This window comes from Rhinoraja longicauda, chromosome 36, assembly GCF_053455715.1.
Source record: "Rhinoraja longicauda isolate Sanriku21f chromosome 36, sRhiLon1.1, whole genome shotgun sequence".
NCBI lineage: Eukaryota > Metazoa > Chordata > Chondrichthyes > Rajiformes > Arhynchobatidae > Rhinoraja > Rhinoraja longicauda.
In genome coordinates this window covers 950760-1057935 of record NC_135988.1, presented here as the reverse complement: position 1 = coordinate 1057935, position 107176 = coordinate 950760, and the positions used below count along the sequence as shown (strand labels likewise).

Below are 107176 nucleotides of genomic sequence, written 5' to 3'. Positions count from 1 at the left end.
TGGTTTTGCACCAGGACCCTTCAGGTTAATCTATCGATGCGACTGCCAATACTGCTGACTGATCATCAGACAGTGCTGGCAAGGTATAGGAACTTGTTGACTCTGATACGAGTTTGTTTCTCTTGTCTGCTCTCTCTGAAGATCAGTCATCAGAGCATTCTCTCTTTACTGGGTTAAAGTCAATATTAATTGTTTTGTTTAAGTCTATTAATTTAACTGGAAGTACAAAAAAAATCAACAAAGATGTAAACCCATTTCAAATAGATAAAGGTGACATGAGAAACTGCAGATGCTGAAATCTTGAGCAAATAAAGTGTTTGAGAGACAGCAGGCTAGGAAGCATTTATGGTGAGAATGGGAAGATATTTCAGATTGATGTTGGCAAAGATAAGTGCTGAGGAAAGACATGGCTTGTAGTGAAGATTAAAGGGTTACAGTAAGATTAAAAGCAGGAGACCTGCAGATTATTATCACAATGGTTCAGTTGACACTGAGTTAGGTTAGGTAAGGGGGAGGTGCAGCGAGACCTGGGTGTCCTTGTACACCAGTCACTGAAAGTTGGCGTGCAGGCGCAGCAGGCAGTGAAGAAAGCTAATGGCATTTTGGCCTTCTTAACAAGAGGATTTCAGTATACAGGTAAAGAGGTTCTTCTGCAGTTGTATAGGGCCCTGGTAAGACCACGTCTGGAGTATTGTGTACAGTTTTGGTCATCCTTGTAATTGAGGCAGTGCAGCGTAGGTTCATGAGATTGATCCCTGGGATGGCGGGAGCAGCATCTGCAAAGGAATGGACAAGTAACCTTGAGCTGGGATCCTTCAAACCGCTGAATAACAAGTTGACGGCATCTATTACACTATCAACTCAAGTAAATGGGAGATCTTCCTCATTGGATTTCAGTGGTTATCTTTGAAAAATGCTGGATAATGAATGCAGTTCCTCATAGATTTCAGTAACAATTTTCAATAAAGAGGAGATCTGACCTCCAATGCTGTGTAGATTGTACCGATGTGCAGGTTCAAATACTTTAAATTTATAGAAAGTAGGAGAGTGGAGAGTGGCAATGGGTATGTGGGAGGATAAAATGGGATTGGTGTAGGATGGTTACAAATAAATGCATGATGATGGACTTGGATCAAATGCTATTTTTTGCATTCTGATCAGATAGGCAGCTCTAAAGAAAAAAGCACCAATGGCAGGTGGCGGCTGTTGGATTGAACATGCCACTGTTTGTGGAGACAGGTGAGGGGAATTTTCTCAAATAGCTTGCAAACCACTAAGACATATTTTAGGAAAGTTAGTAAGGATAGTGATTTAAGATTTCCAGGTTGTATGTGATTGAATGCTTTCAACTGGTCAACTACAAACAGAAAAGATAAGGCAATGGATTGTCAGAGGGTTCTGAACTAGACCCATCCCTCTTCAATCTCTACACCAATGCAAACCTCCCAACCCTTCGGAATTTGGCGGAAAGTTTCTGTTTTCTTATCCAATTTCATCTCACATTTTTCTGCAAAACATATGCCCCGCCGCTCACCTCGTCTCGCCGCTGGTCCGGCCTGACCTCGCCGCTGGCCTGGCCTTGCTGCGTAGCGTGAGGGGGAAGTAGGGGGGGGTGGGAGGACATGGACCGTTCTGATTTGCTGTTGAAGACCACTGGAGCAAGTATGTCTTCAATGAAATTAGGTATGTGCAATTTTAAATGAAACTCTTCATAACTTAATGATACATTTTATGACCATTGTTCTTTTATTCAATACCAAGAGAATTGGGATGTGTAAGGAAAAAGCAAAATAGAAAAAACAAAACAAAACAATTTTTTCTCTGTTGTAAAAAGTATTTTTGTTCAATAACCCTTCTATAAATAGCAGAATATACTCACGATAGGCCTGACATTGTACATGTAGTCCAAGAACTACAGACTGTTGGAAATAATAGTCGTTTTGCACATGAATGTAGCGCAACGCGTATGCGCAGTTGGTGTGCATACTTTTGTTTTGCTGAAAAGTTGCATTACGCGCCATATTATGAATTGTGATGTAAAATTCTGAATTTTGGACATCAAAATTATGAATTTGTAAAATCAAATGGCGGGAGGTCTGCCAATGGCCAACCTAAGTTCACACATATGAATGACCTACTTTCATATTCAAACACATTCATTGTTAGTCAACAAAGCTTGCGGACAAAATACTACAATAGGTGAAAAACCTTGCGAAAAGTGTTGTGTATTCAATCATTGTAGTAATAGTGCCAATAGTAGCGCACAGCAAAAGATGTACAATTAATTGGCCAAGCTGACATTAATTTTGCAACACAAGAGGCGCTGAGGAAATAAGAAGAGGCTATGTGTTTTTTTATAAGAAAGCAGTTTATCAATAGACACACAAAATGCTGGAGTAACTCAGCAGGTCAGACAGCATCTCTGGGGGAAAAGAATAGTTGATGTTTCGGGTCGGAATCCTTCAGATACATCAATAAACTGCAGATTTATTGCATTTTCACAACCGGTAGCATGGATGGGAGTCCAGGATGAAAAAGCACGATACTATCAATAAAGTGCAGTGCAGTGCAGATTATACTACAACTGCTACGCGGTTCTAACGTCCACGTCCAGCTGATCAACGCCCTCACAAGATTATCTGCAGCCGGACGATCCCAAGGAGGGCCATGCCGACCACACGCAATGGCGGCCGAGTGAGCCGACTCACCCAACACTGACAAACTCAACACACACTAACAGCCCACTCCTAGCGCCAAGATGAATTCACTCATTTATTTTAATGCAAGGAGTATTGGAAGCAAGGGGGATGAATTGAAGGTGTTACTGAACACATGGGAGTACGACATTGTTGCCATTACGGAAACATGGTTGAAGGAAGGGCAGGACTGCAGCTCAATATTCCAGGATATAGAATCTTCAGGAGAGCAGGGAAAAAGGGGAGGGGGTGTTGCAGTATTAATCAAATAATCTATTTCTGCTGTAAGAAGGGATGACATATTAGCGGGTTCCTCAAATGAGGCTATTTGGGTGGAATTGAGAAATAGAAAAGGGGCATGCACCTTACTGGGTGTATACTACAGACCCCCAAACAGTCAGAGGGAAATAGAAGAACATATTTGTAGGCAAATCTCGGGGGTGTGTGAAAACAACAGGGTAGTAATAGTAGGGGATTTCAACTTCCCGAATATTGATTGGGATAGCCAAAGTGTCAAGGGCCCAGAGGGTGCAGAGTTCCTAAGGGTCATCCAGGAGGGCTTTTTGAGCCAATATGTTGAAAGTCCAACAAGGGAGGGGGCGGTATTGGACTTAATCTTCGGAAATGAGGCCGGACAGGTGGCTGAAGTGTCAGTAGCAGAGCACTTTGGTGACAGTGATCACAATTCAGTGATATTTAAGGTGGTAATGTGAAAGGATAAAGAGGGACCAGAGGGAAAATTTCTAAATTGGGGCAAGGCCGATTTTAATCTGATAAGGCAGAAGTTGGCCCTGGTGGACTGGGATCAGCTTCTCGTGGGGAGGACCGCATCAGAACAGTGGGAGTTATTCAAAGGAATAATTGAAAAAGTTCAGAGGAAGCATGTTCCCCTAAAGTTTAAGGGTGGGACAAACAAGTCCAAAGAACCTTGGATGTCGAACGATATAGTAGGATTGATTCGAAAAAAAAGGGTGGTGCTGCTGAGAGATACCATTGCCTACGTGCAGGACAGACGGGTGGATGCCTGCCTGGTCAGCTTGGACCAGGAGAAGGCCTTCGACAGGATATCGCACACGTACATGAGGGACGTGCTCTCCAAAATGGGCTTTGGGGAGGGAATCAGGAAGTGGATACAACTGCTCTACTCCGATATCTGTAGTGCAGTCCAAATTAATGGGTGGGAATCAGACAGCTTCCCCGTCAGGTCTGGAGTCAGGCAGGTTGCCCTCTTTCCCCTGTCTTGTTCGTCTGTTGCATTGAACCCTTTGCCGAATCCATCAGGAAGGATGCGAGCATAAGAGGAGTGACACTGCCAGGCAGTGGGGGCACTCAGGTCAAGGCCTCCCTGTACATGGACGATGTCGCCGTCTTCTGCTCGGACCCAGGGTCGGTCCGCAGACTGATCAGCGTCTGCGACCAGTTTGAGTTGGCCACGGGGGCCAGGGTAAACCGCAGGAAGAGCGAGGCCATGCTCTTTGGCAACTGGCCCGACCGATCTTCCATCCCCTTCACCATCAAGCCTGACTTCCTGAAGGTGCTGGGGATCTGGTTCGGGAAGGCTGAGGCATGTAACAAAAATTGGCTGGAGTGGATAGCCAAGGTGGGGAAGAAGCTGGAGCTGTGGAAGCAGCGCTCCCTCTCCATCACGGGGAAAAACCTGGTCATCAGGTGTGAGGTGCTCTCGGGGCTGCTGTACTTGGCGCAAGTGTGGCCCGTCCCTCCCTCTCTACGCCACGGGGATCACCCGGGCCGTCTTCTGTTTCATCTGGGGGTCGGCGATGGACCGGGTGCGACGGGCCATAATGCACAAGTCGGCAGACAACGGGGGTAAAGGCGTGCCCAACGTCGCCCTCATTCTGATGGCCACTTTCGTGTGTGGCTGCATCAGGCGGAGCATAGAGCCAAGGCACGTGGGCACCAAGTGCCACTACCTGCTGAGGTTCTACCTGTCCCCGGTGTTGCGAAGGATGGGCCTGGCGCAGATGCCACGCAATGTGCCAGTCAGCTGGACATTGCCGAACCATCTGTCGTTTGTGGACAGGTTCTTCCGGACCAACACCTTTGACCACAAGTCCATCGGGCAGTGGTCAGCACGGAACGTCCTGCAGGCACTGCAGGGGAATGACTCCATGGATCCTGTGGCGTGGTTCCCAGAACAGACAGCCCAGCTTGTCTGGCAAAATGCCTCATCGCCAGTACTCACCAACAAGCACCAAGACCTGGCTTGGCTGGCGGTGAGGGGAGCCCTCCCAGTCAGATCCTTCCTGCACCGCCGGAACCTCACTACCAGCGCACGCTGCCCTCGGGACGGCTGCTACGGAGAGGAGACGGTGGCCCACCTCTTCAAAGAGTGTGGATTTGCCAGGAGAGTCTGGAGAGGTCTGCAGGGGTCCCTGTCACGATTCATTCCGAGCAGCTCCGTCACAGAGGACTCTGTGCTCTACGGACTGTTCCCAGGGACGCATTCCGAGACTGACATCGAGTGCTGCTGGAAGGTCATCAACTCGGTGAAAGACGCTCTTTGGTCTGCCCGATCCTTGTTGACCTCCCAGCGGAGCGAGCTGTCCGTCAAGGAATGTTGCCGACTGGCCCACTGCAGACTGCAGGAGTACGTGCTGAGGGACGCTCTGAAGCTTGGTGCAGCCAACACCAAGGCCCTGTGGGGGAGGACCACAGTCTAGGGGCCTTCCGCTGCTGGACATGGGGGGCAGGGTGTGGTGGAGAGAGACGCCCCTCCAAATAAGGGATATGTATGTAAATGTATGTAAATGTCTAAGTAAATGCCTGTATTGAATATGTAACCTCCGGAAATGTCGGATGGGTTTGTTTAAAAAAGATGTTTTGTAAATGATATTTATTACTTGAATAAAGTATTTTTTGATAAAAAAAAAATAAAAAAAATAAAGAACTTAAGGCACAGGCATCATTAGAGGAATACAGAAGGTATAGGGCGGTTCTTAAAAAAGAAATTAGGAGAGCAAAAAGGGGCCATGAGATAGCACTAGCGGGCAAAATAAAAGAAAATCCCAAAGTGTTCTATAAGTATATCAAGGGTAAGGATAACGAGGGAAAGAGTGGGGCCCATCAGGGACCATAGTGGAAAGCTGTGTGTGGAGCCAGAGGATGTAGGAGATGTTTTAAATGATTTTTTTGCATCTGTTTTTAAGAGGGAGGAGGGCGATGCGGACTTAGAAATGGAGCAGGAGGGTCGTGATGTTCTTGAGCATGTTGCTATTGACAGGGGGGCGGTGCTGGAGGCTCTGGCAGGCTTAAAAGTGGATAAGTCTCTGGGCCCTGACGAGATGTATCCCAGGATGCTGAGAGAGGCAAGGGAGGAGATTGCGGGGGCTCTGGCTTTTGACAAGGTCCCACACAGGAGACTAGTCAAGAAGGTAAGAGCCCATGGGATCCAGGGCACCTTGGCAAAATGGATAAAAACTGGCTTAGTGACAGAAGGCAGAGGGTGATGGTAGAAGGGTGCTTCTGTGACTGGAGGCCGGTGTCCAGTGGGGTGCCGCAGGGATCGGTGTTGGGTCCCTCACTGTTTGTAATCTACATTAATGATCTGGATGTCAACGTACAGGGCATGATCAGCAAGTTTGCAGATGACACAAAGTTAGGGGGGGTGGTGAATAGCGAGGAAGGGATCTGCAAGCTGCAGGAAGATATAGATCAGATGGGCGGAGCAGTGGCAGATGGAATTTAATCCTGAAAAGTGCGAGGTGATGCACTTTGGCAGAAATAACTTGGAGAGGGAGTACACCATGAATGGAAGGACCCTAGGGAAGACAGGGGTACAGAGGGACCTTGGAGTACAGGTACACAAGTCCTTGAAGGCAGCAGGACAGGTGGACAGGGTGGTCAAAAAGGCATATGGGTTACTGGCCTTCATTAGCCGGGGCATCGAATATAAAAGTAGGGGGGTAATGATGGAATTGTACAGAACACTGGTGAGACCGCAGCTGGAGTATTGTGTACAGTTCTGGTCACCACATTATAGAAAGGATGTGATAGCTTTGGAGAGGGTGCAGAGGAGATTCACCAGGATGCTGCCAGGGATGAAGGGCCTCGGCTATGAGGAGAGACTGAGCAGACTGGGGTTGTTTTCCCTGGAGCAGAGAAGGCTGAGAGGGGACATGATCGAGGTGTACAAGATCATGAGGGGCATAGATAAGGTAGATGGCGGGGAACTTCTTCCACTGGTGGAAGGTTCAACAACGAGGGGACATAGGTACAGGGTAACGGGAGGGAGGTTTCAGGGGGATGTGAGAAAGAACTTTTTCACCCAGAGGGTGGTTGGAGTCTGGAACTCACTGCCTGGGGTGGTGGTGGAGGCGGGAACACTCACAACGTTTAAGAGGCATTTGGATGGGCACTTGAAATGCTACAACATTCAGGGCTACGGTCCAAATGCGGGAAAATGGGATTAAAATTAGACTGTGTTTGGTAACGGGCGGCGCGGACACGATGGGCCGAAGGGCCTCTTTCTGTGCTGTAGGACTCTATGACTCCGCGGCGAGTGCAACTCACAACAAAAAACACGAAAGTGACCGTCCAAGAACCTTGTGTAGGAAGGAACTGTAGATGTTGGTTTACTCCGAACATAGACACAAAATGCTGGAGCCGGGACAGGCAGCATCTCTGGAGAGGAGTGGGTGATGTTTTGGGTCGAGACCCTTCTTTCGACTGTGAGTCAGGGGAGAGAGACACTAGTGATATGGAAGGGTAAGGTGTGACAACAGCAGATCAAAGCGACACTCACTGTCCTGATTAATTTTACCAATTGTGTGCCTCAGTTAACGATGAACCATTCTACATGTCCCAGATGGAGTAACTCAGTGGGATAGGCAGCTTCTCTGGAGAGAAGGAATGGGTGATGTTTCGGTTCAAGACCCTTCTTCAGACTGAGAGTCAGGGGTACAGAGATAAGGAAGTCTAAAGTCAAGGGGGCGTGGCTGTGTTCTGCAGCTGCGGCTCACCGGTAGTCTCTCTGTCTTTTTTTTGTTTTTTTTGTCTATTGTCATCATTTAATGTACGTTTTGTCCTATTTTTAACTTTGTGTATGTGGGGGGTGGTGGGGGGGGTGGGGGAAACCTTTTTTCTAATCTCCTCCTCAACGGAGATGCGACCTTTACCGTGTCGTGTCTCCGTTCGCGCTACGGCCTAACATCGTGGAGTCGGCGGCCTCCAACTGGGATCGACCTTGAAGACTCCGGTCGCAGTACCTGGACTTACCATCTCGGAGGCTTCGGCCGTGGGCCCTGCAGACCGCAACATCGGGAGCTCGTAGGTCCCTGGCTGGCGACCGGCTTTTGGGAGCTCCAGCCGTAGCAGCTTCGACCGCCCCGAAGCTCGAGGTACGATCGACCCGCTCGCAGGCCCTTCATCGCCCTGCGTGGCCTGGCCCCGGCACTTTCCATTGCCCGGTGGGGGCTCAGGACCTTCATCGGCCTGCTCGGCTCGGCCCTGGAACTTTCCATCGCCCGGTGGGGGCTTCAAAAAGTTGGGAGCCTCGATCACCTCGTGGCACCACGGGAGAAGAATGAGGAGGAGATAAGACTTTTCTTTGCCTTCCATCACAGTGAGGGTGTGCCTAGAGCAATCACTGTGATGGCTGTTTGTGTTAAAATTGTATCTGTGTGTCCTGTGCTTTTTGTTGTATACTGCCGGACCCTGACGTGAGAGGACGCTGGCGCTGTTTATTCGCCGCTTCTCCGTTAGGATAGTTTGTCTGTTTGTTTTTATGTTATGATTGTTTTTGTAAAGCGCTTTGAGCTTCTGGTAAGGCGCTATATAAAATAAATGCTTATTATTATTATTATTATAAAGTGTGAGACCGAGACATCACAGTGTCGACGAGACACAATGGGGATGGAGATGTCTTGTTCTCACATCTTTTGCACTTTCTTATTATTTCCCCCTCCCCCGACTCTCAGTCTGAAGGAGGGTCTGGACCCGAAGCGTCACCCATTCCTTCTCTGCAGAGATGCAGCCTGTCCCGCTGACTGACGTCTGTCTTCGCCCAGGAACCACGCCTGCCCCGAGCGGGCTCACAGGCCGCCGGCAGTAACCATCATAGATACTAGAGGAACAAGATGGACCACTCGTTGAAATCGCGTATCCTGAAGTGTCGTACGCAGAGGAGCGTAGCGTCCGCCATTTTAGGAGTCAAAGGCCGCCGTTCGCTCTGCCTCTCGCAGTGTAATCAGTGATGTGGGGGAACAGTATGTGTGGTGATACCATTAAAATACAGAATATATCTCACCTATCAATTCACAGATTTTTGATGATACCATTAAAATGCAGAATATATCTCACCTATCTGGAATATATATCACCTATATGGATGGGAGGGGATTGGAGGGTCATGGTCTGAGAGCAGGTAGATGAGACTAGGTCAGAGAAAGTGGTCGGCGTGGACTGGTAGGGCCGAACGGGCCTGTTTCCGTGCTGTAATTGTTATATGGTTATTATATGGTTATCTAGTCACAGATTTTTGGTATTTTTCTTTTTAAATGTTTTGGCAAGTTTCTGCCTGCTAACATGGCGCCGTGACATACCACGGTTTTTAGGGTCGAGTGATCTATCTTGTTCCTCTAGTATCTTTGGTAACCATGGAGACCACGCGCCCTGACCCCTGACCCGGACGCACATGCTGGTGCCGGAAGTGGCGGGCACACTCGGCGAGTGGAGCGGCGGCAGTCATGGCGGACGTCACTGCTCGCAGTCTGCAGTATGAGTACAAGGCGGTAAGTCGGGCCTGCCTCACGCTGGCCAGAGTTCGAGAGAGAGGGAGAGGGGGGTCTGCTCCTCGGTGCGGCTTGCTCATGTTATATTGCCGACTGGGCTTAGATCCGCCTGGGCGGATCGATTAGGCACCAAGGCTGAGTGAGGCCTGCGACGGTAATGAGCCCAGATGGTGGTGATGGGCGATGTTAGAAACAGAAAATAGGTGCTGGAGGAGGCCGTTTGGCCCTTCTAGCCAGCACCGCCATTCATTGTGATCATGGCTGATCATCTACAATCAGTAACCCGTGCCCGCCTTCTCCCCATATCCCTTGATTCCGTTAGCCCCAAGAGCTCTATCTAACTCTCTTTTAAATTCATCTAGTGAATTTGCCTCCACTGCCTTATTGTGGCAGAGAATTCCACAAATTCACAATTCTCTGTGTAATAAGGTTTCTTCTCACCTCAGTTTTAAATGGCCTCCCCTTTATTCTTAGACTGTGGCCCCTGGTTCTAGATTCCCCAACATTGGGAACATTTTTCCTGCATCTAGCTTGATTTTACACGTCTCTATAAGATTTTAATTCCACCTGTCAGGAATGTGCGAATTAGGGTAATACACAGCCAAATAAGCATCAGTGTACACCAAAGAAACATTGTTTAGCGAAGTCTGAGACTTTGTGCGCAAGCTCTCACGTGTCTCAGTTTAAAAACCCAGGTAAAGGATTTGCGCTGCCTCGGATAATATGATGACTAATTACAATAAACAGTGCAATTTGGAAGGATTTCTCTTGTTTATAAGAATCGTACAACAATATGTACGTATAGGGGGAGGTATTTCTAACTACTGCACCAGTCAAAAAAGAATTACGCAACCGAATCCTGGCTTATTTCACTGAGTCTGTAATCATGCAGCTCGCAGTTCTATCAGTACGCATTCGGGTTCTATTTAATTGTGGCGAGTTCATATGCTTAGAGAGTCATAGAGTGATACAGTGTGGAAACAGGCCCAACTCGCCCACACTGGCCAACAATGTCCCAGCTACGCTGTCACTGGTCCCACTTGCCTGCACTTGGTCCGTATCCCTCCAAACCTGTCTTATCCATGTACCTGTCTAACTGTTTCTTAAACGATGGGATAGTCCCAGCCTCAACTGCCTCCTCTGGCAGCTTGTCCATGTACACAACATCTGCAGCTCTGCCCTCATCAACCTTTTTGGTTAAAAAAAATCAGATTTGTGATACACGACCTCCCGTGTACAAAACCATGCTGACTATCCCTAATCAGCCCTTGCCCATCCAAATGCCTGTATATCATATCCCTCAGAATACTCTCCAGTAACTTACCAACTACAGATGTTAAGCTCACCGGCCTATAGTTCCCAGCATTTTCCCTGTAGCCCTTCTTGAAAAGAGGTACATTTACCACCCACCAGTCTTCTGGCACCTCTCCTGTATTTAAGGACGACTCGTAAATTTCAACCAGGGCTCCTGCAATTTCCTCTCTAGTTTCCCACAATCTCTTCGGATATATCAGATCAGGCCCTGGAGGTTTGACTACCTTCAAACACAACAGTACCTTCAGTACTTCTTCGACAGTAACCCTGACTGCTCTGAAGACACTTCCAGTATCTGCTCTAATTTTCTCCGTCCTACTGTCTTTCCCCTCGGCAAATACAGAGGAGAAATACTAATTTAGGACCATGCCCATCTCCTGTGGCTCCACACAGAGGTGACTGGTTCGATTCCTGAGAGGTCCCACTCTCTCACTAGTTACCCTTTTCCACCTTAAGTATTTATAAAATCTTTTGGGATTGTCCTTAATGCTACCCGCCAGAGCCATATCCTGGCCCCCTTTTGCCCTTCTGATTTCCTTTTTTAGTTTACTCCTTATTTCCCAAAACTCCTCCAGGGATGCACTTGATCCCAGCTGCCTATACGTGTCCCATGCACCCTTCTGCAATCCACACCTGTCCAACATCTCCCTGCAGCTAGTTTTGTCCCCAAGATAGATTCAAGAAGCTGGATTAACTTCAGACACTGGTATGAAGAAGGGTTTTGATCCAAATCATCACTTATCACTTTTTCCCAGAGATACTGCCCGACCCGCTGAGTTACTCCAGCTTTTTGTGTCTATCTTCGGTTTCAACCAGCATCTGCGGTTCATTCCTACACTAATACCCCTAATCCAGATATCATTTAGTGAACTTCATCTACACCCTTTGCAAAGCCTACACATCCTTCCCATTTTGGGGCAACCAAAACTGAACTTAATATTCCAAATGTGGCACAAACAAAGTCATATAAAGCTGCATTATTACTTCCTGACTTTCAAACTCAATGCCATGATCTATGAAAACAAGCATTCCACATGCCCCCTTTACCAATCTATCTACTTGTGTTGCGGAGTTACTTTAACAGAGTTACGGACTTGGACTCCAAGATCCCTCCAAACATCAGTGCTGTGAAGTGTCATGCCATTAATTGTACATTTTTCCTTACATTTGACTTCCCAAAGTGTAATACCTCACACTTGCTCTGAATAAGCTCCATCTGCCATTTCTCCGTCCAAGTCTGTAGCTGATCTACATCCCGCTATCTACCATGACTGCTTTCTTCAGTCCAGGATTCCATCAATCTTGGTGGCATCTGCAAATTTACTAACCGACCATCCATGTTTACCTCCAAGTCATTTCTGTATATCATAAACAGCAGAAATCACAGCACTGATCCCTGCGGAACTCCACTGATCACAGACTCCAGTCTGAATATTCTCCTTGCACCACAACCCTGTCTTCTATCAGAAAGCCAGCTCTGAATTCATGCTACCAAGATTTATCCACTTTAGTGCTCTTCAAGTGCCCCAATATCACCTCCTTCTTAATCTCAAGCTGCCTTTGCATATTAATATTCTCCACACTGATCTCACTGTCCTCAACGTTCTTCTCCTTGGTGAAAACAGATGCAAAATGCATGTTTAATAATTCACCTACCCCTTACTCCATGTACAAATTCCCTTCTTGATCCTTGAGCGGTCCTGTATTCTCACTGGTTACCCTTTTGTTTTTAATATAGGGTATATATAAGCATTGGGGTTTTCTTTAATCTGAATCCTGAACGCAATGTTGTGGCCTCTTTTGGCCCTTTTAATCACTTGCTTGAGTTCCTTCCTCCTTTCTTTATATTCCTCAAAGTCCCTGTCTGATTCAATCCTCTTAAACCCTGCATGTGCTTCCTTTTTCTTTTTGATCAAATTTACTACCACTTTGGTCATCCAAGGTTCTTTTTCTTTGCCATCCTTATCTCTCCCCCACACTGGAACATGCCAGTTCTGAACTTCGATCAACTGGTCTTTGAACAATTTCCACATGTCAGATGTAGACTTGGCCAATACGATCGTTACCAGTGTAACCACCCCAAGCTCTGACCTAATAAAGTTGTTTGCCTTAAGGCAATGTAGTACTTCCCTGCAAGGTGCAGCCTTCTCCCAATTCCAAACAATCTTAAAACTTAAGATGCTCTTCCACTGAAACACCAGTCACCTGACCAGGATCTTTTCCCAACACAAGCTCCATTCTAGACACAAAATGCTGGAGTAACTCAGCGGGACAGGCAGAGAAGGAATGGGTGACGGACCCGAAACGTCCTTCTCTCCAGAGATGCAGCCTGTCCCGCTGAGCTACTCTAGCATTTTTGTGCCTATCTTCGGTTTAAACCAGCATCTGCGGTTCCTTCCTGCACAAGGCCCACTATGTTCCCTTCTCATTTGGATCTATGTATTGTTTCAAGAAACTCTCTTGGATACACCTCACAAATTCTGCCCCATCTCAGCCTTTGAGCAAGCCCCAGTCAAATGGGGGAAGTTAAAGTCACCTACTAAGACAATCCTGTTTCTTTGGCATGTTTCAGTAATCTCTACATATCTGTTCCTCTATCTACCACTTGCCATGGAAAGTCTATAGTACAATGCCATTAGAACGCTTGCACTTTCCTCTATCTTCCACGAGAGCCGCTTTTCCGTCTGGACAAATCTTTTGTTTGTTTGTTTGTTTTTATGTTTTGTTTGCTCTGTAAAGCGTCTTTGAGTTTCCTGAAAAGCGCTATATAAATTAAATGTATTAGTAGTATTATTATTATTATTATTACTTACAATAGTAAGTAATCTGTAATAGTAAGAGATCTGTAATAGAATCCCATTAGAATGCTTGCACGTTTCTTCTTTCTAAGCTCTACCCATATCGCCTCGGCGGATGAATCTACCACTATACATCAGAGGTCTAGTTGAAAATGAATAATGAGATATCTAAAGTGACACAAAGAAAATGTTAAATACTGAGTAGGTCAGGCAGGATCCATGAAAGGAGAAACAAATTTAGCTGACCTGAAAAGTAATAACTGTCCTGTGACGCTGCTCAACCACTTTAGGTGTTTATGCTTTATTCCAGTCTGCGCAGTTTACTATTGAATGAGTGGTCAGTGCCTAGATACTGTGGATCTTTATGTTTTGATTAAATCTGTGTTTAGGACAAAAGCAAGCTTGAGACGTCAGTATTGCTACATCTGTTTTTATTTTATTTCCACCGGTCTTGTAGGTCCACTATTATAAAAGTAGTTCCACACTCCTTCCAAACACCAAATATTGTATATTGTATCTAGTCATCAATTCTGTTTCTTAAACACATCTAACCAATTATATATCTCAATATCAATATAACATTGATTCTAAAATGCGAAATGAGAGCGCTGCCCTGTTAAACAGGTGGGGGAGTTTTTAAATTCTGCCCTTTTTATCTACAGTTGTAGATCTTGGGTAAAGGTTTGTGTGAGTTTCTGTTCATCTTGATACATTTCTATTATTGTAATTTATTTTCTATTTTGCAGAATTCCAATCTTGTATTGCAAGCAGATCGTTCCTTAATTGACCGAACCAGACGAGATGAGCCCACAGGAGAGGTGCTGTCACTGGTGGGAAAACTGGAAGGGTCTCGAATGGGAGACAAAGCTCAGAGAACAAAACCACAGTTGCAGGAGGAGAGACGAGCAAAGTAAGTAACGCCTAAAGAGCTGGAGTAACTCAGTGGATCAGGCAGCATTTATGGAGGATATGGTAGTCTGAAGAAGGTTCCTGACCCGAAACGTCACCAATCCATGTGATTCTCTAAAGATGCTGTTTAACCACTGAGATAGTTCAGTGACTGTTTATTTTTGTAAACCAGCATCTAGAGTTTTTTGTGTCTTAAGTAAAGCCTATATTGTCAACATTTAAGATTGCAGTTGAATTGTAACTAAAGACATTTATTTGCCACTTAGTCATGGTATACAAAATTTTCCATGTTGTGTGTGTTTATTTTGAATGGTTTAAATAGCATGTCTGATTGGAATAATTGATAAATCAGAAGTTAGTTAAATATTTATGTTCAACATTTTTATTAATGTATTAAAACATACAGAGCTTTCCAAATGATAGGACTAAACTAGAATTTGAATTTATATTAAGTAGCTTAGAACAATTTCTTCCTTACATTTAATCAGCTTTCAAAGGACATTGCAATATATGAAAGGAAATATTTGTCTTCTATGCACCACAAGAAATTATATCAGGGCCATCCACTGACATATCTCTGCAGCTGTTAAAAAATTATACATTCAGCTTTCCCGTCCATAGGAAAAGAGATTCAATTTTTCTACAATGGACAACACTTGCGAAAGTTCAGGAGAGAAGAAGCTGGTTATCTGGTGATATTTATCTGGTGATATTTGTTTGTGAAGTCTTGCATTTTATGAACTTTCTTCTGTTTTCATTCAAAAATAATGATCATCAGACTCAGAAAGTGACTTGACAGAGGGGCTGATCTCTGGGACTTTCGAGGTGATATGCTAAGTTGCTGTGTAAATGTAATTCTGTATTCATGAATAAATGTGTGCCAGTCAGTTACGACAAGTCTTTGCAGGTCTTTTTTTTTTTTTGTAGAATATATTTGGTAAGACTTCTCGACCATGTTTCATTCTCTGTGAACTGTTTTTTCCCCCACATTGCTGTATTCAAATTAAATGTGGCTTCCTGTTTCGTTTGTCTCTTATATAACTACTTGGGTCTTTTCACACAGACGGAGAAAGCGGGATGAAGATCGCCATGACATGAATAAGATGAAAGGTTATACATTGCTGTCAGAGGGAATTGATGAAATGGTTGGAATTGTGTACAAACCAAAAACAAAAGAGACCAGAGAGACTTATGAGGTGCTACTTAGCTTCATTCAAGCTGCACTTGGTGACCAGGTATGTGTTTCCACAATGTCCGTAGGCCAGACAACTGGACTACTTGCATTGCCGGTCTACTGGGGTAAAGATCTTAATGTTTTGCTCCATTGTTTTTAACAAATGGATAAAACACGCTGAAGCTTAATTTTAACTCTGAAGGAACATTGTTTTGTCAAGGATTGTGGCCTTCCCAATCAGATGTTGATTTACCTGCCTGCAAGAAATTATATGCCGCTGAGTCCCACAGCAGTGGGGAAACCATGTTCACTAAAGAACAAGGACATTTAGATGGCGTTTAGATAGTGAACGCCTCATCATGGGAGCAGATGCAGTGGAGACGGAGAAATTGGTGGCATCTGTGCAAGTGGCGGAGCAGGAGGTGTGGTCCACATAACCGATTTGAGAGAATTGCTGATTGTTCAACACAGATGAATAGCCAGGAACACCGAACTGTAATCTATGTATATAATGTGTGCAAGATACATCTTCTGGATGCACTGGGACGCATCCTCAGTGATGTGACCTGGGGTCATCGGGAGTTTCGGGTCTCACAACATCAGACACCCTCGCCCAGGCGTCCCAGCCGGGGTTGATCAGGCCCCGACTTGCGTCCCAGCAGCAACTGCCCATGGATCAGCCCTCTTAATCCAAAGCCATCTAGTGGCTTTCTCTGCGGCTTCGCTTGCGGATTGAATGGCCCTCTTCTTTGCCAGCCCCGTAATGCCCAATTGGTTGAGTACTTTGCAGAGTGAGCGTCCTGCAAAGCCTCTACAGCCCACCTCTATGGCCTCTGTGCCGGCACATCTCCACCAGCACCTGGTACTTTGCGCGTTTCCTCTCATTTGCTTCTTCCATACGCTCTTCCCAGGGCACTGTCAGCTCCAGAATGATCAGCTATTTTGTCACTTCGGAGGTGATGATCATGTCTGGCCGGAGTGATGTTACTGTGATGTGCTGCGGAAATTTCAGCTGTTTGCCCAGATCGACGTGCAGCTGCCAGTCAGTGGCCGTGTAGAGGAGGCCCGCCCTTGTTTTTGGTTGTGGGCGAGACTTCTCTCCAGCTTTGACAAAAGTGATTGATTTCTTCGGGGCATGGTGGTGTTTGCTGTTATTGATGGCAGTGGCTATGCTCTCAGCAACCACCTTGAGCACCTGGTCATGGCGCCACCGATAGCGACCTTCACCAAGGGACTTTGGGCAGCTGCTGAGGAGATGTTCTAATGATATATAAGAAAATAACTGCAGATGCTGGTACAAATCGATTTATTCACAAAATGCTGGAGTAACTCAGACTGAAGAAGGGTCTCGACCCGAAACGTCACCCATTCCTTCTCTCCTGAGATGCTGCCTGACCTGCTGAGTTACTCCAGCATTTTGTGAATAAATCGAGATGTTCTAATGATCCCCTTCCAGTGCAAAGTGGACAGGAAGGTGTCACGCTCTTGCCCCAGACTTGGAGGTTTGCTGGGCTTGGTAGGGCATCGTAGACAGCTTGGACAAGGAACCGGACGCGCTGGGAATCTGCCTGCATGATGTTTGACCAGGTAATCCTGCGTTGCAGTATGCTCACCCACCTTGTCCACGCTCCCTGCTGCCTGAGCCCCACCGTCCTGCTCACAAGCTCTTCCTCCACACCTGCTCTGACCTCTTCCTGGATGAGATGGTGTCTCTCCTTGCCCTGGGCCTTGCCAACATGGGTCTTAGGGAAGTATCCCAAGCCCGCTCTGCCAGTTGCTATGACTCCCACCAATGCGTTTTGTCTTAGGCGTGACTCTGCCACCCCCACCAGTTCCTCCCTGTTCTCACCTCGATGCCAGCCGATGACACCTTTTGGTCCCTGGAGTCCCTGTACTGTAGGGCTTCTCTTGTCCGTGCCACCATAAACTCTTCAGTGAGACCACTGAATGGGAGCTGCAAGATGTTACTGGTCCCGCACAGTGCTGCACTGTTGAGGCTGCGGGGAAGGCCAAGCCACTTGCGAAGAAAACCACTGATCTTCCTTTCGAGGGACTCAACTGTGGTCAATGGAACAGCGTAAACCAGGAGAGGCCACAGGACACGGGGCAGGATGGAATGCTGATAGATCCAGGCCTTGAATCTGCCAGGTAGGCCTGACTTGTCGACTTTGGTGAGCCAGGCTTCAAGGTCTTCGATGGACTTTTGAATGGCGGCAGAGTCTCTCAGAGTTGCGTCAAAAAGCTTCCCCAAACTCTTGACAGGTTGCTCAGTGATGGAGGGAATGGCAGTTATGGATAATAAGAAGTGGAATTTGTCAGTCACCTTCCCCTTCTTCAGCCTTGACTTGGTTGGCTTGAAACTCATCCTTGCCCAAGTGATAAGCTTCTCAAGGCCTTGTAGGATCCACTTACTCCCTGGGACCGATGATGTGGTGATGGTAAGGTCGTCCATAAAAGCTCTTATTGGGGCCTGTCGTTAACCATACTTGGTTAGGGGGCCTCTGCATTCCACCTCGGCTGACTTGGCCACCATGTTCATGGCAAGAGCAAAAAGAATAACAGAAATGGTGCAGCCAGTTATTATTCCTTTTTCCAGCCCATGCCAGTCTGATGTTTCTGACCCAGAAGTCACCCTCAGCCTGAAATTATGGTAATAATCCAAGATCAGGACCTTGATCTTACTGGGAACATGGTGGCGGTGTAGTGCAAGCTCAACCAGTCTGTGTGGCATGGACCGATAGGCATTGGCCAGGTCCAACCACAGAATGTTATTTGGAGAATTTATAAGAAAATTTAGAATTTCTTTGCTGATTGTTTTTTAAATTGTTTTTAAGCCATGGTATTTAATAGGGTAGCAAATTATTTTGTTTTGTTCCAAAAAGCTGCTGGGCACTGGCGTTTGAAGCAAACATACAATCGGCTCTCTGCATTGAAACCATAAGCAAACAGTGAATCTTGGTGTTGTAAAGATGTTTAGGAATTAATCGATTTCCATTTGTATAACCTGGAAAGGCACATGTACTATTTTCAGGGCAATGATTGGTCTCGCACCATATAATACATTTTGAGCAAAACCATTAATTATTCAACACTTTGTACAATCTGAATAATTCGGTAATAATCGCATACTGATTTGATGTCATAAAATTAATTCTGCCCAATAGAGATTGTTCACTAGTAATGGAAAACAAATAAAATTGCAAAACTAAAATAGAAAGGCTGGAAGAAGTCATCCAGTCAAGCGGTATCAAGATTATTCACCAAATAGTGAAAAGATAATGTTTTGCCTTTCAATTGATTACATTTTGGCAGGTTAATATTTGAATATTTTTTTACTTATTTTCATTACTTTTTATTTGTTATTTTAGTTTTCAAATATAATCAGAGTTGATGCACTTCCTTTCTTACTGTTTATTCAGACCCTGTTCATAGTTGGTGTTTCTTATCTTGAGTGCCTTATGTACTCACGTCACTGCTGAAGGTACAGGTGGAATAGATAGGACAAATACATTGCTAGCTGCATTTCCTCTTTTCAGTTACATCTGAAATACAAGCAATGAGTGAGTTAACGTGGGAAAAGCAATGGAGTAAATTTAGCACTCTCTGTGAGTGCGACATTGTTAATATTTATAATAAGACAGCTTTCCTTTACACGTGCAGCAGGGGGATTATCTTGTTTCTTTTCTAGCCCCGTGATATCCTCTGTGGAGCCGCTGATGAGGTCCTGGCTGTGCTGAAAAATGATAAACTGCGTGACAAGGAGCGGCGAAAGGAGATAGAAATGCTACTGGGGCAGTTGGAAGATACTCGTTACCATGTGCTTGTAAATCTGGGAAAGAAAATTAGTGACTATGGAGGAGACAAAGAGGTGCAGAATATGGGTAAGCAGAATCAATACTTCCCAGTTAATAAAGATGCTGATACTCGTCACAATCACCTGTTCTAGCTGTGGACTCCCATATTGGCGAGACCAAGCTGAGACTGGGCGATTGTTTCGCTTAACACCTTCTCTTAGTCAGCCTTGGCCTTCGAAATCTTCCGGTTGCCAAACACTTTCATTCTCCTTCCCCTTCCCATACTGACGTTTCTGTCCTGGGACTCCTCCACTGTCAGAGTGAGGCCAAACGCAAATTGGAGGAACAGCACCTCATATTTCGCTTGAGCAGCTTACAACCTAGCGGCATGAAAATTGATTTCTCTAACTTCAAGTAACCCTTGCTTTCTCTTTCTCTCCGTCCCTCCTCCACCCTTGTCATCCTACTAGTTTCACGGAGGTCCTGCTTAGTTTCACAGTTTGTATCCACTTATTATCATCTTCTCCACAGCCAACAATGGACCATTGTGGGCTCCACCTTTCCATGATCATCGTTGCTGACTTCGATTTGCATACCTTTCATTCATTTATTCTTTGTACTTTTTCATATCTCTAATTTCCCTCCGTCTGAGGAAGGATCTCGACCCGAAACGTCACATATTCCTTTTCTCTCAGATGTAACTCCCTGAGTTGCTCCAGCATTTTGTGTCTATCTTCACAGTAAATAATCTGCTGGGTTAGGTTTATTATTGTCACAATAAAATAATTTTGTAAGCTATCAGATCAGACAATACCATACATAAATACAATCAAGTCAAACTCATGTACAACAAAGGGAAAGATAAAGAATGCAGAACATCGTTCTCAGCATTGTGGCAGGTCAGATATCTCTGGCATTTGGCTAACCAGGTAATGGTTGCAGTGTTTTGGGGCCCCACTTCCCATTCTCCCCACCAGCTTATTGGGCCGAGGATCCGCGTTACCATGGAACACACCATGTTGACTGGAACACTTATCATTGTATCGTGTAACATCTTTTTTTTTTAAACGCTGAGCTAAAGGAATGCTGGAGTCTGAATAGGAATAGCATCCAAAAGTCTCAGCATCTACACTCAATTAATCATTCCACTGCAACTTGGTTTCAGCTATTGATTGAATTTGGATTTTAACATTAGTTTCTGATTGCCATTGAGTCTGCTACTGTGAGGAATACGCTCAAGCATTTCACTTACCAATGTCAATTTATTAATCTGTTTATCTTAAGTGCTCGTGCAGTCGCAATAAAGATTTCATAAATAAGGAGGCAGTACTTTCCTAAAGTCCACAGCTTCTTCAAACATGAATTGATTTGCTTAGATTTTGACCACCACACTGCACCTGTGTATCTACTGTTCCCTACCCAGCTGTAGGTAGAAAGGCGATCCATCACGGTAGCAGACCTGTGTGTAATCAAAAGCTAATGTTAAGATTCAATTTCAATTAATAGCTGTAACCAAGTTGCAATGGAATGACTAGTTGAATGAAAATACTGAGACTATTGGATGCTATTCCTATTCACACTCCAGCACACTTTCACTGCAAGGAAACAGCAACATCAAAATATAATTATTCATTGGTAATGAACGAGAATGAAACTTCATTAACAAATGACATTCTTTTGATCTGTATCTGGGAAAAAGGGCTATCTTCTAAATGTCAACCTCTTTGACCTAAATCCCCTTTTCTTTTCGTAAGTACTCTTTTTTTCAACCTGCCTACCGTGTCATTAGGGTGATTTAATAAAAAAAACAGCCCAAGAATGAGCAGGGGCACACTAAAGAGATACAAGGTGTTGGAGTAACTCAGTGGGTCAGCCATCATCCGTGGAGGACATGGATATTGACGTTTCTGGTCTCTAGGAAACACAGCATCTGCAGTTTCTTGTTTCTGTACATCTTGGTTTTGAGAACTGGTTGGAACTAACGTTGCATTTTCCTCTTCCAGATGACAACATTGATGAGACATATGGAGTTAATGTGCAGTTTGAATCTGACGAGGAGGTGAGTGAAATATATTTACAAATCAATTACCCGTTACACTTTTGTCTCTAAGAGTCATAGTGATACAGTGTGGAAACAGTGCCAGCCCAACATGTCCCAGCGACACTGGTCCCTTTACCTGAGTTTGGTCCATATCCCTCCAAACCTGTCCTATCCATGTACCTGTCTAACTGTTTCTTAAATGTTGAGATAGTCCCTGCCTCAACTACCTCCTTTGGCAGCTTGTTCCACACACCCATCACCCTTTGTGTGAAAAAGTTACCCCTCCGATTCCTATGAAATCTTTTCCCCTTCACCTTAAACCTATGTTCTCTGGCCCTTGTTTCACCTAGACTAGGCAAGAGCCTCTGCATCGATTCGATTTATTCCTCTCATGATTTTATACATCTCAATAAGATAGCCCCTCATACTCCTGTGCTCCAAGGAATAGAGTCCCAGCCTACTCAACTTCTCCCTATAGCTCAGACCCTCTAGCCCTGACAACATCTTTGTAATTCTTCTCTGTACCCTTTCCAGCTTGACAACATATTTCCTGTAACATGGTGCCCAGAACTGAACACAATACTCAAAACGTGACCTCACCAACGTCTTATACAACTGTAACATGACCTCCCAACTTTTATAGTCAGTACTATGGCTGATGAAGGCCAATGTGCCAAATGCCTTTTTGACCACCCTATCTACCTGCGACACCACCTTCAATGAACCATGCACCTGCATTCCCAGATCCTTCTGCTCTACAACCCTCCCCAGAGCCTACCATTTACTGTGTAGGTCCTGCCCATGTTAGACTTCCCAAAATGCATCACCTCACATTTCTCTGTATTAAATTCCATCAACCATTCCTCAGCACAGCTGGCCAATCGATCAAGACCCTGCTGCAATTTTTCACAACCATCTTCACTATCTGCAAAACAACCCACTTTTGTATCATCTCTTAAGTCAGGAAATTTGCTCAATGGAAAAGTGGTGGGCAGGGAGAGCTAATCCAGCCCATTCAATATTTGGAGGCTGAGAAATAAGGCATAATGGGATAATGCTGAGTGTCTGTGATTTGTGAGGTGGATGCAGCAAAGTTTCATGGGAAATAGACAGGCCAACTGAATGCTGAGGACATGGCTGATAAACTGTGAGAAAACGGTGTTGGTGTTCAAGAGACAATGAAAGTTAACCTGCATCTCTGATTAGTGCTGTGTCAGTAAGTACTTATCAGCTATTCATTCCTGCTGCAATCAGAGATTATATTCTATGTTGCATCTAGACACGGCACATTGACACAGCTGGTGGATTTGCTGCCTCAAGCCTATCCTAACTTGGATTAGATCCTGACCTCTGATTCTATATATGTGGAGAGGAAACGGGTTTCCTTCAGGTGCCCTGGTTTCTTTCCTCATCCCAAACTTGTGTCAGCTGATACGTTAAATGGACACTAAAAATTGCCCGTAGACACAAAATGCTGGAGTAACTCAACGGGACAGGCAGCTTCTGTGGAGAGAAGGAATGGGTGACATTTCGGGTTGAGACCCTTCTTCAATGAGTTACTCCAGCATTTTGTGTCTACCTTCTATTTAAACCAGCATTATCAGATCTTTCCTACTAAAAATTGCCCTCTTGATTTACGAGGATATTGCCAGGACTTGAGGACCTAAGCTAAAAGAAGAGGTTGAGCAGGCTAGGACTTTATTCCTTGCAGCACAGGAGGTTGAGGGTAATCTTATAGAGGTATATAGGATCATGATGGGAATAGATGCACAGTTTTAGTAGGGGAATGAAGAACCAGAGGCCATATGATTAAGGTGAGAAGGGAAAGATTTAATTGGAGATTGTGGGCAATTTGCAACTTTTTCACAATGAGGGTGGTGGGTATATGGTACGAGGTCCCAGAGGGGTAGTAGAGGCCGGCACTATAAAAACATTTAAAAGACATTTGGACAGGTACATGGATAGGATCGGTTTAGAGGAATATAGGTTAAAATGGGCAGGTGGGACTAGTGTAGATGGGACATCTTGGTTGGCATGGGCAAGTTGGTGTGAATGACCTGTTTCCATGCTGTATGACTTTATGTGCAGGTGGGTGGTGCAGACTAGGTGGGAGCAGTTGATTGGAATGGATGGAGAATAAAATGGGAAAGATGAAAATGGGTGGCACAGACTCAGTGAGCCAACTGCTTATTTCTGTACTCTGGCACTGAAATGGGACCAACTGCACTGTTTAGTTTAGAGATAGTGTAGAAACAGGCCCTTCAGCCCACTGAGTCCACGCCGATCATCGGTCAACCATATACTAGTTCTATCCTACACACTCTAGGAACAATTTACAGAAGCCAATTAACTTACAAACCGGCACATCTTTGGAATGTGGAGGAAATCAGAGCACCCTGAGAAAACTCACACGGTCATAGGGAGAATATACTAATTTCTACAGAGAGCACGTGCAGTCAGGATCAACCCCTGGTCCTTGGCGTTGTTAGTCAGCAACTCTACCACTGCACCACTGTCAGATTTTATGAGGATAAATTTTGTAATGGTGGGTTTCTGAAATGGGAAACCCTCTGCAGATTGTTTAGTTTAGCCTTTTTTTTTTTGAATTTCTATTTCAGGAGGGTGATGAGGATGCATTTGGTGAAGTGCGGGAAGAAGCATCGGATGAGGACACAGAAGGCGAGGAAGCAGACATCAGCTGCACACTTTCTGCTAATGTGAGTCTTGGCATAAATATTGTGCGGTGTGAGCATGGGAAGAATGCCCGGAATAGTGGGCTCCTGAGAGGGAAGGTAGCTGTTTGGGAAAATATTGTTTACTTGCCCGATTCTGTTTTACTTACAAACGATGACACTGTGTCAGGTTGAAGCAAAATCCCCACTGCAATGGGAGAGCGGCATTAATAAGAATGGCCATTCCAAACTAAAATTGAGACTGGGGTTCATGGTAATTTGTATATCGTGCCATTGTTTATCGTGCCATTGTGAGCTGCCTTTGCTTTTCTCAGCTGGGTACTGCTGGAGATGTGCTCAGTGCTAAGAAGAAAGACCTCCATCCCAGGGACATTGATGCTTTCTGGCTCCAGAGACAGCTCAGCCGCTTCTACGACGATGCCATCATGTCGCAAAAGAAAGCTGACGAAGTGCTGGATATCCTGAAGGTGAGTTCCAAACTGCTGGTGGAGTGCCCAGAAATGGGCAATGTATTCTATATGTAGCTTTTCTTTTGTTACCAGCGTCGTAATTTTTAATTTTTGTACAGCATTTCCAAACTCATACATAAAATGATCACTTAATGATACAGCTCGGGTTGAATTCATTTTAATCATTTATTCATGTTTCTTCATGGACGTGGTGGGCTAAATGGCCGTAACAGATTATTTTCCATCTTAGATATCTTGTGCTTCTGTTTCAGACAGCCGGAGATGACCGAGAGTGTGAGAACCAGCTGGTGTTGCTTCTTGGTTTTAACACTTTTGACTTTATCAAAGTCTTGAGGCAGCATCGCATGATGAGTGAGTATGAGATCTATGTTTGCATAATCTAAAATATATTCTTTAATTGTATCTGTCTGCAGAAAACATGAAGTCAGGTAATCCTTCTGTCACTTTAGTACAGGTTCCACCTGATACTCAGAAGTACACAAGCCTTCCTAGCTTCCAGTCATCAACTTAAACTAGAAGATACAGCAGTACAGCACAGGGACAGGCCCTCCAGACCACCTTGTCTGTGCCGAACATGATGCCAAGTTAAACTAATCTTCTCTACCTGCATGTGTTTCATATCCCTCCATTCCCTGCATATCCATGTGCCTGTCTGAAAGCCTCCTTAGTGCCACTTTCATATCTACATCTATCACCACCCCTGGCAGTGTTTTCCAGGCACCCACCACTCTCTATAAACAAAAACATTGTCTTGCACATCTCCTTTAAACATTCCCCCTCTGACCTTAATGCTTTGTCCTCTGGTCTTTGACATTTCCACCCTGGGAATAAAGTTCTGGCTCTACCCTGTCTATGCGTCTCATAATTTTATATTCTTCTGTCGGGTCTCCCCTCAATCTCTGACATTCCAGAGAAAACAATCCAAGTTAGTTCAACCTTTCCTTATAGCTAATAGCCTCTAATCGAAGCATCATTGTGGTAAACCTGCACCCTCTCCAAGGCCTCCACATCCTCTCTGTAATGGAAGACCAGAATAATGGAACACAATACTCCAAATGCGGCCTAACCAAAGTTCTATAAAGCTGCTTCATGACTTCCTGACTCTTGTACTTAATTCCAGGACTGATTAATGCAAGCATCCGGTACATTTTCTATTCCATCCTATCAACTTGTGGTGACACTTGCCTGTGGGAAGATCCCTATAAGCTCACACCCTCTAGTCCTGGCAACATCCTCGTAAATCTTTTCTGAATCCTTTCAAGCTTGACAATATCTTTCCTATAATATGCTGTCCAGAACTGAACACAATACTCTAAATGCGGTCTCTCCAACGCCTTATACAACTGCAACATGACCTCCCAACTTCAATACTCAGTACTCTGACTGAAGAAGGCCAATGGGCAAAAGCCCTTTTGACCACCTTATCTATCTGCGACGCGACCTTCAAGTTTGCCGTTTGCATAAATTGTCACTTTCACAGTGAATGAAAGATGGGAAAGTGAATCTGGTCCTGTGTGATACCCTATCCTCAGCCAATAAGTGAGCCAATAAGTGAGCACCTAAATAGGAGAATGGAAAGAACCATTAACATTTGATTCTGATAGTGCTCTGTTTTGGAGAAATCACAATGGTGCAGTGGTTAGCACTGCTGCCTCACAGCTCCAGCAGCCCAGGTGCGACCCCGAGCTGTGACATTTCTGTTTTCTCAATGATTTAATTCAATGATTCAACGATGCTTTATTGTCACAGTGAAATGCTTTGTTTTGCACACAATAAGGGACCAATAACTTTTTCTAAGTCATAAAAGAAAATAAATATAAAAGATATGTAAATAGTTTATGTCGCTATCCATACCATTACATACTCTTTCTCCTGAAAAAATTCACTGCTAGTTGCCTCATTTCACACCGACATGGAATGATAGCGGAAGACAAGTAACATTGTTTCTTGTGACTTGAATGCTGGATATTTCCATGGCGCAGTCTTATCTCTTATATCTTTTAGACTTTACACTTTAGAGATACAGTGTGGAAAAAAAACTTCCGCCCACCGAGTACGCGCTGACCAGCGATCACCCTGTACACTAGCACTATCCTACGCAATAGGGTGAATTTTCACTTTTTTTAACCAAATCCAATTAACCTACAAACCTGTACATCTTTCTAGTGTGGGAGGAAACCGGAGAAAACTCGCGTGGTATTCTTTGTTTCTTTGCTGAAAGACTGGAAGCAGTAAAAACGTGCATAAGATTGCTGTTTGTAGTTTTGACAAGTTGAGTAGCATTAAATTGTGAGTTTAGAGTGATAATATACATTTGTCCAACCCCTTAGTCTTTAATATATTACTGACACTACCGCAGCTGTCCTCCCCACCTTACCACTCACTGCTTATTCTCTGCTTTGTCCTGGTAGTTCTATATTGTACTTTACTGGCCAGTGCTCAGAGTGAGGCTGAAAAGGAGAGGATCCAGAATAAGATGGAGGCAGATGCAGAGCTTTCCAAGGTTCTCTACAAACTTCAAGAGACTGAAAAAGAGGACATAATTCGGGTAAGTTGCAGTGTAATGCTCAGGCATGCCGTTCACTGCCATCATCCGTTTTACAAACTGGAAGCTAAAAGAGTTTTGAATTATATTTATCAAAATGATATGTGCCTTTGTAGGAAGAAAGATCTCGCAGAGAACGAGTTCGCCAGTCTCGTGTGGATACAGACCTTGAAGCAATGGATCTTGATAGGGAAGGGGAGGTGAGTCTAGTTTAAGTGCGAATATAAAACAACAATTGTGAAATGTCATAGAAAATCAATTGAAGGCAAATGATTAAAAAATGCTAGTTAATCGAAAGAAAAACTGTCTTACCCTAATGTAGGGATAAGAATGGTTCTGTCCCATTCTACTTAGGAAGAATAAACCATTAGCCAGAGTTCCTGCTCGTGTTTGCTATTCTGTGATTGTAGTGCTGAGGTCAAGATGGTGCATGCAGATTGGAAGTGGGAATTTTGTTAACAATCACCAGGTAACCAAGATAATTCTCACCATTAGAAAGTTAGAAAGAAGAAACTAAAGGTAGTTACCCTTGGATGATCTGCTTGAAGCAATCAAATTATTGAATAGGTTGAAGAGTGTAAGCATAAGGTAAGATTAAAGGAAAGAAATGCCGATTGTAGATCCTCCCAGGTTACAACAGTGTTCTTTACCTGAGACTCGAGACTGCAGATGTTGGAATGTAGAACAACAAACAAACTGCTGAAGGAACTCAATGGGCCAGGCACAATCTGGAGGGAAATGGACATTGACATCTCGACCTTTGACCCAAAACGTTGTCTGTCCATTTCCTCCCATCAGTTGCTGCCTGATTCATTCAGGGCCTCTAGCAGTTTGTTGCTTCTATTCCTGAGAACTGACCCGCTGAGTTACTCCAGCGTTTTGTGAATAAAAACCTTCGATTTGTACCAGCATCTGCAGTTATCTTCTTAAACTATTCATAAGATGTAGTAGGCTGGCAATATATTTAAATAAAAACATAGGACAATCAAGAGATGATGTAGTTAAACTAGGAGATTTAACTCAATCATTCAGATATTATCTCGATTCAAATTCCCACATGGCAGGAGATGTTGGAATTTGGTTCTGCCTACAGCAGTGGGCAGATCCATGCCACCGATCTCCCAAACGCTCGCTCGCTTTTGCGGCTGTGCATGAATGTAGGCGTTTGTAACTTGGGGCGACCCTGCTAAGAAGGAGCACAGCTTGACCTCTTGAGAAATAAAGCAGTGCAGCTGACTGAAATGGTAATGGGAGAGCATTTTGGGACCACTGAATGTAGTCGTAGTAATTTAAAACTGTCAAGGAAACGGAATAGGGCTGGTCCGCAAGTGAAATTCCTAAATTGGGGAAAGGCTAACTTTGATGGTATTGGAAAGGAACTTGCGAGACTTTTAAATGTGAAATAGCAAGAGTTCAGTGCCAGTGTGTTCCTGTTGGTGAAGGGCAAGGACGGCAGGTGTAGGGAGCCCTAGATGACAAGAAATATTGAGGCTCTGGTCAAGAAAAAAGAGGTGTATGTCAGGTGTGGGTAGTTGGAATCAAGTGAATCCCTTGATGAATATAGGCAATGTATGAATGCATTTAAAAGAGAAATCAGGAGGGCAGAAGGGATTAATGAAATACTTTTGGCAAATAACGTAAAGAAGATTCCAAATTCTTCTTGTAGAATTCTACGTATATTAAAGGCATAACTAGGAACCAAAGAGGTCATCTGAATGATCAACAAGGTCATCTGAGTGAGGAGGCACAGGAGGTGGGTGGGGTGTTAAATGAATATTCCTTAGAAACTGCAAACCTTACATCGATGAGCCTTACATCGGTGAATGGATAGTTATTGAAGGAGATAGTCAGCATGGTTTTGTACGTGGGAGGTTGTGTCTCACAAATCTGATTGAGTTTTTTGAAGACATAACCAAAAAGGTCAATGAAGGCAGAGCTGTAGATATTGTATATATGGACTTCAGCAAAGCATTCGACAAGGTACCTCATGGTAGGCTGCTTTAGAAGGTTAGATCGTATGGGATCCAAGGAGTGATTGCTGAATGGATAGAAAATTGGCAACCTGGAAGGAAGCAGTGGGTGATGGTGGAAGGTTGCTTCTCGGACTGGAGGCCTGTGACTCAGGGTTCGGTGCTGGGCCCGTTACTGTTTGTCATCTATGTCAATGATTTGGAACAGAACATACATGGCAAGATTGGCAAGTTTGCTGATGATACAAAAGTGGGTGGTTTTGCAGATAGTGAAGATGGTTGTAAAAAATTGCAGCATGATCTTGATCGATTGGCCAGGTGAGCTGAGGAATCGTTGATGGAATTTATAGAGAGAAATGTGAAGTGTTACACTTTGAGAAATCAAACATGGGCAGGATCTATACAGTGAACGGTAGGGATCTGGGGAGTGTTGTAGAGCAGAGGGATCTAGGAGTGCAGGTGCATGGTTCCTTGAAGATGGAGTTGCAGGTTGTTAGCGTGGTCAAAAAGGCTTTTGGCACATTAGCCTTCATCAGTCATAGTATTGAGTATAGACGTTGGGAGGTCATGTTGCAGTTGTATAAGACGTCGGTGAGGCTACATTTAGAGTATTGTGTTCAGTTCTGGGCACCATGTAATAGGAAAGATGTCAAAATGGAAAGGGTATCGAGAAGATTTACGAGGACATTGTGAGGACTAGAGGGTCTGAACTATAGGAAGAGGTTGAGTAGGCTGGGACTATTCCCTGGAGCGCAGGAGGTTGAGGCGTGATCTTGTAGATGTGTGTAAAATCATGAGAGGAACAGATCGGATAGATGCACAGAATCTCTTGCCCGTAGTAGGGGAATCGAGGACCTGGGGACATAGGTTCAGGGTGAAGGGGACAAGATTTAATAGGAATCTGAGCGGTAACTTTTTCACACAAAGGGTGGTGGGTGTATGGAACAAGCTGCCAAAGGAGGTAGTTGAGGTCTGGACTATCTTGACTTTTAAGAAACATACAGGTACATAAATAGGACAGGTTTGGAGGAATATGGACCAAATGCAGGCAGGTAGGACTAATGTACCTGGGACTAATGCAGTTGGCAGGTGTGGGCCTGTTTCCACTCTATGACTCTATTGTTTAGGGACAGTCAGCAGGACTTTATAGACGTAACTTTGATTTAGTATTTTTTGAAGAGGTGAGCAACAGGTTTGATAGGGCAGGGTGGTGTACATTGTCTGTGGACTTTAGCAAGGCCTTTGACAAGCTCTTGTATGCTGGGCTGGTCCTGAAGTTGAGATCACATGGGATCCAGTGTGAGCTAGCAATTGGATACAGAATTGCCATGGTGGAAGGAGTCAGAGGCAGGTGGGATTTTTTTTCAGATTGGAGGCTTGTGGCTAGTGATCTGTTGCTGGGGTCAGTGGTGGGTGCACTGTCACCTGTTATTTCTATTAACAAGAGGTAGACACTAAATACTAGAGTAACTCAGCGGGTCAGGCAGCATCTCGGGAGAGCAGGAATGGGTGACATTTCAAGGCTCTCTGAAGACCCTTGTTCAGACTCATTTCTGTTAACAATTTGGATTTGAATGTTTGTGGCATATTTAGTAAGTTTGATGATGACACCAAAATTGGTATTATAGTGGATTTTGATAAACAGGGCCAATGGGCCAAGGAATGGCAGACGGAGTTTAATTCGGATAAATGTGAGATGTTGCATTTTTGTGGGACAAACCAAGGCCGAACTTCCAAAGTTAATGGTAGGACCAAGAGGAGTGTGTGGAACAGAGGGACCTAGAAGTGCAGGTATATAGTTTCATGAAGGTGGTGACACATGTGGACAGGGTAGTGTGGAATGTTTGCCATGCTTGTCCTCATTGGTCAGGTATTGAGTATTGGAGTGGAACATGTCACTGCTGTACAAGGTGCTGGCACGGCCATGTTTGGAGTACACATTTGGAGTGCCCATTCTGGTTGCCCTGCAGTTGGAAGAATGCCATTAAACTGGAGTCAAGAGTTTTTGTTGTCATGTGTACTGACAATGGAACAATGAAATTCTTGCTTGCTGCAGCTGATAAAGCCCAAACACACAATAACACACAGATAGTATATAATCACAAATGGAATAAATTAATAACCGTAATACTAGGTAACCATTATAGTGCAGAAAGCGAAATCCATAGTGTAACTAAAGACACAATCCGTGGAAGAACAAAGTTGGTGAGGTTAGTATTGTGTAATGTTCACGAGCTCAATGTTTGCTGGGAAGATGGTATCCTTTTACCTGTTGTTCACAGTTTTCAGGCTCCTGTACCACGTTCCCAATGGTAGTAACGACATGAAAGGTGGAGTGTGTCTTTGAATTTGTCTGCCTTTTTGAGGCTCTTGCCTCCCATTGATTCCTTCGATCAGTACCTGTGATGTACCTGGAAAGGATGCAAATAAGATAGACAAGGGTGATACTGAGTTTGAGTTATAAGGAGAGGCTGGATATGCTGGTACTTTTTTTCCCTGGAGCATTGGGGGGCGAATTGTGCCCATATAAAGATATATGGGTGTTTCCGTAAATAAGGGTACCAACCTGTGACATGGGTGACCAAATTTGAAAGTTATTAAATCATAATGAAATACCACAGCATTAAAAATGGGCTGAGCTATGATCCTTTTGAGCTAATTTGTGATAAAAAAATACATAAATGAGAAAGAATATAGTAACCTTTCATCGAATTTGATGTTAATTTACTAGAAATTTGCCTGGAAACAAGAGCATCTGTGCAGACAGGAGCATACTTTCCACGAGACTCAGCGTTATCTGGGACACGATCATTTTCTTCGATTCCCTTCACTACCGTGCACACACCTTACACCACATAGTACCAAGCAATGAAAGTTTCACAGAATTTAAACAAATTAAAGAATTAAACACAAGTAGCAACATTCACGAAAAAAGAACGAAAAAGTGCAAACAATTTTTGACTTACCGATGAGAACAAGCAAAAACCAGTGACTACGGCGTCATTCAGAGCACTGCGTAAGCACAGGGACTCTGTCTCTTCTACGTAAAGGCACTTGCGTCATGCTGCAACAACCTGGGGCATCAGAAAACCATCTCATCAGGTGATAAATGATAACAATCATAGCATAATCAGAATTAGATAGGGTGAATGGCCACAGTTGTTTCTCCGGGGGGGGGTCGTCTGAAACCAGAAGGCATAGATTTAAGGTGAGAGGAGCAAGATTTAAAATGGACATGAGGGGTAAATTTTTCACACATTGGATGGTGGGTATATGGAACGAGCCACCAGAGGAAGTGGTAGAGGCAGGTACAATTACAACACTTATAAGACATTTGAACAGGTACACAGTTTGGAAAGGTTTGGTGGGTTGTGGGCCAGCCACAGACAAATTGGCCTAGCTCAGTTAAGCAGCTTGGTTGGCATGGACAAGTTGAGCATAGGAATTGTTTCCGTGCTGTATAGAGCTATAACTCTATTTTGGACTGTTTGCTCTTTTAGGTTCTGGCTCCCAGACAAGTTTTGGATTTAGAGGACCTGGCCTTTGCACAGGGGAGTCACCTCATGGCAAACAAACGATGTCAGCTACCAGACGGCTCCTTCCGCAAGCAGCGCAAGGGGTACGAGGAGGTGCATGTACCGGCGCTCAAGCCCAAGCCCTTCAGTTCTGAGGAGGTGAGAGATCTGTACTTCATGGATGTTGTGCATGATGGTCATTTTCAATTTCATAACACGTTGCCTGGATTTACTGTTGACTGACTGTTAAACAATCTGCAATTACTGTGTTTTGATAAAGTGCTGATAACATGTAATTGTGAAGCGCAGAGCAGGTCTATCAGTATCTGAACTGTTAACCTGTCTTTTCCTTGTTATACACAAAATGCTGGAGTAACTCAGCGGGACAGGCAGCATCTCTGGAGAGAAGGAACTGGTGACGTTTCGGGTTGAGACCCTTCTTCGGGCCTATCCCGCTGATTACTCAGCGTTTTGCTGAGTTTTGCTATCCCAGCATTTTGTGCCCATCTTTGATGTAAACCAGTATCTGCAGTTCCTTCCTATACTTTTCCCTGTTAGACATTGATTTATTATTCCAAAAATAAGGTACATCATTTATCCCAAGAAAGCTGTCATCCAGCTGAAAGCAGAGTTTAACCAACATGTTATAAAGCTGCACTGGTGAAAGTGCTGAGTCTTCAGATGTCTGTACTTAACTGTCCTGGGCCCTATTTATTGAATGAGATTAAACAATTGCATCTTGTCTTGAAAAGTAAACATGTTATGCTAAACACATTTGGTATGTCAAACAGCATTTCTACAGAGAGGCATGAACACATTGTTGGGATGAGTCGACACCAACAAAATTAACTCTTTCCATCTCTCTACTACTGATGCTTCCTGAATTAATGAAGTCCTGCACTTTCTCTTTTTTTTTGTTCCCATTTGTAACATCTACAGTCTCTTTGGCTGATATTTACTTTACAGATACACATGGAAACAGGCCCTTTGGCCCACCATGTCCATGCTGACCATCAATCACCCGTTCAAACTAGTTCTATGTTATCCCACTTTTGCATCCACTCCCTGCACACTAGGGATAATTTTACAGAGGCCAATGTTTTGGGATGTGGGAGGAAGCCAGAGCACCTAGAGGAAACATGCGCTCACAGGGAGAACATGCAAAATTCACACAGACAGCACCCAAGGTCAGGATGGAACCTGGATCTATGGCATTATGAGGCAGTGGCTCTACTAGCTGTGCCATTGTGTGTTTTCCTGAGCTCGGCAGAGTAGCATTGAGTGTTATTACACTGGGAAGTATTAGAGCATTCTGGTTAAACAACTATTTGAGTTTGCTGTAAAGCAGTAATCGTAAAAAAAAAAGTGATGGACTGTGACCCTGATATTGCTTTGTGTAAATCACAGATTCTAAATACTGTTTCATATTCCATAGCAACTGATATCCGTTGAGAAGATGCCTAAATATACCCAAGCAGCATTTGAAGGCTTTAAAACCTTGAATCGAATTCAGAGTAAACTATGCAAGGCAGCCATGGAAACAGATGAAAACCTTCTGTTGTGTGCTCCCACTGTGAGTATTCACTAATATATACCATAATGCCTTCACTTTACTCAACAGTTCAACAGAGCTTTATTTGTCATTCGGTACCAAGGTACCGAACGAAACTACATAGCAGTCACACACAAAAAAGAACACAAGACACATGACCCCAACACATAACGTCCATCACAGTGACTCCAAACACCCCCTCACTGTGATGGAGGCAACAAAACTTCCACTCTCTTCCCCACGCCCACGGACAGACAGCTCGTCCCCGACCGACCCGCACAGTCCCCGCAAGGGGATGGAAGTCCCCGCGGCCGAGTCGCACCGGGCGCTGAGATGTCTCGCGGCCGAACCGGGCACTGTTAAGTCCAGCGGCCGAGCAGCGCCGGGCGATGTTAAGTCCAGCGGCCGAGCTGGGCGATGTTAGGCCCCGCGGCCGAGCCGCACCCCGCGCCGTGAGGAAGAGACCTAAAAGAGAAAGGTTTCCCCCACCCACACCACCACCACCCCCCCACCCCCACACATACACAACCAAAAAAAACCCAAAAAAACATCCCAACACCGACACACAACAAAAAAAAAAGGAAAAAAGACGAACAGACTGCTAGCGAGCCGCAGCCGTTAGGCGCCGCCACTTCCGTTACTCTGCAGTAACTGTGACAGATATAGCTTTTAATCAAAATTATTGTTCTTTTTACCTGTTTTAGGGTGCTGGCAAAACAAACGTGGCACTTATGTGCATGTTGCGTGAGATTGGGAAGCACATTAACATTGATGGAACCATAAACGTAGATGACTTTAAAATTATATATGTGGCACCAATGAGGTCGTTGGTTCAGGAGATGGTGGGCGGTTTCAGTAAGGTAAGCTTGTGAACATGACCATCTTCAGAAACCCAAATGTATAGCAGCAATGTTCAATCCTCGTAATCCAATATTTCTCTTGTATTTTTCCCTTTCTTTTTCTTTTTACCATCGCTTTCTCATTTTTCTTTTGCAATCTCTCCCACCCCAAATGCACCATCAATTGTATCATTGCTTCGAATAGCAGACTCTTGTTTTGCGTGTCCCTGGTCAGTGTGGTCAACCAGTAAAGACTGCACTGGCCCTCACTAAAGTAAGTTCTTGTTGTGTATCTTTCAATAACCTTGTTGCTGAGAGCAGAATCACCTCCAATATTCAATGTGACCTCCCCACCATTGAAGGGATCTGTAGGAGGCATTGCCTCAAAAAGGTAGCTCGCATCATCAAAGATGCACGTCACCTTGGTCGCACCCTCATTTCACTCCTGCCATCAGGAAAAGGTAAAGGAGGCTGAAAAGCATCACCACCAGGTTCAAGAATGGATTCTTCTCAACAGCTATCAGGCTCTTGAACACTGCACAACGCTAACTGATGAACTTTGGTTGCACGAGGGGCTTTGGGCTTTTTTTGTACTGGTATTGGGGTTACTAATTTATCGACATTTTATTACATATTATCTAAGTGTATTGTGTTTATAAGCTTATTATACTGTTGCAGGGAAGAATTTCTTTGTTCCATTGTCAGATTATGTGACAGTTAAACATTCTTGACACTCGCTTGGGCTCACTGTAGATTTATTTTCATTTGCAGCGTTTGGCCAGTTATGGGATCAGTGTTGCAGAGCTGACAGGGGACCATCAACTGTGTAAAGAGGAGATTAATGCAACCCAGGTGATCGTGTGCACCCCAGAGAAATGGGATATCATCACTCGCAAGGGAGGAGAGCGAACCTACACACAAATAGTGCGACTCATGATCATTGTAAGTATGATAATAATCACAAGCTTCCATCTGATCTTTTCTCTTGGTGCCAGGCTATATTTTTGATGGATCACAGCCCAAAACATTGCCAGTCGATGTTCTCCAGAGATGATGCTGACCTGCAGAGTTACTCCAGCACTTTTTTTAAATTTGCAATCTATCATCTGCAAATCTTTGTATTAGCTAATTCAACACCAGTTTAAACATTGCATCAGAGTTCATAAGATATTGAATTAAAACGGTTTATTCTGGCCCTCTGAAAGTTAAAGCTGAATCATGGAGATCGAGCAGAGAGTATTCCCCGTTCAATACAATTCAATACTCAACCTGGAAGCACTTATCAACACTGGATCCTGACAGCTCTGAGCAGAAAGATAATAGAGGGCAAAGTGCTGGGTTAACACTGCAGGTCAGCAGCATCTCCTCACCCCCTGGAGGAGGTGAATAAATTGCCTTTTGGGACCCTTCCTCAGACTGACTGTAGTGCGGGGGGGGGGAAGCTGGAAGAGAGGTGCGGGGGAAGAACAAATCCTGGTGAGTGATAGGTGGATAAAGGAGAGGTGGGGTTTGATTTGCAAATGAATGGACAAAGGCCAGAGAAGAAGCGTCAAAAAGCTGTGAGATAAGTAGATACAAATAGGTATGGCACGTGAAGCGAGAGGATGGGATGTGGGTTATAGGGGACGAGGAGAAGGGGAAAGGGGAGGCGGGATAGTGGGAGCAAAGGATACACATTCAGGTGGGGCACAGGGAATAGAGGGAGGGAAAAGGCCAGGGCGGGGGGTGAGGAGTGTTGGTTAGTTGCTTAATATTGGAGGATTCAATGTTCAAACAATTGGGTTGTAAGTTTCCCATGCGGAAGATAAAATCCTTATTTATAGAAGCACTTATTTTGCTTTCTAGACTTGCCATTAGCTATTTATTCCCTCATGTTTCCGCTGTCAGGATGAGATTCACCTTCTGCATGATGATCGTGGACCAGTACTCGAGGCATTGGTTGCCCGGACAATTAGGAACATTGAGATGACTCAGGAAGATGTGCGTTTGGTTGGGTTGAGTGCCACGCTACCCAACTACGAGGACGTTGCTACACTGCTGCGAGTCGACTCAGCCAAGGGCCTTTTTTACTTTGATAACAGGTAACTCCCGTCACATCCTGAGGTGCACCTTGTGTTTACACGGTGGCATCATGCAACTAATTTAGTAATACAGTTACTTGGCTAAGTGGATGCAACCGAATGTTGTAATACGAGTGATATGTGAACTATAATTGATGTGCTCAGTGCACGAGTCGCAGTGGTAATCATTGTTGAGATCACTTGGTAGGAAGTGTGGTTGTGCCAGAATAGTAATGCAAAGACCCGGTCCCATAAAGACACTAGTGAAAAGTAGGTTCTTCGTTTAACTTCCACATGCAAAGTTATGAGAGGCATAAATAAGATAGACAGTCAGAACCATTTTCCTAGAGTGGAAATATCCAAGGTGGGAGGGAGAAAGTTTAATGGAGATGTGCGGGGTGTTTCTTTACACAGAGAGTGGTGGGGGCGTGGAAAGCATTGCCAGTTGTGGTGCTGGAGGCAGATACCATCGTGGAGTTTAAGAGGCTTTTAGATAGGCACATGGAAGTGTAAGGAATAGGGGGATATGCATCATGTGCAGGCACATGAGATAGTTTTAACTTGGCATCTTGTTTGGCACCTGTGCTGCAGTGTGCTGTGTTCACTAATGTTAAATACTTATCCAATTTTGTGTCTTCCCATTCAGTTTCCGTCCCGTTCCTCTTGAGCAGACATATGTTGGGATCACAGAAAAGAAAGCCATTAAACGTTTCCAGATTATGAATGAGATTGTGTATGAGAAGGTGATGGAGCATGCTGGAAAGAATCAGGTGAGTGAACCTATTTGGAAGCACCGATATCTCCCACCCTCTCTATGGTGGCATGGAGATGCTGGGATGGTAGTGCAAACCTGCAGCATGCCTGATTGAGTGTATGCTGTCAGATTAGATCTGGGTCCTGAACAAAAGCTAATCTGTATGTCTGATCATTGATACTGGTTGTCACTGATTCTATTTGCTCATAATTCTGCCAGAATGAGGCGTACAACATTCCACCTGATTCCAAACCTGCACTCAGATCTGTAAGAATGCTGTAACCATATGCCCACCATCAACATGTCAAGTAAAAATGTAAGAATAGGCCATCATTATTATTGACATCAATGTCACTTCATGTCAAACTGACTTGTTCCCATTATGATGAGCGATAGTGCTCTGCTGTACTAAAAGGAATAACAGAGCCACATGTGATGTGCACACCAATTCAATTGTGCTGAAGTGATGAATTAAGGCAATGAGACAAAAAAGGTGTTCTGTCTTCTGTATTCCTTCACCATATTAATAATTTAAAGCCAGCATGATTGCTCATCCGAGTGATGCTGTTCTATGGCTGTATTCAGTCAGGGCTTTGTGTGTGCGCGTGTGTGTCTGTGTGCGCGTGTGTGTCTGTGTGCGTGTGTGTGTGTCTGTGTGCGCGTGTGTGTCTGTGTGCGCGTGTGTGTCTGTGTGCGCGTGTGTCTGTCTGCGCGTGTGTGTGCGCGTGTGTGTCTCTGCGCGTGTGTGTCTGCGCGTGTGTGTCTGAGCGTGTGTGTCTGAGCGTGTGTGTCTGTGAGCGTGTGTGTCTGCGTGTGTGTGCATGTGTGTGTCTGCGCGTCTGTGTCTGTGCGCGTGTGTCCGCGCGTGTGTGTGTGCTCGTGTGTCTGTGCGCGTGTGTGTCTGTGCGCGTGTGTGTCTGTGCGCGTGTGTGTCTGCGTGTATGTCTGAGCGCGTGTGTCTGAGCGTGTGTGTGTGCGCGTGTGTGTGCGTGTGTGTCTGCGCGTGTGTGTCTGTGCGCCTGTGTCTGCGTGTGTGACTGCTCGTGTGTATCTGCGCGTGCGTGTGTGTGTGTGAGCGTGTGTGTGAGCGTGTGTCTGCGCGCGTGTGTGTGAGCGTGTGTCTGTGTGCGTGTGTGTCTGAGTGCGTGTGTCTGTGCTCGTGTGTGTCTGCGTGTGAGCGTGTGTGTCTGCGTGTGTGTCCGCGTGTGTGTGAGCATGTGTGTCTGTGAGCGCGTGTGTGTGTGAGTGCGTGTGTGTCTGTGCACGTGTGTTTAGTGTGCGCGTTTGTCTGTCTGCGCGTGTGTGTCGGAGTGCGTGTGTCTGTGAGTGCGTGTGTGTCTGCGCGTGTGTGTCTGCACGTGTGTGTGAGTGCGTGTGTCTGAGTGCGTGTGTGTCTGAGTGCGTGTGTGTCTGAGTGCGTGTGTGTCTGAGTGCGTGTGTGTGTGCGCGTGTGTGTGTGCGTGTGTCTGCGCGTGTGTGTCTGAGCGCGTGTGTGTCTGAGTGCGTGTGTGTCTGAGTGCGTGTGTGTCTGCGTGTGTGTGCGTGTGTGTGTGCGCGTGTGTGTGTGCGCGCGTGTGTGTCTGCGCGTGTGTGTCTGCGCGTGTGTGTCTGCGCGTGTGTGTCTGAGCGTGTGTCTGAGTGCGTGTGTGTCTGCACGTGTGTGTCTGAGTGCGTGTGTGTCTGCGCGTGTGTCTGCGCGTGTGTCTGCGCGTGTGTGTCTGTGCGCGTGTGTGTCTGAGCGTGTGTGTGTGTGAGCGTGTGTGTCTGTGCGCGTGTGTCTGTGAGCGTGTGTGTGTGAGAGTGTGTGTCTGTGCGCGTGTGTGTCTGTGTGAGCGTGTGTGTCTGAGAGCGTGTGTGTCTGTGTGCGCGTGTGTGTCTGTGTGCGCGTGTGTGTGTTCGGAGGAGGTTGCGGGGAGGTGGTTGCAGTGGGAGGGCCAGCAGGTGGAATTAATACAAATTGATATTCCATCTTCAAGATAAAAATATATGCAGTTGCTGAAAATACAAAATAGAATGGCAAAATACTGGAAATACTGCACGTGGGGCAGTAGATTATCAATCCTGTCAGTGATGAAATGGTAAGGGCTTTCTACCTGTCTGGAGAGTGTTCTATTCGCTGTGGATAAAGCCTGTATTTCTTCCAGCTCTCTCTCTCCCCTTCTTGCAGAGAGTCTCTCTCCATGTCCTTATCCACGCTACTCTTTCACGTTGTATATTAATGATTTGGATGAGGGGATTGAAGGCTTTGTGGTCAAGTTTGCAGATAATTCAAAAATAGGTGGAGGGGCAGGTAGTGTAGAGAAAGCAGGGACTCTGCAGAAGGACTTGGCCAGGTTGGGAGAGTGGGCAGAGAAGTGGCAGATGGAATATAGTGTAGCAAAGTGTGGAGTCATGCATTCTGGTAGTAGGAATAAAGGCGTAGACTATTTTCTAAATGGGGTGAGAATCTAGAAATCAGAGGTGCAAAGGGACTTGGGAGTGCTCGCTGGAGTTTGGGAGGATGAGAGGGGACCTCATTGAAACTTACTGAATAATGAAAGACTTGGATAGAGTGGATATGGAGAGAATGTTTCCACAAGTAGGTTAGTGGAGGAGCAGTCATCGCCTCAGAATTCCTTTACGATGGAGATGGGGAGGAATTTATTTAGGCAAGGGTGGTGAATATGTGGAATTCTTTGCCAAGATAGGCAAAGTGAATGGATAGTCAAAAGTCAAGCTGTGGAGACCAAGTCAATGGATAGGCAGAGGTATATTAATTCTTGATTAGTACGGGTGTCTAGGGTTTATGGGGAGAAGGCAGGAGCATGAGGTTAGGAGGGAGAGATAGATCAGCCATGATTGAATGGCGTAGACGATGGGCTGAATGGCCTAATTCTGCTCCTATCACTTATGTCCTTATCCATCATCGCCGCCTTTCCTCCCAACGTTACCATCCCAGTCTGCAGGAGTATCTGAGATGATCTTGTCTCTAATTGGAAATAACCCTCAATCTCTGACATTCACATTTCTGGTTCCTGTCGAACACTTCTGAGAAGGTTAATTTTTTTTTTAGGTGTTAGTGTTTGTTCATTCTCGCAAGGAGACTGGAAAGACAGCAAGAGCGATTCGAGATATGTGCTTGGAGAAAGACACACTGGGCTTGTTCCTGCGAGAGGGCTCGGCTTCCACAGAGGTGCTGCGCACAGAGGCAGAGCAGTGCAAGGTACAGTGCCATGTGCTTCTCCAACCTTTCTGCGATGACACTGTTCCTGCATCTCTGTAAACTGTAGTACAGGGCTGTCTCAACCTCGTGCATTATTGCATGATATACCCGGAAGGAACAAAATACGAAATAGTTGAGAGATACACCATGTAAACAGACCCTTTAGCCCACCAAGTTCACACCAACCATCGACCACCTGTTCTCATTCGTACTATGGTATACCTCTTTCTTATCTGCTCCCCACCCACCAAGGGCAGTTTACAGTGGCCAAGTAACCTACAAACCCGCACGTCTTTGGGATGTGGAAATAAACCAGAACACCCGGTGGAAGCCCACGCGGTCACAGACTCCACACGGACAGCACCTGGGGTCTGGATTGAACCCGGTTCCATGGCACTGTGAGGCAGCAGCTCTATCATCTGTGCCACTGAGCTGCCTCCAATTACAGCAAATGAACAAGAGCAGCCCTTTGGCAATATACTGTCATTGTGTTCAAAACATTAGGCAAGTTTGAAACTTTGGGATATTTCAATTTTAGATATTGAAACCAAGGGACACATTTCCATCCGTTTCAAGTTTCCTGCTCCAGCAGTTTCTCGTTTAATTAATTGGATGTATTGCGGGCAAGAGATGGTCATGGACATGGTGGGCCAAGCGACAAGGATCTTGTCTTTGTACAACCCTGTGTCTGTAAATTGATAACTGCTTTTCTTTCAGAATCTGGAGTTGAAGGACCTACTCCCCTACAGTTTTGCTATTCACCATGCTGGCATGACCAGAGTGGATCGAACACTAGTGGAGGATCTTTTTGCTGACAGGCATATCCAGGTAATGAGTCCTTGCGTAGCTAGATTACAGAGCTTCTGTTTCCTGTTATGTTTGCATTGTGTAGAGTTTGCGCTACTCCACTTTGAGTGGTTGATTGGAGCCAGAGACATTTTTGGTGCCTTATCTGGACTTGTCCTTGATGGACTCGTGTAAATGGCTTCCAGTTTTGTTAAACATAGAAGCATGGGAGTGAGGGGCCTGGCTTGTCTCCAATCTGTATTCACAGTTCACTTTCCCAGTGATTTGAAATCAATGCTAAAAGATCTGTTACTTTTTAGTGTTAGATTTTACAATAATTGTCTTGTTTGCTTCAGGTGCTGGTCTCCACAGCAACTCTGGCTTGGGGTGTGAATCTGCCTGCCCACACAGTTATTATTAAAGGAACACAGGTGTACAGCCCAGAGAAAGGTCGCTGGACTGAACTGGGAGCACTGGATGTACTTCAGGTAATATAACTAATCAGCTTAACCTATGGTGTCTTTATTGGCCCTTTGATGGTTTTATAGCATCCATAAACATGTCCATTTTTTACCATACCAGGAGCTTCATAGAGAAAGACATACATTATATTGGCTGGTTGGGTATCAAATAGATTTGCTAATTGAGAATTGTGTTGGCTATCCTGTAGTTTCTGTTTTAAAGTCTGCATGCAGATGTTTAGAGACGGAAATATTGAAATATTACACAGTTGAAACATCTGACACTCACTGGATTCCTGATAACTCGTTTGGTGTGCTGGAAAATGAGAGGAAGAGCAAGATGGGAGTGGAGTTAGACATGCGAATGCCAAATTTCATTTGTATTGGTGATAAGCTGTTGAAGTGTTCCTTAAGATAAATAATGGTGGCCTTTGTTCTGTTCTAAATGAGGATGTCAAAGTTGGGCTAGAAAGGCAGGCACGGGTTGACCTGATTCGCCCAGCGGCCATGATGTGACATTTTATAAAAACTACTCTGTATTTTGTTGACAAATGAGAATATTGAGAGTATTGGGCTGTCGCGTTCATCTCATTCTGATTGCTCCTGTCCTGCCAAGATCTTCCTTCTGATCTAATCAATTTATCTAGTTTAACCTCTCATTTTGATTACCTTGGTCAGGCTATATTTGTGGTTTTGCATGCAGGTCTAGTCGCTCCATTCCAGGCGAGATGTGGCGGCTTTGTAAAAGGTGCAGAGGAGGTTTATCGGAATTATGCCTGGATTAGACAGCATTAGCTACAGGGAAAGTTTGGACAGTGTGTAGGATGAAATTGTAGATGTTGGTTTAAACCGAAGATAGACACAAACAGATGGAGTAACTCAGTGGGACAGGCAGCATCTCTGGAGAGAAGGAATGGGTGATGTTTCGAGTCGAGACCCTTCTTCAGTCTGGTTAAGGATAAGGGAAACAAAGATATAGATGATGATGTAGAGAGATTGGCGGGGGTGGTGGACGTGTTATTTAAGAGGCTTTTGTAAGAACAAATGGATATGCAGGGAATGAAGGAATATGGATTATATGCAAGCAGATGAGAGTTGCTCTTGGCTTCATGTTCGACACAGCCATTAAGGGGTGAAGGGCCTGTTACCGTGCTGTACTGTTCTAAGTTCCAAGATGTTAATGTGTTGCAGATGTTGGGTCGTGCAGGACGACCGCAGTACGATACCAAGGGCGAAGGCATCCTGATCACATCGCATGGCGAGTTGCAGTACTACCTGTCCCTTCTCAACCAGCAGCTGCCCATTGAGAGCCAGATGATCACCAGACTCCCAGACATGCTCAATGCGGAGATTGTCCTGGGAAATGTCCAGACTGCCAAGGTGAGTAGCCCAGGCACCTTGGGTTACTATTGACATCATGGCTTAAGTCCAGGCCACAGTGAAAGGTTTCATCTGCCACTTAGGAGATGACCTTCTCTGGGTTTACCTCAGGGTTCCAGAGTTGAGAAATCACCTTGACAGACCATCAATAGAAACTGAACTTTAAGTTTTTTTGCCTTGCAGGATGCCATTAATTGGTTGGGGTACACATACCTGTACATCCGGATGCTGCGAACCCCCAATCTGTACGGGATATCGCACGATGAGTTGAAGAGTGATCCCCTACTGGAGCAGCGCAGATTGGATCTCATCCACACCGCTTCACTCATCCTCGACAAAAACAATCTTGTAAAGTACGACAAAAAAGGCGGAAACTTTCAGGTAAGTGCAAAGTTTTATCAATTGGCAGTCACAACTAATCTATCATCAGAAGGATGTGGATACAAGGAACTGCAGATACCAGTTTATCAAAAAAGACACAAAGTGCTGGAGTAACACAGCGGGTCAGGCAACATCTCTGGAGAACGTTTACCAGTGACGTTTTTGGGTCAGGGCCCTTCTTCAGATTGCACGTCACCTATCCTTGTTCTCCAGAGTTGCTGCTTGACCCGTTGAGTTATTTCAGAACTTTGTGTCTTTCTTAAATCTATCATTAGATTGGGAAATTACATGCAACATGACCAAGATTCTAAGAAACTTCAGATACCTGAATCAAGCACGTGTATTTTTCATGCCGTTTTTGTAGTTTTTATTCGTTTAAATGATAGTTATTAACAAAACTGAAGTGTACTGGATTCTAATGAATACATTGTTTGTTACTGGAGTTTTGTGGATCAGACGTTTTATCCCTTTAATCCTAAACCGTCTGGTGCAGGTGACTGATCTGGGCCGCATTGCAAGTCACTATTACATCACACATGAAAGTATGGCCACCTACAATCAGCTTCTGAAACCCACGCTCAGCGAGATTGAGTTGTTCAGAGTCTTTTCACTGTCCTCTGAGTTCAAGAACATCACTGTACGAGAGGTGAGTGAATCTAGCTTGCTTTCCCCAGAGGGACTTGTTCTTCCTGTAGAAATTACCAATGAATTATTCTCTGTCAGAGTCTCATGATCCCACAGAATTTTTTAATATTCATGGAACATCTTCTCCCATCTAACCTGTCCTGTTAGGATTTTGAAGGATTTTATGGGATCCCCTCTTATTCTTCTAAAGTCTCCTTTAAGCCTAAACGAGCAAATCATGATCCCCATGCAAATTCTGCATCCTAACACTTGCTAGAGTGGCTGCAGAATGTTCTGAAGGCAGTGGATGTCAAATGTATTATAGAGCATTTTGGAGGGGGAGAGTGAACATGTTGGTGTCAACAACAAAGGTAAAAAAGGCCATGAGGTCAGGCAAAAGGACATGAAGAGTTAGGAAATAAATTAGATTCCAGGACCTCTGGTATAATCTCAGGATTATGTCCTATAGCAGCACTACTGAGAATAGGAACAGGATATTAGATCTGATTATATGTATGGATTACATTGGGACCAGTGAGGGCAATGTGTTTGTGGGACAGGTTACAAGTGAACAGGGTCAGAACAAATGCTTTCCTGGGCTGTTGGAGAGGATTTAAATTAAACTGGCAAGGGGAGGGAAACCTGAGTAGGGAGATTGAAGTTGAAGAAACGAGTAAAAATAAAATAACAGGAAACTGAAAGACAAAGGTGTAGGACAGGGAGTTCAGGAGTGCAAGGCAAACAGGAGTATCATGTGAAATAATGTTAAAATAACCAGCAATGTTAAAGGGTAAACCAGAAGGCATGTCTGAAGGCACAAAGTGTTGGAGTAACACAGCAGATCAAGCAGCATTTCTGGAGAACATGGATAGATGACGTTTCAGTTTGGGACCGAACTGAAGGCCCAATGTGTTCACGATAAGGTAGATGAATATGTTGTGCAAATAGATTTAACTAGAGATGCCACAATTGTGGTTAAGGAGATATATTTGCAGGGTGACTGGGAGTGGAAATGGAACATGGAGAGGTGCTCAAAGTTCAGGAATGGCAGGCAAACAGGGGAAGGAGGTGGAGTAGAGTTGTTCCTAAAATAAGAAAATTATACAATAGCGAGGAAGGATATTAGCTCCAAGAAACTGCTATGAAATCTGTATGAAGGCAGCTAGAGAACACGAGGACAGAAAATGTAAGCAGCAGTTGTATTGTAGAGTCCCAAATGTCAGTGGTGATGCAGGGAATGGTGGACAGGGTGGTGAAGGCATAAAACCTGCTGGAATGTTTTGAGATGCAAAAATAGATGAGCGAGAACCAGTGAATTTGTGGGATTCCAGGGTAAACACATGAAGATTTGCTCGTTTAGGCTTAAAGGAGACTTTAGAAGAATAAGAGGGGATCCTTCAAAATCCTGACAGGTCAGGACAGGTTAGATGGAAGAAGATATTCCTGATGACCCGGAGTCCACACCAGGGGTTACAGCTTTAAAGATATGGGGTAAGCATTTAAGACTGAGAACAGGAGAAATTCCATATCAGATTACAAGAAATAGAATGATGAACCTGTGGAATCCTTTAGCACAGAAAGATATCAAGCTACTTGATTAAATTTATTCAGGAAGGAATTGGATATTGTTCATGTGGTTAGAGGGATAACATATGGGGGAAATCTGGACCAGGGGACTGAATATGGATGGTCACCCATGATCATGTTGCATGGTGGAGCAACACAAACTATCAAATAGCCAATTCCTGTTACTATTTTCCATGTTTCTTTGTTAAGGTTCCCACAATATATTCAGGTTGAAGTAGATGTTTGGACTAAAGGGGAAATTGAACATTACAGGGCTGAGGTTTGAAGGCTGTGCTATTTTCATTGCTAGATGACTCTGCCATAGATATATATGCGCCCATTTTGCTTCATACTTCCACTATATCTTATCGCAAACAATGAAAATTCACCTCTTATCTCTTCCTCTTAGGAAGAGAAACTCGAACTCCAGAAGTTGTTGGAAAGAGTTCCTATTCCCGTCAAAGAAAGCATTGAAGAACCGAGTGCAAAGGTATGGGAGTAATCTGGCTGTTTTAACCAAGTTCTTTGTTCTGTGCACATGCTGTGGAGTCAGGCTTGTTAGAAATGGACATTAAGGGATATAGAAGTTGAGAATGATGCTGTGTGATATCATCATTTGGACATTTGAAATGTACGACTACAGCTGCTCTCCAGAAACACTTTTGGGCTTTTTCCAGTTCTAATTTGCTGGAATTTGCTATGTTGAAAGACTGGAGCGACCAGGCTTGTATACACTGGAATTTAGAAGGATGAGAGGGGATCTTATCGAAACATACAAGATTATTAAGGGGTTGGACACGTTAGAGGCAGGAAACATGTTCCCACTGACTCACACAGCTATCTGGACTACACTTCTTCCCACCCGGTCCCCTGCAAAAAGTCTATCCCATACTCCCAATTCCTCCGTCTACGCCGCATCTGCGCCCAGGATGAGGTGTTTCACACTAGGGCTTCGGAGATGTCCTCGTTCTTCAGGAAAGGGGGCTTCCCCATCTCCATTATAGATGAGGCTCTCACTAGGGACTCTTCTACATCCCGCAACTCCGCTCCTGCTCCCCCTCCCCCCACTCGCAACAAGGACAGAATCCCCCTCGTTCTCACCTTCCACCCCACCAGCCAGCGGATCCAACAAATTATCCGCCAACATTTCCGTCACCTACAACGGGACCCCACCACTGGCCATATCTTCCCATCCCCTCCCCTCTCTGCGTTCCGCAGAGACCGTACCCTCCGCAACTCCCTGGTCCACTCGTCCCTTCCTACCCAAACCACCCCAACCCCGGGCACTTTCCCCAGCAACCGCACGAGATGCAACACCTGTCCCTTTACCTCCCCCCACAACTCCATCCAAGGACCCAAACAGTCTTTCCAGGTGAGACAAAGGTTCACCTGCACCTCCTCCAACCTCATCTATTGCATCCGCTGCTCTAGATGCCAACTTATTTACATTGGCGAAACCAAGCGCAGGCTCGGCGATCGCTTCGCTGAACACCTGCACTCTGTCCACATTAACCAAACTGATCTCCCGGTGGCCGAGCACTTCAACTCCCTCTCCCATTCCCAGTCTGACCTTTCTGTCATGGGCCTCCTCCAGTGCCATTGTGAGGCCCACCGGAAATTGGAGGAACAGCACCTCATATTTCGCCTGGGCAGCTTGCAGCCCCTTGGTATGAACATCGACTTCTCCAACTTTAGATAGTTCCTCTGTCCCTCTCTTCCCCTCCTCCTTCCCAGATCTCCCTCTATCTTCCTGTCTCCACCTATATCCTTCCTTTGTCTCGCCCCCCCTGACATCAGTCTGAAGAAGGGTCTCGACCCGAAACGTCACCCATTCCTTCTCTCCCGAGATGCTGCCCGACCTGCTGAGTTACTCCAGCACTTTGTGAATAAATACCTTCGATTTGTACCAGCATCTGCAGTTATTTTCTTATATAACATGTTCCCAATGTTGGGGGAGTCCAGAACCAGGGGCAGTTTAAGAATAAGGGGTAGGCCATTTAGAACAGAGATGAGGAAAATCTTTTTCAGTCAGAGAGTTGTAAATCTGTGGAATTCTCTGCCTCAGAAGGCAGTGGAGGCCAATTCTCTGAATACATTCAAAAGAGAGCTAGATAGAGCTCTTAAGGATAGCGGAGTCAGTGGGTACGGGGAGAAGGCAGGAACGGGGTACTGATTGAGATTGATCAGCCATGATCACATTGAATGGTGGTGCTGGCTCGAAGGGTCAAATGACCTACTCCTGCACCTATTGTCTATTGATAAGATAAATTGGCATCTCTGCCAGGCCTGGAATATGCAGTGGAGAGTAAACTCAAAATGCTGGAGTAACTCCATGCTGGAGACAGGCAGCATCTCTGGAGAGAAGGAGTGGGTAATGTTTCAGGTTGAGACAGAGATGCTGCCTGGCCCGCTGAGTTACTCCAGCATTTTGTGTCTACCTTCGATTTAAACCAGCATCTGCAGTTCTTTCCTACAACCCATTCCTTCTCTCCAGAGATGCTGCCTGTCCCGCTGAGTTACTCCAGCAATTTGTGTCTACATTCGATTTAAACCAGCATCTGCAGTTCTTTCCTGCACATGTGTAGTGGAGAACAAGATAGGAGCAAGGAGGTCCTACTGCAGTTGTACAGGGCCCTCATGAGAACGCACCTGGAGTATTGTGTGCAATTTTGGTCTCCGAATTTGAGGAAGAACATTATTGCTATTGAGGAAGTGCAGCGTAGGTTCACCAGATTAATTCCCGGGATGGCAGGACTGACATATGATGAAAGAATGGGTCGACTTGTTAAAGTTCGGTTCTTAAAACAGACAACAACATAAACAGTTAAAGGTAAACCAAGCAAAGCTTTTAAGTCAGACGGGAGTGGGGGGATCAATGCTAAGGGGGTGCATGACCATACTCAGCACTCCCCTTGCTTCCACTCAAAGATACAGCATTTTCTCAGTTTTTATATACAGAATTTGCAGCAAGAATGTTTCCTTCAAGTCAATCACATTGTATTAGAACACAATATACTTGTCACCCTAAGTCATAAACTATTTTACACAATAAGTCATTAGTCGAAGGTAAGGACCCTTATCATACCACAGAAGGTCCTGTTTTCACACTCCCACAAGTAGTCAACAGTTAACCACATCCTCATCTTAACGAGAGCATTGTCCATCGTCTTTCTCGGACGTCTTTCCCAGGGATAACAGGATGCACTGCTCGAGACTTTAAGAATTGCATATTCTTATCCTGCCTGGTGCAATTTTGCAAACATCAGTTATTCAGGACCCAAAGTTCAGGCTCATCCTGTTCATTCATTCTACCATTTTATTATTCCTGTGGTTTCCAGGGATTGTAAGTTTCAGCTTCCAGACACATCCTTATGCACAATTAGCATTCCTTCACTTTCAACAATATAGAAGTTCCACAAGCACATAAGCAGGTTTGCAAACAATGGCCAAGCATCCCATCATGCAAAGTTAATAGCCATTAACTCTTTCAGACTGGACTTGTATTCACTGGAATTTAGAAGGATGAGAGGGGATCTTATAGAAACATACAAAGTTCTTAAAGGATTCGAAAGGCGAGATGCAGGAAAAATGTTTCCGATGTTGGGGGAGCCCAGAACCAGGGGTCACAGTTTAAGAATAAGGGGTCGGCCATTTAGGACAGATGAGGAAAATCTTTTTTGCACCCAGAGAGTTGTGAATCTGTGGAATTCTTTGCCTCAGGAGGCAGTGAAGGCCAATTCACTGGATGTTTTCAAGAGAGAGTTAGATTTTAGCTCTTAGGGGTAAAGAGATCAAGGGATATGGGGAAAAAGCAGAAATGGAGTATTGATCTTAGATGATCAGCCATGATCATATTGAATGGCGGTGCTGGCTCGAATGGCTGCCTCCTGCACCTATTTTTTTATGTTTCTATGCCAGGTTTGAAAGATTGGGGAGCTGTGACTTTAATGGATTATCTGTGATCGGGATGGTTGAATAAGTTCTGTGACTATTTGATAAGAAGGGACTGCTGTAACTATATTGGAGAAAAAAGGCAATATGTCATGTGGGAAATTTGGGTTGACTGTGATATTTAAAAATATGCATCTTGGAGTCCTATGTCCACATAGAGGAGGTGCTATGGCATTATATGTGAGGTTGGTGATCTGTGTGACCTTTTATAACGGTGCCATGTCAGTATAAATACGTTGTGGGGTGAGGAAGTGTGGTTAGGTTAGAGATACAGCGTGGAAAGGGCCCCTTCGGCCCACCGAGTCCACACTGACCTGCTACACTTATTCTAAGTTATCCCACCTTTGCATCAACTCCATTTATACTGGGGATAATTTACAGAGGCCAATTGACCAACAACCCCACACCTCTTGGGAATGTGGGGGGAAACCAGAGCACCTGGAGAAAAACCAGAGGGAGAATGTGCAAACTCCACACAGGCAGCATCTGAGGTCAGGATTGAACCAAGATGTCTGGTGCTGTGAGGCAGCGGCTCTACCAGCAGCTTATATCAGGGTATGATGTCAGTAGAAGTGAGTTGTGGGGTAAGGAGTTCTGGTTATTTTATATCAGGGCACCTCATATAACAGGTATAACAGGTATAACAGAGCTTTATTTGTCGTTCGGTGCCGAAGTACCGAACGAAACTACATAGCAGTCATAGAAAAAAAAAAGGAAAAAAAAGAAAAAAAGAACACAAGACACATAACCCCAACACAAACGTCCATCACAGTGACTCCAAACACCCCCTCACTGTGATGGAGGCAACAAAACTTCCACTCTCTTCCCCACGCCCACGGGCAGACAGCTCGTCCCCGACCGACCCGCACAGTCCCCGCACCGGGCGCTGAAACGTCCCGCGGCCGAACCGGGCGATGAAAGGCCCGCGACCAAGCCTTGCGCAGCTAAGTCCCGTGGTCGAGCCGCACCGGGCGATGTCAAGTCCGCAGCCGAGCCGCACCAGCGATGAAAAGCCCCGCAGCCGAGCTGCACCGGGCGATGTTAAGCCCCGCAGCCGAGCCGTACCGGGCGATGTTAAGCCCCGCAGCCGAGCTGCACCGGGCACTGTTAAGTCCAGCGGCCAAGCCGCACCGGGATGTAAAGTCCAGCGGCCAAGCCGCACCGGGATGTAAAGTCCAGCGGCCAAGCCGCACCGGGATGTAAAGTCCAGCGGCCAAGCCGCACCGGGATGTAAAGTCCAGCGGCCGAGCCGCAGCGGGCGATGTTAGGCCCCGCAGCCGAGCCGCACCCCGCGCCGTGAGGAAGAGAAAAGTTTTCCCCCCCCCCCCCCCACACCCACACCACCACCCCCTCCCACGCATACACAACCAAAAAAAATATATAAAAACCATCCCAACACCGACACACAACAAAAAAAGGGAAAAAAAAGACGGACAGACTGCTAGTCAGCCGCTGCCGTTAGGCGCCGCCACATGGTAGACCTGCTGCTTCACAGCACCAGAGACCCATGTTCCAGCCTGACCTTGGCTGCTGCCTGTGTGGAGTTTGCAGGAGGTGTGTTTGCTATGCCTACACACAAAAATGTTGGGATGCTGTGTTTCATAATGGTTTATCACTTTTCCTAATCCTGTGTTTCAGATCAATGTGCTGTTACAAGCCTACATCTCCCAGCTCAAGCTGGAAGGGTTTGCACTGATGGCGGACATGGTCTACGTCACTCAGGTGCGTCATTTGGTTTGGCATTGGTCTTAGTTTCTTGTTTGTTCTGCAGTTCTGATTTGCTAACTCTCCGTTGTATGGGAGGTGGAGGTGCTGGAGTCGCTTACACAAGTATTGAACCTCTGTTACATTGCCTGTTTTGAACATTTTTTTCAATTATGTTTCAGTCTGCAGGGCGTCTGATGCGTTGTATTTTTGAAATCGTTTTAAGCCGAGGTTGGGCCCAGCTGACGGACAAGACTGTGAATCTCTGCAAAATGATTGACAAACGAATGTAAGAAACTGCCGCTAAATCCTGTCCTGTACCCGAAGTGTCACCCATTCCTTCTCTCCAGAGATGCTGCCTGACCCGCTGAGTTACTCCAGCACTCTGTGAAACGTCACCCATTCCTTCTCTCCAGAGATGCTGACTGTCCCGCTGAGTTACTCCAGCTTCAAGCCAGGTTCTTGTGCTCTGGAACACAATGTATCCCAACTACCCACGTTCAGACCACCCACTCTGCCGCACGTACACTGTTAAAGCTGCCTGGATGGCCTGGCCATTGGTATTCCCTTTTTAGAATTTAGAGAACTCATAATCCTATTTAACACAGAGGGACTGCAAAATAAACCCCACAAAGTGCTGGAGCAACTCAGAGGGTCAAGCACCATCTCTGGAGGATATAGATAGGTGGCGTTATATAGATAGGTGACGTTATATAGATAGGTGACGTTATATAGATAGGTGACGTTTCGAGTCGGAATCCTTCTTCAGACGGATTGTAGTGGGGTCGAGAGAGCTGAAAGAGAGGTGGGGCAGGTCAAAGCATGACAAATGATGTGTGGATACAGATGAGAGAGGTTGATTGCAGATGGGTGGACAAAATAGGAAATGAAAAGGAGACAAAAGGCTGTGAGATAAGAGAAGAGGCTTGAAACGTGAGGCCAGAGGAAGGTCTGAAGGTGGAAGGGGATAGAGGGAGGGGAAAGGGGGGGGGGGGGGGTGAGAGAGGTGGTTTGCACATCCAGGTGGGACCCAAAGAAGATTTTTTTTTTTCATTATAAAAATAAATGATCAATTATCACAAGAATAATACAATACACAACAACACCAAAAGGGAAGATTGGGGTTGTTGGTTAGTTACCTAAAATTGGAGAATTCAACGTTCATACTGTTGGGTTGTAAGCAACCCAAGGAGAATATGAGGTTCAGTTCCTCCAGTTTGCGTGTGGCCTCACTCTGGCAATGAAGGACGTCCAATGGAGGAGGCCCAATGGAGGAGGCCCAATGGAGGAGGCCCAATGGAGGAGGCCCAATGACGATAAGGTTGTTATGGGAATGGAAAGGCAGCATGCAGTCGGTGATCTGGTTATTAAATTCATTGCATTTATCTATGAGGATCTTGGCCACTGTATTTCCTCGTATCGCCACTTTATAAATAATATAATTAATTGGTTCTAATCTCCTGTGAGGTGTCCTGAAAGTGTGAAAAATGGGTTCTTGTTTCTTCACTCCATCTGTCTTCTCAGTCTCCCAGCCAGTGTTGAATGTAATTAGGTGGTGTCTGTGGACCAGGATCTGTGCCCCACCCACCCTCATGAGTGTTACATGGTTGTGAATAGTTTTGAGCTGAATTTGAATCATAAGGTCATACAGCACGGAAACATGCCATCCGGCCCAACTCATCAATGCCAACCAAGATGTCCTACATAAACTAGTCCCATTCACCCACATTTTACCCGTATTCCTCTCAACCTTTCCTATCCATGTACCTGTCCAAATGTCTTTAAAATGCTGTTGAAGTACCTGATTCAAATACCTTCTCTGGCATCTCAGTCCATATACCGACCCCCATCCGTGTGAAGAAGTTTCCCCGCAGGTTTATATTAACTCTTGTCCCTCTCACCGTAAAACATATGTCCTCTTGTTTATGATTGCCTTACCTGGGGTAAAAGACTGAGAGGAGTGTTTGAACCAGTTCTTGACTCAATGTCTGACTGCTGTTCTCTTTTGGAGATTGTAATTGTGTGGTGCCTTGCAATTGTAACCCCTGGTGTATTGTGGTGCTGGTCGGTGGTTAGTAGTGCATGCTTGTGCGATCAACAACTGATGGCTCTGTACCTCCGGCAGGTGGCAGTCAATGTCGCCTCTGCGACAGTTCAGGAAGCTGCCAGAGGAAGTCATCAAGAAAATTGAAAAGAAAAATTTCCCATTTGAGCGACTGTACGACTTGAATCATAATGAAATTGGTAAGAACTTTGCATTAATGACTGTGTGGGATTTTATCTTCCATTCAGACTGTAGGTTCACTGGTTTGCAATATGATTGTGTTGGTGATGGGCTGTCCTTGTGTTACGGTTAAGGCTGTTCTGCCATGGCAGCAGGACCTGGTTGAAGATCATCTACTTGTATTTGCCACTATGGGGTGACATAGGCCTTGATATTTTCAGTTGAAAGTTGTAAGATAAAATTTTCATTCTTCTGTTTTGAAACATTTGACAATAAACATTCTTAACTTTAAGGTTTGGATGTGCTCTAAGGTTTGCTCACCAATTGATTACTTCCACCTTTTTTTCCAACCAGGTGAGTTGATCCGAATGCCAAAGATGGGCAAGACAATCCACAAGTACATTCACCAATTCCCGAAACTTGAGCTCTCCGTCCACATTCAGCCAATCACACGCTCAACGCTGAAAGTGGAACTCACCATCACGCCTGACTTCCAGTGGGATGAGAAGGTAGAGTGAGTTACGCTCCCCTCTAGAAGAAAATTCAATTGAAAATATTGTCAATAGGATTTCTTTTCCACCCTAAATGTCCAAGTGACGCTGTACACCTAAGTGCTAAGGGCATGACGTTAAGGTGAGGGGGGAAAAATTGCAAGGAGATGCACAGGGCAAGTTGTGTATACATAGTGGTGAGTGCCTGAAACGTGCTGCCACGGGTGGTGGTGTGGTCAGATTTGATAGTGGTGTTTAAGACACATTTGGTACCTGATCTGCAGGGAATGGAGGGATTGCACAACATGTGCAAGCAGGTAAGAGATTGTCTTGGCATCATGTTTGGCCCAGACATTGTGGACCGATGGGTCTGTTCCTGTGCTGTATTGTTCTATGTTCTAATTGTAAACTCATTTAATATTTTAAAGTTCCTATCTAGCAACTGAAGGTGGGGAATCTTGTGACAGGATTTCTGATCTTTAAACAAAAGAGTTGGTAATTGTTGATGACATCTTTCTTGTTTCTCTTTTGCTACAGATTCACGGATCCTCAGAAGCATTCTGGATCCTCGTTGAGGATGTGGACAGTGAAGTTATTCTACACAATGAGTACTTCCTTCTGAAGTCAAAATATGCACAGGATGAGCATCTGGTCATGTTCTTTGTGCCCGTCTTTGAGCCTCTCCCTCCACAGTATTTCATCAGAGTTGTGTCCGATTGCTGGCTCTGTGAGTAAACTTGCATTGCAAACAGCGGGCGGAAATGTGTGCTTCTCCATGTAACCGGCAAACATCAACGGCAAGCCCCAGATTCTGCTGTCGTCATTTATAGATTGAAGTTAGCCAACTGGTTTTAGTAGGGCCAAATTTAACAATGGTCTCTTTGTCACTGCTGGGAAGTTATCTTCGAGTCAAAATTTACAGTATAGAAATGGCCCTTCAGCCCAATTCGGCCATGCTGACTGTGATGACTACCTACACTAATCAATAATCTGTATCCCTCTATCCTTTCCTATTCAAAGAATCTGTCCAAATGTCTTTTAAAGTGGCACGTCTGGTTGGGTGGCGTGATTGTAGAGTTGCTGCCTTACAGAGCCAGACACCTGGGTTCAATCCTGACTGGGAGCTTGTCTGTACGGAGTTTGTACATTTTCCCAGTGACTTGTGGGGTTTTCTCTGGGACCTCCGGTTTTCCTCCAACACTCCAGGTTAATTGGTTTGGTGTAATTGTAAATTATCCCAAGTGTGTGTGGGAGGATCACTGGTCGGCGCGGACTCGGTGGGCCGAAGGGCCTGTTTCTGTGCTGTATCTCTAATCTAATCTAAACGTAATTGTACCCGCCTTTACCACTTTATAGCTTATTCCAGATATTCATCACCATCTGTATGAAAAACCTGCCGCTTGCATGTCTTTTAGATTTCTTCCCTCTTATCTTAAATCTATGCCCTTTGGTTTTAGATTCTCTTACCCTAGGAAACAGACTCTTAACTATATACCCTTAATTTTTATTAAAATCCAAAAGGTCACTCCTCAGCTTCCCACTATCCAGTGAAAATATAACCAGCCTATCCAACCTTTCCTTATAAATATATAGTCTATTCATAGTCAGAGTCATACAGGATGGACACAAGCCCTTCGGCTCAACTTGCCCACGCCGACCAAGGTACCCCATCTACACTAGTCCCACCTGTCCACGTTCGGCCCATATCCCTCTATACCTGTCCTATGTATTTTAAATGTTGTTATAGTACCTGCCTCAACCACCTCCTCCGGCAGCTCATTCCATATACTCACCACCCTGTGTGTGAAAAAATTACCCCTCAGGGTCCTATTAAATCTTTCCACTCTCATCATAAACCTATGCCCTCTGGTTTTGTGATTCCCTTACTCTGTGCATCTACCCTATCTATTCCCCTCATGATCTTATACACTTCGATTAGATCACCTCTCATGCTTACAAGAATAGTCTGAGCCTGTCCAACTCTCCAGATTGCTCAGGCCCTTAGGTCCTGCCAACATCTTCGTAAATCTTCTCTGCATTCGTTCCAATTTAATATCTTTCCTATAGCAAGGTGACCAAAACTGAACACAGTACTCCATCTGTGGCTTATTAGTGCCTTGTATTGCTGAAACATAACATCCTAACTTCTATACTCAAAACATTGACTGTTGAAGGCCACTGTGCTGAAAATCTTCTTGACCAGCCTATCCACCTGCGAATCCACTTTCAATGCACTGTGTACCTGCACTGTTGGATCCCTCTGCTCTACAACACGAGCCCTGTGAAGGTCGTGCCTTGGTTGAACTTCCCAGAATGCAGCACCTCGCATTTATCTGCAATTAAACCCGATTAAGCATTCCTCTGCCCAACTGATCAAGATCCTGCTGTGACCTTAGATGACCATCTTCCTATCTACAATATCACCCACTTTAGTGTCATCTGCAAACTTACTAATCATGTGTCAGAACAAACTTACTAATCATGCCTTGTATGTTCTTATCCAAATCATTGAATATAAACCACGGGCCTTGTACCGAACCCTGAGGCACACCACCAGTCACAGACCGCCAGTCCAAAAATCCTTCCACTATCACCCTGCTTTCTTCCATAAAGCCAATTTTCTATCCAGTCGGCTACCTCCCCTTGGATCCCATGCGATCTAACCCTCCAGAGCAGCCTACCATGTGGAGCCTTGTCAAATGCCTTGCTGAGATCCATATAGACAACATCTACAGATAGACACAAAAAGCTGGAGTAACTCAGCGGGACAGAGAAGGAATGGGTAATGTTTTGGATCGAGACAGAGATGCTGCCAGTCGCGCTGAGTTACTCCAGCTTTTTGTGTCTACAGTTAAACCAGCATCTGCAGTTCCTTCCTACACACTAGACAGCATCTATAGCTCCAACCTCATCAACCTTTTTGGTTACGTCTTCAAAAAAACGCAAACAGATTTGTGAGACACGATCTCCCATGTACAAAATCGTGCTGACTATTCCTAATCAACCTTCATCTATCTAAGGTATCACAAAATGCTGGAGTAACTCAGCAGGTCAGGCAGCATCTAGGAGAGAGTGAACGCATGACGTTTCGGGTCAAGACCCTTCTTCATCTATTTAAATGCGTTGTGTCATTAGGCACCCCCGTGACCGTAATACTGCCTGCCCTCAAGACACTTCCATTGACTACTCCCAAGTTCCCTGGTCCTCGTGTCTTACTTCACAGTAAACACAGAGGAGAATACTCATTGAGGACCTTGCCCCTCTCCATACAGAGATGGCTGCTTTTATTCCTGAGGGGCCATATTCTCTCTCCAGTTCCCCTTTTTTCCCTTAATGTGCTTATGAAATCTCTGTATTATCCTTAATATATCTGACAGAGCTATATCCTGCCCCCTCTTTTGCCCTGATTTCCTCCTTTAGCGTGTTCCTCAGTTTCCAAAACTCCTCCAAGGATACACAAACCCAGCTGCCTTTACCTGTCCCATGCCTCCTCCTTATTTTTGACCTTAACATTTCTCTTGTTATCTTTGCTCACTTGCCTTGCCATTCACTCAGGAACATACATGCCCTGTATTCTTGTCAGCACACTTTTAAAGACATCCCACTTTATAGAATCAGAGGCCGTTCCCTCTTCCCTCTCTCATCATGCAGAAGATACAAAAGCTTGAAAGCATGCACCACCAGATTCAGGAACAACTTCTTCCCCACTCCGACTACTGAACTCTGATAAACTAAGGTGTAGTCCCAATCTCCCAACCTACCCCATTGTGGCCTTGCTCTTTTTTCATCTGTAATTTCCCTGTCACTGTAATGCTATAACATTGCAACACTATCTCGGTGCATGAGTGTTCAGCAACACTCCTGAGGTTCCTGCTATTTACCGTATATGTTTTTTTTTAAGAGATACAGCGCAGAAACAGGCCCTTCGGCCCACCAGGTCCGCGCCGCCCAGCGATCCCCGCACACTAACACTATCCTACACCCACTAGGGACAATTTTTACATTTGCCCAGCCAATTAACCTACATACCTGTACGTCTTTGGAGTGTGGGAGGAAACCGAAGATCTCGGAGAAAACCCACGCAGGTCATGGGGAGAACGTACAAACTCCGTACAGACGGCGCCCGTAGTCAGGATCGAACCTGAGTCTCCGGCGCTACATTCGCTGTAAGGCAGCAACTCTACCGTTGCGCCACAATGGCCACTGTGTTTGACATCCCAAATTGCAATAGCTCACACATGTCTGGATTAAATTCCATCTGCTATCACTCCACCAAACTTTCTGTCAGATCTATATACCTCCATATCCTTTCACATCCCTCAGTATCTACTACTCTGCCAATTTTTGTGTTGTCTGCAAGCTTACTAATCAGTCCACCCACGTTATCATCAAATTAATTTGTATATATGACAAACGACAAGGTCACAACGCTGATCCCTGTGGTACACCGCTGGCTACAGACTTACAGTCAGAAAATCACCCCTCAACAACTCGTCTCCAGCCTTCGAATCACAAAGCCGATTTTGTTGGCAAGCTGATTGCTTGTGTCGTAAATGTCTGGCTAAGCTTACATGCGGGATTTTGTAAAAGCCTTGCTAAAGTCTATGTTGTTTCATTCAGTTTTCTTTAATCATCCCTTGTTCTCATTATGCTTCGTTTTGAAAATCCCATTGACAGACCCTCCTGTTACTTCCCTTGCAGCCTGCGAGACTCAACTTCCAGTGTCATTCCGACATCTGATTCTTCCAGAGAAGTATCCTCCTCCCACTGAGCTGCTGGACTTGCAGCCATTGCCTGTGTCAGCTTTGCGAAACAGTGCCTTTGAACACCTCTATCAGGATAAGTTCCCATTCTTCAACCCAATCCAGACACAAGGTACGGTATAATTCATTGATTACTTACATCAGGAAGGTGTCATGTGGAGTACTGCGCTACTTGAATTTTAAAACTGCTGCAGTAGGCACTTACTATTTAGGCAGGCCGTAAATTTACAGCTGGGGTAGTTAAATTTGATTAATTTCCCTGTTCTGTAAAAGATCATCACATTTTAAATGTCCTTTCACAGGATTCATTGGCCGTCACCAGCATCCAAACGAGTAATTGATGAGTGGTTTTCAAGGTCACTAAGGAAGATACAAACAATCTCCCAGATGTTCTAGTGGCCAGAGATCCTCGGGTGACGGAGGAACTGAAGGAGATACACATTAGGCAGGAAATGGTGTTGGGTAGACTGATGGGACTGAAGGCTGATAAATCCCCAGGGCCTGATGGTCTGCATCCCAGGGTACTTAAGGAGGAAATTGTGGACGCATTGGTGATCATTTTCCAATGTTCTATAGATTCAGGATCAGTTCCTGTGGATTGGAGGGTAGCTAATGTTATCCCACTTTTTAAGAAAGGAGGGAGAGAGAAAACGGGTAATTATAGACCAGTTAGTCTGACATCTGTGGTGGGGAAGATGCTGGAGTCAATTATAAAAGACGGAATTGCTGAGCATTTGGATAGCAGTAACAGGATTGTTCCGAGTCAGCATGGATTTACGAAGGGGAAATCATGCTTGACCAATCTGGAATTTTTTGAGGATGTAACTAGGAAAATTGACTGGGGAGAGCCGGTGGATGTGGTGTACCTCGACTTTCAGAAAGCCTTCAACAAGGTCCCACATAGGAGATTAGTGGGCAAAATTAGTGCACATGGTATTGGGGGTAGGGTACTGACATGGATAGAAAATTGGTTGGCAGACAGAAAGCAAAGAGTGGGGATAAATGGGTCCCTTTCAGAATGGCAGGCAGTGACTAGTGGGGTACCGCAAGGCTCGGTGCTGGGACCGCAGCTATTTACAATATACATTAATGACTTGGATGAAGGGATTAAAAGTACCATTAGCAAATTTGCAGACGATACAAAGCTGGGTGGTAGTGTGAACTGTGAGGAAGATGCTATGAGGTTGCAGGGTGACTTGGACAGGTTGTGTGAGTGGGCGGATGCATGGCAGATGCAGTTTAATGTGGATAAGTGTGAGGTTATCCACTTTGGTGGTAAGAATAGGAAGGCAGAGTATTATCTGAATGGTGTCAAGTTAGGAAAAGGGAACGTACAACGAGATCTGGATGTCCTAGTGCATCAGTCACTGAAAGGAAGCATGCAGGTACAGCAGGCAGTGAAGAAAGCCAATGGAATGTTGGCCTTCATAACAAGAGGCGTTGAGTATAAGAGCAAAGAGGTCCTTCTACAGTTGTACAGGGCCCTAGTGAGACCGCTCCTAGAGTACTGTGTGCAGTTTTGGTCTCCAAATTTGAGGAAGGATATTCTTGCTATTGAGGGAGTGCAGCGTAGGTTTACTAGGTTAATTCCCGGCATGGCGGGACTGTCATATGTTGAAAGACTGGAGCGACTAGGCACTGGAATTTAGGATGAGAGGGGATCTTATCGAAACATATAAGATTATTAAGGGGTTGGACACGTTAGAGACAGGAAGCATGTTCCCAATGTTGGGGGAGTCCAGAACCAGGGGCCACAGTTTAAGAGTAAGGGGTAGGCCATTTAGAACGGAGTTGAGGAAAAACTTTTTCAGGCAGAGAGTTGTAAATCTGTGCAATTCTCTTCCTCAGAAGGCAGTGGAGGCCAATCTCACTGAATGCATTCAAGCGAGAGCTTGATAGAGCTCTTAACGATAGTGGAGTCAGGGGGTATGGGGAGAAGGCAGGAACGGGGTACTGATTGAGAATGATCAGCTATGATCACATTGAATGGTGATGCTGGCTCGAAGGGCCGAATGGCCTCCTCCTGCACCTATTGTCTATTGTCATTTCCTGCCAAAAGATGTTAACCCCATTTCCTGCAAAGCTGGAATCACTTTAGACTTTAAAGATTGTAGTGCGGAAACAGCCCTTCGGACCACCAAGTTCATGCCAATCAGCGAACACTAGCATTATCCTATACACACCTTTACAATTTTACCGAAGGTGATTAATCTGCAAAACTGCCTGAATATTGCCCTTCCACCACAGCCCTCTGTTTTATACCAGTAAACCAGTTCTGATTCCTCCGGCTACACCGCATCTGTGCCCAAGATGAAGTGTTCCATAGCAGGACATCTGAGGTCTTCATTCTTTAAGGAACAAGGGTTCCCCTCACTAGATTCTCCTCGATATCTTACAACTCGACTCTTGCTCCCCCTCCCCTTTGTCACAACAGGGACAGAGTCCCCCTCGTCCTCACCTTTCACCCCATCAGCTGTCGCATACAGCACATAATCCTCCGACATTTTCGCCACCTCCAACCGGATCCCACCACGAGCCACATCTTCCCATCTCCACCCCTTTCCACAGAGACCGTTCCCTCCGTAATTCCCTGGTTAACTCGTCCCTTCACACCCTCCCCAGGTACTTTCCCCAAAAACCGCAGGAGATACACCACCTGTGTATACCTCCTCCCTCGAATCCGTCCAAGGACCCCAACAGTCTCCAGGTGAGGCAGAGGTTCACTTCCACCTCCTCCAACCTCATCTACTGTATCCGCTGTTCCAGGTGTGGACTATATATCAACTTGGGCACAGGCTCGGCGATCGTTTTGCTGAAACCTGTCTAAACCTACCTGATCGCCCGGTTGCTAAACACATTAACTCCCCTCCCATTCCCACACTGACCTTTCTGTCCTGGGCCTCCTCCAATGTCAGAGTGAGGCACAGCGCAAATTGGAGGAACAGCACCTCATATTTTGGTTGGGCAGCTGACACCCAGGAGGTATGAATATTGATCTCTACCTTCAAGTAACCCTTGCTTTCCCTCTCTCTCCATCCCTCCCCCTTCCCAGTTCTCCCACCAGTCAGACTGTCCCTGATTACATTTTATCTCTGTTTGCTTCGTTCTTACCTTCTTCTAACTAACAATGATCTATTCTACTTTTTCCTTGATCTCCACCCCCTTTGATGTCTCGTACCTTACACTTCCTTATCTCTGTATCTCCCCCTCCGCCTCCCCTGTATCTCAGTCTGATGAAAGGTCTTGACCCGAAACGTCACCCATTCTTTCTCTCCAGATGCTGCCTGTCCCACTAAGTTACTCCAGCATTCTGTGCCTAGCCAGTTCTGAATCCATACGACCATAAGGTCAGAAGGAATAGTAGAATTAGGTCATTCGGCCCATCAAGTCTACTCCGCCATTCAATCATGGCTGATCTATCTTTCCCTCCTAACCCCATTCTCCTGCCTTCTCATAACCTGACACCTGTCACTGTTCATTCTGCAGTGGGAGGAATGCATCATAACCCTCTAGATTATAAAGTACTTTATGAAATGTTTACTAAATAATATCTCCTGATATTTGGAATAGTCCTCATTGCAACGGCTGAAATTGAGGATGGTGTGTGTAAATCTGCACTTCCACATTGTCAGACAGCACAGAATCTGGCCCTTCAACTCAACACGTCTATGCCCACCAAGATGCCCCAACTAAACTAGTGTGATATGCTTGCGTTTGTAACATATCCCTCAAATCCATCCCTACCTATCCACTTGCTGTATCTCCTTTGTGGTGAGAGGCAGTGTTTAACTGATGACTATGTGATTTTCTTAATGTTTTGTTAACTTTAATTTGCAGCCAGTGGTCGTGAAATCTCTGCTGTAAACTATTTCTTTATCTATTTCCAGTCTTCAATGCCGTTTATAACAGTGACGACAATGTGTTTGTCGGGGCACCCACGGGCAGTGGGAAGACTATTTGTGCGGAGTTTGCTATCCTGCGAATGCTTTTGCAGAACACTGAAGGGCGCTGTGTGTACATTACTCCAATGGAGGCTCTTGCTGAGCAGGTAAAACCATCTACCGCAGATGAAGGGATTGTAGCAGGGTCATACAAAATCAACAAACGTGTGCTGTGATTTAAAAATGCTGTTTGATCTATTCTTGGAAACCGATCTCTTTACAATTTGGAGCGTGCATTTCAACAGTTTTTCCTTGAATTAAATGACAAAGGCAGGCCTCATTCTGCTGCCGTAACTCAACCACGGAAGAAATTAATTTGCTGCAGTTCAGCTCAATGTTCCGGGTTCAAAATGTGGCAAAGGAAGTGGGGTGGGGTAATTCTAATGAGCCGAGCCGCCTTGTTCCCTGCAGCCAAGTGTCTTCCTGTCCCTCAATGGTTCCTCAGCAAGGAGACCTGGAGAGAAGGGCTCAATGGATTTCCAGATTACATTGACAGCCATATTTGTGCATTGTTCATTAAAGTCCTTCCAGTTCCCAGGCCTTGCTAAATAGAGGATCAGTGATTTTGGTCACTATTTGGTCTGTCAGGAACGCTCAGGGAAATTGGGGAATGTGTTGGTGAAGTGCAGCTTGAATATTGCCTTCTTCCTCAAAAAACAAATGCTGGACGAACTCAAGCAAAAATCACAAAGTGCTAGAGTAGCTCAACGGGTCAGGCAGCATCACTCCAAGACATGGATGGATAACGTTTCAGGTCGGGACCCTTCTATTCTGGAGGAACTCAGTGGGCCAGGCAGTATCCGTGGAGGGAAATGAACAGATGACCATTCCCATCCGAAACAGTGTCTGTCCATTTAGACTTTAGAGATACAGAGCGGAAACAGGCCCTTCGACCCACCGTCCACGCTGACGAGCGATCTCCCTGTACACCAACACTGTCCTACACACTAGGGACAATTTTTTACCGAAGCCAATTAACCCACAAGCCTGTGCGTCTTTGGAATGTGGGAGGAAACTGGCACCTGGAGAAAACCCACACAGTCACAGGGAGAACGTACAAACTCAGTACAGACAGCATCCGTAGTCAGGATCGAACCTGGGACTCTGGTGCTGTAAGGCAGCAACTCTACCGCAGCGCCAATAGGCTGTCCCTTTCTACAGATACCTGCTGAGTTCCTCCAGCAGTTTTTTAAAAAGATTCCAGCATCTGCTGTCTCTTGCATGTGTATTGATAAATATTAATAGTAAATATGTCACCATGAAGAGTGTGGTATTGAATACTCAGAAAGCTGGAGTAGTACGTCCAATTTTAGGAAAGATATTTGGCTTTAAAATGCATCCAAGAAGATTCACTGGAATGATTCTTGCTATTGAGGGTGTGCAGTGTAGGTTCACTGGGTTAATTCCCGGAATGGTGGGACTGTCATATGTTGAACGACTGGAGCGACTAGGTTTGTGTACGCTGGAATTTAGAGGGATGAGGGGGGGATCTTATTGAAACATATAAGATTATGAAGGGATTGGACACGTTAGAGGCAGGAAACATGTTCCCAATGTTGGGGGAGTCCAGAACCAGGGGCCACAGTTTAAAAATAAGGAGTAGGCCATTTAGAACGGAGATGAGGAAAAACCTTTTCAGTCAGAGAGTTGTAATTCTGTGGAATTGTCTGCCTCAGAAGGCAGTGGAGGCCAATTCTCTAGATGCTTTCAAGAGAGAATTAGAGATAGCAGAGTCAAGGGATATGGGGAGAAGGCAGGAACGGGTACTGATTGTGAATGATCAGCCATGATCACATAGAATCACATTGGCTTGAAGGGCCGAATGGCCTACTCCTGCACCTATTGTCTATTGATTCCAGGGATAAGGATGCATAATTGTGTGGATAGATTGGTGAAACTGGATTTTTTCTCCTGGGACCAGAGAAGCATGCACTGGGATTTGTTTTGAATAATAAAGAAACAAAGAGGGAACAACAACTTGGGGACAAAGAATGGAGGAGAGAAACCGAAAAAGAACATGAGGATTTTTTTTTTGTTGCAACAAGTGATTAGTGTTGGGAGAGTAGTGCTGGCAAATCAGTTGTCGTGTTGGTGAGGCCACACTTGGAGTATTGTGTTCTGTTTGGGTCATACTGCTGTCCAAAATATGTCAATTAATTGGAGAGTGCAGAGAAAATACACAAGATTGTTGTCAGGACTTGAGGCCTGAGCTCGAGGGACTTTACTCCTTGGGACACAGGAGGGGTAGTTTTAATCTACAATTTGAGAAGGAGAAGGTTAAATCGGAAGTGTCAGTAATGCAGTTGAACAAAGGGGACTATGAAGGCATGAGAGAGGAGCTGGCCATGGTAGACTGAAAAGGGATCCTAGCAGGAATGATGGTGGAACAGCAATGGCAGGAATTTCTGGGCCATAATCCAGAAGATCATTTCATTCCAAAAAGGAAGATAGATTCTAAGGGGAGTAGGAGGCAACCGTGGCCGACAAGAGATGTTAGGGATGGAATAAAACAAAAAGAAAGGATGTATAACACAGCAAAGAGTAGCCGGAAGCCAGAGGTTTGGGAAACTTTCATAGGACAAAACGGGCAATACGGGCTGAAAAGATGAAGTACGAGGGGAAGCTGGCCAAGAATATAAAGAAGGACAATAAAAGCTTCTTTAGATATGTTAAGAGAAAAAGAGTAGCAATTTCAAATGTGGGTCCCTTGAAGGCAGACACGGGTGAAATTATTATGGGTAACAAGGAAATGGCAGAAGAGTTGAACAGGTACTTCGGATCTGTCCTCACTAAGGAAAACACAAACAATCTCCCAGATGTACTGGAGGACAGAGGATCTAGGGGGGTAGAGGAACTGAAAGACATTTTCATTGGGCGCGAAATAGTATTGGGTAGACTGATGGGACTGAAGGCCGATAAATCCCCAAGGCCTGATGGTCTGCACCCCCAGGGTACTCAAGGAGGTGGCTCAAGAAATCGTGGACGCATTGATGATAATTTTCCAATGTTCAATAGATTCAGGATCAGTTCCTGTGGATTGGAGGGTAGCTAATGTTATCCCACTTTTCAAGAAAGGAGCAAGAGAAAACGGGGAATTATAGACCAGTTAGCCTGACATCGGTGGTGGGGAAGATACTGGAGTCAATTTTAAAGAGGTAATAACGGCACATTTGGATAGCAGTAAAAGGAGTGGTCCAAGTCAGCATGGATTTATGAAAGGGAAATCATGCTTGACTAATCTTCTGGAATTTTTTGAGGATGTGACAAGTAAAATGGATGAAGGGGAGCCAGTGGATGTAGTGTATCGAGACTTTCAGAAAGCCTTTGATAAGGTCCCGCACGGGAGATTGGTGACTAAAATTAGAACACGTGGTATTGGGGGTAGGGTGTTGACATGGATAGAAAATTGGTTGGCAGACATGAAGCAAAGAGTAGGAGTAAACGTGTCCTTTTCAGAATGGCAGGCAGTGGCGAGTGGAGTGCCGCAAGGCTCGGTGTTGGGGCCGCAACTGTTTACCATATAGATTAATGATTTGGAAGAGGGAATTAGAAGCAACACTAGCAAGTTTGCGGATGACACAAAGCTGAGTGGCAGTGCAAACTGTGAAGAGGATGTTAGGAGGTTGCAGACCTGGACAGGTTGAGTGAGTGGGCAGATGCGTGGCAGATACAGTATAATGTGGTTTAATGTGAGGTTATCCACTTTGGCGGCAAAAACAAGGAGGCAGATTATTATCTCAATGATGTTAGGTTAGGTAAGGGGGAGGTGCAGCGAGACCTGGGTGTTCTTGTACACCAGTCACTGAAAGTTGGCGTGCAGGTACAGCAGGCAGTGAAGAAAGCTAATGGAATGTTGGCCTTCATAACACGAGGATTTCAGTATAGGAGTAAAGAGGTTCTTCTGCAGTTGTATAGGGCCCTGGTAAGACTACATCTGGAGTATTGTGTACAGTTTTGGTCTCCTAATTTGAGGAAGGACATCCTGGTAATTGAGGCAGTGCAACATAGGTTCACGAGATTGATCCCTGGGATGGCGGGACTGTCATATGAGGAAAGATTGAAAAGACTAGGCTTGTATTCACTGGAGTTTAGAAGGATGAGAGGGGATCTCATAGAAACATATAAAATTATAAAAGGACTGGACAAGCTCGATGCAGGAAAAATGTTCCCAATATTGGGCGAATCCAGAACCAGGGGCCACAGTCTTAGAATAAAGGGGAGGCCATTTAAAACTGAGGTGAGGAAAAAACTTTTTCACCCAGAGAGTTGTGAAGTTGTGGAATTCTCTGACACAGAGGACAATGGAGGTCAATTCACTGGATGAATTTAAAAGAGAGTTAGATAGAGCTCTAGGGGCAAGTGGAATCAAGGGATGGTAGAGTTGCTGCTTTACAGCGAATGCAGCGCCGGAGACTCAGGTTCGATCCTGACTACGGGTGCTGCACTGTAAGGAGTTTGTACGTTCTCCCCGTGACCTGCGTGGGTTTTCTCCGAGATCTTCGGTTTCCTCCCACACTCCAAAGACGTACAGGTATGTGGGTTAATTGGCTGGGTAAATGTAAAAATTGTCCCTAGTGGGTGTAGGATAGTGTTAATGTACGGGGATCGCTGGGCGGCACGGACTTGGAGGGCCGAAAAGGCCTGTTTCCGGCTGTATATATATGATATGATATGATATGATATGGGGAGAAGGCATGCACGGGTTATTGATTGGGGACGATCAGCCATGATCACAATGAACAGTGGTGCTGGCTCGAAGGGCCAAATGGCCTCCTCCAGCACCTATTTTCTACGTTTCACCTTAAACCTATGTCCTCTGGTCCTTGATTCGCCTACTCTGGGCAAGAGAATGTGTATCTACCAGATTTATTCCTCTCATGATCTTATACACCTCTATAAGATCACCCCTCATCCTCCTGCGCTCCTGTTAACATCCAGCAGCATGAGGGTGGGGCTGTGGGACCGGCTGGATCATCCTTGCAAATGGCTCTCAGCTGCCCTGTAACCTCACAATGATTCTGCCTCCTCAGGTTTTTGCAGACTGGTACGAGAAGTTCCAGCAAAAACTGGGCAAGAAGGTGGTGCTGCTAACTGGGGAGACAAGCACAGATCTCAAACTGCTGGGCAAAGGGAACATCATCATCAGCACTCCGGAGAAATGGGACATCCTGTCCCGACGGTGGAAGCAGAGGAAGAATGTCCAGAACGTAAACCTCTTTATTGTGGATGAGGTTCACCTGATTGGTGGAGAGAATGGGGTAAGTTAACAGGACAAAAAGCAAAGTCTGCAGGTGCAATCTGAAGTATATTGTGTATACTCAGCTCATCAGTCAGCATCTGTGGTGAGCAACAAAGTTAGCATGTCAGGCACAATGATGTTGCTGACATTCAGGGCCTGAACTATAGGGAGAGATTGGGCAGGTTAGGACTTTATACCTTGTAGTGCAGGAGGATGAGGGATGACCTACCTGGTGTAAAAAAATCACGAGGGGAAAAGATAGGGTAAATGCCCAGTCTTCTACCCTGAGTCGGGGAATCATGAACCTGAGGACATTGCTTTAATAATGTGAGGTGAACGATTTAATAGGAACCTGGGGGGCAACGTTTTCCTACAGAGGGTGGTGGGTGCATGGAATGAGTTGCCAATGGGGGTGGTTGAGGCAGGTACAACATTTAAAAGTCATTTGGACAGGTACATGGATGGGAAAGGGTTAGAGGAATATGGGCCAAACGCGTGCAGGTGGGACTAGTGTAAATGGGGCGTCTCGATGAGCATGGGCAAGATTGTCCAAAGGACCTGTTTCTGTGCTGTACGACACGACACTATGCACAAGGAACTGTAAATGTTGGCTTACAGAAATAAGACACAAAGTGCTGGAGTAATGCAGTGGGTCAGGCACCAACACTGGAGAAAATAAATAGGTGACATTTTGGGTCGGGATCCTTCTTCAGAATCTGAAGGGGCCCGACCCGAAATGTGCCTATCCATGTCCTCCAATGTTGCTGCTTGACCCGCTGAGTTTCTCCACAGTTAACATATCACTAGGCTGAGCTATCATGCAAACTAGGACAATAGTACAGCACAGAAAGTAGCCCTATGGCCCAGGTCCACACCTTTACACTAATCCAAGTTGGACTGTCCCCATATTCCTCTGATTTCCCTCGAGATTCTACCCCTCATGTGACCAGGGCTGTTTAAAATTGGTTAGTTAACCTATAAACCATCTTTTACTTGGAATATGGGAGGTAACCAGTGCACCCGGAGGAAACCCACACAGCCACGGGATGTGCTAACAGCATTCAGGAAGTCAGCATTAAACCCAGGCCACTGGAGCTGTGAGGCAGCAGCTCTACCAGTTGCTTGGCCTGTGTGACCCAAATTGTTATCTATATACTCAAACTCTTGTTTGTTTGTTCCTGAACTACTGCCAAAATGGTACATGATTGCGCGACAATGTTAGGCCCATCTTACTCACCGTCGTCCTTTTGGTGCTCTAATGGAAGTAGTTTCATTGAAATCGGTGTTATGTTTTTAAAGTTATTCACATTTTTAAGTTTAAATCTATCTTCTAGGGAGGGAGGGAGGTAGTGGGAGGGGAGGGGGGAGGAGAGGGTGCTGCACCAATGCAGGAGAGATTTGGGCCCAACGGGTCCACTTGGTCTAGTGAAAAGTTAAAAATCAAGGTTGTTTTAAGTCAGAGATGTTTCGGAGGTTGGGAGCGTATTGGTGGAGGGAAGCTGAAGTGAGCGGTGCCAACTGAGAGAAGGTGGTGAGGGTTTATTCAAGGCAGCTGGCCTGTTAATAGGAGATGAAGGACAGAGGATTGAGAGAACAGTCAGAGTCAGATGCTGGAAATTGGAAGTAGAGTTCCGAAAATACCCAGTCAGCATCTCTTGTGAGAGAAAAATGGAGTTAAAGTGTTTGCTTGATTTTCAGTAGCTGGTGAAATAATATCCCTCTATATCCGTCTATTACTGCCTATTGCTGTTAACGAATAGATCAAAATTGCGCAAGACTGCTGCTGAATGGCATTAACCGGGTAGGGCCATACAATAGCAGCCTCGCCAACAGTCTGTCTCGTCCTTTTCTTGGTGTTTTTAGTTTGTTGTTAAATGTATGTTTTCGTGTATCTACTTTTATATTATGTGGGGACGACGACTTTTTAATCTCTTTCCTTGACGGAGATGCAACTTTTTCTGTATCATATCTCCGTCCGCACTGCGACCTAACATCATGGAGCTGCCGGTCCCTTTGCTGTGAATTGACTTCGGGAGCTCCAACCGCGGGAGCCTGCAGACTTAACTTTGTGGAGCTTGGGATCCCTTTGTCAGGGAGCTCCAACTGTGGGAACTTCGATTGCGGGAGCTTCGATCGCCCGACTTGAGAGTTATGGTCGCTGGTTGCGGGAGCTTCGATCACCCCGACTGCGGATGGTTCGACTACCCCGACTGCGGGAGAAAAGGAGGGAAGAAGATAATACATTATTGCCTTCCATCACAGTGCGCTGTGGTGGATGTGTATGTTAATTTTTATGTAGTTATGTGTCTTGTTGCTTTTTTTGGTATGACTCTATGGCAAATCAAATTTTTTGAATGTTTTTACATACTTAGCTGATAAATTAATTCCAATTACAATTGAATCACAATATGTGTATACCATTTAAGTTGGTAATTGGCTATAATGCTTAAATTGTGATTTGATAAGTAGTAATATGCTTTCCCCTCTGCAAAGCTGTGACTGATATCCTTTATTCATTATCTCCGTTTTCAGCCCGTTCTGGAAGTTATCTGTTCCCGAATGCGATACATCTCCTCGCAAATTGAGCGGCCAATTAGGATTGTGGCGTTAAGCTCGTCGTTGTCTAATGCAAAAGATGTGGCGCATTGGCTTGGCTGTAGCACCACGGCAACGTTCAACTTCCATCCCAACGTGCGGCCAGTTCCCCTGGAGCTGCACATCCAGGTACGTCGCAGGAGGGCCGAGCGGCCTCTAAACTTCATAAGTTGTCAAGACTTTGCACAATTTCCTAAAGCTTCAGAAATTAACATTATTTGGTTATAACACAAGGAATTAGAAGATAATTCATCTTGCCCACCCACTCCCCTGATTATTACCTCATGTATCAGCAGAGGATCCTCCAATCCTTGTCCACTGAGACCTCAGTGCATATTTGCAACCTTGTTCCCCTGGGTTTTTCTCATCCCTGCAACCACTTTCCGTGGAATGTAGCTCTGACGAACTGAACTCTATAGCCCAGGTGTGTACAAAGTGCTGGAGCTACTCAGTGGATCAGGCAGCATCTCTGGAGGACATGGATAGGTGGTATTTTGGGTCGGGTCCCTTCTTCAGACTGACTGTGGTGGGGTGAACGAAAAAGCTGGAATAGAGGAGGGGGTGGGAAAAATAGGTGGATGCAGGTAAGGAGGGTCTTCGATTGGCAGATGGTTGGACAAAGGCCAGAGATGAAAAGACAAAAAGAATGAGACTCGAATAGAAGAGGCTTGAATGTAAAGCCAGAGGAAGGAACACAGGTGGAGGGGGAGGGAGGTAGGGGCGGAGGGGATATGTCCTCTTGAGACCTGGTTCTTTCCCAAGGTCATTGCTGACTTAGTTTAGTTTGAAAAGCAGATGTGAGGGTTAGGGCTACTGTACTTGTTCTCCGTATCGCTGATGAAGGAAGAGGAAACCAACCAGACATGCAGAGTCTGCAGCTATCCCTGCTGGAAGGTGTATGTTCCTCAGGAAGGAGGGGAGGGTGCTGTTTGGTTCACTGTTGTTGACTCTCAGTAAAGAGTGGGGACTTGAACAAAGCAGTGCCCTGTGAGATCTCTGCCCATTCAGAGTGCAGCAGTTGCTGGAGGTAAAGAGCTTGACTGTGTGCGTGGAGGATACGCCATGTTTGAATCTTTAATTCTGTGCAGGGATTCAATGTCAGCCACACCCAGACCCGCCTGCTCTCCATGTCAAAACCCGTCTACCACGCCATCATGAAGCACTCGCCCAAGAAGCCGGTGATTGTGTTTGTCCCTTCCCGCAAGCAGACGCGGCTCACTGCCATCGACATCCTCACCTTCTGCGCTGCCGACGTCCAGCCACAAAGGCAAGTGGTGTTGCATTTATAACATGTTTCTCAAATGCCACTGAGATGGGCTCAGATTGAGAAATAGGCCATTTCAATTGTTAATATGAATGGTCACGTGCACCTAGATGCAGTGAGATGCTTTGTTTTGCATGCAGTCCAGTAAAATCATGCCATACATAGGCACAATTATACATAAATCATAAACCAGACAACTTAAATTGAATAAAGGACAAAAAGTGTTAAGATGGATAGCTTTGGATAGTGAATTTATACCAGGGATGTATGACTCAACATTTAAAGAGTGGATGAAAAAAGGAATGACTCTATTTTGTACTGTTACTGAAAATGGAGACCTAAGAAGTTTTCAAGATTTGAAGGACAGATTTGCACTTCGGAACCAAGACTTGTTTAGATACCTCCAACTGAGAGAATATTACAACAAAAAAATAGGAAAAATGGATTAGGTATAGAAATAAAAACATAAACACTGTATAATTTTATTGACAATACTGTAAGTTATTGGAAAATGTTTTAATTAGAAAATAGTTCTGTATACTGCATCATTAATTGTGAACTGAACTGTTGTAAGTTTTGTTGTTATATGTGTGTTTTATTTGTGTGTGCATAAAAGCAATAAAGATTAAAGAGACCAATAAAAAAATCATAAAAGGACTAGATAAGCTAGATGCAGGAAAAACTTTCCCAATGTTGGGGGAATCCAGAACCAGGGGGGACATTCTAAGAATAAAGGGGAGGCCATTTAAAACTGAGGTGAGAAGAAACTTTTTCACCCAGAGAGTTGTGAATTTGTGGAATTCTCTGCCACAGAAGGCAGTGGAGGCAAATTCACTGGATGAATTTAAAAGAGAGTTAGATAGAGCTCTAGTGTCCAGTGTAATCAAGGGATACGGGGAGAAGGCAGGCACAGGTTACTGATTGTAGATGATCAGCCATGATCACAATGAATGGCGGTGCTGGCTCGAAGGACCAAATGGCCTCCTCCAGCACCTATTTTCTATGTTTCTATTGGTACAAGAGAGCAATGATTGTATGGTAAGAAATAGTAGGTTTCTTCTGAGGCATTGCACAAAGTGTCACCACGCTCCTGGCACCATCTTGTGCCTTCCAAGCATCAAGTTTTTAAAAATATCAGTCTGAGATGACAAGGGTTTCTTCACACAGAGTGAGTTAAATCGTTAGAACTTTCTAGCCTGGAGAGCAGAGGAGAACACATCATTCACCACAGGCACTTCCACTTACACAACCAATGGATGCCTGGGACAGCAGCTGACATTGGCAGTAATCTGCTGGTGAAGGAGACTCAAGGGCCAGATGACTCCTGCATCTTGTGCTCTGCATCTAATAATAATAATAATATTCATTTATTGTCATTGCAACGAGTACAACGAAATTAAAAAATAGCCAATCCTGACGGTGCGTACAAACATATATGCAATAAATGCAAAAACAAATAAATACAATTATATTAAGTACAAAGATTTTTTAACGGTGTTGCCTAGTGCAGAAGGTAGTGTTCAGTTCTCGTATGGCCCTGGGGTAAAAACTGTTCTTAAGTCTGTTTGTTCGGGATTTGATCGACCTGAAACGTCGACCAGAGGGCAGATGAACAAACAGACGGTGGCCGGGGTGGGATGGATCTTTTATTATTTTGCCTGCTCTACTGAGGCAGCGTAGGCTGAACAGGTGCTCCAGGGAGGGCAGTGAGCAGCCGATGATCTTCTGGGCCGTTGTGATGACCCTCTGAAGGGCCTTCCTGTCCTTTTCTGAGCAGCTGGCATACCATGTGGTTATACAGTATGCCAGCACACTCTCGATGGAGCAGCGATAGAAGGACATCATGAGCTTCTCCTGCAGGTTGGTTTTCCTGAGGATCCTCAGGAAGTGGAGTCTCTGCTGTGCCTTCTTTACTGTGGTGATGGTGTTGGTAGACCAGGTAAGATCCTCTGCGATGTGCGTACCCAGGAACCTGAAAGCGGGTACCCTTTCCACACAGACCCCATTGATGTAGAGTGGGTCGTATTCTACACTGGTTTTCCTGAAGTCAATTATAAGTTCCTTTGTTTTGGAGGAGTTCAGGACAAGATTGTTCACTGAACACCATGCTGCCAGCCTTTGGATTTCATCCCTATAGGCTGTCTCATCTCCTCCTGAGATGAGTCCAACCACAGTCGTGTCATCCGCGAACTTGATGATGGTGTTGGTGGGATGGGTGGGGGCGCAGTCGTGAGTGTAGAGGGAGTAAAGGATGGGGCTCAACACACAGCCCTGTGGTGAGCCGGTGCTCAGTGTAATGGTGGAGGATAGGTGAGGGCCTATTTTGACGGTCTGGGGGCGGTTGGTCAGGAAGTCCTTGATCCATTGGCAGATGGTTTGGGAAAATCCAAGGTCAGAAAGTTTGGTGACCAGTCTGCTCGGGATGACCGTGTTAAAGGCAGAGCTGAAGTCGAGGAAGAGCATCCTCACATAGCTCCCCTGGTGTTCAAGGTGGGTCAGTGCAGTGTGAAGAGCAGTGTCGATGGCATCCCCTGTAGACCTATTTGCTCTGTAGGCAAACTGGTATGGGTCGAAGGTGGGTGGGAGGCTGGCTTTGATGTGCTGCAGGACCAGTCTCTCGAAGCACTTTGTGATGACCGGTGTGAGTGCTACCGGACGGTAGTCGTTAAGGCCGCTGATGACAGACTTTTTCGGCAGTGGGATGATTGTGGCGGACTTCAGGCAGGGAGGGATGGTGGATTTTAAAAGGGACAGGTTGAAGATTTTTGTGAAGACCTCAGATAATTGGTCTGCACATTCCCTCAGCACTCTGCCCGTCACACCATCGGGGCCTGCAGCTTTCCTGGGATTCACTGCTCTGAGCACGCGCTTAACATCATACTCCTGCACAGTGAAGGTGTTGCTGTCAGGTGCTGGAGAGGGTGTTATGTCTGCCACTGTAGCTTTCACCTCGAAACGAGCAAAAAAACAGTTAAGTTCCTCTGCCAGCGAGGCGTCGCCGTCGGCAGTCGTGCGGTTGCTGGTCTTGTAGTTGGTGATGTGCTGGATGCCTTGCCATACCCGCCGTGGATCATTGTTGGTAAAGTGGTCCTCAATCTTCCTCTTGTAGGACGCTTTGGCATCCTTGATGCCTCTCTTCAGGTTGGTTCTAGCAGCACTGTATAGAGCTCTATCACTAGACCTGAAGGCGGTGTTACGGTCCTTGAGGAGAGACCTGACATCCTTTGTCATCCAGGGCTTCTGATTGGGATACAAGCGGATGCGTTTGTCGACGGTGACATTGTCAACACAGTTTTGGATGTAGCAAAGTACAGTTGATGTGTACTCCTCCAAGTCCTGATCCTCAAAAATATCCCAGTTGGTCCTTTCGAAGCAATCCTGCAGCTGCGAGGAAGCTCCTTCAGGCCATGTCTTAACAGTCTTTATGGTGACTGGAGCTTTCCTCCTGAGTGGGGTGTATGCTGGAGTTAAGAATATGGACAGGTGATCTGACTGCCCCAGGTGTGGTAGTGGTGCTGATATTTGAATAAACCTTGTCTAGTGTGTTTTTCCCCCTGGTAGCACATCTTATGTGTTGTTCAAGTTTCGGGAGAACTGACTTTAGGTCTGCATGATTGAAGTCCCCGGCTATGATGTGGGCTGCTTCTGGATATGTGCTCTGTTGTGAGTTTATTGCACCGAGCAGGTAGCCTAAAGCTGTGCTAGCGTTAGCATTCGGTGGGATGTAGACTGCTGTTACTATAACCCCTGTAAATTCACGAGGAAGGTAAAAAGGCCTGCATTTAACTGTTAGGGACTCCAGATCAGGAGAACAATGGCTGTCCATGATTTGGATGTTAGTGCACCAGTTGTTGTGCACGTAAATGCATAACCCCACCCCCCCCCCCCCCTTGCTCTTACCGGAGTCGATGTTTCTGTCCCAACGAAACGCTGTACGCCCGGCTAGCTCAATGGCTCCGTCTGGGATAAGTGGATGAAGCCATGTCTCTGTTACTAAGAGAATGCAACAGTCCTCCACGAGTTTATTTGCTGATATCTGTAGTTTTAGTTCGTCCATTTTGTTGATGATGGATCTGGCGTTGGTGAGAAACATGCTGGGTAGCGGTGGTTTGTGTGGCTGTCTCTTTAGCTTGGCAAGTATACCGGACCGGCGTCCTCGCTTTTGCTTCCTGTTTCTCCTCCGCCTGCGACGCATGTTCGCGCCGACAACTATCCACGGAGAGCCCGGTGTCCTGGCTATCTCTTCCGGTATATTTCGCGGGTGTGGAAATTCGCGCATAAGGTCCCGATTGCACTGGAATCCTATGATCAGAAGATCCTTGCGGTTGTAAGTAGGATTTGCCTGGTTTGCATGACTAAAATTCAACTGCAGTGTTTTAATTTGTTTCTGGAACTGGCGTGCTACAATGCTGAGATATATATTCTGCACTCTGTATCTTTTCCTGTGATCTACCTATTGTACTTGAGTTTGGCTTGATTATATCTATGTATAGTATCATCGGGACGCAAGGAACTGCAGATGTTGGTTTACAAAAAATGAGACGAAGTGCTGGAGTAACTCAGCAGGTCAGGTAGCGTCCCAAGAGAACATGGATAGGTGACATTTTGGGTTGGAACCCTTCAGACTGATTGCAGGGGGGGAGAGAACTGGAAGTATTATCTGACCTAATTGAATAGCATGATAACAAAGGTTTTCACTGTACCTCGGTACATGTGACAAATAATAAACCAAAACCTTTAACTTCCAACCAGCCACGGTTTAACCGTCTCAATATCTACTGTTCGGTGTTAAATATCTGTATTCCAATGTACCGGGTGTCATGGATTAAACTGATGACCAGCTTTATTTCTGTCTTCCTGGCCTGCAGGTTCCTGCACTGTACGGAAAAAGATCTTATTCCATTCCTGGATAAGTTGAATGACAACACTTTGAAGGAGACGCTTGCTAATGGAGTTGGTTATCTGCATGAGGGCCTCAGCCCAATTGAACGGAGGGTTGTGGAGCAGCTCTTCCGCTCCGGTAAGACTCAGATCCTGACAAGTTCCTGTCAAGCCAAGATAAGTTTCTGTGCGGTGTTAAGATCCATTGCTTCCGGCAGTGCATTGATCCCTGCCTCCCTCTATCCCCCTTCTCTTCATCCCTCTCCATCACGCTGCACCCTCCCTCTACTGCCCTCCTCTTTCCTGGACCCCCTCCTTCTATTCCTGTCTCCCTCCACCCCTCTCCTACTATTCTATCCAACTCTCCCATATCTCTCCACCACCTCCACCCTTTGTTCCACTCAATCTCTCAGCCCCTTCCCTCCATCTCACATCCCACCCTCACTACCCCTAGCCCTGTTCTTTTTCCTGCTGGACCTGCAACTTTATACCCCCACAGATGCTGCTTGAACTGCTGAATTCTTCCAGAATTCATTTTTCTTGTTCCCATGAGGGATCCAGTTAGCCAGCTGACCTTAGCTTTGTGACCCAGCTCACCATGTGAGTCCTTATCCAAAGCCTTCTTACTGCCCCCTCCATCTCCCCTTTTCACGCTCTCCTGATCCATCTCCCACTTTTTTTTTCTTTCCGACCTCCCTCTGCCACACTCCTTTATCTCAGTTATACATTCATCCTTTACAAAGGCAAATATTACAGACGTCTTTAAACGTCTTGGATAGGTTGGGTGAGTGGACAGATGCATGGCAGATGCAGTATAATGTGGATAAATGTGAGGTTATCCACTTTGCTGGCAGGAACAGGAAGGCAGATTAATATCTGAATGGTGTCAGATTAGGAAAAGGGGAGGTGCAACGAGACCTGGGTGTCCTAGTGCATCAGTCACTGAAATTAAGCATGCAGGTACAGCAGGCAGTGAAGAAAGCCAATGGCATGTTGGCCTTCATTACGAGAGGATTTGAGTTTAGGAGCAAGGAGGTCCTACTGCAATTGTACAGGGCCCTGTTGAGACCGCACCTGGAGTATTGTGTGCAATTTTGGTCTCCCAATTTGAGGAAGGACATTATTGCTATTGAGGGAGTGTAGCGTAGGTTCATCAGGTTAATTCCCGGGATGGCGGGACTGACATGATGAAAGAATGGGTCGACGGGGCTTGTATTCACTGGAATTTAGAAGGATAAGAGAGGATCTTATAGAAACATATAAAATTCTTAAGCGATTGGACAGGCTAGATGCAGGAAAAATGTTCCTGATGTTGGGGGAATCCAGAGCCAGGGGTCACAGTTTAAGAATAAGGTGGAGGCCATTTAGGACTGAGATGAGCAAAAACCTTTTGATCCAGAGAGTTGTGAATCTGTGGAGTTCTCTGCCACAGAAGGCAGTGAAGACCAATTCACTGGATGTTTTCAAGGGAGAGTTAAGATTTTGCTCTTGGGCCTAAAGGAATCAAAGGATGTGGGGAAAAAGCAGGTATGGGGTACTGAATTTAGATGATCAGCCATGATCATATTGAATGGCGGTGCTGACTCGAAGGACCGAATGGCCTACTCCTGCACCTATTTTTCTATGTTTCTATGAAGCAACGATGTGAAAGTGATGATTAATTTAGGTGGTGCAGTGGTAGAGCTACAGCCTTACAGAGACCCGTGGTTCAATCCTGACTACGGGTGCTGTCTGTACGGAGTTTGTACGTTCTCCCCATGACCTACGTGTTTTCTTCGGGAGCTCCGGTTTCCTCCCACTCTCCAGAGGTACAGGATTGTAGGGTAATTGGCTTGGTAAAATTGTAAATTGTCCCTATTGTCGCTGGTCGGTGTGGACCGGGTAGGGGGACGATGGACCTGTTTCTGTGCTGTATCTCTGAACTAAACTCGTAATTTGGTGTGTTTGCTTGCAGGGGCAGTGCAGGTGGTGGTGGCATCACGCAGCCTGTGCTGGGGCATGAATATCTCCTCACACCTTGTCAGCATCATGGATACCCAGTACTACAATGGCAAAATCCATGCGTGAGTCGTTTGATTTTATGTACGGAATTAGTCAGTTCCAACATTAAGGGAGTGGAGTGCAGTACCTTAGAGAATGCATCGTCACGACTGTGTTGTCAGATGAGGCCTGAATCAACACTCTTGGTCTCATGGGCCTCTTCTGTTTATGTTTCTGATCAGTTTAAAACTGTCTGTACCAGTCCATGCATTCGAGCAGTGGGTGGGTTTATAACCAACCCATTTCCACTAATTAGTTCTGTTGGTTTTTTAACTTTTTTTTGGTTGAGATGCTAAACCACCTCAGGTAAATGTAGATGTCCCAATATTATTTTGAAGGATAGTGAGTTTTGTTGTCATTTAATATCAGCACAGATTTTGTCCACATCAACTGCTGTTTGTGCACATTACAGAGAATATACAACATCAGAGCAGATGCCTGCTCTGCCATTTAGTAAGACTGAAGGTGATCGGAGTTTATTCTTTACTGCAAAGGCCAGCACTCTGTATGTTGCTTTGATTCCACTACTAACGTGCCTGAGTGCTCTAATGACACCTCATTCACAGCTTTCTGACATAGAGGATTCCAAGATTTACAACCCTCTCAGAGAAATGGTTTCCTGCAGAATACACATTTAGACATTGATCTTGCCTTAGTACCCCAGGCGTGACCCTACCAAAGTGACCAACAGTTGTAGCAGTATTTCCCTGTGCAGTAGCGGCCTAGATAACCTTGCGTTTCTCCACATTACCTCGCGTTTCTCCACATTACCTCATCTGCCATACTTCTCCCAATGGCGTCATCTGTTTATATCCCTTTGCAGTCAGGCTTCTCAGGATTCACTCCAACCTTTTAATAATAATAATAATATAATAATAATAATAATATTCATTTATTGTCATTGCAACGAGTACAACGAAATTAAAAAATAGCCAATCCTGACGGTGCGTAAAAACATATATGCAATAAATGCAAAAACAAATAAATGCAATTATATTAAGTACAAAAGTTTTAACAGAGTTGCCTAGTGCAGAAAGTAGTGTTCAGTTCTCGTATGGCCCTGGGGTAAAAACTGTTCTTAAGTCTGTTTGTTCGGGATTTGATCGACCTGAAACGTCGACCAGAGGGCAGATGAACAAACAGACGGTGGCCGGGGTGGGATGGGTCTTTTATTATTTTGCCTGCTCTACTGAGGCAGCGTAGGCTGAACAGGTGCTCCAGGGAGGGCAGTGAGCAGCCGATGATCTTCTGGGCCGTCGTGATGACCCTCTGAAGGGCCTTCCTGGCCTTTTCTGAGCAGCTGGCATACCATGTGGTTATACAGTATGCCAGCACACTCTCGATGGAGCAGCGATAGAAGGACATCATGAGCTTCTCCTGCAGGTTGGTCTTCCTGAGGATCCTCAGGAAGTGGAGTCTCTGCTGTGCCTTCTTCACTGTGGTGATGGTGTTGGTAGACCAGGTAAGATCCTCTGCGATGTGCGTACCCAGGAACCTGAAAGCGGGTACCCTTTCCACACAGACCCCATTGATGTAGAGTGGGTCGTGTTCTGCACTGGTTTTCCTGAAGTCTATTATAAGTTCCTTTGTTTTGGAGGAGTTCAGGACAAGATTGTTCACTGAACACCATGCTGCCAGCCTTTGGATTTCATCCCTGTAGGCTGTCTCATCTCCTCCTGAGATGAGTCCAACCACAGTCGTGTCATCCGCGAACTTGATGATGGTGTTGGTGGGATGGGTGGGGGCGCAGTCGTGAGTGTAGAGGGAGTAAAGGATGGGGCTGAACACACAGCCCTGTGGTGAGCCGGTGCTCAGTGTAATGGTGGAGGAGAGGTGAGGGCCTATTTTGACGGTCTGGGGGCGGTTGGTCAGGAAGTCCTTGATCCATTGGCAGATGGTTTGGGAAAATCCAAGGTCGGAAAGTTTGGTGACCAGTCTGCTCGGGATGACCGTGTTAAAGGCAGAGCTGAAGTCGAGGAAGAGCATCCTCACATAGCTCCCCTGGTGTTCAAGGTGGGTCAGTGCAGTGTGAAGAGCAGTGTCGATGGCATCCCCTGTAGACCTATTTGCTCTGTAGGCAAACTGGTATGGGTCGAAGGTGGGTGGGAGGCTGGCTTTGATGTGCTGCAGGACCAGTCTCTCGAAGCACTTTGTGATGACCGGTGTGAGTGCTACCGGACGGTAGTCGTTAAGGCCGCTGATGACAGACTTTTTCGGCAGTGGGATGATTGTGGCGGACTTCAGGCAGGGAGGGATGGTGGATTTTAAAAGGGACAGGTTGAAGATTTTTGTGAAGACCTCAGATAATTGGTCTGCAAGTTGTCATTAGCAAGCTCTGATGCCCCCCGGGCCGGTGGTCTGAAACATTAAGTGTAGGAAAGAACTGCTGATGCTGGTTTAAATCGAAGGTAGACACAAAATGCTGGAGTAACAGGCAGCATCTCTGGAGAGAAGGAATGGGTGACGTTTCGGGTCGAGACCCTTCGTCAGTCTGAAACATTAACACCGATAGCTGAAATTCCAGTGCTGGTCCCCGTATACACCAGTGGTTACAGGCTGCCAACTGGCCAGATTACCACTGCTTTCTTGCAGTTAATGAATCCACTTCCCACACAAATGTATTATCGTCAATATCTTGAACCTTGTGCAACAGCCTCCTGGATGACTTTGGACTTGTAGCTAATGCATTTCCTGTGTAATAGCATTGATTGCATTTGAAGGAACTCAATTGGTGGTGAAGTAGTTTTAAGTGTTAAACGATATATAAGAACAGATTTTTCTTTTCCAGTTCATACTTTGCTGATGCCCACTCTGGGTGGGCGATCATATCCTTGCATGTTGTTTTTATTGCTGTCAAAGGAGTCAGTTGATAATACCCTGTAGAGTTGTGTTTTCTAATACAAGTCCCTAGTTTGTAGATACACCAGAAACTACGGATCTTGAGTGAAACATAGGTTGGAAGAACATAGCAGGTCAGGCAGCATCTGTGGAGCAAATGGACAGGTGAAGTTTCTGGTCGGGAGCTTTCATCAGGCTCCCGAAGAAGAGTCTCCACCCAAAATGTCTGCCTGTCCATTTCAAATGCCTTCATAGTTTCTCTGACCTTGTATTCACTCACTCTGAGACTCATTGGGCATGTATAATTGATTTAATTCTCTGAGGGTAAACAGACATAGAGCACGGAAACCAGCCCCTCACCCCTCGGTGATTAAAGTGCTCGTAAAGATGCTTCTAAACTGTTGTGGGAGTCTCTGCCTTCCACTTTCCAGCCACTGGATTAAAAAAACACTTTCTTCAGATCCCTTCGAAGCCTGTTTCTGACTAAACCTTTGCCAAGAGTTTGTCAAAACCAAGGAGTTTTCTACTGTCTGCCCCACCTGTGCCCCTCATGGTCTTCTGCATCACTGCACCTCTTTAATTCCAGTTATCGTGTATAGTATGTCGCCAGATGACCGCAGGTCTGCTGAGTGAAGCAGATTGCCTTTCCTCAAGTGTATTACTTATTCCTCATCAGAATCGTGAATGCACATCCCCGTTCACTTGAAGTGTGTAAGGACTATTGTGAGGTGAGGTCTGGTGGAGGGATGATGGGTGAGTGTGTATTCAAGATTCTGATGAGGAAAAAGGAATACGCTTGAGGACATAATATACACGATAACTGGAATTTTTAAAGAGGGCCATAAAGAATGGTCCCGACCTGAAATATCACCTATTCCTTCTCTCCAGGGTGCTGCCTGTCCCACTGAGTTACTCCAGCTTTTTGTGTCTATCTTCACTTGAAGTGTAAATCAGTTCCATGCTCGTTAGCTATTTGTTCAGAGTACTGTACATTTATCTGAGTTACCAATTGACTTGTACTTTTATTATTTTAGGTATGTGGATTACCCCATTTATGATGTTCTGCAGATGGTGGGACGTGCTAACCGGCCATTGCAAGATGACGAGGGACGTTGTGTTATTATGTGTCAAGGGTCTAAAAAGGTGAGCATCATGGGTTGCATCTTTGTTGTGCTTCTGCAGGGATGACGGGGGAACAGCAATGGCAGGAATTTCTGGGAATAATCCAGAAGATGCAGGATCATTTCATTCGAAAGAGGAGGAAAGAATCTAAGGGGAGTAAGAGGCAACCGTGGCTGACAAGGGAAGTCAAAGACAGTATAAGACTAAAAGAGAAGACGTATAACATAGCAAAGATGAGCGGGAAGCCAGAGGATTGGGAAGCTTTTAAAGAACAACAGAAGGTAACTAAAAAGGCAATACGGGGAGAAACGATAAAGTACGAAGGTAAGCTGGCCAAGAATATAAAGGAAGATAGTCATAGAGTCATAGTAAAAGCTTCTAGATAGTAAAAGGAACAGATTAGTTAAGACAAATGTGGGTCCCTTGAAGACAGAAACAGGTGAATCTATTAGAGTCATAGTCATAGAGTGATAGTGTGGAAACAGGCCCTTTGGCCCAACTCGCCCACACCGGCCAACAATGTCCCAGCTTGCCTGCGCTTGGACTATAACCCTCCAAACATGTCCTATCCATGTACCTGTCCAACTGTTTCTTAAACGATGGGATAGTCCCAGCCTCAATTACCTCCTCTGGCAGCTTGTTCCATACACCCACCACCCTCTGTGTGAAAAGGTTACCCCTCGGATTCATATTAAATCTTTTCCCCTTCACCTTGAACCTATCTATGTCCGCTGGTCCTCGATTCCCCTACTTTGGATAAAAGACTGTGCATCTACCCAATTTATTCCTCTCATGATTTTGTATACCTCTATAAGATCACCCCTCATCCTCCTACTCTCCATAGATTAGAGACCCAGCCTCCTCAACCTTTCCCTATAGTTCACACCCTCTAGTCCTGGCAACATCCTCGTAAATCTTTTCTGAACCCTTTCAAGCTTAACGATGTTTTTCCTATAACATGGTGCCCAGAACTGAACACAATATTCTAAATGCGGTCTCACCAACGTCTTATACAACTGCAACATGACTTCCCACTTCTATACTCAATACTCTGACGGATGAAGGCCAAAAAATGCCAAAAGCCTTTTTGACCACCTTATCTACCTGCGACTCCAGCTTCAAGGAAACATGCACTTGTACTCCTAGATCCCTCTGCTCTACAACACCACCCAGAGGTCGACCATTTACTGTGTAGGTCCCCTTATTATGGGGAACAAGGAAATGGCAGACGAGTTGAACAGGTACTTTGGTCCCGTCTTCATCAAGGAAGACACAAACAATCTCCCAGATGTACTAAGGGACAGAGGACCAAGGGATACAGAGGAACTGAAAAAAATTGACATTAGTGGGGAAATAGTATTGGGTAGACTGATGAGACTGAAGGCTGATAAATCCCCAGGGCCTGATGGTCTGTATCCCAGGTACTCAGGGAGGTGGCTCTAGAAATCGTGGACGCATTGGTGATCAGTTTCCAATGTTCTATAGATACTGGATCAGTTCCTGTGGATTGGAGGGTAGCTAATGTTATCCCACTTTTCAAGAAAGGAGGGAGAGAGAAAGCAGGGAATTATAAACCAGTTAGTCTGACATCGGTGGTGGGGAAGATGCTGGAGTCAATTATTAAACAGGTAATAGCGGCGCATTAGTGGGGAAAATTAGAGCACATGGTATTGGGGAGTAGGGTATTGACATGGATAGGAAACTAAGAGCAGGAATTAACAGATCCCTTTCAGAATGGCAGGTTGTGACTTGTGGAGTGCCGCAAGGCTCGGTGCTGGGACTGCAGCTATTTATAATATATATTAATGATATAGATGAAGAAATTAAAAGTACCATTAACAAATTTGCAGATGACACAAAGCTGGGTGGCAGTGTGAACTGTGAAGAGGATGCTATGAGGATGCAGGGTGACTTGGATAGGTTGGGTGAGTGGACAGAAGCATGGCAGATGCAGTATAATGTGGATAAATGTGAGATTATCCACTTTGGTGGCAAGAACAAGAAGGCAGATTATTATCTGAATGGTGTCAGATTAGAAAAGGGGAAGTGCAACAAGACCTGGGTGTGCCTTGTACATATTACAGAGATATGTACTCTCTGCATGAGGGTACAGGAGGATCGAGCCTGGAAACTTAATAGGGTTATACATCCTATAGAAAGGACAGGCAGGTGGGCAGAGGAGGTGGGGTAGCTCTGTTGGTGAGGGACGAAATTCGGTCCCTTGTGAAGGGTGACATCGGGACTGACGAGGTAGAGTCACTGTGGATTGAGTTGAGGAATTGCAAAGGTAAGAAGACACTAATTGGAGTTGTCTACAGACCCCCAAATAGCAGCCCGGATGTAGGGTGTAAGTTGCAGCAGGAGTTAAAGCTGGAATGTAACAAAGGTAATGCCACTGTGGTGATGGGGGATTTCAATGTGCAGGTAGACTGGGAAAATCATGTTGGTTCTGGACCCCAAGAAAGAGAGTTTGTCGAGTGCCTCCGAGATGGATTCTTAGAGCAGCTTGTAATGGAGCCTACCAGAAAAGGGCAATTCTGGAATTAGTGTTGTCCAATGAACCAGATTTGATAAGAGAACTCGAGATAAAGGAACCGCTTGGAGGTAGTGATCATAATTTGATTAGTTTTAATCTGCAATTTGAGAGGGAGAAGGTTAAATTGGAAGTGTCAGTGTTGCAGTTGAACAAAGAGGACTATGAAGGCATGAGAGAGGAGCTGGCCAAGGTCGACTGGAAAGGGATCCTAGCAGGATTGACGGTGGAACAGCAATGGCAGGAATTTCTGGGCATAATCCGGAGGATGCAGGATCATTTCATTCCATGAAAAGGAACAAAGATTGTAAGGGGAGTAGGAGGCAACCGTGGCTGACAAGGGAAGTTAGGGATGGAATAAAACTAAAACAAAAGATGTATAACACAGCAAAGAGTAGCGGGAAGCCAGAGGATTGGGAAACTTTCAAAGGACAACAGAAGGTAACAAAACAGGCAATACGGGCTGAAAAGATGAAGTACGAGGGGAAGCTGGCCAAGAATATAAAGAAGGACAGTAAAATGTTAGATATGTTAAGAGAAAAAGATTAACAAAGACAAATGTGGGTCCCTTGAAGGCAGACACGGGTGAAATTATTATGGGTAACAAGGAAATGGCAGAAGAGTTGAACAGGTACTTCGGATCTGTCCTCACTAAGGACGACACAAACAATCTCCCAGACGTACTAGAGGACAGAGGATCTAGGGGGGTCGAGGAACTGAAAGATATTTACATTAGGCGAGAAATAGTCCTGGGTAGACTGATGGGACTGAAGGATGATAAATCCCCTGGGCCTGATGGTCTGCATCCCAGGGTACTCAGTGAGGTGGCTCTAGAAATAGTGGACGCATTGGTGATCATTTTCCAATGTTCAATAGATTCAGGATCAGTTCCTGTGGATTGGAGGATAGCTAATGTTATCCCACTTTTCAAGAAAGGAGCGAGAGAGAAAACGGGGAATTACAGACCAGTTAGCCTGACATCGGTGGTGGGGAAGATGCTGGAGTCAATTATTAAAGAGGTAATAACGGTGCATTTGGATAGCAGTAAAAGGATAAGTCCAAGTCAGCATGGATTTATGAAAGGGAAATCATGCTTGACTAATCTTCTGGAATTTTTTGAGGATGTGACCAGTAAAATGGATGAAGGGGAGCCAGTGGATGCAGTGTATCCAGACTTTCAGAAAGCCTTTGATAAGGTCCCACACGGGAGATTGGTGAGCAAAATTGGAGCACATGGTATTGGGGGTAGAGTGTTGACATGGATAGAGAATTGGTTGGCAGACAGGAAGCAAAGAGCAGGAATGAGACTGCACCTAGAGTACTGTGTGCAGTTTTGGTCCCCAAATTTGAGGAAGGATATTCTTGCTATTGAGGGCGTGCAGCGTAAGTTTACTAGGTTAATTCCAGGAATGGTGGTGCTGTCATATGTTGAAAGACTGGAGCGACTAGGCTTATATACACTGGAATTTAGAAGGATGAGAGGGGATCTTATCGAAACGTATAAGATTATTAAGGGGTTTGACACGTTAGAGGCAGGAAACATGTTCCCAATGTTGGGAATCAGGATCCCAGAATCAGGGGCCCACAGTTTAAGAAGAAGGGGTAGGCCATTTAGAAGGGAGATGAGGAAAACCTTTTTCAGTCAGAGAGTTGTAAATCTGTGGAATTCACTGCCTCAGAAGGCAGTGGAGGCCAATTCTCTGAATGCATTCAAGAGAGAGCTAGATAGAGCTCTTAAGGATGGCAGAGTCAGGGGGTATGGGGAGAAGGCAGGAACGGGGTACTGATTGAGAATGATCAGCCATGATCACATTGAATGGTGGTGCTGGCTCGAAGGGCCGAATAGCCTACTCCTGCACCTATTGTCTATTGTCTATAAACGGTTCCTTTTCAGAATGGCAGGCAGTGGCGAGTGGAGTGCCGCAAGGCTCTGTGTTGGGGCCGCAACTGTTTACCATATATATTAATGATTTGGATGAAGGAATTAGAAGTAACACTAGCAAGTTTGCAGACGACACAAAGCTGGGTGGCAGTGTAAACTGTGAAGAGGATGTTAGGAGGTTGCAGGGTGACCTGGACAGGTTGAGTGAGTGGGCAGATGCGTGGCAGATGCAGTATAATGTGGTTTAATGTGAGGTTATCCACTTTGGCGGCAAAAACAAGGAGGCAGATTACTATCTCAATGGTGTTAGGTTAGGTAAGGGGGAGGTGCAGCGTGACCTGGGTGACCTTGTACACCAGTCACTGAAAGTTGGCGTGCAGGTACAGCAGGCAGTGAAGAAAGCTAATGGCATTTTGGCCTTCATAACGAGAGGATTTCAGTTTAAGAGGAAAGAGGTTCTTCTGCAGTTGTATAGGGCCCTGGTAAGACCACATCTGGAGTATTGTGTACAGTTTTGGTCTCCTAATTTGAGGAAGAACACCCTTGTAATTGAGGCAGTGCAGCGTAGGTTCACGAGATTGATCCCTGGGATGGCGGGACTGTCATAGGAGGAAAGATTGAAAAGACTAGGCTTGTATTCACTGGAGTTTAAAAGGATGAGAGGGGATCTTATAGAGACATATAAAATTATAAAAGGACTGGACAAGCTAGATGCAGGAAAAATGTTCCCAATGTTGGGGAGTCCAGAAGCCACAGTCTTAGAATAAAGGGGAGGCCATTTAAAACTGAGGTGAGAAGGAACTTTTTCACCCAGAGAGTTGTGAATTTGTAGAATTATCTGCCACTGAGGGCAGTGGAGGCCAAATCACTGGATGAATTTAAGAGAGAGTTCGATAGAGCTCTGGGGGCTAATGGAATCAAGGGATATGGGGAGAAGTTGGGCACATGTTACTGATTGTGGATGATCAGCCATGTTCACAATGAATGGCGATTTTGGCTCGAAGGGCCGAATGGCTTCCTCCTGCACCTATTTTCTATGTTTCTATCAGTAACTGAAAGTAAGCATGTAGCTGCAGCAGGCAGTGAAGAAAGCTAATAGCATGTTGGCCTTCATAACGAGAGGAATTGAGTGTAGGAGCAAAGAGGTCCTACTGCAGTTGTACAGGGCCCTGGTGAGACCACACCTGGAGTATTGTGTGCTGTTTTGGTCTCCTAATTTAAGGAAGGACATTCTTGCTATTGAGGGAGTGCAGCGTAGGTTCACCAGGTTAATTCCCGGGATGGTGGGACTGACATATGATGAAAGAATGGAAAGACTGGGCTTGTATTCACTGGAATTTAGAAGGATGAGAGGATCTTATAGAAACATATAAAATTATTAAGGGATTGGGCACACTGGATGCAGGAAACATGCTCCTGATGTTGGAGGAGTCCAGAACCAGGGGCCACAGTTTAAGAATAAGGGGTCGGCCATTTAGAACTGAGATGAGGAAAAACTTTTTCACCCAGAGAGTTGTGAATTTGTGGAATTCTCTGACTCAGAAGACAGTGGAGGCCAATTCACTGGATGCTTTCAAGAGAGAGTTGGATAGAGCTCTTAGGGCTAGCGGAATCAAGGGATATGGGGAGAAAGCAGGAACAGGGTACTGATTGTGGATGATCTGCCATGATCACATTGAATGGCAGTGCTGGGTCGAATGGCCTCCTCCTGCACCCATTTTCTATGTATCTAACATTATCTGTACAGTTACTGATGCTTGGATTCATCCTTTGTTCCAGGATTTCTTCAAGAAGTTCCTGTATGAGCCACTGCCAGTTGAGTCCCATCTTGACCACTGCCTGCATGACCATTTCAATGCCGAGATTGTCACCAAAACCATTGAAAACAAGCAGGATGCTGTGGACTACCTGACTTGGACCTTCCTTTACCGAAGGATGACTCAGAATCCAAATTACTACAATTTACAGGGTATGTGTATGACCCTTTGGATGATTTATTCAGCAGAATTTTCTCACTGGCACTTGCACCTTTTGGCTGATGAGTTAATGTTTAAATTCCACTGCATAATCCAAGCTGCCATTCCAGTGTAGTACTGAGGGAACACTGCTTTGTCAGAGCTGCAGACTTTCAGATGAGATATTAAAATACAGTTTCTGAAATCTTTGGCTGATATGAAATAGACAATAGACAATTCGGCCCTTCGAGCCAGCACCGCCATTCAATGTGATCATGGCTGATCATTCTCAATCAGTACCCCGTTCCTGCCTTCTCCCCATACCCCCTGACTCTGCTATCCTTAAGAGCTCTATCCAGCTGTCTCTTGAATGCATTCAGAGAATTGGGCTCCACTGCCTTCTGAGGCAGAGAATTCCACAGATTAACAACTCTGACTGCAAAGGTTTTTCCTCATCTCAGTTCTAAATGGCCTACTCTTTATTCTGAAACTGTGGCCCCTTGTTCTGGATTCCCCCAACATTGGGAACATGTTTCCTGCCTCTAACATGTTTCCTGCCTCCCCCTTTAATAATCTTATACGTTTCGATAAGATCTCCTCTCATCCTTCTAAATTCCAGTGTATACAAGCCTAGTCGCTCCAGTCTTTCAACATATGATAGTCCCGCCATTCCGGGAATTAACCTAGTAAACTTACGCTGCACGCCCTCAATATCCTTCCTCAAATTTGGAGACCAAAACTGCACACAGTACTCCAGGTGCGGTCTCACTACGGCTCTGTACAACTGCAGAAGGACCTCTTTGCTCCTATACTCAACTCCTCTTGTTATGAAGGCCAACATTCCATTGGCTTTCTTCACTGCCTGCTGTACCTGCATGCTTCCTTTCAGTGACTGATGCACTAGGACACCCAGATCTCGTTGTACGTCCCCTGTATCTAACTTGACACCATTCAGATAATACTCTTCCTATTCTTCCTATTGCCTTCCTATTCTTACCACCAAAGTGGATAACCTCACACTTATCCACATTAAACTGCATCTGCCATGCATCCACCCACTCACACAACCTGTCCAAGTCACCCTGCAACCTCATAGTATCTTCCTCACAGTTCACACTACCACCCAGCTTTGTATCATCTGCAAATTTGCTAATGGTACTTTTAATCCCTTCATCCAAGTCATTAATGTTTATTGTAAATAGCTGCGGTCCCAGCACCGAGCCTTGCGGTACCCCACTAGTTACTGCCTGCCATGCTGAAAGAGACCCATTTATCCCCACTCTTTGCTTTCTGTCTGTCAACCAATTTTCTATCCATGTCAGTACCCTACCTCCAATACCATGTGCTCTAATTTTGCCCACTAATCTCCTATGTGGAACCTTGTCAAAGGCTTTCTGAAAGTCAAGGTACACCACATCCACCGACTGTCCCCTGTCAATTTTCCTGGTTACATCCTCAAAGAATTCCAGAAGATTAGTCAAGCATGATTTCCCCTTCGTAAATCCATGCTAACTCGGAACAATCCTGTTACTACTATCCAAATGCTCCGCAATTTCGTCTTCTATAGTTGACTCCAGCATCTTCTCCACCACTGATGTCAGACTAACTGGTCTATAATTTCCCGTTTTCTCTCTCCCTCCTTTCTTAAAAAGTGGGACAACATTAGCTACCCTCCAATCCACAAGAATTGATCCTGAATCTATAGAACATTGGAAAATGATCACCAATGCGTCCACAATTTCTAGCGCCACCTCCTTAAGTACTCTGGGATGCAGACCATCAGGCCCTGGGGATTTATCAGCCTTCAGTCCCATCAGTCTACCCAACACCATTTCCTGCCTAATGTGAATTTCCTTCAGTTCCTCCGTCACCCTAGGATCTCTGCCCACTAGAACATCTGGGAGATTGCTTGTATCTTTCTTAGTGAAGACAGATCCAAAGTACCGGTTCAACTCGTCTGCCATTTCCTTGTTTCCCATAATAAATTCCCCCACTTCTGCCTTCAAGGGACCCACATTTGCCTTGAATATTTTTTTCCTCTTTACATACCTAAAAAAGCTTTTACTATCCTCCTTTATATTATTGGCTAGTTTACCCTCGTACCTCATCTTTTCTCCCCGTATTGCCTTCTTAGTCATTTTCTGTTACTCTTTAAAAAAGTCCCAATCGTCTGGCTTCCCACTCTTCTTTGCTTTGTTGTACTTCTGCTCTTTTATTTTTATGCTGTCCTTGATTTCCCTTGTCAGCCACGGGTGTCTCTTACTCCCCTTGGAATCTTTCCTCCTCTTTGGGATAAATTGATCCTGCAACTTCTGCATTATTCCCAGGAATACCTGCCATTGCTGTTCCACCGTCTTCCCTGCGAGGGCCTCCTTCCAGTCGATTCTTGCCAGCTCATGCCTCTGTAATCCCCTTTGCTATACTGTAATACTGACACTTCCGATTTTCCCTTCTCCCTCTCAATTTGTAGAGTAAAACCTATCATATTGTGATCACTGCATCCTAATGGCTCTTTTACCTCGAGTCCCCTTATCAGATCAGGTTCATTACACAACACTAAATCCAGAATTGCCTTCTTCCTAGTAGGCTCCAGTACAAGCTGTTCTAAGAATCCATCTCGGAGACACTCCACAAACTCTTTCCTGGGGTCCATTACCAACCTGATTTTCCCAGTCTACCTGCATGTTGAAATCTCCCATAACCACCGTAGCATTACATTTGTGACATGCCAATTTTAGCTCCTCATTCAACTTGCACCCTATGTCGAGGCTACTGTTTGGGGACCTGTAGATTAGTCCCATAAGGGTCTTTTTACCCTTACAATTCCTCATTTCTACCCATACTGATTCAACATCTCCTGATTCTATGTCACCCCTTGCAAGGGAGTGAATATCATTCCTCACCAACAGAGCGACCCCACCCCCTCTGCCCACCTGTCTGTCTTTTCTATATGTTGTGTACCCCTGAATATTCAGTTCCCAGCCATGTCTCAGTGATTCCCACAACATCATACTTGCCAATGTCTAACTGAGCCTCAAGCTCAACCACTTTATTTCTTATACTTCACGCATTTAAATACAACACTTTAATTTCCGTATTCACCTCCCCTCTCACACCAGCCACAATTGGCCCTGACCTTACTCTCTTATCCCTTCTAGAACTTCCCTCCCCATTCATTCGAGAGTCCTTTGCAATTTCTCCTGTATTTGCTTCCCCTTTAACTCCATCTCCATATTCCCAGTTTGTCAACCCCTCCCCCCCACTACTTAGTTTAAAGCCACACTTGTAGCACTAGCAAACCTACCTGCCAGAATGTTGGTCCCTCTGCTGTTAAGGTGTAACCCGTCCCTTTTGTACAGGTCACCCCTACCCCAGAAGAGATAGAAATCTAAATCCCTGCTCGCTGCACCAGCCCCTCAGCCATACATTCATATCCCCGATCTCTCTGTTCCTGCCCTCACTAGCACGAGGTACAGGTAGCAGTCCAGAGACAACCACCTTCGACGTCCTACTTCTCAGTCTTCTTCCTAACTCTCTAAACTCACGTCGCAGTATCTCCTTCCTCTTCCTCCCGACGTCGTTCGTGCCCACGTGCACAACCACTTCCGGTTGATCACCTTCCCTCGCTAGGATGTTCTGAAGCAGCTCCGTGATGTCTTGAACCCTGGCACCAGGGAGGCAACAGACCATCCTCGAGTCCCGCCTGCGGCCACAGAATCTACTGTCCGTACCTCGGACAATGGAGTCACCCACTACTATGGCTCTTCCTGACTTCGGTCTCCCCGGTCGAGTTTCCTTGCCTGCGTTAGATCTGCCAACACGTCCGCCGCTCGGAATGGAAGCGTCTTCTGCCCCAACAGCTCCCAAGAGGGTGTACCTGTTTGCAATAGGCACAGCTACCGGGGTCTCCTGTAGTCCACGTTTGCTCCCCCTGAAACGGTCTCCCACCTTCACTCGACCTGGACCCTTGGCGTGACAGCCTCACAGTAGGTCCTGTCCAGGAAACTCTCGCATTCCCGGATGGCCGGAGCTTTTCCAACTCCACCACACGTCCATTCAGGAGACGCACCTGGACACAGTTCTTGCAAGTGTCGCTCCCAGAACCTCCAGCGGTGTCCCTACCTTCCCACATCCTGCAGGAAACACACTGCACCAACTTGTCCGCCATTACTTTAGTGAAGTCAAAAACAATTCAGGCTCAAAAACAAGCGTAACCTCCTCACCTCAGCCCCCTCACCTCCGCCTCCTCGCAGCCAAAGACTCGTACCTTTCTCACAGGGCACTTCCCTCAACAGGACTGCACCCGGACAGTGTTATTTGGATAATAATGGTGTTCTCTCCTTTCATTCCCTCCCATCCTTCTCTCCCACCAACCTTTTCCTCAAACAAGCCATTTGACTCCTTGCCGTTTGTGAAATCTTAACGTGAGCAATTTACCGGCTGCATTTACTGTATTGTAGCAGTAACTACACTTCAAGTACTTTGTGATGTAGAATATCTGAGGGTATTAAGGGTGGTCACGGTGGCGCAGCGGTAGAGTTGCTGTCTTACAGCGAATGCAGCGCCGGAGACTCAGGTTTGATCCCGACTACGGGTGCTGTCTGTACGAAGTTTGTACATTCCCCCCGTGACCTGCGTGGGTTTTCTCCGAGATCTTTGGTTTCCTCCCACACTCCAAAGACGTACAGGTTTGTAGGTTAATTGGCTTGGTAAATATAAATATTGTCCCTAGTGGGTGTAGGATAGTGTTAATGTGCGGGAATTGCTGGTCGGCGCGGACCCGGTGGGCTGAAGGGCCTGTTCCGCGCTGTATCTCTAAAGCTAAAGTAGAAAACAGGTTAATAAAAATGTGAGTTCTTTCTTCATTCTTTACCTGATCTCAACTATTCTATTATCCTTTCGTCCACAAATACAAATTTTAAAATATTTTTGAAATAGCAATTAGAAACTTCGATTAAAATTATGCTTCAATTGAAACCATCGAGTATCTTAAATAGGAGAATGAAAGTGACCAGGATTCTGTTGCGGGGCGCCACTTTTCAGCATGCACTTGTTAGAGGCACTTGGGCAGTGAGATTTCTCCTGCTGCCTGTGGCTCCATCAGTGTAACCTGTAATATCAATTCACCTGATACTACTTCATCTAATTTCTGTTTAAGAATTGATTTTCTGGTGTTGCGAGTAAGTATATCTGAATGTAATAGCTGAGCTCTGCCTCCAACTATACTATATGCTGTGTTTGCATTGTAGGTGTGTCGCACAGACATCTCTCAGATCACCTCTCACAGCTGGTGGAAAATACTCTGAATGACCTGGAGCAGTCCAAGTGCATCAGCATCGAGGATGAGATGGATGTGGCTCCCCTGAACTTGGGAATGATCGCAGCTTATTATTACATCAATTACACCACCATTGGTAAGCTCCAGAAAACGACAGATTCATTGTGAAGGAAATGTGTAGGAAAGAACTGCAGATGCTGGTTTAAATCGAAGGTAAACACAAAATGCTGGCGTAACTCAGCGGGACAGGCAGCATCTCTGGAGACATTTCGGGTCAAGACCCTTCTTCTGACTGATGTCAGGGGAGTGGGCGGGACAGAGATAGAATGTAGTCGGAGACAGTAAGACTGGTGGGAGAACTGGGGAGGGGTTGGAGAGAGAGGGAAAGCAAGGGCTATTTGAAGTTAGAGAAGTCAATGTTCATACTGCTAGTGTGATCTACCCAAGCGAAATATGAGATTCATTGTGAGTTTCATTCCCACAACAAACTTGTGTAAGTACATTCCAAACTCCATTGCAACAGATTGATTCGCTAATACATCTCTGTGCCATTGAGGGGCTGTGGCCTATTTCCACTGTGATATACAGCACGGAAACAGGCCCCTTGGCCCGACACGTCTGTGCCAGTCCCAGTTGTCAGGTGATGTTAGTTGTGCTGCAGGAATGGGTGTATTGGAAACTGATTTTTGTTTTGTGTGCGTGGTTTGATTTATAGAACTGTTCAGTATGTCTCTGAACGCCAAAACCAAGATCCGGGGCCTGATTGAAATCATCTCCAATGCGGCAGAGTATGAAAATATTCCCATCAGGCACCATGAGGATAATCTGCTGAGACAGGTCAGTGGTAATTGGGAATGGCTCGAGGCTGTTGGTGGGGACAGGAGCAGGGTTAGGCTGCCAATCAATCAATGCATTGACTGTCTTATGTTCCTTGTAATTAACAGCTGTACCAGAAGGTTCCTCACAAACTGAACAACCCAAAATTCAACGACCCCCATGTGAAGACGAACCTCCTCCTGCAGGCTCACCTGTCCCGCATGCAGCTGAGCGCTGAGCTGCAGTCAGACACAGAGGAGATCCTCAGCAAAGTGAGCCACTCACAGACCTAGTGTTGTAAACTGTTTAGCCTGTGGTTGGCCAGACTTGGATCGTTCTTGAATGTGCTGACCTGCACTGTACTGCTTCTTTCCCCAGGCGATCCGTTTAATCCAAGCTTGTGTGGATGTGCTGTCCAGCAATGGCTGGCTCAGCCCAGCGCTGGCTGCAATGGAACTGGCCCAGATGGTCACACAGGCCATGTGGTCCAAGGACTCGTACCTGAAGCAGCTTCCACATTTCACATCTGAACATGTCAAGCGCTGTACGGACAGGGTAAGAACCCGGCTGGGTACCAAATGCTCAAACTTAACTTGTACTGGCAGCGGCAATGAAATGGAGTGTGGGGGAAAGGGCATGTGCCCACTGGACACTGTTATAATGATACAGTGACTACAACTAAACACTCAGGACTGCAGCAATAAAGCCTTTCCTTTACATTATCTACTGCCAAATAGTTAATTAGTTGAGACCTTATATTGGCACCAGAACAGGGGAGAGAAATTGAGATGTACACTTTGAGCGGAATGAGTAATTCCTAGAAATATAATGGATATTTTGAAAAAATCACGATTGCTGATTTGCAAGCAGTGAGGAAGGAAGGCTGCCGAAGTATACAGTGGGAGATAGATCAGCTACAAAAATGGGCAGATGGAGTTTAATCCGAGCAACTTTGGACAAATATTGCACTTTGGGAGGTTAAATGTAAAGGAAAAGTATAGTTAATGACAAGACCCTTAACAGCATTGATGTACCGAGGAGTCTTGGGTTTAGGTTTATAGCTCCCTGAAAGTGGCAACATAAAGAAGGCTTGCCTTCATCAGTATAAGAATCAGGAAATCATGTTGCAGCTTAATAGGATTTTAGTTAGACCGCATCCGGATTTGTGTGCAGTTCTGATCACCTCATTACAGGAAGGATGTGGTGGTCTTGGAGAGGGTGCAGAAGAGGATTACCAGAATGCTGCCTGGATTTGAGTAAGGAGAGGATGCACAAACGTGCTTTGTTTGCTCAGCAGCATCAGAGGCTGAGGGGAGACCTGATGCGAGTGTATTGATTCAATGATTCTTTCAAATCAATGAATTGAATATTATATATTGATTACGTATTGAATATAAAATTAAATTGTATAGAAAATTATGAGAGGCATAAATAGGGTAGTTACAATGGTGTCATTTAAAAGGCTTTTAGATAGCATATGGATATACAGGCAATGGAGAAATATAAATTGTCAGCAGGCAGAGAAGAGTTGGTCTTGGCATCATGTTCCGCACGTTGTGTGCAAAGAGCCCATTCCTGTGCTGTTCTATGTTCTAATCTTGTGAATGTGAAAGTTTCCCTTCCTGTTTGCTCTAGTTTGGGAAGTGACTGAATGAGTTGGCTGTAACAGAAGGGCTGTATTTGTTGGTAACATGCAGTGATTTTCCTGCAGGGAACTGACAGTATCTTCGATATCATGGAAATGGAGGATGACGAACGCAACATACTCCTTCAGCTCAACGACGCACAGATGATGGATGTGGCCCGATTCTGTAACCGGTACCCCAACATTGAGCTGTCCTATGAGGTGATTGAGAAAGAAATCATCAAAAGGTGAGAGTAATTTACTAAAAGACAAAGTATTGATTGGCCAAGGGAACAGCAGAGATATTGACAGGTTTAATGAGTGAAAGTGGGTTAATAGTTGGCAAGGCAGTTTAATGTGGTTCTCTTCAGCCCCACGTCCATGCTGACTGTTGCCCATTAATACAAATCCCATTTGCCTGCAGCCCACTACTTTCCTATCCAAGTAGTAGCCCAAATGCTTTTCAAAAATCATTATTTATGCTGGCATATGCTCTAGAAGCTTGGTCCATGTAACCACCACCCTCTGTGTGAAAAACCTTTCCATTCAGATGTTCTTTATGTTTCTCCTCTCACTCAAGCCCATTTTAGATTTTCGCTACGTTGCAGAAAAGGCTGACAATCTACCCTGTCTGTTTCTCAGAATCTTATAAACCTCTAGAAGTTCATCAGGAACAGAAATGTAACATAGTGCAGGCATTAGGACATCAGCTTGATTGCCAGTGTGCCATTAACCATGACCTCCATGACTGCAGCTCATACAAAGGGAAATGAAAACTGACTCAACGTTGAAGGAAATAAAAGACAAAGCGTGGGTTTCCCCACATCTGTTTAGGTGCCGTGATTGAATGAGAGAAAACAGGAAGCCAAGAGTGCTCCAAATAACGGGCTAAGTCTGGTCTGATGTGCATATGTTTTTAACGGCAACAGCTGTCAGCTACTCATGTGGACATAATGTGCATTTTTGTGCAGCGGCTCGTCGGTGGTGGTGATGGTACAACTGGAGCGTGAGGAAGAGGTGACTGGGCCTGTCATTGCACCCTTGTTCCCTCAAGTGAGTATATCAACCACTCAGAAACCCTCAGCCATTGCCAGTGCTTTTAATTGTACTCTCTAATTATCTGAACTTTGTTCACTCTTCTTCAGAAACGTGAGGAAGGATGGTGGGTGGTGGTTGGCGACCCCAAGTCAAACAGCTTGATCTCCATCAAGAGGCTGACCCTACAGCAGAAGGCAAAGGTTTGTCCATCCCTTTGCTCGAGGGAGGGAGATGATTCTTCATGAGTATTGACAATGATGCATAAGTGACCATGAATGCAGTGTTGAAACAGGTCCTTCAGCCCAACTTGCCCACACCAGCCAACATGTCCCATCTACACTAGTCCCACCTACCTGTGTTTGGCCCATATCCCTCTAAACCTGTCCTATCCATGTACCTGTCTAAATGTTTCTTAAACGTTGCGATACTACCTGCCTACCTCCTACCTATGTCCTCTAGTCACGATTCCCCTACTCCGATCTAATCTCATGATTTTGTACACCTCTATACAATTACCCCTGCGCTCCAAGGAATATAGTCCTAGCCTGCTCAACCTCACCCTATAACTCAGCTCCTCGAGTCCTGGCAATATCCTTGTAATTCTACTCTGCACCCTTTCCAGTTTGACAACCTCTTTCCTATAACACGATGCCTAAAACTGAACGCCATACACTGAATGTGGCAACTGCAACATGACCTTCCAACTTCTGTATTCATTACTCTGATGGTGAAGGCCAATGTGCCAAAAGCCATTTTGACCACCTGTGACGCTACTTTTAACGAACTATGTTCCTGTAATCCTACCATACCATATTGAAGAGATTCAATATGTATACTTGTACATGGACATTTGTAGACCACAAGGTTGGCTCCTACAGGAATCTCTTCATTTACTCTGTGACATTGGAGCTGGTGCTGAACAAACACCAAACCTCCAAAGGGACAAAGCTACATAATTCTTTACTGTTGTTTTCATGCCAACACTTGCGAGCAACTGACAGCCCACAACAAATTGTGTGTGCACATAAAATGTGAAAATGACTTAAAACTAACATAGATTAACAGTTAGCTGTTGCATAATACTGCCTTCATGTAATCAATTCTACTAATTATTTTTCAGGTGAAACTAGACTTTCTTGCACCAGCTCCCAGTACCCAACACTACACACTGTATTTCATGAGTGATGCGTACATGGGCTGTGACCAGGAGTACAAATTCAGCATTGATGTCAAAGAGGCAGACAGCGAAGGCGAGAGTGACTCTGACTGAACAGTTCAATCCAAGGTCCCTCCTGCTGGCTGTTGCTCTATTTGGAACTTCCCACACATCCATCTGTAATTAGATAGTGACCTACTTCACTTTTAACACCCGATTTAAAAAAAATAAATTGATATGCTTTTGTTATTTTCCAGTAACTGTTCTATGTTTAAGTGTGGCAGAAGGCTTAAGCAGCAGTGTGTGTTGGCTGCTTTCAGCAGTATTTAGTTCTTTATCATAGGCTTCTACGGTTTATTCAAAATGTATCTAGAGTTTAAAGTTAACCAAGTGATTTTTACAAGAATCCCTTTGCCATGTGTACATTTAAGCTGATGGTGAGTCTAAGATTAAGCTGTCACACCTTCTCTTACATGTAACCTGTTGCTCCAATTAAAATGTGAAATGCCTTTGTATTAAGTTTTTTGACAATTTTATTCTTCACAAGTCTGCACTCAAGGTGATAGCTAGAAAATGCTTCATTGGTCCTATTTCTTATGCATCTAAAACAACCTTCAGAATTAAAGCTGGACACTTTAATTCTCCTTCCCATTCCTACACTGACCTTTCTGTCCTAGGTCTCCTCCAATGTCAGTGAGGCTATACGCAAATTGGAGGAACAGCATCTCATATTTTGCTTGGGCAGCTTACAGCCCAGTGGTATGAGTTTTGATTACTCTCACTTCAGGTAGCCCCGGCATTCCCTCTTTCTCTATACCTCCCCTACCTGTCATACTAGCTTTTCATTTTCATCCTACAAGCAGCTAACAATGTCCTTTATCATAATTACTTTTTTGCAACCTTTCATTCATTGTTCTTTATCTCTCCACATCACCGTCTATATCTCTCGTTTCCCATAACCAGTCTGATGGGTCTTGACTCGAAACGTCACGCATTCCTTCTCTCCAGAGATGCTGCCTGCCCCGCTGAGTTACTCCAGCTTTTTGTGTCTATCTTCTGAATGTATGCTTGGGTGAGGGAAGTATTATTTGTGTGGAAAGACAAAATTCGTGAGTTACTCAGTGGGTCAGGCAGCACCCCTGGAGAACATAGTGGGGGCCCTTCTTCAGATTGATTGCAGGGGTGGGAAGATAGAAAGCTCGAGTGGAGGGGCAGGACGAAGCCTGGCAGGTTATATGTGAACACAGGCAGGGGTGGGGGAGTGATAGGCAGATGGTTGGACAGGCCAGAGATGAACGCAAAAGTACGAGTTCCAAATGTGTACCTAGAGCAGGGATCTCCAAACTATGGCCCGCAGCAAGCTCTTAGGCGGCGGGGACTGGAGGCAGAAGCTCCAGAGAGTGTGGAGATCTGTCCAGTGGCTGAAGCAAAGAAAAAGGACAGATCTCCACAAGAGCGGATCGCCACCGACCCAGAGCCGGGACAAGGCGAGAGATGGCAGCGCCCCCTCGCAAACAACAAACCCAAGGAAACTTCCCTCCTCACCGCCACTGCCACAGCTCACCCCGGGGAGAGAGAGAGAGTGAGGGGGGGGGGGGGTGGGGGAGCAGCGAGTGAGAGCAGAAGCGCAGGGAGGGGGAGGGTGTCAGAGGGTCCGGTGAAGGAGCGTCGTCACTTGCGGTGGCTGCTCTCCCAGCGCCAGCGAGATCTGCTCCACTCTCTTCCCCGGCCCCGTCTCCCTCTAACGCAGCAAAATAAGAACAAACACAAGTGAAACTTCCCTCGCCGCCGCTCACGCTGGGGATGCGGAGCTTTTGAACAACAACTACACTTGTGTTTGTTCTTATTGTTGTAGTCCGTGACCTATTAGAAGAAACAGGCAGACAACCGAATTCGTTTAACCTCTTTATTCTACTCACCCAGATGGGAGAGAGCCTAGATACCGGAGTGTTCAAAAACACTCAGGAAGCTAGTGTAGTCTCTCCGAAAGCTTACATTTACACACCTTTTATACCCTAAATACATGTGCCAGTATTTTTCCATCACTGCCTTATATGGCAAGTTTACAATACCCTATAAATCTTTATGTGTCTTTCAACACGGTAGCGCAGCGGTACAGTTGCTGCTTTACAGCGAATGCAGCGCCGGAGACTCAGGTTCGATCCTGACTACGGATGCTGCACTGTAAGGAGTTTGTACGTTCTCCCCGTGACCTGCGTGGGTTTACTCCGAGATCTTTGGTTTCCTCCCACACTCCAAAGACGTACAGGTATGTAGGTTAATTGGCTGGGTAAATGTAAAAAAATTGTCCCTAGTGGGTGTAGGATAGTGTTAATGTGCGGGGATCACTGGGCGGCACGGACTTGGAGGGCCGAAAAGGCCTGTTTCCGGCTGTATATATATGATATGATGAGGACCACCGTGTCCGTCGTGTCCATCCTGACCTCTTCTTTCTTGGGAACAAAGGGCAGTCCATATGGCAAGATGTTCTTCTTAACACTTCAAAGCTTTGAGGCCAGTTGCTGATATCAGAGGATACGATCAGCCATAAAACGCACTTCCATGCTGACAACAGGATGCCCCAGGAATAATCTGAGCTGGAGCTTTTACACTCCTGCAATAAAACCCACATAGCTGCATTCGTAATGTTAGCCCTTACATTCCCCTCTTTGATTATGCTATAATCACAGTCTTTTAAAGTGGCCGATTGACAAATATTTGGCATATCCATGGACCGAAGCAATAACAGATTAACAGAATCACAACAATTAACACAATGATACTGCCATAATGGAGAATCGGCCCCACAAATATCCTAAACCAAACCAATCCACCCTGAAGCATTAATTTGATTTGGGGCTAAATCTGCCCCTATTTTCCTAGTCAAGTCAAGTCAATTTTATTTGTATAGCACATTTAAAACAACCCACATTGACCAAAGCACTGTACATCAGTTCAGGTACTAAGAACAAACATACAATAGCACACAAACATAACAGCACATACATAAACAGTTCACAGCGCCCCCTCAGAGGGCTCAAACGCTAAACGCTCTTTCTATAACCTTCACATGCCCCGCGATATTGGTGATATTAGAGTATACATCTGGTACAAATGTATAACATTCTTGCCCTATCATAGCACAGGTGCCCCCTTTCTCGGCTAGCAGGAAATCTCACCCCATACGATTCTGGAGAGCGACAAGACGCAGGGCCATCATTTCAGTTGTTAGCTGGCCTATTTGTTCCTGAGTCTCGTATAGTCCATCAGCGGTACAATTTGCTAATTGTTCCAGGGCACTAGCTAAGTTTCTAATTTCAGTTCCCGCCCGAGCGGTTCCCCATCTCGGGAATATTATCCACCAAAACCTCTCAAACTCCGATACAGTTCGTTTAGAGCGCCACTGGATGTTGTAGAGGATGATCTATAATTCGTAAATGTGGGATTACAAAAGCTAGATAACAACACCCCATCCAGGTCTCATAAGATCCATGATCATACCGTGGCGAAAGTCCTGGTAATCAGACATATGCCCAGCTCCCACATATTAAGTAAATCCCATTAAGAGGTCTTGGGGGAACTGCAGTACTGATATGGGTGCATGTGCTGAATCCCAGACAGGCTCCATTTGGTCTAGATCCCATTCTATAGAAACAAGTTGTATTTATTGGTGTTTCTGGAGAATCATGAGGAGAATTAACTTGTATCCGGGGCCAATTCTCCTGTGTTTGATTAAGATAGGGTCTCAAGGACCACCCATTAAAACACTGACATCCACAGTCATCTGATTGGTTGTCGTAATCCGTACACCAATTATTGGGGCCAGGGCTCTGTGAATGATTAAAAAAGAACCCGGGCAGACCTAACTTCACTCTGAGTAAAGGTAGAGAGACATCATGCTTCTACCATGTGTTGGAACCTGGAGCGCACACCCAACAAGCAGACCGTTCCACCTGTGAAGCATATGTCTGACATAAAGAGAGGAAACGATTGGTTCGCCAGAGACCCGAGGTTCGTCCTTCTATCTGACTACCGAGGGTCAATATAATCTACAATCCCATTTTAGCCTCATATTGTCCCGTGGTTTCTGGGTGTCTCGGACCTGAGAATGCTAGGCTGATAAAGATTGGGTTAATAATTCCATATATTCAATTAAACGCTCATCCAGGTCGTGCAGTTCATGGAGGTTGATGCACCCCTCTCCGTCCACCCCCCCCCCCCCCCAAGGGGTTCGGAGTGGTTTCCCGTATAATACCTCAGCTGGGGTTAATCCTGTAGTAGAGTGGGGTTATACACATAGAGGTTTTCTAAATGTGGTCTTCAGGCATTGAATAAATGAAAAGCAAAATACTTCCTTTAAATATCTTATGTACCCACTGACCCAAGTAAATAGGCTTCAAAGGCTAATTTAGCAATTAAGCTAGCACAAAATGGGAAGGGTCCACAATTCCAGCACAATTGTAATCTTCAATTCATTCTCAAATATTCAATTCATCCAGTTAAAAAGCAAATGTTGAAATGTGAAGCCAAAGGTACAGATCCCAGTTCGTTTAGACCAGCAGTCTTGTGCTCAAGTTTCCTTCTTTGTTATATAGAAACATAGAAACATAGAAAATAGGTGCAGGAGTAGGCCATTCGGCCCTTCGAGCCTGCACCGCCATTCAATATGATCATGGCTGATCATTCAGCTCAGTAGCCTGTACCTGCCTTCTCTCCATACCCCCTGATCCCTTTAGCAAAAAGGGCCACATCTAACTCCCTCTTAAATATAGCCAATGAACTGGCCTCAACATGTATCATGTATCCCTGTATGAAGGGGTACCTCAATGAGGAATGCTGAATTATTGCATGCACATCCTGAACACGTGGAACAGCCAGAATACTGGACGTGTGTAGAACAGCTGCTATCAACGTTTTTGTTCCTGCAAAAACTGGCATTCATAATCCTTGGGTGACAACATCAGCTCTGTCACATGCTGACTTGGTGTTCTAAAGCACCAGCTCACCCTCCGAGCAAATGGTTATCGCTCTCAATACTAGGCAGTAAATAAGTCAATAGTAAAGCGTGCACGGAATAGGAGTAAGGAAAGGTGTTATCCATAAAATAGTTCACCATGAAGTTGCTATGCCTGATTAAAAGCTTTTAACCCAATAGGCTTGGCCTCTCAATTGTTTAGCTCTGGTCTTATTAAACCATCCTGAGCAGGGTCCTATTCTTTCTGCCTTCCAAGGTATTGTGCCATTGCCTCCTCTGCACAACATCTGATCGTCTTTACATAAATGCCATGGAGTAAATACAGATTGACCACAATCCCATATAGATCTTGAGTGCACTTCCCCTAATAGCGGGAGTAACAATCGCAAAATGAACATTATTTTACAATGCTAAGCATTATATAGTTTGAGATTTCAGACTGGATATCAAAGTCCTATCGAGACCTTCAGCTTCAATTCATCGGCTAAACACATCAACAATAACTAAGCAATACTTATAACTATGTACACGTGGCAATTCAATAAAATCAATTTGTAAACCCCAATGTATTTTGGGGTGATACCATGTAGTATTTATTACATCCAACATTCCCTTCTTACCAGCATAGGTAAGAGAGTGCACATAATGCAACAAAACAGGGAAAAGCGCATTAGGGACACAAACTTTGCCAGAGGCAATAACCCAAAGCGAGTCAGATTCACGAGGGGAACACCCATCCTGGCTCCACTGGTGTCTCTCAGCCTCGGGGGCGTCCCCCTGAAGCTGGCAGAATTCCGGAACAATGGGCATAGCGGTAGTTGCAGAAAACTGCTGTTGTTCTCCTGAAGAAACTAAAATGACAGGGGTCAGGGCCTCTGTACGTGCCAATGTGTCAGCCAATGCATTCCCGAAAGAAATGGGATCCTTGACAGATGTATGCGAATTACATTTAATGACAGCCAAGGTTTTCGGGAGTGTTAAAACCCGCTAGTAGATTTCGAACAGGGCATTTTTAATAGGAGTGCCTGCTGCAGTTAAAAAGCCCCTGTGCTGCCACAAGGCACCAAAATCATATCGTGAGTCGGTGTAATTATTAGCACGTTGGTCAGCGTAAAGGTGGCAGGCCTGCGTGAGGGCAAATAATTCAACCTGCTGGGCAGAATGAGGTGTACTGAAAAAGGCGAGGGTAAGCAGTATCCTCAATCTCTAATGCCGCTCGTGCGGATTCTTGTTCGTGGCGCAACTTAACCCTTTCACCAACGGTTGTCTGGGACCTATCCATATTCCCTGATGCTGCCTCATAATCGGGGGGTTGTCCCGAGTATCCTGGCGGGGAGGGTAGGACCGGGACTGGCAACACCGCAGCTGGTAGCGCTACCTGTGGAGCTGTGGGGATCGGACGAGTCCAAGGTTCCTCGTCACCCTCGGACTCCTGATTACCTAATAAAGCCGCTATGCCTTCCAGTGGTTCGGACTCTGACTTTTGTTGTTGTTGTGCGGGATATATCCCTTTGGTACCGGTTTTAAATTGATCTCGAGCTCGGGTAGCACGGCCGAGTTTTAGATCATACACCTTACATTCCGCCTGCAGAATATCCCATGTTTTTGGTATACCCGACCTATCACACACTGATATCCCTCTACTACTTGCATTTTCCCTCCAACTTCGCTCCCTCGACTCCTGATGGCGCTTCTGCGCCTCCTCTTTCCATTCTTTAATCCTCTTTTCCATTTCTTCGCCGCCTCCTGCTCCCAAATCAATTGTTCCGCTGCTTTGATAGTTTCTACATTCCATGTACCTCCCACTGGCCAGGCCTCGTTTCCCAATCGTTTCATTAATGAAGCAGATAACATTCTATAATCTTTACTATTTTCTGGTAATAAATAACACACGTGTTGTACCGGGGCACCGCCATCACTCTTATCCAAAGACTGTCCCATATGTCTGATTGCCAATTATCCGAAATTAGGTTACCAATAAATATTACCAAACGATCAATTTCACCCAGACCAAGACAATGTCAACAAGAGTTTACCTTCTTAATCTGTAACCTTATCCTTATCCTTATCGGTTCGTCCGTGAATCTCAGTTGAACATGAAATCAAGCCCAAACGAGGGTCTTCAGTGTCTGAAAGACGTCAACGTCCGGGGTCTCGAACAGCGGTCGAGAAGTGCACTCTGTCCCCTGTGGACGTGTTTCAGCCACCGCTGCCTTAGTCGTTCGTGGTTGACGGTGCCAAAGAGATCCTGCAGACTACGCCAAATGTTGTAGTCCGTGGCCTATTAGAAGAAACAGGCAGACAACCGAATTTGTTTAACCTCTTTATTCTACTCACCCAGGTGGGAGAGAGCCTAGATACCGGAGCGTTTAGAAACACTCAGGAAGCTAGTGTAGTCTCTCTCTCCGAAAGCTTACATTTACACACCTTTTATACCCTAAATACATATGCCAGTATTTTTCCATCACTGCCTTATATGGCAAGTTTACAATGCCCTATAAATCTTTGTGTCTTTCGGGACCTCCGTGTCCGTCGTGTCCATCGTGACCTCTTCTTTCTTGGGAACAAAGGGCAGTCCATATGGCAAGATGTT

General features: G+C 45.4%; 1 protein-coding gene across 1 annotated transcript; it reads left to right on the top strand.

The window, feature by feature from the left end:
- The first annotated feature begins 9327 nt into the window (after positions 1-9327).
- On the top strand, positions 9328-100112 carry snrnp200 (small nuclear ribonucleoprotein 200 (U5)). The gene is made up of 45 exons (XM_078429177.1): positions 9328-9445; positions 14304-14467; positions 15530-15701; positions 19329-19521; positions 21438-21493; positions 24094-24192; positions 24483-24635; positions 24890-24989; positions 27050-27186; positions 27300-27383; positions 32654-32827; positions 34104-34241; positions 34925-35080; positions 35831-36001; positions 36947-37140; positions 37766-37889; positions 40926-41075; positions 41793-41903; positions 42218-42349; positions 43514-43702; positions 43886-44083; positions 44577-44729; positions 46683-46763; positions 51863-51946; positions 52111-52217; positions 54054-54172; positions 54507-54661; positions 55181-55370; positions 59345-59518; positions 63294-63454; positions 68378-68605; positions 71119-71310; positions 72270-72448; positions 77314-77465; positions 79281-79389; positions 83239-83347; positions 89521-89710; positions 94946-95110; positions 95690-95811; positions 95919-96062; positions 96169-96345; positions 97502-97662; positions 98386-98467; positions 98560-98652; positions 99573-100112. Exons 1-45 carry the CDS (start codon positions 9401-9403, stop codon positions 99720-99722), a joined length of 6417 nt encoding a protein of 2138 aa, XP_078285303.1. The 5' UTR covers positions 9328-9400; the 3' UTR covers positions 99723-100112.
- The last annotated feature ends 7064 nt before the right edge of the window (positions 100113-107176 follow it).

Coding starts and splice junctions, on each gene's coding strand:
- snrnp200 (XM_078429177.1), top strand. CDS start 9,401: ATGGCGGACGTCACTGCTCGCAGTCTGCAGTATGAGTACAAGGCG. Junction 42,350..43,513: donor GAGCACTGGATGTACTTCAG/GTAATATAACTA, acceptor AATGTGTTGCAG/ATGTTGGGTCGTGCAGGACG. Junction 72,449..77,313: donor GCCGACGTCCAGCCACAAAG/GCAAGTGGTGTT, acceptor CCTGGCCTGCAG/GTTCCTGCACTGTACGGAAA.